General features: G+C 41.7%; 7 protein-coding genes and 4 pseudogenes across 14 annotated transcripts in view; 7 read left to right on the top strand and 4 right to left on the bottom strand.

The window, feature by feature from the left end:
• Positions 1 to 20,404, bottom strand: part of LOC112574055 — a 51,685-nt gene extending 31,281 nt beyond the window's left edge. Inside the window, exon 1 of the mRNA XM_025254867.1 lies at positions 18,678 to 20,404. Coding sequence (XP_025110652.1) covers positions 18,678 to 19,217 — 540 coding nt within the window. The 5' untranslated portion in view covers positions 19,218 to 20,404. The remainder of the gene's footprint in view (positions 1 to 18,677) is intronic.
• A 20,442-nt stretch (positions 20,405 to 40,846) lies between these two features.
• LOC112573557 (tubulin alpha chain, testis-specific-like) lies at positions 40,847 to 43,331 on the bottom strand. Its single transcript, XM_025254038.1, has 5 exons — positions 43,314 to 43,331; positions 42,731 to 42,953; positions 42,302 to 42,603; positions 41,331 to 41,858; positions 40,847 to 41,189 (listed from the first exon to the last, which is right to left on the bottom strand). Exons 1-5 carry the CDS (start codon positions 43,314 to 43,316, stop codon positions 40,884 to 40,886), a joined length of 1,362 nt encoding a protein of 453 aa, XP_025109823.1. The 5' UTR covers positions 43,317 to 43,331; the 3' UTR covers positions 40,847 to 40,883.
• A 5,551-nt stretch (positions 43,332 to 48,882) lies between these two features.
• On the top strand, positions 48,883 to 51,047 carry LOC112573554 (annotated as a pseudogene).
• Positions 51,048 to 52,917: 1,870 nt separating this feature from the next.
• On the top strand, positions 52,918 to 55,600 carry LOC112573555 (annotated as a pseudogene).
• A 746-nt stretch (positions 55,601 to 56,346) lies between these two features.
• LOC112573556 lies at positions 56,347 to 59,017 on the top strand (annotated as a pseudogene).
• Positions 59,018 to 60,935: 1,918 nt separating this feature from the next.
• LOC112573550 (tubulin alpha-2/alpha-4 chain) lies at positions 60,936 to 63,719 on the top strand. The gene is made up of 5 exons (XM_025254034.1): positions 60,936 to 61,047; positions 61,686 to 61,908; positions 62,065 to 62,366; positions 62,635 to 63,162; positions 63,307 to 63,719. Exons 1-5 carry the CDS (start codon positions 61,045 to 61,047, stop codon positions 63,610 to 63,612), a joined length of 1,362 nt encoding a protein of 453 aa, XP_025109819.1. The 5' UTR covers positions 60,936 to 61,044; the 3' UTR covers positions 63,613 to 63,719.
• Positions 63,720 to 65,056: 1,337 nt separating this feature from the next.
• LOC112573552 lies at positions 65,057 to 68,125 on the top strand (annotated as a pseudogene).
• Positions 68,126 to 70,993: 2,868 nt separating this feature from the next.
• Positions 70,994 to 74,452, top strand: LOC112573551 (tubulin alpha-1A chain-like). Its single transcript, XM_025254035.1, has 5 exons — positions 70,994 to 71,150; positions 72,427 to 72,649; positions 72,763 to 73,064; positions 73,181 to 73,708; positions 73,834 to 74,452. The coding sequence occupies exons 1-5, from the start codon at positions 71,148 to 71,150 to the stop codon at positions 74,131 to 74,133; spliced, it is 1,356 nt and encodes a 451-aa protein (XP_025109820.1). The 5' UTR covers positions 70,994 to 71,147; the 3' UTR covers positions 74,134 to 74,452.
• A 9,154-nt stretch (positions 74,453 to 83,606) lies between these two features.
• On the bottom strand, positions 83,607 to 86,854 carry LOC112573553 (tubulin alpha-1A chain-like). The gene is made up of 5 exons (XM_025254036.1): positions 86,703 to 86,854; positions 85,516 to 85,738; positions 85,031 to 85,332; positions 84,360 to 84,887; positions 83,607 to 84,234 (listed from the first exon to the last, which is right to left on the bottom strand). The coding sequence occupies exons 1-5, from the start codon at positions 86,703 to 86,705 to the stop codon at positions 83,935 to 83,937; spliced, it is 1,356 nt and encodes a 451-aa protein (XP_025109821.1). The 5' UTR covers positions 86,706 to 86,854; the 3' UTR covers positions 83,607 to 83,934.
• Positions 86,855 to 90,550: 3,696 nt separating this feature from the next.
• On the bottom strand, positions 90,551 to 102,506 carry LOC112573941 (stathmin-like). 8 transcript variants are annotated; one of them, XM_025254651.1, is made up of 8 exons: positions 102,401 to 102,506; positions 99,203 to 99,268; positions 98,308 to 98,418; positions 96,630 to 96,796; positions 95,116 to 95,310; positions 93,883 to 94,035; positions 92,646 to 92,786; positions 90,551 to 92,235 (listed from the first exon to the last, which is right to left on the bottom strand). In XM_025254651.1, the coding sequence occupies exons 2-8, from the start codon at positions 99,210 to 99,212 to the stop codon at positions 92,164 to 92,166; spliced, it is 849 nt and encodes a 282-aa protein (XP_025110436.1). In that variant the 5' UTR covers positions 99,213 to 99,268; positions 102,401 to 102,506; the 3' UTR covers positions 90,551 to 92,163. The 8 variants fall into 8 exon arrangements, with proteins under 8 accessions (XP_025110436.1, XP_025110435.1, XP_025110438.1 ...); XM_025254650.1 differs by lacking the exon at positions 102,401 to 102,506 and adding an exon at positions 99,494 to 99,647; XM_025254653.1 differs by lacking the exon at positions 102,401 to 102,506 and adding an exon at positions 99,494 to 99,645 and having other exon boundaries at positions 95,116 to 95,307.
• A 164-nt stretch (positions 102,507 to 102,670) lies between these two features.
• On the top strand, positions 102,671 to 123,648 carry LOC112573800 (regulator of telomere elongation helicase 1-like). The gene is given in 36 exon segments (XM_025254404.1): positions 102,671 to 102,963; positions 103,692 to 103,807; positions 106,447 to 106,681; positions 106,941 to 107,025; positions 107,417 to 107,498; positions 108,111 to 108,171; positions 108,373 to 108,457; positions 108,658 to 108,742; positions 108,933 to 108,998; positions 110,121 to 110,268; positions 110,530 to 110,568; positions 110,799 to 110,871; positions 111,047 to 111,142; positions 111,144 to 111,148; positions 111,749 to 111,810; positions 112,298 to 112,372; positions 112,945 to 113,032; positions 113,989 to 114,121; positions 114,562 to 114,675; positions 114,898 to 114,938; positions 115,427 to 115,512; positions 115,812 to 115,889; positions 116,323 to 116,400; positions 116,927 to 117,067; positions 117,357 to 117,472; positions 117,835 to 117,958; positions 118,211 to 118,379; positions 118,549 to 118,658; positions 118,977 to 119,015; positions 119,386 to 119,445; positions 119,868 to 119,963; positions 120,260 to 120,404; positions 121,266 to 121,400; positions 121,673 to 122,050; positions 122,427 to 122,524; positions 122,872 to 123,648. Coding segments are annotated over 35 exon segments (3,699 nt in total). The 5' UTR covers positions 102,671 to 102,963; positions 103,692 to 103,705; the 3' UTR covers positions 123,043 to 123,648.
• The last annotated feature ends 20,531 nt before the right edge of the window (positions 123,649 to 144,179 follow it).

The following is a 144,179-nucleotide window of genomic DNA, read 5'->3' as shown; positions in this document are numbered from 1 at the left end:
GCTCAAAGTTACAGCTTTTAAAGACTCTTCAACCTCTGGAAAAGTACCAACCTGACTCGGAATAAAGCAGGTTCAGGTTAAAAAATATCTTTAATACACGAATTTCTATTTACAGTGTTTATGGAAGCTCATGCTTAAGAAAAAAATACATCCTTTAAGTACATCATTAAATTAATCCTTTTTTCTTCACTCATCCCTGTTAATTACCTTAAGCCGACACAAAACAAAGTCCGATCAAAACTTTTAAACTAAAAAAATTCTACTCACGCGAGAATCTACGAGTATTGACCTCGCCAGTGTGATAAAGGGAGATAAGTAACAGATCAGACAGAAGTAAATCAACGTAAGGAAAGAAAAAAAGGAAAAATGACAAAAGTGTTGATTGGAAAAGCAAGCGAGACAGACAGTCTGACCAGAGAATTATTTGGCTTTCATTTTTTCACTAATGAGAAGGGTGTATGGAATATCAACTCAGTCTCAGCCCTGACATTACAATATTTCAGCTCGACCACAGATAGACAGATAGCCAAAGGTCTTCCAACGGCTGCATGGACACAAAACTTAGTGATCAATATAAAAAAGAGCTAATCAGAGTTAAGAAAGATATAGACAGAAGATAATATGTAAGATAAACAACATCAACGAGATTCTATTGGAAAACAAATAGTTAATTCCACTTGATTGAAAACCAAATAAACTTAACTGTTCTAAGATAAATTTTATCCTCTACTCTCGGACGTTCTTTTTTAAAAAAAAAAGTATACTTTGTAAGTTGTTGGCAAGTTAATCAAGAGATGCAATGCAGGTGATAAACAAAATTTTCGCCGGAGCCTGAAAATATTGAGAAATCGATGGTCATGCGCTTGAATTTAAAATGTTTACAGCTGATCGGCCTGAAGCTGATTTTGTTGATGGTCTCGCTAGGTGCTCAAATTTCACAAAATTTATTAGAAATTTTGTTTACTGTTTGTTTTAAACCGAGCGTTTAGTTGCCTAATGTAAAGTTCATGTCTGGGAGAATAAAGCAGTTAGCTGGTGTTTGTCTTGTTACTCCTTTCTTTTCGAAATGGATGGCGTATGTGAACAATATATATATATATATGTGTGTGTGTGTGTGTTCCGTGGTGCGTAGTTTCTATCTAGAATCTGGTGCAATATAAAATTATTGTTATTATTATAATCACGCTCATTATCGTCCTTTTATTGTGATCATTATTCCAATATTTGTGGTCGGGTTTTTTTTTTTTTTTGCTTTTGTTTTTGTTTGTTGTTGTTTTTATGGGGCTCTTTTCGTGAAGAGGAGAGCAACGGATGAGCGCTGGAATCTTCATGTGATCATTATTACAATCATTCTGGCGGTTTTTGTTTTCATTGGGCTCTTTATGGAGAACAATAGATGAGAGCTGGATACTGACAACTTTAACTTCTCCCTGTACCTTTACAATTTACCTGTCACTTAGCTCTGTCATGGTATGTCTGTCAAATGGAATCATATTTATTGCCTTCTTGGATCAGTCTCGAGACCGCTAAAGAGTTTCTCAAATAATCACTTTTACTCTTGCGTCAAGTGGAAATTGGAGGAAAGGGGGATAATGCTTTCCTTTTCTCAGCAGTCAGACAACTCCACCATGCGTGAGGGTTGGGATGGGTACGAGAGGTGAAAAAAATGTCGTCGTTACATTTTTCAACAGATTTGTATCACATTTTGCACACAAACAAAAACCAAGTTTTATGTAGTAATCTTAGTGGGTCTGTATTTGGGTGCGTATGAGAGAGAGAAAAAGTGAAAAAAAAATTGAAGCGCTAGCTAGATACATAAAGAAAAAAGAAGCTGAAAAATTTAACGTCTGAAGGGATCATAAAACAGAATTATAGAAAAATTATAATTAAAACTTTCAAAGAAATAATATTTCAAGCAAAAGAAAAGAAAGACATTTAAAGAAGATAAACCAAAAACAAGCTGCTGAGCAAGACAGAAGGAAAACAAAAAAATTTACATATGCCAGACAAGAAAAGTAGAATCAATCCCTAAACACGAAAGGGAAAAGAAAACATGGGTGGGATCGGATACAGGGGGATCAAGCGTTTACTAAATCCAATTTATGAACATCTCATCCCCTGATAATGACCGACATCGGGGTCAAGAGTTCTATTCCTGTGCAAGACGTCTAGCCGCCAGCAAACATGGGAGGTGGGTCTGTCACTGACCACATTTCAACTATTTTAATGGAAAGAAATAGGTTCAGACAGCTGAAGCACCACCAGATGTCTCATGGGCACTGTTATAGTCAGAGTATTTAGAATATTCTGTGTTAAACTAGCGGGATGTCTTTTCAACCCTGTGTGAATATTTGGTTCTGGATTTTTTTCTTGCGCATGTCAAGATCAGAAATAGTTGAACGTGTTTATAAAACTTAAATGATTCTAAAGAAGCGACTATAGGAGCTTTCTTAGAAAAATCTCTCCAAACACATACGAAAAATTGAACTGACGGGAACGAAAATGGGATTTAAACAGTTTCAACTCACTGAAACTGCTTTGAAAGTTATGACCATGAGTATCAGAATCAGACAACTCGTGGTGATGACAAGCAAACAAGAGACTTCTTTTGAAATACATCGACGACGAATCTTTTCAATGGTTTGGATTTAAACAAACAGATATCTCCAAAATTATCTCAAGTGCCACTGATAAAACCGATGTTCCAGTCCAATTTAATGATGATACATTGTAGTTCGAACGCTTTGAATATTCACTCTGTTTTAACATATATGTACTTATGTAGATTACTATGGTAAATAAAGTCTCGGCAGTGATTTGTTTACATTGAGGCATTTATATCCCACCCTGCTTAATGTGCTTCTCAAATCGGCTGTACATGTGTTATGTTCTTGTTGAATTAGACGAGTAAACAATCCATTCACGAGGCAGAAGTGAGACATAAACAGTTTTTTATTTAAAATTATCTTAATTTTTTTTAAATCAACAATTGTGTTCTGCACCGTGTTAAAGGCATTATATAAAACTGTTTAAATTTAATGTGCGCTGTTTCTTTAAAGAGTTTTGTGCACGTGACGCAAGGGTATTACATCCTTTTAACCTTTGACACCACCACCAAAAAAGAAATGAACGAAAAAAAATAGTTAACAATAGAATGATAAGAAGTACGGACTATCAGAATGTTAGAAAACAGTTTGTTTCATTGAACACATAACAGTACCCATCGGACTAGCACTCTGTGACATTTTCCAACAGAGAGCAACTCTTGTTCTTTGGGGAACAAGTCGGGCTCGGGGTTTGTTTGCGATTAACGCGGAAGACGGCGTCTGGGCCATTTGTGCGTCTCGGCCAATTTGCAGATAGGAAATTAAATGTAAACGGACATGGAGGGCAAAAAATAAGACGTAGATAGGGGGAGAGAACCACCCGCCACAAAGTGCTGTCACGAGGCGAAGTCCTGTGAAAGCTAGCATCAGCTTCGAGACAGGGGAGAGAATCTCATCTACCACGTGATCGCGGGGAAGAGCCTATCAGCTTGATCTATCTATCTATCGATCGATGTGCTTTTATTCTCTCTTTTTTTTTCTCAATCTATTAAGGACCTGTGTGTGTGAAATGCAGGAGGACTATGTGGGAGAGGATGGGATGTGTTCTCTTTCTTCGTCTTCTCTCTGAAACAAAACAAAAAAAAATACCACCAGCGCCACCAACCGTCAAAAGGCTAACGTCACATACTTCACTGCCCGTGATGCGCATGCGTGATGTGGTGCGTGCGCACATGCTACATTTCTGACGCACAGCGACAGTCGTAACTTTCTTCTCCGAGTCGTTGCCATTCTTCCTCCAAGAGAACAACAGAAAAATGTTTCCCGCGGCTGCCATCTTGTGCAACTAATACGTGTTTTCCTATTAACCAGAGGTGTGCGCGGCCACAAACTGCCACCAAGACAAATGACATCGAGCTCCAGACCACAAAAAGTCAACTGTGTCTCTCCAACACCCTCCCCACCCCACACTCCCACCCCTATAGTGCTGTTACAAGCCAAAAACACATCGCAAACCAAATTACTCTGGTAATGGCCAGGGCCTTTGTGCCCCATCGTATCAACTGTTTGGTTGCTGTAGACCTGAACAGCTTGCTTTTGAGCAGAGAATACATCCACAATAACCCAATCGTCTGGCTGTTCTCGAGGTCTGAGATGCCATTCCATTCATTGCCCTCTTGTAACATTAAACTAATCTTTCAGGAGATTTAGCAGCTCGTGGTAAAATGTATTTGTGGAGAGGTGAATTTTAAAGAGGATGTCAGGCAAAGCTATCCTGCCTTACTTATTTTTTTGCTGTCCTTTATCTCTTTTTTCTTTCTTTCTCTCTTTCTTTCCTCTCCCGCTGTCACATGTGTGAGTCTGTGTGTGTGCGTGCGCGCGAGTCAGAATAAGAGATACAAAACGCATAAACTATCGCAACAAGAAGTTTCTTTCTTCTCTGAAGCAAAGCCTCCATTCCTAATGGAATGCCCTCATTCTTCTCGGAAATAGATCAACCGAGCGCATGGCAGAGGTGTAAACTTTCCAGCAAGAAACAATTATCGGTGAAAACTAAAGACACATCAATCGCACCAACGCTTTGACGTTTTCAAGATGGCCCCTTGAACAAGGTGTAGATGCTCCAGCATCCTGCCTTATCTCCCCTGGCCCTTGTATCTGTACTTTCTCTTTGGTCCTTATCACCTGGCTGTGCCCTCGCTGCACACCACTACAGTAGCACTCAGCATCACAAGAGCTGCATGCATTGTCTGCCCTGCTTCCTCTTTACAGAACAAGTCTAATTTGTAGCCAGAAAAATTACTTAGTAAAGAGCTAAGGAACATTGTTGGAGATACTTTTACAAATTTTCCAAGCTATGATAAAGTTGATAAGTGCAATAAGAATTAAAATATTCTAAAATTTACAACTGGTTGAAGATGGCCATCATGTCGTGATGTTCAGGCGTATGGGCGGTGTCCTTTAATGTATGTGGGTCTTCCATAATAATCTTGCCGTAGAATAATAATAATTTTAATACTTTAAAGCATTTGTTCACATTTCTTCAATACCTAACATCCTAATTAGTACAGTTAGTGCTTACAATGTCTTGTTTGATAAGGCAAGCACACTTACAGGGAATAAGTGTCCTGTTGTTGGAAACACTATGAAAATAAATAAATGAAAAAGTAATAACAGGGTAAAAAGGGTGAAAGAAGGAAGGAAAAAAGGAAAGACTTAAAATTATCGAGACAAAAACAAACAAAAAGTCGCACTGACATTTTTTGTCTTCTATACACACTCTTTAAACATATCAAAAACTTTCTTCCAGATGTTGTAATGTTCTTAAGATGTGTCTTCTTGTGTGAATTTTACCCTTCAACCATGATTTTTATGTCATTTTAACCTGTTCGTGAAAATGATGTGAAGTGCATTGTTCTCAAGTGTAAACTGCCTACATATGTATGCATAACCCAATCCAAACCAAAGTTTCTGTTTGAGTGTATTGACATCATGCTACCGTCCTTGAGTGAAGACATCAATTGAAGTTGGACATCTGGCGAGCTTCCTGCCTCCTTCAAAACTGTAATCGTTAAACTGCTTCTGAAGAACACTTTCCTTGACGCCAACAATCTGAATAGTTCCCATCCAGTTTCCAGTTGCCATTCTGCTCCAGAGGACTAGAAACAAATTGTGAAACATCTTACCTCATTCTAGCAATTTATTTGTCATTATCAGTTTGCCTACTTCCCATCCACAACTCAGAATAAAATCTTTCATAATGTTTTGAGTTCACTGAATGAAAAAGAATTGTCGATATTTAACTTACTTTATCAGTCTACAGTTTCGACACGAGGTCATTTAACCGGACTCCGTCGCCATGGTAGCCTTACCTTTATCTCTTGAGGTCAGACACAAGCTACTTCCAGTCTTTTCGACGCCCACCTGACATTTTTATCTCACCTATAAACTGCACACACACCCTTCACACTTTAAAAATATCTTACAGGCCAAGTAATGGATGGCTAAAAATAAACTTAAATTATACGATGACAAGGCAGAAGCTCTACTGATTTAGATAAGTGTCAATCAAGTTACCCGATTTCACGCCCAGATCCATCGGAGCTCGACGACAAATTTCCGTTTGCTTCTCTAAGCTGGAAACTGTAGAAATGTTCTACAAGTTTGTTTCCAACATATTTTGAGTAATATCAGCCCTAACCTCAGCATCTTTCCACTCAAATTGTCTGTCCTCTGTACCTCATCAACAAACTTGAATAGTTCTAGGCCTCTAGAGCACTTACTACATCCTCATCTTCATCATCACCATCATCATCTTCATCAGAAGTTGTAGTGATTCCTTTTAAACCTCTCACTACAGAACTGTTTCACGCAGGCATCCTTGCTTTTGGGCGTTCGCCGCCTTTTTCGACTATTCGAATACCAGGTCTTTAATGCCAGCTTTTTGTTTTCCTATTATATTTCGCAGGCCTGGAATACCTCGAGCGCAGTTGTAGTTCTTTGATTGGCTTCTGGGTGTAACGGGAGGTCGGGTCTGTGACCTCCATGTCGTAAAGAAATGGACTTCCTGCTTTATGGCAGCACTCTGCTTTTACATTTCGTGTTACATGCGTAATGAAGACACCGAGGTGTGGAAAAAAAACCATGGCAACTACAGACAGCAATCTCTGCGCCATTTTTCTCTCTTGCTAGTCTTCAATGCTGTTACAAAGTCCTGCTGTGAAACGGCTTCTGACACCGCAATTAGTCCTGGTGCTGTTGCTAACTCGACTTTGTGGTCTCCTTTGTGGAGAACATTTTTCTCGACTTTGTCTTGTTCCAGGTTTTAATCGCCTGTCAGTTCCTTGCGAGCAGGCGAGCCTGTCCTTCCGTTGCACTTAGTGGCCGGCATCTTCCATGCCAGCTCACGCATGCGCACTTAGACAAGCTATCGGTGTCCGTGATGAGAGGGACAAAAATTTTTTAATAAACTCTTATCGCCGGTGAAAGAAGGATTTTAAAAAATAGCCAGAATATTGTTGTTGGTTGCTGAGCCAGCATCTGAGGCTATATCAAGGGAAATCAGCCGGACATGTAAACAAATGTCACATGCAGAGACATTTCTTTGAACATCTATCACTGATACATATGCAGATACATTTAGTTATCAGTAGGTGTAGTCATGACATGAAGGACCTTCTCTTGCGAGACACTTTGTGGAATATCGGGCTCTGTTTGTTTTTCTGTTCTCTTGTAAACTTTCCCCTTGGTTGAAGATGTTTGGTAAGAAAGTCCTTGCTGTTAGGGATGTCTAGCAGTCTGCAAAAAGCTTTGTCTTGAAAATTCTAGAAAATTCTGCTTGCTTTTACAAAAGAATTATATTAAAAAACAAAGCTGCTTCTACTTATGATCAAGCATTAAAATGTAGATGTTTCATTCAGGTAACAACTTAAATAAGATTTTTGAGTAGTATTCACAAACAACAATAAAGTTTAAGGCTTCATTTTCTATCTTTTACATGGAAGCCTATTGCGGGTTTGTGAAAACATTTCTTTGAAGATGCAATCAAGAGTGAACCAAGTGATATAAAAGAAATGGCGATGTCATGTAAATCTTAGATTTTAAGTTTCAAACCATGTCTGCCTGAAGACACATGTGGGAATGTGACAGCTTCAAGATGCGACAATATCTGGACGGTGGGAAGGACCATTAAGGTGACAGTCCAGACTAGAAAAAAGTTTTTGATGACCTTTTGTGATAGAATAATTAAATAAAAAACTATCTAAAAATTTTTTAATTGGTTATTTTTGTAACTGAACACACTTTCCAAGTTAAAATTCCCTACTGGGATTAATAAAGTGTGTCATTTGCCATTTGTAAATAATTTCTCATATTTCACTTAATAATTTCCCTATAGGGTTGGATTAAGAGGACCCTTGCAGTTAGGGAATGCACAATACACAACAGCTTTGCTTTGCAAATTCTATTCCATTCAGTTTGTTATGGAACCGGAGATTGTTTTATCAAAAAACAGAGCTCCAAGGCATGGCAGTGTTTGTTTGCTGCATGATGAATGATTAGTTGTGTTTTCTTGCTGTTGATGATGATTAATGAATAATCCAAATGATCGCATGCTCTACAATCATAACACACAGCACATCAATCACATATATGTATATATGAGTGGTCTATAATAAGATTTCCAGGAACAATAACTCCCGATCAAACATGAGTTTTTAGGGCGAACAAAAGAGCTTGCTGGTCGGAATATTCCTAAGACTTGCTGAGTAGTGCATTTGTGGGGGATGCAGAGGATAAAAACTGGTGTAACAGACCTCAGAATACATGTGTTCACATTCAAACTATTCTGTTTTAATTAATATTTATTCTTTCCTCATCTTAGTCGAAATAAAGGTGACCATTGTCAATATTCATTCTAGCAACTCAATGTTCTTCTACAAAATTTGCGCTTCCATTTTATAATTGTTGTTCCTGATGTTCCCTGAAAATGCATTCAGAAAGGAAGTCTTCTGGTTCCCAAAATGCTCCACCCAAACCTTACTTTACTCGAAAACCTTAATTTCATCACCGCCCTCCTCAATCGACTGAATCCTCAGCATCTTTTCCTCCTACCCCTCCCACTCCCCTCCCTGGCTATTGCCGCAATGAACCCACGAGGACCAGCGGTTTCTGCTCCGAAGCCTGTGTGTACGATTGGCAGGACTGAGCCGGTGGGGATCTTGTCGAATCGTCTTTCCTGCATCACCAGAGCATGCTGGCGACTGGGACTGTAGTCCGGTGTTGTCATGGTTTCCAGATAGGCAGCATCTAATATCGTGTCCTTGTCCCGCCAATGTGCATTAGGCGTGGCGCTCGATAGAAGTCTCTACAGCTGAGATTGGTTCTCGATGCTCTGGTAGATGACAAGCTTGAGCCCACCAGAGTTTTCTAGTCCTAAATGTTGTCGGATGCTTATATGACACAAAAAGAAACCTGATGAATAACTCAGCTGAAAAAGAAAATTTTTTGTGTGGTTAGTTTTGCCCAGATGATGACAAATATGTCAAAGATTTTCTTAGAGGAATTTTGCCAAACCGTATTTGATGAGCAGTATTCACATCCACAGCTTGTAAGTGAGCTTTTGAGGACAGAATAGCTATTAATAGTAACTCCTGCTTTTAGAGGAATTCATTACATGAGCCTAAAATGTTTTGGTGTAGGACTGTTAGTACTGACCACTGGTGAGTGGAGTATGTAGCTGATTGATGTTTGATAAGTGTCTCTCTCATTCTCTAAGTGATGATGATTGGTAAGTAAAACAAAAGTCGGAACAAAGGTACACCACTAACTGTAATGTGGAGATTGCGTGCTGTCATGGCTACAATGACAGACAGGAGCAATTTTCACAGAATACCGAGACGCACATCGAACCTCCTTTCACCTCGTCCCGGCAGACTTCCAAACCCAGCTTTTTTTTCCCCCTACTCTTCCTTCTCCTCTTCCTTCTCCTCTTCCATCCCTGCTTTCTGCCGCCGACTTGCTCGTAAAATGAGAACCACTGCGCACTTCCTGTCACATGTGATACAGGGGCTAGCTTTAGCCGCATTGCTCGCATTTCCTGTCACGTGCGGTCGAGAAGCTAACTTAAGCCGCATTTCTCACGCCGTCGTTTAGCGTTCCTGCTGAAGCCTGCCGCTAGGTGGCGTGTCGTCCTTGTCTTGCTGGCCAATGAAACTAGGGCAGGCGGACTGCTAACCGGTTGTCGTTTTATGACTGCTCTTCCCTTTTTGTGGCGTCCCATCTACTCCTCCATTGGCGTGTCTGGCTCCTCCGAGTTTTATGAACCGGTCGGCATGGTTCCTGCTTTAAGGGAATCGACACTGGATGTTGTAACGAGACATAAGCCCTCCCGGCGATCCTTTGCAAAGAGGACTCCGAAGTGAATGGACAAGATTTTTTCTGCCTTTCGGCGTGCATTTTTCTGAGTAGCGTGATGCTGGCACCCTGTTTGCACAAAGCTGCAGGTCCTCGGTTCCTTTTTGTACCCTGTTGACTGTGGTATTTGGGATGCTTGCTTCCTTTTTGATTGTAAAATGAACAAATATTTCAAATACAACCACAACGTAGAAGAATTATTTCTCAGCGTTCATATAATGTTATCGGGTCATTGAATGGATGATATTCACTGTCCTAAGTCTTCCATTTTGTTCCTGGCATTAACCTTTAAGTACCAGCATGTCAACACATCATGACTATATCATTGACCCTTTACATCTTCATCACTGCTTTTGGTTCTACATTTTTTTCTTTGATATATTTTTTTCTTCTTTTGTTACCAGCAACGATGGCCAAAACAAGAAACAAACATTCAAAAAAAAATATTCCTTTCAGAGATCGACATTCTCATGTGCGTGCATCTCTCGACTTCGAATCCTCCCCCAACCTACATCGCCAGCAATGTTACAGATAATTTCCTATGGATTCTTTCTAAAAGAGATCGAACCCGAGACCCTCATTTTCGTGGCCTCTGCTGACGCCGTGGAATCTTCAGAAGACACCATTTTTAGAACTCCAGCTTTTTGTTCTTTTTTTTTTTTCTACTTTTCGTCGGTCTAACCGTCATGCTTGCGAAGGGAGATTAGCGGTGATGAGTACACAGTCCGCGAAGGGCATTTTGTACGAGTAATGCGATTTCTGTAAAAATCGAAAATTGTATTGAATAAGCAAGTGCTGGGAAGGGGGAAAAAAGAGAAAAAAATCGTCTGAGATAGAGATTTCTAAAGGCAACCATACAGACACAAAACATCTGACAGGGTCTGAGAGCAGTAAGGGGAGGGGAGAGGGCAAGGCAAGAAGCAGCGGGGCAGTGAGGATAGTGGGTTTGTGAGGATAGTGGGTGAGTGAGTAATAAGTGGGGTTGGATAACCTGGAGCAGAAAGTAGCCTTCAAAAACGACAACCAAGCTCAGGCACCATGAAGGAGTTCTCTTTCCTTTCCAAGGCTGACTTACTGAAATGGCCGACTGAAGTCCAAGAGAGTTTTTGTGCCCAAAACATCGCATTAGTCCCTCGGACCCATGCCAAAGATGAGAATTCGATGCTAGACTAGTCTCAGTTTAAAATTAAAACTTTGCTAGCAAATATTTTTTGGTTTTGTTTTGTTTTGTTTTGCTGTAGCTAATTCATGCATCATCGTCATCTTATTTTTAATAGCATCAGTAGTGGTTCAATGTTTTCTGATCTTGAAAACGCATTCTTAATCACAGAAAACGGAGTAGTTCTGGCAACGTGTGTGCAAATGTGTTTGAACCAGTTCGAGACCAACTCACTACTCGAACATTTTTTCCGACTGACCGACCCAAAAGTTTACAAATTGAAACTGATAAGGCCAAGTCCAGGCTGCGTGCTTATCTGTAAAGGTGACATTAAATTATAGTGACAGACTACATTTTAAGTATCCACTTTGGCATGAGTACAATCCAGGCTTTGAATATTTAAGACGATTGTGGTGGATAAGTGCATTTTGTGGAATTTGATCATTGTGAAATGTATGGCTATTGCAGTCGGGGACAAAAGCCAAAATGGCAGATAGGATAAACTCTCGAATGGAAGAAAATTAAAACAAAGTTTTTTTGAAAAATGAAGGAGATGCTAAAAACATCAAAACAAAGCAGGCCAAAGAGACTGCTGTCTGTCTACCAAGAACAACTCGTAGCCTCTTGCGAAGTTCTCCGTTGTTAGTCTCGGCGATCCTAAACAAAGAATTTGACTAAACCGGAAGCTTTATACACTCCTGCCTCGTTTTAGCAGTTCAATCTGAAATGTGAATAAACTGAAAGCTTTGTAGTCTCATGCCTCGTTTAAGAAGTTAACTGGAAAAATTCGTCTGCCAGCAGTCCAGTAATACAAGTTCGTGGTGGAATTAAGAATTATTATGCCTGCAAGAACTCGCCGTCAGCATCAGCTCCACCTTACGTGGCGGTTGGTGCGATCCCAGCAGCCACAGCGTCAGACAATTCGTTTGGGAAAGCCACTCACGTCCGCCATTTTCTCCTCAGACAGGACGTAGATTGCGTCCATGAGGACAGGACGTAGCGTCCGTCCGTTCAGCTTTAATTATCGGATGACCACTTGCAGGACTGGCGGCCAAAGCCAGTCTTTACTGGAGACTTTGAGTGGCACTTCCTTGCGATTTCAATCTTAACTGCTTCTAGAAGATAAAGATACTCGCTGGTCCTTTTCTTGCTGCTATTTCTTTCTTGCTGCTATTTCTTTCTTGCTGCTTCCTTTGCTTTCGCTCGTTCTTGTATTATTCCTTTCCTGTAACTAGTTCAGCTACAATGTAATTAAAGTTTGATGAGCAAATATTGGCGTGCAACTCTGAAACTTAACAATAATAATAAATATTATATGATATACGTTACTCCCTAGTTTTCAATAATCAACTAAATATGAATGATTTGAATCACCAATGAGGGTGCAAGGATGTGAACCAGCATGGAGTTTGGGAATTACAGTTTGTAGTTCACACCTACAAAGACAATTATCATTCTGTGATTAAAGCAGATCAGGTGATACTCGGAAAATCTTGGCTTAGGGAAAAAAATCCCAGAAAAAATGCAACACAAACAGAAATTATGACCTTTCGTTAATAACACTCGGGATTTTTTCTATCGATTACATCCCAATGATGGACCAGAATAGAATCCATCTTGGTGTTATTCTAAATACAGACACTAGCTCCAAGAAAACTACCATCATTATGTTACAGTCTTTTCACAGAGAGAGACAGAACACCAAGCAGTGGGAGTATCGATGATTATTGAGACGAAACTAGTTAGCTTGTTAGTTGTTATTCCTTTTTTTTTAAAAAAGAGAAAAAAAATATGTCATGTGTTGAATTTTACATTGACTTCTTATCAAAATACAAAGTTTTAAGTGCTGGTCGTCAATTAATTTATAAAACAGTGTTGTTTACAAAATATGTTTGTGTTCAAGCAAAGACGCATTGCATGAGAAGCATTAAAAAACACAGACATGGGCAGATAACTCAGAGATAAGCAGGTACAGCTGAGTGTCTAGAGGTGATGGAGGCCAGACACAAGCATGCCGGGTCGATACCCGTATGACGGGGTCAGGAAAATAAGCTTAAATAGCTTGTCTTTGGAGCAAGTTAACTTTGCTAAGTTCAGTTCTACCTTGACTTGCCACGTAAGCCGATGACCTAAGACTCGTTTGTAAAACTTCCCATGAGCACTAGCAAACTGGGATGTTTTGACAACTTGAGCTTATTGTCAAGTCCGACTTAAGATTTCACATGCAACGAATCCCAGATGGCCCTAGCGGACTGGACAACATGGAAACTCCTACCATCGCATGCGGCTATGTGGTGGACAAGACTATGAGTTTCTCGTGTGCTTTCATCCTTCTGTTTATTGGATAAAACCTTAGACTTTATCAGTATCCTGCTAGACAAAACAAAAGTCGGCATCATAGTCAACCTTGCACTAACACTGCGCCTTAAAATTATAATTTTATGCCTGGTCTGGTATATGATGTTGTTATTAATACTATTATTACGACCGCGGCTGGACTTAATAAAAAAGAATCACTCCATCATGACGATGACGAGGAGAAGGAGGAGGAAGACAAAGGGGAGGAGGACGAGGACGACCAGGACGACTACGATGGGCTTTTTTTTCCATCGCAGCAATCCATCAGCGTGTTTTTAAAAAATTACAAGGCAACAATAGTTCAGCCGGACACAAGGCCGTGGCGCAGGAAAGAAAAACAAATAATACAAAATATTGTTAGCCAAACAACAAAGCGATCAAACACGTTGGTTAAGGCCGTGAAAGAGCCTGGCGAAACAGTCGCTTCAGCAGGCCACTTGAGACCCACCATAATGCCAGTATAATCTGCACTTTGCATCTCCCTGAGAAGATGAAATGATACTCAGTTTATTGTTGTTAGATGGGCGTGCTCATCGTAGCGCGTGTTGCCGGCTGTATCTACACAGAAAACTACTCCTGTGAATCGGGCACCAGACCCTCCACTTTCAGCAGTTTGTGGTAACCGGAGGAGCGAAATCAGCAAGACAAAGGACAATCACAAAGGCACTAAAAGCATCAAAGAAAAGTAAAAGTTCAAGCCCCAAACTGAGAGAACCTTCTCCTAGTACATGGCAGTTAACACCTGTGAGCGGTGGCCGCGACAAGATGAGCCTCTGCTCCTCTGTTTTCTTTGACTTCGTCCAGGAGCCTGCGGCCCCGGTGTTTACATTATCAGTCCAAGATGCTACATGGGGGCCTATCTTCTGTTTATGTTCACCAAGTCTGTTTAAGATTGATCGTTTCTTTCAACAGGCCACGCAGAAATAACGTTTGTCTCCCTTCAGGAATGTATGTAATTTCTGGAGGGAAGAGATATGTGGGAGGAGCCTGACGATTGGAACAAACATGCAATAATTATGTTTTTCGTTGTCCAGATGAAATAATAGAATACTTCTCGAGAAAGGTTAGCTAAAATAGACGTTTTTCTTGGTGTTACAAGGTTAAAAAAAACTCTAAATGTTTCTTTAAGCGACACAAATTCTGAAAGAAAAAATAAAACATCACCCAAAATGAACCGCGGTTAAGGGTGTTGTCTGGGCTGTAAGCGACTTAACTCATCATTAGTTTTATGCTCTAATTTACAAAATATATATTGATATAGATAGATAAAGGGAAACACAATTGGTTTAAATGTTCTGTATAAAAAGAGTAATGATTCCGAGGAGAAAAAGGTTGGTGAAAAGAGTGCATGCATGGCCAAGCAAACTCTCGAGTGGTCTTTCGTTGGCGTTCAGTTCCATTATCTTCCCATTCCAGGGCAAGATTTATTCTCGTAACAAACTGTTTTTACCCTGCAACAGCAGCACCTAAGCAACCACTATTTTTAACACATCAAAGAAAAGTCGTGTGTAAAGCACATGTTCTTTAATTAATCGTGAAATAATTGTATTTGAACATTTAAACAATTTAAAAATCCTTTGTTTGCATGGATAGACCATACATATCACAGGGGGAGAGAACTGTACCTATGAGTTTGTTTTAGAAAGAAAACCACATTGGAGGTAAGGGGAATCAGCTACAACTCTGAAGTTCTCTCCCCTGTTGCTTAACCGAATCATTTAGCGAATGGGAAAGATTTTTTTTAACTTTAAGAACTACGCAAAGATGTTCGCTCTTGGAGAGATCTTACCGGAAGTTGCTGGCCTGCTATCTCTGACATTCTGGATAGGAACTGATTGCTTGGACTGAAACTGGAACAACAAGGACGAAACTTTCTCCTCCCCCTCCGCCCCAAAAAAACTTTTAAGTAAACAGATAGTCCATGGTTTGAAAAATAATCGTCTTTTTTACACGTTACAAGCTAACTAACAGTGAATAGCGATCTGCATTCAACAGATATTGCGATGAAGAGACCAAAGCTTTAAGTTTGTATTTGTTTGTTAAATAACATATCAGGTCTTCACGCCTTCTCTCTCTCTCTCACACACACAAGAGACAGAGAACGTTACAAAGTCAGTCAACCAGCTGGTGACATATTGATGATATATTATCCCTCAGACATGTTATTTATAGAGAGATCTTTATCCTCCATGGTTCACCATCACCACCACCAAACCACCACACTTGTACCCTGCTGTCACCCCATCAACAGCCACCATAAGCCCAGGACTACAGGGAGCAACATGTGCTGGGCAGTGGGGAGGGAGGATGGTGTTTATCCCGACAGGATAAAAGCACAAAAAAAAAACCGCGAACTAAGTACATGTACAATGGCCTCTCCGATTACCTTGTCTCCCCGCACGTGCACAGGCCATGTGCTCACGCACCGTGAGTCTGTCTCTCTCCCCCGCACGCAAACACACATACATACATCCAGACATATATTCCATAATACCCTTTTTCTTTCTTTCTCTCTCTCTCTCATAAGAGAGAATGAGAGACAGTTCTTTAGCAAGACGATCATGGTGCCAGAAAATCGCACGTCGCTTCCGGCTGAATACATTTTTTTTTCTATCCTTAGCATTCAGCAGGAATCGAAAATTGCGCTTCTGCTTTGCAATCAAGATGAAGAATACCATCTGCCAGGTCCTGTCGCAAAGCCTCGGCAAGAACTATAACTCTGACAGCGTCATGTGAACCAGACAACTCTTCTGCCGGCTGTAGTCTTTGAAGGTCTCAACATCTAGTGAACATCGATTTGGTTTTTTATTTATATTTTTTTAAGGTTTTGTGGGGATTGCACTGCAGTCTCAGTCTTTCACGCTGAAAACCTACTTGATTTACATAAGATTTTATTTGTTTTGACTAGTTTGCAAACAAGTTATCTTTCCTTCGAACTTCCTTGTTTAAGGCTGTTTATATAAAGGTGTCCAGAATCATTCATTTTGGAAAGGAGATAACAGTGATAAAAAAGTAAAACTGGCTTTAAATATATATGTCCTGGTTGTTTTCGAAACATTGAGAATAACTATTGGTGGACTGGCAATGTCCACATGTAACCCTGTTTTCACGATTTCTGGAGGATGTGGGGAGAGGTGTCCTGGTGTTGTTTATAATCCACATAAAAGAAGCAATATATCAGCTATGTAAAAGAGAATATTATTGCAGAGAGAGAGAGAGTGGAAGAGTGAAATAAGGAAACATGTAAGTGTATCCCCTCCCACTCCTACCAGCTACAAAAAGAGAAAATTCAGGATTTTGCGATCCTCCTCTACCCGAATAATCGACCCGTCAGTGGCTTGGGAGTACTTGTGGGGTCAGAGCATTGGCCGGCAGAAGGCTTTTTATCTCGGGATAATCTAAATGTGTTCTGATATTAAGCAGCTCTGGGTCCCTGACCGCTGCATGCCTGCTCGGTAATTCCCACTCCAACAATTCCATTCTCAACAAAAATAAGCTAACGGGCGCCTTGAGGAGCAAGGTCAGAGGGCAACAAACCAAGATGAGGGGAAGAAGAGGGTAGACTGTGGGGCACCCAGGCACGCACCGTGCAAAATAGCTTTCGAAGCTGTACTTGATTATGTAAACATGCTGCTGAGACCCCATTGACCTCTTTTCACGAGCAAAACAACTGTTTACGGTGAAATACAATGGCAATTGATGCTACCTCCGCATGCAATGACATGTATACACCGTGTTCACAACGCACCTCTTCTATCTCTTGTGATTGATAAGACCAACTCAGTGATGGAATTAAAGGTAAACATAATATAAAAGTGCATTTAAATAATAAATATGGTATCAACAACTACATGGAAGTCAAGAATAAAGGAAGAGGGCAACACAGGGATCCCTAAGCCAGCCAAGTGCGCCACCAATGCGGACCCCACCTGGCGGGATTCCTGAATCCAAGGGCAACAAATAACAACTGGAAGATGGCATCAACAACAGAAACCAACACCTGCGTCATCACGGAACAAAATCACTCCAGCACACCTTTCGTTTTGTTTTCATCACTTTTTCTTTGCATACCTTAGGTCACCATATCACCCACCCCCGCCATCACAAAGCTACATTGCTTTTAGTAAAATAACACATTATTATCAACAACAACAAATACTCTATTGCCCTTTAGTGTTTCTGCAGCACTGGACAATAATATGTTGCTCAATATCAACATTTCGTCACTACCTGACATCTAGTATGGCTGTTATTCGCTACATTTCACTTTAGAAACGTTTTCTTGACAACTGACATCGATCAAGGCTTGAAAAAAAATATTTTTGTGATTTTACTTTTCTTGGATCTTTTGATGGGAAAATCATCTTTCGTGTTTGTTTGCAAAACGAATAAACATATAGACTTAAAATCACATCGAATTATACATGGAATACACACTGTGGCTATATTATAGTCGGGTACCTTGACATTGCACTGCAGGCTGGGTAACATTTCCAGAGAGCAATGAAGAGAGAACATAATAGTCAATCTCAATAAAAAAAAATGTTTAACGGACAATTAATCTGAAAATCTGACAAGCGCTACATGTAACGGGAGGCTACTCACTTCACAAGATGTAAATTTTAATAAATCGGGGTCTGGCATGCGCTGTCTGGCTGAGGGAGATCACTCATACTGAAAGTTTTTTGAAATGTTAATTTTCAGGGGCCATCAATTGTGAACTTGTGTCAGTAGTGAGCGCGAGCAGACAATGGCATATGCTATAGGGGGCGCTGGAGTGATAAAACACAACATTAACGAGACATCTGTGTCAGGCCTGATTCAATTTTGAGGACAGAATTGGAAAAATCCGCTCCAAAATTTACATTTTTTTCAACAGACGGTAATCGCAGGATTTCACCAACGAAATATTGTAAGAAAATTGTGTTGACACTTTGTTCATTTCTCTCTCACCCAACCTCTCGCTCTTTCTTTCACTCCTACCTCTTCCTTTCTTACTCCCCCTCTCTCTATTTTTGTCTCTTGATCAGGTCAAGGGTTAGATTATTACAGCACTCAACTAAGTTTATCTCTTTTTTGCCTTGTCCTTCTGTTTATGCGGGATCAAGCTCGTGCATTAATGTGCACCTATGGCATTGTTTGTAAACATAAGTTTCCAAAAATCACAAAAACAAGAAATAGGAAAAAGAAAAAAATCTCACCTTGTTGAAAGCAGCTTGCCCGTCGCTGACATAGCCAATCAAGGGACGGCCCAAGGCCTGGCTCACAATGGTGGCCAGCTGGACCACCCTGTAGCTTCCAACGGCCACCAGAACGTCTGGGATGACGTCAGCCGCTCCCGACCCATTGAACTGCAGCACGTGCATCACATTCCTCAAGGCCGCGGGGCTTTTCCCTTCCACGGGGACCACAGACACGTTGAGGGCTAACCTCCAGGGCAGAACCTCCTGTTGGCGCCCCAACTCCACTGTTTCCGCCATGGCGTCCACGCTGCTGCCGCACTCCTGCACGGAAAGGTCGTCGCATAGAAGCGCCACCTTCACGACCTGCAGGTCCGTGGGGACCTCGGCAGAACCCACCCCGTGAGTTTTCAAGCTCATGGACACCACGAGGAGGACGATGGGCAGGGTGTTCCAAACGAGGGGGAGAAGATGGTGGTAGGGAAAGTGGTAGCGGAAGTGACGATTGTTGTGGGGCAGAGCTGGCCCCATGCCCTTCCTGAAAGCCGGCGAACGCCGCATCGACTAAAGGTCCAGGACTGCAGGCGGGGCCATCTTGCGCGGAACATGAGGCAGTTTTCAGGGCGACGCAGACGGTGAAGTGAAAAATTAACGTCCAGAGGATGGCTTCTCTTTGGACAACATCGGACCACCGACCGTTACTGTCTCCTCTACACTCCGCTCCACTGGGGGCTTTCTTCCGTCGCCTTCATCAACGACTCAGACATTGATCTCCACTTTCAATGTCTTAGGAGGTAGTAAAATCTCGGATAGTTAACCGACACTGCACCTCAAATCCCTGAATTATTATCGACCAGACTTAAAAAAATCATCGCAGAATCAATCGGCAAGAAAACCGTCTTCGCAGCTGCACTGCCATGAATACTTGAATAGCAAAACTAGTTTTTAGAAAATAGTTTTTTTAATGACCAACATAATCAACTAAAATTTAAGACAGTAAATATTCTATTTTTATCTCTGCCGTAAACCGTCTCCATTTCCGGGGAAAATGTTCTTCCTGGACGAAGAAGTCTGGATAGTTTGATGATTTACAAAAATAATCACAATCACTCCGTTATTTCCGAATGATGACATAATGGCTTTTCCATTTTTTTATTCTTTCATTCCACCTGCCGTGAACACTAAATTTCAGCTTGATCGACTTCTCTGGAGTTGTGAAAACAATACTCTCCACGTTTCAAACTTTTGAAAGGATTTTTCCCGACCTTTGAACGAAGAAAAAATCAGTGGAAAGGCGCTAAACGACGGCGACGACTGCTCCGTGGACTGTAATCCTGTCCTGAAAGCACACAGTGTGATGGCGAGCATCTTCAGGCCACATGATGGACACACGCGGTGTCAGCCCGATCTCATCCTCCCCAAAAAAGGAATCAACAGCTGGTGTTTACAGCGACGACCACCACAGCAAGGTGAGGGCACGTGCACGTGACGTGGGTCGGGGTCGGGAGTGGCAGCACGTGCAGTGCATGTAGACAGACGGTAGTCTCAGGAAATGCGCGGAGGCTTGGCGGCTACCTCTCCACCACGTTCACTGATCCATTCTGCGAGCCCCCCGCGCGTCAAACTTCACTTTATCTCAATCGCCGACCTCCGCCGGCAAGGAAACCATCAGCAGCCACCACCACCACCACCAGCGCCACGCGGCTGCTGCGCGGACGATCGAGAGGCGTGCGTCAAATTGCTGCAAGGGGCTGGCCGGACCGGCATGCTCTCTGTTCTCTCTCTTAATCTCTCTTTAACCGCTTTGTTCTCTCTCTCTCTACGTATGTGTGTGTGTGGGTGCATGGGTGTCATTAATTAGAAATTGAACAAATCTTTCTTTTTGATTTCATTATTTTCTCTTCATTCCTTCGCCATTCAAAGGACTTCTTTTTTCCCCTTCTTTGTTGTTCTCTTCTCCATTTAATTTCTTCATATTTTCATGTGATTTTAAAGATATTTAGGACAAATATTTTCTTCTTTCTTTCATTTTCAATTTCTTCTTTACGTATATATATGGGAGAGAGAGGACAGAAAACAGTAATTTGTCTTGTTTTCTCTTTTATTTTATTTTCCTTCCAGATCCATTTCTTTGGTCTTTTTTCTCACATTCTTCTTGTCTGTGTGTGCAATACGCTATTTTATCGCGTGCTTTATTTGAAGTGTTTTATCTTATAATCGTTATTAACCGAGGGTCAGATGAGCGTGTGCACGGCTTCTCCTTCATGTGTGTGAGTCATCTCTCTTTTTTGTAATTGATGACCTAATGAGCAGGTGGTTTTTTGTTTTTTTTTTTTTTTGTTTTTTTGAGTGTGTCATGCTGTTATGACGAGGGCTATTGGCTTACTCATACTCATCCTTTTCTCTATGACGTGGGTCGTAGGCTTACTCATACTCATCCCTCTCTCTCTCTCTATCACGAAACTTCTTATAGATTGTAAACAGATTTGTCACAGTACTGCTTTTATACTCATAAATTATTCAATAGTATAATTACTATGTTGTACAGTACTCTCTTGTTAGTGTTACATGCACGCTTAGTGTTATCGTTGTATTATTTTCTCCTATAAGAAATACACATTTATCAGTTTTGCTATTACATGATGATTGGTTGTTATTACCAGTACCATTTCGCATCAGGCAACTTCCGGTTTAGTTGTTCTCAAAACCTACAACACAGTATGGTTTAGTGATAGGATTATTTTTCTCAGCTAGTCACTCTCGAAAAGAAAAAAAATATTTTCTTTACAAAAGATATATTTTTAATGTATTCTTCAGTTGTTCTCTCGCTTCCTAAATTATTTCTAAGGTCGATCGACATGCGCAATGCGACCATTAGAAGTGCATGCAAACTGACACTGACTCAGTATTCATGAGAATGATGGCGCCTACAAACTGGGGAAGTCTATTATTTTACCCTCTTAACAACAGGAGCTTGGCTATAAAAAGCACACTGTATGCTTATGTTATTTTCTCGTTTATCTCTCATTTTTTTACCCACCCATCCTCCATATATGATCGTGCGCACACACACACATACATACATGTACAAGTGCAGGCCTCGGCGAGTCAGCGCCATGTGGACAGTGTTCTCAGCTCCATGCCAAGAGGGAGGCTTGAATCACTTTCTCGATAGTCTTCCTTTAAAAAATAGAGTCGGAGGGGTGGTGCTGGGGTGGGGATGACATCTCACTCAGTGGTTGATGGCGGTAGCGGAGAAATTCCGAGGGCTGGAGGGCCTGAATCAGCTGGGTTTGCATTAAGTGCGGTCCACTTGTCCCGAGAAACCTTCTGGCCCTCGCTGGCTGGATGGGGGACCTGCAAGGGTTGGGGAAACCTGTTCATGGCGTTTGTCGAGCTCCAGCGAGGGATGACTAGTTGGCATAAAGATTCTATTAGGCTTCAGTGAGGGTTCACCACTTGCTGTAGAGAGTCCAAGCATTTATGAAGTTGTATCGATGGATCACTACTTGATGTAACGTTCTAACAGAAAATAATAATGATCCAGGCTCTGCTTGATATTATACCTCCACATTTGAAGCATTTGTAAGAACATTACCGTCAGAAGTCATTAAGCATGCTCACATTTAGGTGCAACAAAACCATGAAACTCCTTAGAAATTGTATCCTGTATCAGGCAGCAGAACATTAAGCACTTGACATAAAGATTTATTAAACTCTTAACATCAGCCTTCGTGGTTTCTATAGAAACCCGTTTTCATAATCTGTACACGCACCGGGAATAAAACTGTCGCCACTGTGTCCCCGGGGTTGTTACTGAAGAGATATGAGGATGAGGTACACAATTCCTTGGGGTGGATTATTTCTGCTGTGTGGGTTCTGGGTGCATTTATTGAGCTGTATGGGTTTATTTTAAAACACAAGAGAACATGTTACAAAGGAAAAATATGAAACAAATAAAACTTGAAATCGCTCAAAAGGGAGAGAAGCTGGTTGTAAACTGGCCGACTAACAGCCAACCTTCCACTGGTCTGTAATTTAATTATTCTGTGTTCGTGTACAAAGATTCATAGTTCTAAGTACATTATGTGAACATTTGTCCAAGAATTGGTAGTTTAGATGAAATATTTTATTATTGTCTAGTGCATAAAAAACTTAGTTTTGAGTACATTACAAATGTGTTTAGTACAAAGGTGACTGTATATTTAATAAGAATATCCATATAACCACACACACACACACAAATGCATCATGTGAGACTAATATGAATATATATTTTAACAGATTTCGTCTCACATCTGAGTGCTTTTTACGAACTCCTGGCATGGAAGTATTCTGACATTTTTTTCCGGAGTGCTCCCACACATGGCACCTCAAATGGACCTGATGGTATGGATAAGAAATTTATCAATATCTCTTACAGGACGGTGAGTGCAAATAAATGAATGGCATGAACAGAGGTAACTATAAATGACAAGCAATTTTTATTATTTCACGATGGACAGAGCCCAGATGCAGGGTGGGTTCCTGTGTCACTATATGGTATAGTACTATATGGTATCGTTTTCATGCCAAGATAAATGTCTTACAGTTTATGACCAGTTTAGCCGACTGTCCGTGTTTACTGCCAACCTCATGCAGCTGGCCCCAGGATGTCTGTGCTGTCTGTCATACATACGAGAGTGGAATTACATTCTGTTGTCACCTGGCTTTGTCTGCTTGCAGGAAGATGGAGTTCCCAGGATATGACCTTTCTGGGAGCTCTTTGGTTGCATAAAAACCGGTTTTGTGTCCAGAAGTAATAAATGTCCCAACACGATAATCTTCCCATGTTATTTTCACAAACATGATCTTTTCCCACAGCGTCCATGTTACCGAGGATCCCATCAATCTGATGACTACTGATACTCTTCTGGAAGGGTTAGTGCTGAGCAGTGTTCATTACTACAGTACAATATTTTGCAGTAAAGCGATGAACTCTAACAGTGACAATGAGGAAGATGGAAGTTTAAAAAGCAAAATCTTCCCCTCCTCCCTCTTAGTGGTCATTTTCAAAGGTCGCTAACAAAAATTTTCTCGGTCCGCCAAAGTGAACGAAGATCGGAGTTAAGCGGAGGAAAGTACGAGGACTAATTGCAAGGTCCACTGCGCATGTCCATTACCGGAAGTGACTGGGGATGAATACAGGAATAGATACTCCAGTTGTGGTATTAGCCCGCTTTGCTACTAGCTGGGTGGATGGGAGTGGGGTGGGTTGGGGTAGGGTGGGGTAGGGGTCGTTTCTGAGTGCGCGGTGCTGATTACATTCCGGGGTCGAAGAACTGACGCTGACCTTTCGTCGCCTGCTTCAAAGCACATTCATCATCCTCATCGCCATCGTGGTCATCGACAGCTCCATTGACAGACCCGGGCCGTGAGTTCGTCCTCATGATGGACGGATGGTGTAAGATGGTTGTTGCACCTCTGTGTCTGACACCCTGCAAGCGATTTTCTCGCATGTTCTCGCCGCTCTCATGTGCTGCTAGGAGTCCTTTATTGAGCATCTTCTCCCTTTTTCTTCTTTACTTCTACAAAACTTCTATTTACAAAACAGAAACATGTTTACTCTCCCTTGGTATCTGTTCCAAGATTATCAGAGTGATTTGGTTGCCCTTTATCAGGGGTGGGCGCGAGAAATAATTGAATCCGCCCCACGAAGGTAATCTCAGATTTCAGTAACATCTCTAAGCTTTTTTCATATCATAAATGTATATTACGTGAATAATAATAACATAACTTTGAGATACAAGCAAGGAACATCCATTACAGGACAGATAGAACACATACAAACACAATACTGGACAGACCCTTATGTTTCTCATCCACTGTCCCGTGACCTATATGAAACATTTTGGAGAATTATGCATGTATCTGACCTTCACCCCAAGTCTAGCGTAGACCACTTCCTGTTTGATGTCGGCTGTTGATAACCGAGGCGTTCTTCGACCATATTGGTGTCTACAATAAAAACATGATCGTTCGACATTAAATAAATACTGTTATATCGTCTAGTAACCATGAACCACATTAACTTTCCGTCTGCTAAAACAGACATTGTAATCGTGACAGCAACAGCAGCAATGTCTGGTTGGACTGGGTCCGGCGCCGCCATAACATCAGGCTTTGCTGCAAAGTAAATGTTTACAAGTCTCTCGAAGTACTGGTCCTTCTCAACACATCTGAAACCTTAGACTCTACTTGTCGATACGAGAGAAGAATGCGAGCATTGTAGAACAAGTACCTGGGGAGGCTGCTCCGGATCTCGTACAGAGAACATAAAACCAGTTCTGACGAAGTATGGTCACCACAGTCAAAGGACAAGGATTCACTACTTGCAACAGTCAAGCTGGCTTTGGTTTGGTCACGTGACCCGGACAACCTTCTGGCCAAGATTGTCTTTCAAGTACCTTGAGGATGGTGGACGCCCCAGTGGCCAGAGGAAGAACTGGAGTACGAACATCAAGGACTGGACTGATCGTCACGCACAGGAACTGCTCACCATCGCCCACGACAGGCCTGAGTGATGGCCCTTGTCAGCTGCCGCCTTTATCTATGTGTTTCTCTCTCCAACGACCGCCACTAGCCAAGGAGAGAATAAATGAATGAATAAACTAAATGCACTCTTGGAAACTCTGAGGTCATGAATGTGGAAATCATGCCATACTACTTGAAACTTCAGTGCAACGAGGAGAGGATGAGCAAAAAGTGGACAGGATTGGTATGTTAGAAAATGCTAATGTTAAAAACTGTAAAGTTGATAAATCAGAGAGTGCCGCTGTTGCTTTTTGTTTGGTTATTCTGTTTCCTTCTGTCAGCTACTTGATGTCCTCTTATTCGTTCCTTCCCGCAGCTTTGTCAACTATGCGAGCAGATTTAACTTCCTTCTTTCTCTCAATTGTGTGTTCTGGTTCCTCATCGTATCTTTGTGAGACCTATACACCAAATTAAATATCATTAACTTGCATACCATTGTCTAACCATAAGGACCAAACTAAGTCTCATTGCCTTGCGTCCCATTGGCTGACCTACAGACCAAATTTTGTGTCAGTACCTTGTGTCCCACTGGCTGACCTATAGATCAACCTACGTCTAATTATCGTGCGTCCCTACGGCGTTGACTACTTTGCGAGAAAAACAACAACTGGGTCTCAGGGGGCCATTATTGGTTATAGTCCTCCTGACGTTGATGGACATGCACGAGCGGCACACACGTGGCACCGCTGCCACCATGGACCAATCCAATAACGTTCGAGTCTGGCCACGACACAGGAAGACGTTTGACATATCTGTGACAGCCACGGGAATCGATCTTGGTTTGAACTAACACTTCCCCCCACGTCCACCTCTCGTCCATCCAGGAACCACCAACCTCCCGTTGTTTTCTACTTCTCTTTAATGTTTATATTTGGTAGAATACTGTGATATATACTTTCTTTGACGAGGACCTGACGACATGCTGAGGTCACTGGTATTGCTTGCTGTCCCAACTACCACCAAATATTGTCAATGATCGTGACAGATGACTTGGCAGTATACTATGCTAAATGTATTCAAAGTTCTGACAATTTTTTGAGATATGGTCGACTGTCATGTGAGACAGGTTCTGTAACGGTGATTACAGTGTCTGTTGGTGTTTCTCAGTCCGACCTGGAATCGTCTGGAGTAATAAAAGCTGAGCAGCGAGTCAATATTATCTGCGTGGAAAGCTTCGACTGTCTGCCAGGGACTTTCAGTTTCATTTCTTTTTAATCCATCATGTAAATGTCATGTGATCTGTTTCGCGAGCTGAGACTAATTTCGTCCTTATTTGTCCATACAACTGTTAAATCCTATATGCGAACATACAGACAGACAAATGGACAATTAAAAATAGTATTGGATAGATAGAGAGAGATAGTCATCCAGCAATCTCAGATGGTATAGTATAAATACAGCATCTCTTCGTGGGGTGAACACCCACAAATACAGCATCTCCCTAAGTAGGTGAAGTCGGTAATGCGGTGAGCAAACAACCCGCATCCTCACTTGGCGCAGTTCTCTTTAATCATGTGTTTGTCGAGATCAGCTTTAGCCACTTTTTATGATTTTATCAGCTTGAGACGTCAGGCACAACACTTCATTGTCCACCATTATTGCATTTTCACCCAAACCCTCCCGTCCTCCCACAATCTCTCTCTCTCTGTCTCTGCGGGGCAGCAGCCGTGTCATGCCCACCCATTCCGCAAATCTTGTCGAGGCAAATAAAATTTGAGCCGCTTTTCAACTCACGCCACTTGAGTATTAATGGAATCTTACCCGAACCCAAAGGGTGCGTCGAATAGCTTCTCCCTGGACTGCATGGATACCCCTGTGGGACCGCAGGAGGACTTTAGCGAGTCTTGCCTCACGCCTGGGGCCTGGCTGTGTAACGGCAAAAAGCGATGGGTGGAGGGGTGGGGAGGTCAGATGTGATGGACGGGGGAGTATAGATACGGGTGGGGGGGAGAGTCAGTAATGAAGGTGGCAGAAGAGGTGAGGGAGTGTTGGCAGCCAGCGATGACGTGGACGCCACGCGCACTCCATCACGTGGCCAGATCGATCTCCAGTCCCTCGCGCTCTGGCACGCGAACACAGCCCCCTCTCTCCCTACCCTCCACCTGCCCCCTCTCCCGTCCCTCATTCCTCCTCATCCCTCCCTCTCTCCCCCACTCCTTCTCTCCTCCTCCTCACAAGTGGCGGTGTCGTGATTGCGGTTTCACGTGCACAGAGGTCAGTGAGCCGACCAATCGCGTGTCGTGTAACAAATGCCCTGCGACTGTCCGAGCAGCATGGTGAGCATGTCAGACGAGTTTTCTGTGTAGACAGCAACGAGTCTTCCATTTCATTTTATTCATGTTGCCACCTTTCATAGGAGATGTAAATTAGTCTTGTGGTTATTCTACCGCCCTTGTAAATAAAAATAAATCATTTGTTTTTTGTTTTTTCTCTCTCTTCCTCCTACCTCCTTCCCACTTCCTTTCTCGACTTTATTTCTTTCCTCTCTTCATCAAACCTGCTTTATCGATTCTTTTAACCCTACGGACTTTCTTAGAACTTCATTTCAAACCTGGGTAGCGGGGTTTAGCGAGGTTTTGTGTTTCCCACAGAACCAGCGTTCGCTCACTACAGCGGTCGTCTTGCCCAGGTTAGTCTCGGCTCTCCGGACGTTTGTCATCGAGACGATAGCGGAGTATATTAGATTTTCTCGCCAGGCTGCGCTCGGAATGTGAAATGGGTGGCCACCCTGCGATGGAGACCTCGGGGGAACAAAAACACGACAACAATGCGGAAATCGAAACTGAGCCGCGATTCCAAGACGGAGCTGCCGTGCAATATCCTTGGGCGCGCGTGCTGCTGACGTCACAAGTGTCTCAAGAATGCTCGTGCAGTTGAGCTACCTGGCCACCTCACAATACCTGGCCGCTGATTTCTCTGTACGAAGGTCTTCATCATCTGACCGTTTAAGGGGAGACCAGAAACACGTCGGTTGTCTGCCACAAAACGTTCGCTAGGCTTTGGTTGAAATCGTGTCGGATTACGATTGTTTCCGCAAAACTCACTCACCCGGGAAGCAAAGCTGTTTAAAGTCCTTTGAACGAAAATAAATAAATTATAAAGTATAATTAGCAAACCTTCAGACTTTCAATTTATTTACCTTAGCCAGTCATCCATCCAATACACACTATCTACCTTACTTATCTTCTACTTCTCACGTCGTGTGCGTCTGTGCGCGTGCACACCCACCAAGCGCGTGTTTTATTCCTGTACCTGATTTTGCTCTGTGACAACTGTGAGTGCCTGAGTGTGCTTTCATCAAATATCCTGCATGAATGCTGATAAAATAGAAATTAAATGGGTTTCCCCCTCCTCCAACATGACGCCTTCGGAAAATTCTACCTAGAAATCACTATCACCATAACCCAAGCAATTTTTTTTTTAAATTTAGAGCTTATTTTTTTCACTTGAATGATTGATGGCAGATTATTTCCTGTTCTGCAATATCTCAATATTTTTATGATGGATGCATTTTGAGTGCGGTTTACAGGAATTGCTTTTTATTCGTTTTCTCTACCAGTGTGAGGCCGGATGTCGGATGTGATCGCATGTCCTCCTGCTGTCGGCAAATAAAGAAGTCCAGGTGATCCGTAAACTGGAAAAACCGTAAACAGCAAGATCCGTAAACATGAGATGTTTGAAAAGAGCGAGTATTTCAGGATGAAGCAGTTTTCGCATGAAGGCATTCCGAGTATTTCTTGGCTTTGAGCCAACGCTGCCATTCTCTGTGAAAGACATACACGGATATCCGTGTCCGTGTGTATGTGTGTGTGTGTGTGTTTGTTTGTTTGTTTGTTTGTTTGTTTGTTCATATCCGTGTGTTTCTGTCAAGTGCCAAAGGACTTCTAAAATATCACTTCAAACATCCTATTTCTGATTACAATTTAGAAAAAAGTCAAGCAGCAATCACTTTTATACTATTAACCTAAACTTTTGATATTTTATTGCTAGCGTAGCTTTGTAAGAGTAGAAGTTAACAGTTTGTGGATGCAGACCTCAATCCAGAGCTTCTGTCTCCACTGAGTTACAAACATGTTGTTGTACATCTGTAGAGCACTCAGCACAGCTTAACTATTTCAGTGAAAGAAATTCAACATTTTGTAAACATCTTGCAGCAGATATTACACACTGCTGCTATATAAATAACATGGAGTAATTTTGGACGATATGAGAAGAATATTATCCACGTGCCACATCCTTTATTAATGACCTTTGTGCACTGACTGACAAAGTCTGTCACTGTCAGAGCTTGTATCTCGCCTGACTGCATCCGTCACAAAGAATGTTTATTAATCTGATAAATAGGAACTATCTGGGTCGTTTCTCCTCTACCTCCTTAGTCTTCAGGAGCACACACACACATGTATATAAAATCTCTTTGAGCATGCACAAACAGAAAAAAAGCAGCTCTCTAATTCAAGGCACATTGTAAGGCTGAATAATAATAATGGTGATGATGATGAGGTGGATTTCTATAGCTGTTCCCCACCTCCCAGTCCAGGAGAGCTCAAAGCGCTGTACAATAAGATCCAATAATAACTTCTGTAGCAATATACACAGCAAATGAAGGAAGTCATTTCGAACAAACCTAACATCCGTTCTTTCCCGGAGTGTGTGATAATAGGACTACTTATCGGATCCTACAGAACTTCCATAATGCTTGTTCTTTCCCTCACAACATACACATTGTTATTTTCAACATGCTTTTATTCTGTATGCCCACCGCCTACTTTGACCTCTGCCCTCCACTTTTCTATATATCCTATATATACCCCAGAGTTCTCACACCGACAAAAAGAAGTCCCACACCGTCAAGACGATCTATACTTAGGGGGAAAGTTGGCTGAGACGATTGCTTCAGGCAGACCTGTCAGAAGTCAAGCAAAACCCTTGCTTCCTGTTACACCAGCTTGCAATATAGGGGGCGCTACGCCAGCAGGACGTCGATCACGTGCAGGCGGCCAGCGCCATCTGGAAGCGGGTTCACCGGGTGTCATCAAGTGTTAAGGACCGCTCGGGGTGCAACAAGAGAGACTGGCTGGTACTGAGATGTCAACTGGCTACCAAGGGACATGGGAGGATAACTTGTTGACAAACGTCTTGAACGAAGGTGAAATTGGAACAGAACCACGATAGCAGTAGTCATGGCGGCTTGTAGTCATGACAACGGTCAATAAGCGGGTGGGGAATTTGCTCGAACTTCATTTCTCGACAGAACTTTTTGTATTTTAGAGGAACTGCCAACTAGTAGCTTAGTGTCTTCGGAGTACCTTCTCTCACTCTCTTCTTCTTGTTCGTTTGTTTATTATTGTTGTTGTTTTCTGTTTGGGGAGAGATTAAGTTTCTTATCTCCCTTTGTAGCTGACCCTTCTTAAACGCTGTCTTCCCACCCCACCCTACCCCCCCTGCCTCTTACCTATTTCCAGAGTCGGTCTACCAAGCGGTTTTCACACGATCTTCGCCTGCAGCAAAGAAATGTAGGCCGGTGTTAATGCCGCCTGCCGTCTGGTGTCGCGGTGCCTGGTGTTCAAGTGCGCACAGGGCACCGCGCACCGTGGTGTGGCCTCTGACGTCAGTTGGCTGTTGGGAGGAAGTGCTGTAGTCCGGCAGTGGTGGGGGTCTGGCCACCGACTACCTCCCGCAGTCGCAGTGCGCACGCGATGTTCTTGCACAACATCCGTCATGCTGCTGCTGCTGCTGTGTGGTCACATGACCTGCTCGCGCTCTGGTGACTTGTCTCCCCCTACCCCTAGATACAGGAGCGGGGGGGGGGAGGAGAGGAGGGCCGCTCGGAGTGATCGTGGCGACCAACACGTGGACAAACGTAGCGGTTGACACGACTAACCACTTCAGCCTGTTACAAACAGTTACAGGCAGGTAATGTGTACAATCCCCAGTCTATACCGCGAACCAGTTCTTCCTCTGTCCACCCCACATGGAATCCTGACAGACGGTGCCGGGTGATGCCCTGCCCCACACGTGCGATCAGTTGGTTGGTAAGGTCCTGCAGGTCACATCTGGTTCCCGCCATCACATCCAGATCGTCTGTAAGGCTTACATTGCAGGCTTCCAACTGATGGACATGGAGGTGTGATGGCCGTGAAGGGTTTCTCGCATGATGTTGTCCAAACAAAATTGTGAAACAATGCAGCATGACGAGGGTACCCTTCATGGACACCCACAGTTGTGAGTATGGTCCACTTCGATTCTCCATCAGCACTGAGCTCTCGCTACAGAGCTTTGAAGTGTTCATGGTTAATGAAGTGTTCTCTAATTCCTACTGTCGTGTTGTGATGAAGCTTGGTGCTATTTGTTGTCATATAATAGCAAAGCCGTTATTGTCCAGGTTGGTGCCATTGATTCTACAAACCCTGATTCTGGTGAGAGAGTGTTTGCCATCCCCCATGTTTAGGCAAACCCAATGTAAAGGAAAATAAATAGATTGTGTCTTTGCTTGCCTAGATGATTCGAAAATAAGTGAAATCGTAATGAACTGATTTCCTTTGGGACATAGAGTTAATGGAATTATTAAATATTAATCAAAGAACAAAACTGAAGAGGTTGTTCACTAGTAGCTACGATTGTAAAAAGCAGAAAAAGCAGTGTTCATGAGCTAATTCCTAATTACGAATGTTAAAGAAAAGGTAAATATTTCTTCAGAACATGGAATCATGTCTCAGAACGACTCAGTCGACTGTTGACCTCGCTTTCACTCTTTGTTATGGAATTAATTGTTTTGCATATTTGTCGATCATAAAAAGGCATTTGATCACATTAACAGTTGTGTACCCATGTATGCGTGCATGCGTGTGTTTAGGTGTTTGTGGGGATTGTGTGTCCGTGTGTGTTTGAACAGTCACAAAATGCATTTATTTATGTAAAAGTACCAACAACTGTTATTGTTTATAAACATGAAGCATTCTCCAGCCTGTCTGCGCTATTTTGTGTACTGACGTAGAGCTACGAATGCACTTGTCTGTAAAAAGCAAATGGACGGTTCGGGGTTAATGCTGTGGTGAGACCACAGGACTGCGGAACAAAACACAGAACAACAAAAGTATCAAGTGTCCCTGTACACGTCTAGACCGTCGCCACAAATAAACTCCTGTTTCTGGCATTTCCCAGAATGCCCAATCACCATGGTTACAGCCTCATGCAGCGGGCCATCAAAGTGCCAAAACCTTGTATTCCACTCGTTCTGTGCGTGCTTCTCGTGCCTGGGACGACCACCGTGCAGGGGGAGCCACTGACACACCGACGCAAACAGCGATGTTGTTCCGATGTTGCTGCTGTGGGAACGAGGACAGGTTCCGGGGATGCAAATGACGATGGCGATGAAAATGGAGCCGTTAAACGGCATTAAAGCCAAGCGCTGTAGCCAGCTTCATGGGAAGAATGCAGATGGCGGGTGGAATCTCTCGCTGAGTAAATCTTCATGGCTGTGATGATCTCTTCCGCTTGAGTGCGCATGCGTGAGTTTACTGTAGTTGATCGCCGCGTTGTGTGAAGGCGTGTAGAACTGTGTATGTGTGTGAGAGAGAGAGAGAGTGAGGGAATCCGACTGTGTGCAGTCCTAACTTCATAAAATTGTTGTTGTTGTGTTGTTGTACTTCTTTTTGGCAAACAAAATTTAAACGTTTTAGTACAATACAACGCTTTCCAGACCCTATCTCAAATTAAATCAAACTTTATTGACGATCCGAGGAAGTCCAAGACAGAATTTTTTTCTTTAGACGACAAGCCCAACCAGATATACAAACATATATATGTATATATCTTGGTGTGTTCAAGTTTTACAAGCAGATAACTTCACAAATACGGGTAAAACAAAATAATTAACAAACAAGCAAACCAAAAAAGAGCAAAATTTAAAATAATTAAAGATAACAAAAACGACCACATAGCTATATTGCCAGCTGTGACACTAAGCTTTAGCTATCACAGATGTACATCACCAATTTCTTCGTGTTCTCACCTAAACTTTTTCTTTTCGTACATTTCCCAGATTTCGACAAAGATAACAATAAAAGTAAAAATACATTGAGATTTTAGGACTAATCACCGATTGAAGACACTTCATGTGTCCCCATCCTGTGTTATTACAAGGTTTTGTCTGGAAGAAGGTTCTCTTACTGCAAGTCTCTGAAGAACTGTTGGGTGAGCTCAAGTGCACCTGTCTGCACGTCCCGCTGTTGGAACAGCCAATCACACGTCTGTCCTGGTCGCAATCTTTTCATACTTAGTTTCATATTTCCGACGAAAGATGTAAAGGGCGGTGGGTGTGGAGGGTGAACATGCAAGGAAGAGTTTGTCTCGGTCTGCCTTTCTCCGTTTGTGTTTACACTGGCTTCCAGACATCCCATCGAGTTCCAGAGCTAGTCGCCAAACCACTTTTTTCCGCCGCCACATCCTTCCACACAGCATTCAGCTAAGGGTCACTATGATTCAAATGAATGCTTGATTTACTGTGAGAACTCCAGAAATTAACCAAAATTATAGTCTTCCACATGACCTCAAAACGGATAGTGGGGTCCTTCCTTTCCAGTGAGTAGAACTTCAACAAAGACCAGCACAAAAAATAACCAATTACCAATAAGTAATATCAAATATGAAAACTGCAAACAGTACCCTAGTGGTATTTATGTCTTGACAGGAAGCCATAAGCTCTTTCTAGCTGTGGTTAGCACTTTTTTCGTGTTCCAGCAAAAACATCTTAACAGAACAAAGTCTTGGGGTGGGGAAAAGTGTTTAACCTTACGGGTGTGTGTGTGTTTTTCTCATTCCAGCTTTGGGCACCTAACCTGTGCTTCATTCCAGCAGGCCTCGCGCAGACCTTTATCCTGGGATGAGACGAGACGCAGGCTGACAGGAATCGAGGTGAGATAAAATATATTTTACCAGGTGCGACTACAAAGCTAAATCCTTTCCCGCTTCTTCGTCTTTGAGCAGAATGAGAACTCTTTTTTTCTGAGTTTCATTAATCCTCATCAGTTTCCCTCTATCAAAAATTACACAAATTAAAAAAAATTATTTTTTCTTAGCTCGAGACGTCACGTGCCATTACTCGTCTCTCATGCCCCGCACCACGTTCTCTCCCCCTCCTCCCTCTCGCTCCCTCCCTCTTTCTCATAACTGAACCGTTACTCACGATGAGCATTTTCTAGTGAGCACGCCACCAGGATGTGACGTCAGTGGGAGGGCAGCTCTGTCTGGTTTATGCCTTGTTGTTTGTAAAGCTCCAGGACTGGAACAGGTGGATGAGTGCTCGCAGGTCAGACAGTCTGGGGAAGGCCACGGTCTTTAGGTGAAACCTGTCGGCACCCTGCAAGAAGGGGGTGTGGGGTGGAGGCACGTGCATCAAACTGTTTTACGAGCAGTTAGCGCCTAATGGACACGTCACACGCCGAGCCCCGAGTTCTTTCTGACCGGAAGTACCTCAGCAAAACACATATCTGTAATGTACCGTGTACTTTGACCCATATTGTCTGACCTAATTACAATGCAACCGAGTTTTCATTAAGTCAAAACGTAAAGGTTCCCCTTGATGACTTTTTGGTCCTAAATCACTTGATATTCCGATAATAACAACAACAACAACTTCGTTAGCACATGCCTCGGTGACTTCATTTACCAATGTTCTCTAAAATCCAATTACTTCTGATTTTTTTTTTTTTTTTTTTTTTTTTTTGCCGCTCTTCCTCTGGCGTAGTCAACATCATGACCCTCATCCTCTCCGACATCTCATCTCTTGGCTCGAGCAGGTGCGAGAACACCTGAGCGACAACGCTCTAAATTATTTAGCGAAGATATGTAATCTCGCCCATCCTACATCGGCGATCTTTCATCGCGTGATTCCTTCCCAGCATTCTTCGCCGTCGTGACGCAGTCTTCTACGTCAGAGCCTGACACACAACGTGAGTGGTTCGCCGGGCATAAAGGGGGGATAAACAAGATGAGCTGGGGATGGAGGGGGGTGCAGAAACTCGATGTACCAAGATTATAAACCTGCGTCAGCACGGCGCATGCCTCTGTGAGGAGCGAGAACTCTTGCAGTTGTGTCATTCAAGAGCCGCCATACTGAGGGAGAAATTAGTTTTCAGGCAATCGCGATCTGAAATTCCTCTAACACATTCACTCTCACTTCTTACTCACACACACATGCACGAGCACAAATGCGCGCTCATTAAATAAAGCAGTTAATGCTCTGATGTTACTTCACCAATGTCAACTACAGACAAACATCCCATTACTCCCTGTCAAACAACAACACAATTAAAACTCGTTAATACTTCGGTGTTTATTTAACCCCTCGGGTAAGGCCCAACAAAGGACACCTGGCTAACGGGATGTTACAGCGTTTGTTGGTGAATGCCACACCTGTAAATGTTGGATCTTATCGGCTGATCAGAGGGAGGGGTAGGTGATGGCTGCTTTGCGGAGGCAACAAAGTTACATCTGCACGTGCACGAACACACACACACATGTGAGAGTTCCTCCGCACTCAAGTTTCTAAGACAAAAGAAAGAAATTAAGAAAGAAAGAAAGAAAGAAAGAAAGAAAGAAAGAAAGAAAGAAAGAAAGAAAGAAAGAAATTTTGCCTGAAAGAAAGAAAGACAGACAGACAGACTGAGAAATATTCTATTTCGGACTCAGAAGTACAGGCAATCGCGAAGCATCAGGACAAGATGTTCGTGTTATGTTTTATTTTGTTCTCTCACTGACGCTGTGGTAGCGACTCCAGTTGACCAGTTATCACCCTCGTGGTTCAATTTTACAGACGACAGGATCTCTTATCTCCCTTAACATCTGCGTTATACAAACCAAGTGAAGCGAAGTAATCGATGATGAACAGATTCTTGGGTAACAGAGTGAGTTTATGTCGAACGCAGACCATCAAGTCCTTTTATGGTATTATCACTTAGGGTTCGATCTACCTCATCTCAAAGAGTGCTTGTGGTGCTGCCTTTCTGAATTATGTCCGATCAAATTTCAGGTTGCAAAACAATCGTTCACTTTAATCGCATTGGACATCATGTTTGCGAATTTTTTCTCGGAAAAAAATACTTTAATCAGTGAAGTAAACAAACTGTAGAAAACTTTTTTTTATATAAAACACTCGGGTGGGAAGGGAACGGAAAAGAGGAAAGGGTGGGTAGATGGCGAGTGATTTGAGTAGGTGAGCGTGGATACGAGTTTCTCGTGTCGGCTTTTATTTCTTTGAAGTAAAGGCGTCATGAAGATGCTCCACGGGTATCTGTGAAGATCAGGGTGAGGCCAGTCATGAATTAATTCAACCATTTTTGCCATTGTTATTTATTTTAGAGAACTCCAACCTGTGACAGTCTTCTTTGAGGATGTCTAAAGTCCTGACCAGACGTTCTAATTTTCTATTCACTTAAAAATCTTTTGAGTCCGTGATTCTTTGAGATTTTGAGTATTTCAATCTGTTTTGTTTGGGATTTTTTTAGGGAGAACTTTTATGAGTTTACCTCTATGAATTATTGTTTCGTGTGATATGTATTAGTAAATGTATGCGATTATAAGCTTGTTTGGGTCCACATGGCAATGGCGAGTACTTGGTCCAGTCATTGTTCGCTTGGAAGCTCCATCACAAATCATTATTGTATTTTGACTGGGTACAGTAACAGGACCTGAATTAAACGTGTTTAACGGTTTGCTGCAAGCCTTGCGTGGGAGACGAATCCTCCACTAGACCTTTAATCGCCAGTCCTTCAAAACCGCTTGAGGGCAGAAAAATTGCATTGATGCGCTACAAATTCCTGATGATGTGCGAAAAGATTTTTTTAAAAAAAACAAGAAGAGTTTTACAGCTTCATTCTGTTTAAGCTGACGGCTTTGATCTTTATGATGCCGTTAATAAAAGCCGCTGAGCATTCGTTTCCGGGAAAAGATCAGACTTGTGAATCGGCTTACGAGAGTTATTTGCCCTTGGTGCTAACCTGTCGTGTGAGACAACAGACACGGATCTCGATAGTGAACTACAAAGGTTCCAGTCCTCCATTGAGTCCTTATCCTAACTACTAGGGCAAACTCCATTTTTAGGGATCGCCTGGATTTTCTGTAAGACTTTTTTATTAATTTTTTTCCTTCTTTCCATTTTAGTGGTTACTTGCCATCTTTCCTTTCAAACAAGCCTCTATACACAGCGTCCCAGTTACCCAGGGTGATAGCAGAAAAGGAAACTTAGAGGGACGAAATGTTAAAAAAAGGAAAGCTACATATTAAATGAAATATGTCAAATGCATTTAGCTTACAAATAAAACATATTTAAGAAAAATTTGGTCACTGCTAGCTTGTCTGAATGGAAAGAAATGTAGATATTTTTAGACACTAATTTTTAATGAAGATTTTATTTCAATCGCTTCTACAGGTTTTGTAATGGTTTTCATAATTAATAATTAATGTTTCAAGGGTCCAGAAACTCCAAGCTTGCAGTCCTCGGTGATTTTGTAACAGTATATTATTCTAGACAAGAACAAAGATTTCAACCTGAGAAAGTTAGAAGGGTTCTCCTGTGTTGAATGCAGTTCACAAACAGCTTCCGACAATCAAAAGAGAATCAAGTCAACTCAAACTCACCACACATCCGATGAATTCTTAGAAACGGAAGAAAATGAAGGAAAACAAAAACAAACATTACAAACTACAAAAACAAATAATGAGAAGAGCATGGTTTTACAGACTGAGCAGGATTTGTCGTCTCAAGAAAACGGGAAAAAATATTAAATTAAACGTCGAGAATAAACTCTTTCATTCTGCTGGAACAGAATCAACTCTTGCTGGAGGCGAGGGCTTGCAGAGCTTAACAAATTCCTGCTGTCACTCTGCCACTCGGCACATTTTGTCTTTGATGTAAACAGATGTGTTGTTGTGTTGTTATAGCACTGCTACACCCCAGCGTGCTTACAGAAGGCGATCAAGAAAGATGGACAAAGGTCGGGGAGAAGAAAGAAAGACGTTCGGCACTTAGCTTGAAAGATTGTAAGATTGTAAGATTGTACTCCTTTGTAACTATTACCCAGAGATTCCAAGACAAATGTCCCTAAAACACGGAGAAAGAGAAAGTTAAAAGCAAGAACTGTACAAGTAACATGTCACGAAAAGTCACAACAATCAGTAAAGGATAGAAAAGCTATGCACCAACCTTTTCTCAAATATTTAAACATTGAATGTTCATTGTAAGGCAGAAGTAATAATTATTTCTTATGGTACTATATTTGTCAGCGCTACTTTAAGAATAAAGGAAATTTCTTCAGAGTTGAAGAACAGGAGCGAAATTCAAGTCTGTATTTACGTGCTTGTAATATTTTTAATGTTCTGTTTCCTTCCAGGTGTGTAGTCAACCATAAAAACCATCGAGAACAGGCAGAAGGGGTTAATATGCAATGCCGCGGATAGCAAGCTTCGATCCTGGTGGTGATCAAGAAAAGTTTCAAGAGATGCAGCAAGAACGTCCCAGAAACCTGCGTGGGGATGAAGCAAAGGATTCTATTTCGTGGTTTTATTTTGAGGCAACTTTACAGATCTTCGAGTAACTAAAATCGAAGCTCTTCCGAGTTTTTAACTGCTAGTGCTGAACCAATCTCAACTAGTTTTTCTTTCATTAATTTTAAACTCACGACTACAGTCGGTTAGGTGAGCTCGCTAGGAGCCAGATCATGGACCACCAGTGTCAAATACCTAGTGATGCTGACTAATATGAGAAAGTTTTTACATCCTGCAGCTTGCCCCAGGCGTCGTGCTGCTCAGTGCGAAAGACAGCAGGTCCCTAAGGGGCCAACCGTTAAGATGCTAAAACAGAGCAATCAACCAAACTGATCCTAAAACATTAGTTGCTTAGCTGAGAGTGTTTGTGTCTGTCTTTCTTTCTTATGATATGACACCAGTAAGGCAAGGTTCTGTGAACTTCTTCCACATTCGGAGAAAGACCAGAGCTGACTGTTAGCGATCCTGCCAAGTCCACAGTCCTGTGTCATGTATGCCACGACAGTACTGTGGGGTGTATGCGGCAGCTTGCAGCAGACGTTAAGGCCCCAGGCCACACGTGCGGACACACCGACAGAACGCACTTTCACTCTGCATGCAGTGTGAATATTTGCAAGGTCTCTCTGGAGTCGGGGTCTGAAGTCTCTGCACACTGTATACGGGGATCATTACAGACTAATGAGGGTGTTAAACATCATCCACCCAAATAAGCTGGAGGCGAGAACAGGTCCTGATTGGGTTAGGTTTTTAAACTTCTAAGTGGAACTTGAGGTGGGTACAGGGTGAGGGTGGAGGAATATGCAAGGATCTGGGCTAAAATAGCCCGATGTTCCTGCAGTAATTATTTTTATGCGTCCATTAAATCAAATTTTTTCACTAGTAAAACTAATAAGGTTTGCAGTATTTTGGCATCCTTTTAATGCATCTTTTTGCGGTTTTGTTACCTTTCTTTTTTTTTCTTTTTCTTTTTTTTTAGTAATTAGGTGGTTTGTCTTCATATGTCATTTTGAGGGCAGCACCTGAACAGTACATTGCTATCTGTGCTTGTGTGTGCGCGTGTGCTTGTGTGCATGCATGCAAAAGAGTGAAAATCGATCAAAAAGCTTTAATCGAACACCGAAACACATAGCATTTGTTTATAGAGACAACAGGTAGCCACAAAACACGTGTGTACTGTAGGCCCTTTAAGGCGACCGTGTATACATACAAAGTATGAGAAACCCACAAATTAGTTCTCTTAGTCTATGAGAAGTCCACAAAGTTGGTATTCTCAGTCTGACCCGTCTTAATGGACACTTGACTAGGATCAATGAAATCACTGATGCCGCATTGGTGTACAAAGGGAAGCAACTCCTCTTTCTCTTTGCTCTCAATACAAGCTCAGAGTTGTCTCCCGTTCTTTGTACAAGTCAAACGCCGTAGTAGAGCTATACCACTCTGTCCCAGTCACACACACATACCGCTTATTTAAATAAAGTAAATGAATATGCAAACATTGTTCTTCACATAATTGCTTACTTTTAATATATTTGGCATAGTTTTAAGCGATTATGCACGTCACAAGAAAATATGCAAGAAAAAAAGCATGACGAGATACTTCTATATATTTATCTATTTTTATTTTAAAGTACTTATGGTGCCAAATACAAAAAATAAAGTCAATGAAACAGTTTATTAAAAATAAATAAACATTCTAAGAGGTATGCTCTGATATTCCTTTTTTGAGTTTTTCACCAGCCTACACAACGCAAACTAACAGACACAAATCCATGCAACTAACGGAAACGCATTTGACGCCGAAAAGAATATAAAAAGCATAATGGATGTATAAGTGGTGCACATAAATTTCAGTCTTAAAGAGTAGTCTGCTCTTTAGTTTGTCAGTCAATATTTAGTGCTCTCATTCGCCTAGAATATAACTTTCTCTAAATTGACAACAAAGTCAGGACAGAGAAAAAGCAAACACCGATATACTGAAAACCACTAAAGTAAACGAAGTGGTTGAAACCTAGATGTAGATTAATTTACTTTCTTGCTTTTCAACACAGGAACAATTAATGCTAAGAAAAGTCGCTATTTTCTAGAAAATAAAGTGATATACCTATAAAGTTAATATTCTTCTCCCTCTCCTTCTCCTTCACCCTCGCCCTCTACGGAGTCGACGCCGACCTCCTCGTAGTCCTTCTCCAGGGCTGCCAGATCCTCACGGGCCTCGGAGAACTCGCCCTCCTCCATGCCCTCACCCACGTACCAGTGCACGAAGGCGCGCTTGGCGTACATGAGGTCGAACTTGTGGTCGAGACGGGCCCAGGCCTCGGCGATGGCCGTGGTGTTGCTCAACATGCACACGGCACGCTGCACCTTGGCCAGGTCACCACCAGGTACCACTGTAGGAGGCTGGTAGTTGATGCCCACCTGTCAAAAGAAGATATTCTATGAAAGGAACCAGTGGTCAGCTATACCAATGCCAGAATGTAAAGTTAGTTTCTTTCCAGTCTCATATAAAATTTACTTTCAAAAACAAAGTGTTTATTTTAATTTTTTAACCATAAGTACCTTAAATCCAGTGGGACACCAGTCGACGAACTGGATGGTGCGCTTGGTCTTGATGGTGGCGATGGCGGCGTTGACATCCTTGGGCACGACATCACCGCGGTACAGCATGCAGCAGGCCATGTACTTGCCGTGGCGAGGGTCGCACTTGACCATCTGGTTGGCCGGCTCGAAGCAGGCGTTGGTGATCTCGGCCACCGTCAGCTGCTCGTGGTAGGCCTTCTCCGCAGAGATGACGGGGGCATAGGTGACCAGAGGGAAGTGGATGCGGGGGTAGGGCACGAGGTTAGTCTGGAACTCCGTCAGGTCGACGTTGAGGGCGCCATCGAAGCGCAGTGAAGCGGTGATGGAGGACACGATCTGACCGATAAGACGGTTGAGGTTGGTGTACGTCGGTCGGTCGATGTCGAGGTTTCGTCTGCAGATGTCGTAGATAGCCTCGTTGTCTACCATGAAGGCGCAATCGGAGTGCTCGAGGGTGGTGTGTGTGGTGAGAATGGAGTTGTAGGGCTCAACCACGGCAGTAGAAACCTTTCACGTAGACAATGAAAATTTCTGTTCATTTTGAATTCATTTCATAAATATAAAGACGACAACGCAGTTCTTACAAGTAGTAACCATGAACATATAGGTGCTAAAAAACGTGTACAGTATTTGTGTAGCCGTGTAAAATGATCACGCAAAGCAAAGTCAAGAGTGAGTCTTCTGTTTTATAGCTACATAGAGTGTTCAAATACAATGTTTCTGAGAACGCGAGGGCCTTTAGATGGGAAAAGATGATCTTATTTGCTGTGTGGGCGTTGTTATCTTTATGAGGATGCATCTTGTCTTCGATCAGCTGTTTGAACAGTTACTGCCTACAGTGACCTTTGACAGACGCGTCGACGTAATCGCTCAAAAATCTCAGGCGAAAAATATACGAAAGACATGATAAAGAAAGGAACAAAGAAAAAGGAAGGAAAACTTTTGGGGACCTGAGGAGCAGGGTACACAGCAAACTCTAGCTTGCACTTTTTTCCATAATCCACAGACAGACGTTCCATCAGGAGAGAGGTGAAGCCAGAGCCGGTGCCGCCACCGAAGGAATGGAAGATGAGGAAACCCTGCAGCCCCGAGCACTGGTCAGACAGCTTGCGGATGCGATCGAGGACGAGGTCGATGATCTCCTTGCCGATGGTGTAGTGACCGCGAGCGTAGTTGTTGGCAGCGTCTTCCTTACCGGTGATGAGTTGTTCGGGGTGAAAAAGCTGGCGGTAGGTTCCGGTGCGAACCTCATCTAAAATGGAGAAAAGTATGTTAGTGAATGGTAGAGATACTTATGAGTAAGAAACTGTTTCTGAAATATTTGTTACATTGTTCACAATTATATTTTCTCTATTTGACATGTTGTCATATTTTCTCACCGACGACGGTGGGCTCGAGGTCGACGAAGACTGCACGTGGCACGTGCTTCCCGGCGCCCGTCTCGCTGAAGAAGGTGTTGAAGGAGTCGTCGCCTCCTCCGATGGTCTTGTCGGACGGCATCTGACCATCAGGCTGGATGCCGTGCTCCAGACAGTACAGTTCCCAGCAGGCATTGCCGATCTGGATACCGGCCTGACCAACGTGGACGGAGATGCACTCACGCTGTGAACAACATAAATCATCACACTGTAAAAGTTCTTCTGCTTTTTATCCTTCCTGAACCAATTGCGAAACTGATTTATTAGGATATAAATGTTAACCAACGAGATGGTTAAGCTCCTCCTCTAGGCTAGACAGAAATTTCATATCTTGAACAATGATTTGTTGATCTCAATTTATCGACAAATTGATGGGAGTCGATGATTTATGAAATCGTTTACTGTTTATTCTAGTTGTAGTTAGTAGGTAGCAAAATATGAAAGTCATGTTAGAAACCTTTAAAAAATACTTTGTGATTAGATTTAGCAGCCTAATTTTTTACTCAAAATAAAATGCGTTTTCGGCATCATGTGCATTACTCACCATGTTGCAGCAATGAATTGCTTTCTACTCAATGAGAAAAAAAAACAGAATGTAGCTGTAGATCAGCAGAATTTAGAAGTGTGCTGTAGTTTGGTCCAAACACTACCTCTGCTGATTTATTTCTCCGGGTATCCCTTCTTTATACCAGACACGAGGTTGCCAAGGGTTGCAAAAAGGAAGAAAACAGTTTGGATTCAGAAGACCCACCTTCTCCACCCTGCCAAGCGCGATGTTCAGATCGACGTGTCGATCAAGACTAGTTTGTCGCCACCAATGCCAGTACGAGTTCGCCCATTGTCAGGCACTCGCTGTACAAACACAAGCCTTAGTGATGACATCGGTTTGCTTGTTGTTTGTCAGCAACAGCGACGTCAGCACATCATTTGTCGTTGATGCGGTCCGCGACGAAGGTCAGCCGTTGAGGTTCCTGGGAGCTTGCGCAACTATGTGATATTCGTTTTGAGATGTCCAAACAAGCAGATCGTCTGTTACACTGTTACGCTAATAAACATTAATTCATGAAGTTAATAACAGGGCTATTGTGATCATAACTGAAAGATCACGATGGTGGTGATAATAGTTTGTATGGACTTTTTTAGGCAAAACATCTAAACATTATCTTTATGGTGATTCGCCTTACAGAACCTACCCGTCTTGTGTAATCCTATCCACTGACTTGTTATTATTTCCATTATAATCCCAGTTAAATTTCTCAATTAAAATAATTAACGTTTCCATTAACATCTCCCACGTCTGTTTAACCGTCACGACAAATATGTGGTTCAAGGATTAAACAAATGTCAGGGAATTACATGAAGACAGGAAAGACATACGGAAATGCAAGACAGATAAATTGATAGATATAGATACCATATTAATTTTTAATTTTAATGCAAAACATACGGCTAAGAGCTTCGAGTGGTCGACTGAGCGAAGCCATGTAAAGGGACGCTACCAATAACTTTTTCTCTGCGTGTAGAAAATCGATAGCCTCCCTTTGTCCATTACGGCGTCTTGCGCTGTAGTAGAAGGCAAACAAAACCTTTACATTCCAGGAGAAAAAAAGCAGTACTCAAATGTAACTTTCGACGTGTATACACACGCCTTCTTCAGCAACCCAAAGCTTGCAACATCTTGGTTTGTAACAGAGTGGGGCTCTCTCTGCTTAATCTCCTTTTCTTTGAGCCAAAGGCGCTGAAAAAACTTGTTTTGATGCGCTAAAAAAATGCGATTTTTTTTTTTTCCTGAAAGCAAGTTTTCGTGCAGACGTCTTATTTTACTCTTTCAGGACCTTTGAAAATGTACGGGTATGTAAGAGGTCAGGTCATGTAGGAGGTCAGTTCATACAGGCAGTCACCCCGAGGAAACTTGTTATTTTTGGATTCTCTCTACCACAACCTCCACTCCCCACCCCCCTGATCGTCACTCATATTCTCTGTCCAGGTAGGTCTGTGGCAGTCTCGTGCCACTCCACGTACGTCTGTCAGTCATGTTTACTTGTGTCATATATCGAGCCCTGAGTCACACGCGAGACTCACATAGTCATGGTGGTACGCGAGCTTGTATCATAAAAATCATAACAATCGTGTGATTTATAAAGCACGTGATCACGCTCATGAAGGAGCATGCTCTCAGAGCTTGAGGAAAAAAAAGACATAAACAGCACACGATGAACGGAAGGGTCAACAACAGTAGTGACAAGTAATAACAGATACTAGTTGTAATCCTCGTGTAACATGCGTGTGTGTGAGAGCAAGTGTGCGTCCGTGGAAGCGAGAGAGAGAATTAAAGAGAGACAGATCTTCTCTTCTATCATTACTTCCCCAAACCTAACTTTCCTCAATTTCCTTCTCTTCTTGTTAAAATTTGTGTCAGCATGCACTCCTCTTTATCCTGGGTGGTTCGGTGGTGCAACAGTTAGCCCTGGCACCAATATAGTGATGATCAGCTGTCCGAGGTTCAAATCTCGTCTCAGGCACGCTGTTCATTTTCTGCATGTGGCATCTGTTTACAGGGCTGGCTGCTAAGCTGTGATATACCCTTAGATGCTGGGTTGGCGTAAAACACCAGTAGCTCCTCCTCCTCCTTTTTGTCCCAGAAAGTTTAACTTCTTTCTGATTTATTTGATAGTATTATTCTTCGTATCCTGACACCTGCTGTTTACAGTTTAAAGGGGCGCAGATGAAGTCGTTCCGCGGACACTATTCACAAATTATTATCTTACTCGCCTATTATCAGAGCTGCATCTGTCGACACTTGTCTGTTAAAAAGGGCTTAGAAGTGAGGGAATTTGGAAAGCCTGATTCCTACACAATGTAACCATCATTGCTTGTTACTCCTCGAGGAGCATATAGCTGCAATGGGCTAAAAATATTATCAGTAATATGTGCACCAATATAAGCTACTCTCCCAACCCCTGACCCGAGATTCTAACAGTCGAGAAGGAAAAATAGCCAAGAGAAGTTAAGGGGTGGATGAAGGACCGTCTATCGGACACAACACAACATGTTGTGGGGACGTTGCTAAGGAAGGGTGGGTGGTAGTTGTTGACTCAAGCTCACGAGCTTGTGATACACCACTACACCCCAGGCACTCACGTCGCAGTGTTTGTGTTCAGCGGACTAGACAGATGTGGGGGTAGTACGGGTGGCAGGTGTTCTCCGCCACCCCGCCAAGCAAGAGACAACATGTCGCAAGACAGAGCGGGTACGAATCCCCTCCAACTGGTATTCCACCCTACAGGTCTTGATATGGTGAGCACCGAGTTATAGGCACTTGATTGCACTCCCTCCCCACTCCACACCCTCCCTCAAAGGTGTGTGACTAGAACAATGAGTGTAACCAGTCTCTCTGCAAGAACGAATATAACAAACTACCTTGATTGGTCTTTGACCTGGAAAAATAATTAAGTAAAATTGATCGGCAAAGTTTGAAGGAAGATTTATAACACTGGTCGGTTGTGTTAGCCACACATCACAAGCATGAACATTAATCACTGGTCTCACAAATGATTCGTGTAAAAACTCCTCCTGATGATTCTAGATACACACAAAAAATTTCCTTAGCGATCCTAATGAACCTCTAAGATTCGAACGGCAAAATCGAATCGACAAACACACCTAGCCTTTTTACCTGTGTCCGGGGACAGCCTATCAATAATCAATATTCACTTCTTCAAAGTCTGATGACACCGCGTGTAAATAACGGGATATTTACCAGCCTTGCAACTGTCAAAACAACAGCAAAAACAACACAAAAAAACCTAGAGACACACACTCACAAATACCAGACACTGTAGCAACGTTTGTGCTTCCAGAAAGAAGACGACAAGGGGGTTAGGGGGGGTGATCATATCCTACAATTCCCTTTTTGAAAAGCTGGACACCTACAGGCTGGGGTTGGAGCGATACACGTCACGCCAGTAGCTGAAGTTACACTTGAACCACACGGGGGGGTCATCAACGGTCCCACCATGGACGTGTATATAATACAAGTTCGTGGTCCCACCAGTTCCGCAGGCGCGCCGACCGTTCAACGCGTGATTGATTTGCCTTCGCGACCACGGTTTGTTTGGCTTGTGTTTACCTACCGTAACTACGCACACCTGGAGTGCTTCATACCTGAGCTTTATTTAGCTACACGCACTTTGACAAGTGAGCGGCGAGCTCTCGATAAATGCTGTAGTTAGCTGGCCTGGACCAACTTCTACAAAATAATTAGTTTTATTTTGCTCGAATGATCACTGAAACACACTGAAACAGATGCCTAGATAGTTGTGTTATTTTGTGCAAGATTCCTGTCTTCACAGTCAACCATGTTTGAGGGCAGGAAAAAATATTTAAGAAGCAAAAAGTATGTCTGAATAAATAAATAAATACATAAATAAATAACATCGAAAATCAAGTTCAAATTCCAAAATATTCCTTTCTACGGCCGGACTGGTTATGTATGGGGATTTTACATGAACTTCTCTGACAACTTTTTTAAAATGAAAACTTGATTACTACTCATGATCACAGAGAGAGGGGGGGGGGGTACATTGATTTCTCGAAGTATCCACTTGCGGCTATGAACTGAGACAGGGTCAGCAAGCCGTCACGCCTCAATGATTCAGTAGGTCATGGCACGCGACACGGCTCCAGGTTCGCTACCACTAGGTTCAGGTAGCGATCGAGACAGTCACGAAAAACTTTAATCTGACCATCATGTTGGTCATGTTCAATCTTGTAAGGTGTGTTACCTCCGGTTCACACCTTCTGTTACTTAGCAGCGAGTGCGCATGTGGGAGAAAAATGGAGGAAAAAACTATGTGTGCGTGTGTGTTAGAGAGAGAACAAGAGTGAAAAGGAGACAGAATAAGAAACTGTGTGTGTATGTGTCGAAGAGAGAGAGAATGAGAAGGTATGCGTGATTGAGAGAGAGAAAGAAATGACAAATCTTAATTTACGAGGGTAATAGAATAAGCAAAGGTTGTGCTATTTTTACATGTTGCCCTCGATCTAAGTTAAACAATTGAAATACTGCACCATCACAAAACAAAGGCATTAAAATCACGTAAGAAAAATTAGGGTAAGCACAAAGATGGTGTTCGAAGTCTAAACTGACAGGGATTGAATTTCTGTACTAATGGATAAGTAATATGTAATACAAGTTCATATTGTTAGGAGTAAGTGTTTACTTTGGGTGGGAAGCCTCGGTAAGCGATCAAAGATTTTGATATAGATGTTGTAGGAGTACTGTGTGCGTGTGTGAGAGTGCACACATGTTTTTGTTATGTAGTCTATTGAACAAAAACTGACAGCAAGCCTAATACATCATTAGACATACTCATGTATCATTCTGGCCATTGATGGCGGCCGTCAACTCCCTTCGTGTTCTGCAACAGATTCAGGGGTCTGCCAAGTTCGACAATCAAGCCTATTAATCTCTTTCGTTATTGAACGATTTTGTAAAGAGTTATGAGTGGGAGGATTTGTTTTCTTATTCTATCTGCCAGAGAATTGGAATTCTCTGCTTTTATTACTTGTGCTCAAACAGTCATGCAAACACTTTTTTTTCCGTCACGTGAAAACCGTAAATTTTTGTCAGAGAAATCGACTTTGTGATAAACAGTGGAGGAGAGTAGATGAAGAAAGAGAGAAGGAAAGTATCCGTGTAACTGTATCTTACTTCCTGTAAGAGAAGTGCTGGAGTGCGTTACCTAAAGCGTTCGAATGCGTTTCGCACATTTGCTGTCGGCACGGCGTTCAATGAACGGCAAAATGGCGCCTAAACCATCAGCCATGTTTGTATACACATCCTGCCATGGTTTGTTTGTAACTCACAGAGTAGTTGCAGCTTTAGGCCACTCGCCTCATGTGCCAGTGACCTCTGACCTTTGTGCCGTGACTGTGAACTACAGCTCACTCGCACGCTTTTCCCAGTCATGCAGCTGTTCGCCAGGGGATGAGGTCCGTGACCGTGCTCACTGTAGCTTACAGTCGACGACATTATATAAAGTTTAAACTGCCACAGAAGAGAGGAGTGCGAGAGGCAGCGAGGACTTTTAAGATCGTTCTAGTCGGTGAGGCCATCTTGTCTCAATATGGTGAGTATCGCTTTGTGGCCTAAGACCCTTTCCTTATTTTTTCTCTCTTTTAACATTCAAATGCAGTTCATCTTAATAGACGCTGACTGTAGTACATCGGGTTTTAAAGTTCGCTAGTTGTTTTCATATCTACTTCTGAGTTAAAGAGGTTCGTGATGTTTATAAATGATCTTAAATGGATTCGCGAACTTTATCAAATCTTCAACATGTTAAAGTCAAATTTTTTCCAGTCTAATTAAAATTTTCTTGCAGCGTGAGTGCATCTCCATCCACGTTGGTCAGGCCGGTGTTCAGATCGGCAATGCCTGCTGGGAACTGTACTGTCTGGAGCACGGCATCCAGCCTGATGGTCAGATGCCGTCAGGTAAAGTTACGGGAGGAGGCGACGACTCCTTCAACACCTTCTTCAGCGAGACTGGCGCCGGCAAACACGTGCCACGTGCAGTCTTTGTCGACCTCGAACCCACAGTCGTCGGTGAGCATAAGAGTGCAATTTCAATTTGCCTTCTATCGAAAAATATGAAGTGAAAACCATTACGAACACTAAGCTAATTTTTTTGGTGAATTTCGCAAATTTGCAATGTTCCTCTTATGCTCGCTTGACTTGGTCTGTATCACGTGTTTTGTCTGGTATGTAAATGTATAACTGAATGGGCAATCTTAAATGATTTTAAAAACTAATAATATAGTCGTATTTTGATTTGAAAATATTTCTTAATCCTCGTTTCTTACTAACTCTTCTACAACTTATATTTGTCGCTTGTCTTGCACGTGCGCAGACGAAGTTCGTACAGGCACCTATCGCCAACTCTTCCACCCAGAACAACTGGTCACTGGCAAGGAGGACGCCGCCAACAACTACGCCCGCGGCCACTACACCATCGGCAAGGAGATCGTCGACCTGGTCCTCGACCGCATCCGCAAGCTGGCTGACCAGTGCACGGGGCTGCAGGGTTTCCTCATCTTCCATTCTTTCGGTGGCGGCACCGGCTCTGGCTTCACCTCTCTCCTGATGGAGCGTCTGTCTGTCGACTACGGCAAGAAGTCCAAGCTGGAGTTTTCCGTCTATCCAGCTCCGCAGGTATGTTCACCCATTTTTATCATAATCGAACATTATCTACTATATCTTTCGTTTTCTTTACCCATAGCATCTTCTCGTAATAACCTGAAAATGTGTTTTTAAGGTATCGACGGCCGTGGTTGAGCCCTACAACTCCATTTTAACTCACCACACACCACCCTCGAGCACTCCGACTGCGCCTTTATGGTTGACAACGAGGCTATCTACGACATCTGCAGACGAAACCTCGACATCGAGCGACCTTCATACACAAATCTCAATCGTTTGATGGGTCAGATCGTGTCCTCCATCACTGCTTCTCTGCGCTTCGACGGCGCCCTCAACGTCGATCTGACGGAGTTCCAGACCAACCTCGTGCCCTACCCCCGCATCCACTTCCCTCTGGCTACCTACGCCCCCGTCATCTCCGCCGAGAAGGCCTACCACGAGCAGCTGACGGTGGCCGAGATCACCAACGCCTGCTTTCGAGCCGGCCAACCAGATGGTCAAGTGCGACCCCCGCCACGGCAAGTACATGGCCTGCTGCATGCTGTACCGCGGTGATGTCGTGCCTAAGGATGTCAACGCCGCCATCGCCACCATCAAGACCAAGCGCTCCATCCAGTTCGTCGACTGGTGTCCCACTGGCTTTAAGGTAACCAGCTATATTAAAGAATCTGCTTTTTCTTTACTTCAAGAAACATTACTAGAAATGGGAAATTTTTTTTTTTTACTTTTCTTTCTCATGGTCTTCTATTGTTTTGTTTAACAGGTGGGCATCAACTACCAGCCTCCTACAGTAGTACCTGGTGGTGACCTGGCCAAGGTGCAGCGTGCCGTGTGCATGTTGAGCAACACCACGGCCATCGCCGAGGCCTGGGCCCGTCTCGACCACAAGTTCGACCTCATGTACGCCAAGCGCGCCTTCGTGCACTGGTACGTGGGTGAGGGCATGGAGGAGGGCGAGTTCTCCGAGGCCCGTGAGGATCTGGCGGCCCTGGAGAAGGACTACGAGGAGGTCGGTGTTGACTCGGCTGAGTCGCATGCTGAAGAGGACGGAGAGGAATATTAACAGTTTATAGAACACTAAACAAATCTCTTTTTGTGTAATCGTTTGTCGCTAGTGACTTTTCTGTTAGCATCTTTTCTTTTTGCAGCTTGAGTGCATTTCCATCTACATTGGTCTTAAAGATGCTATTATTCATCTTTTTTTCCTTCAATAAATTATTTAAAATCCTGAAATGCTTATTTTATTGAGCACGAGGTTCGACGTACTGATCATTAATGTTATCATCTTAAAACTGCTTCAATCTGCCGGATATGATTAAAATCTTGCTTTGAAGTTTTTTTGAAACAATTGTGACGGACTTAAAAATTTTGTGACAGTTAAGAAGGGAATATGGTACGTGTAGAGAGCCCCCTGGAGCTATGCTGATCCAATTTTATGGAGAAATACACCACTAATGCCTCTTATCTCGGGCGGTAGGAGATCACATGTAGTCTGGCTTCAGCTCAAATCTCCTGATGGGTAACAACGAAGATGAGCATATAGAATAGACACGGCACTCATAACAGCATCATCGACACAAACGGTAAAAAGTAGGGATCTGTACGTGGAACAGATGAACAACTAGTTTTAAAAAACAGTTTGCATCATTGCAGTAGTGTCGCAACGCCCATAAGATTACGATATTTTAACCAGTCCCGTCTGTACAAGTCCTCGCAGTTTTTTGATATCCTGTTTTACGACTGCTACATAGAAGTGGGGTTCACTTGCCGACACTGAATTATGTAGACGTTGGCTACCAAGTGCTTTAAAGGAAACTGCACAGCATTTCCTCTGGTTTGGTCACGTGACCCGGCACGACACTCGAGCATATCCTAGAAGACACACTAAGAATCGGAGAAAGACGAACTGTCTGGAGAACATGAGTTTCTATATTCACCTGGCCGTACCTGCACACCGCCAGTCGTCAAAGACTATCTTAGCCACCGCCGACTTCATCCTCCGATGACTAGAATAGAATATGGTAGGTCAGCCTGCACAGGTCAAGGAAATCAAGGACTATTGCAGTTTGTAGCTTGTTGGATTGTTTTTTATGCAAAGTATTTTGGAAGTCAGGTTTACTGAAAACATTAATTTTATAAATCATGAACGCCTATTCTCTGCAACGGTTGTCAAGAGATGGGTTTGATAGCTGGCATCCTTCAACCCCCAAGGCTACGATATGCAGCGAAATTCTGGAGGAGCTACAGTCATCCTTCTCACTAGTTCCTTCAGTCTCGCTCTCGAGCACGCGCATGCTCGTCACACATTCAAGGAATAGCATATGTTAGTGATTGACGATATTGAGAATGGCCCAGGCATAGAGTTAACTCTGACTTAAAACGGCAGGTAAAAAACAAAACTGATCACCAGTAACAGATATTCGAACTTTGTCTACTAAACTGTGGGGGTAAAAAAGACTGAAACTAAAATGAAATCTGTTTCCGTTCTCAACGTCCGTAAGACTTGTCTGAACGCCTTTCGTTATTTATATAGCAGATAACGATTTTGTTTTGTTCTTTAAAACATTTCTCGGTTACAAATGGTTTTCAAAAAGCTCTCTAGTTCTCCGGCTTATTGTCGTCAACACGTATGTTGCTACACAACAGCCAAGACCAAGGGCCCTTGCCGTGGGAAAAGAGGGATTATAAATCGTTTGGTGACAAGATGGTGGATTCTGTAAACTGTACTGAACGAAACTATGCCCGCCCATGTGCTGAGAGCTGCCATCTTCAGACCAGAGTAGACCTCTCGACCCATCCCTAGGGCTACCCCGCGCACTTACTCTCCTCCGCGCAACAGGAAGTGGCCTGAGCCCATGCGCCGATTGTGTTACCACGCAGCAAGGACGCAGATTGTGGTGTTCCTCCGTATAAAAAGAAGGAAAAAAACTCCGAGGTTTTAGGCGGTGGTTGATACTCGTGCCCGACACATTGCTGTCAGCGTGAGGCAGATTATCTTTGGCTAAAGGACTTCTCTGTTGGAGGCTAAGCCGATATTTCCAATCATGGTAAGTCATCATTTTAATTAAGCGGTCCTCAAATGCGCTTAGTTAGCAAAGGGAAAAAAATGTCTTCATTCAGATGAAGCAGGCTACAGCAAGGATTAAACTTTAAAAAACAGCCACGTGCTGGACTTTGGATGTTCAGCTCCTCAATTTATTTCTTTAACCCGATAAAGACCTGTCAAGGAATTTTTATCTCCTGTACCCCTAGAACCGAGTAGGTCAAGAAACAAAATTTAACTTCTTTTGAAGATTTTTTGTTGCATAGTAACTATCAATAAAAAAGAAATTTTACAGTCAAAATTTTTTTTATAAAAAATAATCAAACAGTATTCAGGTATGAACCGACTACAACTTTTGACATTCAGAAGTAATGTTATATCCCCTTTCTTAACAAAGAGCTTTCAAATACTTTTTTATTATCCTAATTTTAACGTGAAGTCATTAAGCCAATTATTCCATAATCAACATTGACAGTAAAGTCGTATACATACAAAACGAGCCCTTACGTCTACTATAACATGACAGCACATGGTTCAACAGACATTATTCAAAGCTTTTTTTTAAGCTTGTTTGTGTTTTATTTTGTTTTGTACTCTTATGGCTGTCTAATCGTCCTATTTAATGACAATGGTCAATATTTGCAGACCTTAAAGAAGCACAAGCATGCACAATCAATTTTATCTTTTTCTGTCCAGCGTGAGTGCATCTCCATCCACGTTGGTCAGGCCGGTGTTCAGATCGGCAATGCCTGCTGGGAACTGTACTGTCTGGAGCACGGCATCCAGCCTGATGGTCAGATGCCGTCCGACAAGACCATCGGAGGAGGCGACGACTCCTTCAACACCTTCTTCAGCGAGACGGGCGCCGGCAAACACGTGCCACGTGCAGTCTTCGTCGACCTCGAGCCCACCGTCATCGGTCAGTTAGAGATGTAATGATTTCCCTGTTTATTTTTTTCAGTTTGCAGATCTGTCTCTCAACAACCGTAGATGTGATGATGATTATGTGTTCCTCATTGATGACTGTCGGATCTCAGCTGTTGATAATAAATTTTGCTAGCGCGATATAGTGTAGCTAACAATCAAACAAGAAGTAATCATAAACAATTTAGTGTGAAACTGCTGTTTTCTTCAGACGAGGTTCGCACAGGCACCTACCGCCAGCTTTTCCATCCGGAGCAACTGGTGACCGGTAAAGAGGACGCCGCCAACAACTACGCTCGCGGTCACTACACCATCGGAAAGGAGATCATCGACCTCGTCCTCGACCGCATCCGCAAGCTGGCTGATTTATGCACGGGGCTGCAGGGTTTCCTCATCTTCCATTCCTTCGGTGGCGGCACCGGCTCTGGCTTCACCTCTCTCCTGATGGAGCGTCTGTCTGTCGACTACGGCAAGAAGTCCAAACTGGAGTTTTCCGTTTATCCAGCTCCACAGGCATGAAGATTTAAACCATCAATGGAGCTTAAAATTAGTTTTAAAATGTTTTTTGCTTTAATTAATCGCTTACGGTTCTTTAACTTAAAAATCAGTCTTCACTTTTTGTTACGCCATTGTCGACTTAAGTGTTTCTAAAGATTTGCAATGTTTATTGAATATACAGGAAAAGGTGTCATTTTTTTAACAGATATCTACCGCTGTAGTTGAGCCATACAACTCCATTCTCACTACACACACCACACTCGAGCACTCCGACTGCGCCTTCATGGTTGACAACGAGGCTATCTACGACATCTGCCGACGAAACCTCGATATCGAGCGACCTTCGTATACCAACCTCAACCGTCTATTGGGTCAGATCGTGTCCTCCATCACCGCTTCTTTGCGCTTTGACGGTGCCCTCAACGTCGATCTGACGGAGTTCCAGACCAACTTGTGCCCTACCCCCGCATCCACTTCCCTCTGGCTACCTACGCCCCAGTCATCTCCGCCGAGAAGGCCTACCACGAGCAGCTGACGGTGGCCGAGATCACCAACGCCTGCTTCGAGCCGGCCAACCAGATGGTCAAGTGCGACCCCCGCCACGGCAAGTACATGGCCTGCTGCATGCTGTACCGCGGTGATGTCGTGCCTAAGGATGTCAACGCCGCCATCGCCACCATCAAGACCAAGCGCACCATCCAGTTCGTCGACTGGTGTCCCACTGGCTTCAAGGTAACTCAGCTATGGACAAAAATCTGCTTTTTCTTTACTTCAAGAAACATAACTAGAAATGGGAAATTTTCATTTCTTATTGACCTTTTCTTTCTCACCGTCTGTTTTTCTTTTGTTTAACAGGTGGGCATCAACTACCAGCCTCCTACAGTAGTACCTGGCGGTGACCTGGCCAAGGTGCAGCGTGCCGTGTGCATGTTGAGCAACACCACGGCCATCGCCGAGGCTTGGGCCCGTCTCGACCACAAGTTCGACCTCATGTACGCCAAGCGCGCCTTCGTGCACTGGTACGTGGGTGAGGGCATGGAGGAGGGCGAGTTCTCCGAGGCCCGTGAGGATCTGGCAGCCCTGGAGAAGGACTACGAGGAGGTCGGCGTCGACTCTGTGAAGGCGAAGAGGGTGAAGGCGAGGAATTTTGAATTCGAAGAAGAGTTCAGCCTGCACAGAACACGTTAAAGAAAGTAGTTTAAACATTGAGCACGTATCCACAGCAACGCATAGCGTCAATAGTTCAAGTGACTATTAGTGTAATTTGTTACTCGTGTAAATCAAATGCTGAAATTTTAGAGAACATAGTGTTTTGAAAACGTATTGACTGATATTTTTGCTGTTTAATAAAACAGTCTCTAATTTAACTGTTTGGCTTATTCTGATGGTGATTAACTTCATGAATGTTGTGCTTCGCGTTTGTCGGAGAGCATTAAAACAACCGTGTGTTTGTGTGTCTGTGTAAAGATATACTAATGTAATAGTGAAAACTGTCTTCTCTCAAACCAAATAATCCGCTGAAAAGTAATCGTTCCTTCTGCTGTAAGCCAAATCCCCTCTAAACGTTGGTTTAAATCGTAGTTGTTAACAACAGACCCTACATACAGTTTGTTATGACTTCGATACACTCTATTCTTGATCCTAGTTATTAAACTTGCGCCCTTTTCTTCACAAGACTCTTTTTACATGTTAAGCACTGATTCTTTAGTCGCAGCTCTCCGTCAATCGCTCATTCAATGCATGCACGTTTCACGCAAATGAAAAGACTTTTTAATGCCCTCCACAGCCTCAACAAAAAAAAATAATCTTTCACGTGCTTTGTGTAAGTCTGCCAACATGTTCGTTATGCGGGACTATTTTGCATGTACCCGGCATGCATCATGGTTGCTGTGCAGCCATGGAAACCAGCCTTTTCCCTATAAAAGACAGGCACACGTAACTGACCCACGCAACCATTTCTCGCGACGGACACTTCGGGTCTGCTTGAGATCGTCTCACCTGTTTCTTTCTAACCACACCTTAACCGCTAAACTTCAACATGGTACGTAGACAATACCAGCATGTTAGTTTGTATCATCATCGACAGTTACACCATTACCAAACGACCTATTTGCCAGTTATTCAAAAATTAAAATAAACAGTGAAGTGGCATTCATACAAAACTAATACTTCCGTTTATTATAGCAGGACAACACATTTCTTTAACAACAAGAAAACCATTCCAAGTTTGTCAAGGTTTTAGTTTTATTCTTCAATTAATATTCTTATTGATGTTGAATCGTTATATCTGATAATAATAAAGTTTATGTTTGCATACCTAAAAGGCTTGCAAGTATGAAAATCCTTCTTATCTGTTTCTGCATACCTAGCGCGAGGTAATCTCCGTCCACGTTGGTCAGGCCGGTGTCCAGATGGGCAATGCCTGCTGGGAACTGTACTGTCTGGAGCACGGCATCCAGCCTGATGGTCAGATGCCATCCGACAAGACCATCGGAGGAGGTGACGACTCCTTCAACACCTTCTTCAGCGAGACGGGCGCAGGCAAACACGTACCACGTGCAGTCTTCGTCGACCTCGAGCCAACCGTTGTTGGTAAGTATAGCGGGACATACTAATTAAACCCATTTTAAGAGTTAAAAAATATTTATGAAATATTCTTCAGATGTAAATAGTTCATTAAGTGATGTGTGGGTTTTTTTTTTTACTTTTATCTTTATTTTTTAAAAAACTTACACCTTACAGATGAAGTTCGAACCGGTACCTATCGCCAGCTCTTCCATCCCCGAACAGCTCATCACCGGTAAGGAAGACGCCGCCAACAACTATGCTCGCGGCCACTACACCATCGGCAAGGAGATCATCGACCTCGTCCTCGACCGCATCCGCAAGCTGGCTGACCAGTGCACGGGGCTGCAGGGTTTCCTCGTCTTCCATTCCTTCGGTGGCGGCACCGGCTCTGGCTTCACCTCTCTCCTGCTGGAGCGTCTGTCTGTCGACTACGGCAAGAAGTCCAAGCTAGAGTTTGCTGTCTACCCAGCTCCTCAGGTCAGAATAATCTTCAAAGACAATTGTTGATCGTTGACTTAAGATCTGTTACAATTGACAAATGTAAACCGATTACATGTTCATTTTAAACACTCTAAACCAGGGGTCTCAAACTCATATTAGCATGTGGGCCGCAGTGGAAAGTAACAGCCAGTCAGCGGGCCGCCACGAAAAGAAAATGGATATAGCGTTAACGTTGTTGAAATGATTTTGGTCTCTTTCCAGCACCTCATTACACCGTAACAAAAATGTTTCGCGGGCCGCATTCGGCCCGCGGTGTTTGAGACCCCGCTCTAAACCTATTTAAACGATAAGTAGCTTCTTTGTTGAAATGATGTGGTCTCTTTCCAACACCTCATTGCAACATTTCATTTGTAGACAAACCTCATTCTTCTTTTTGAACACAAGATTCTTTCTATATCACACCATCTGTGTCTTTGTTTGTAGATTCAACCGCAGTAGTTGAGCCCTACAACTCCATCCTCACCACTCACACCACCCTCGAGCACTCCGATTGTGCCTTCATGGTTGATAACGAGGCTATCTACGACATCTGCCGACGAAACCTCGACATCGAGAGACCAACCTACACCAACCTCAACCGTCTTATCGGCCAGATCGTGTCCTCCATCACCGCTTCCCTGCGCTTCGATGGCGCCCTCAACGTCGACCTAACGGAGTTCCAGACCAACCTCGTGCCCTACCCCCGCATCCACTTCCCTCTGGCTACCTACGCCCCCGTCATCTCCGCCGAGAAGGCCTACCACGAGCAGCTGACGGTGGCCGAGATCACCAACGCATGCTTCGAGCCGGCCAATCAGATGGTCAAGTGCGACCCTCGCCACGGCAAGTACATGGCCTGCTGCATGCTGTACCGCGGTGATGTCGTGCCTAAGGATGTCAACGCCGCCATCGCCACCATCAAGACCAAGCGCACCATCCAGTTCGTCGACTGGTGTCCCACTGGCTTCAAGGTAACTCAGCTATGGACAAAAAATCTGCTTTTTCTTTACTTCAAGAAACATAACTTGTAAAAGGCAATTTAAATTCTTTTTACGTCTCTTTCTCATGGTCTTCTATTGTTTTGTTTAACAGGTTGGCATCAACTACCAGCCTCCTACAGTAGTACCTGGTGGTGACCTGGCCAAGGTGCAGCGTGCCGTGTGCATGTTGAGCAACACCACGGCCATCGCCGAGGCCTGGGCCCGTCTCGACCACAAGTTCGACCTCATGTACGCCAAGCGCGCCTTCGTGCACTGGTACGTGGGTGAGGGCATGGAGGAGGGCGAGTTCTCCGAGGCCCGTGAGGATCTGGCTGCCCTGGAGAAGGACTACGAGGAGGTCGGCGTAGACTCCGTAGAAGGCGAGGGTGAAGCAGAAGGAGAGGAATATTAAGAAAAGAATCTTCCATATCGAACTGTTTCGAAACCCCGTGTTTCCTGCATGAAGAAAGATCTCTTTCTTTCAGATAAATTTATTTGTCTGAATATTCATACGAGAATACCACACACAAAAAATAAATAAAGTTCCAGACCTACCACATTGGGTTTTGTTTCTTTCTGGGATATATCAGATAATGAATGCTCTCTCTTCGTCTTTTCTTCTGCAACTGTAGCTGAAAGAGAGAGTGATTATGATTGTGTGTGCGACTCCTGTTACCCTTATGTTTAATTGACAAATTATGACTACTTAGGGTGTTAATACTTTATAACTGCACTTGCTACTTTTTTGAAGGGAAGAAGACCAGAGGCTGGGTGTCGACTGTAGTCAACAGCTAGAGCCAGGGTGTCACATGTTACATTTCAACATTTCATATGCGCTTACAACAACTCTATTTCTTTACATTACATTATTTACTTTAAAAATATTTATCACAATACAATCATCGACACCTCCTCTATAACCTGACTTAATTTGTCAGCTGCAAAAGTTAGCGAAATCATTTTTTTTTATTCAGAGACAATGCTTTCTGTTGTTGTTGACGATGCTTGTTCATTATTGTAATCCTAGTATTTTATTATTTTCGTTATGTCTTTCCGTTTGTGCGGTCGAGGCTAACCGAGGACAAAAATCAAAAAGTTTTCTCATAACAGAAGTTATTCTTTTAGCGAAACGTCTGATAAGATGGCTTTCTCTCGTTCTGTCTCGCTCCCTACATCCGCTCGCGCGCGCGCACGTGTGTGTGTGTGTGTGTGAGAGAGAGAGAGATTAACAATTTCTAATATTTCCTTGCTATCAATAATGGAAAACTGTGAAGATCTCAAGCTGTAGTGTACTAGCAGAAATTACAGAAAGCAGGTAATAAAACATGTTTACGGGAAAACTGAGTAAATTTACACGAAAAACGCACAGATTACAAAGAGCTGCTCTCTACCCCAACTAGGCTGGCAATGAAATACTTCTTAGTCTCAAATATTTCAGTAAATGTTATATTAAAGTATCTTTAATACCTTTTGGAAAAAAGGAAAAAGGATAGGTGGATATTCGGCAGACAGACAAACGTAATGATTAAAACTTTGGAAGAATGCATAAGAGAGCTTTTGTTGTTTGTCCGTCTGTATGTCTTTATCAGTGTGTCTGCATATCTGTAACAATGTATATGTGTTAGAATTCAAAATATATTTGTGCATGCTGCTATGTTTAATGTGTGCTTGTGTTTCTGTTTATTTATGTGTGTGTGCGCATCTCTGTATTTATACAGGTAAATCTCCATCATGTCTGTATTTATATGTAGGTAGCTATGTATTGTCACTCTTGTTTGTTTGCATGTTTGTACATATTCATTTTGTGTGTGTGTGTGTGTGTGAGCGAGACTTGAGACTTCACGAGAGAAAGCCACATGATCAGACTTTCTGCTGAAAGAATAACTTTTGTTAGAACTTTCTGATTTTTGTCCTTGTTTGTCCTCTCTCTCTCTCTCGTTTGTGTGTGTGTGTGTGTGTTTGTGTGTTAGTGTGTGTGTGTAAATATATACAAATGTAAAAATGTAAACTGTCTTCTCTCAGCCCAAACAAGCCGCTGAAAAGTAGTCGTTCCTTCCTCTCTAAGCCAAATCTTCTAAATGTCAGTTTAACTCGTTGGTGTTAGCAACAGACCCTCCTCACAGTTTGTTATGACCTCGATGCATTCTGTTCTCGAACCTGGATGTTAAACATACGACATTTTTTTGACATGCCTGTTTGACATGCTAATTACGGATTCTTTAACCACAGATTCGCGGTCAATCGTCCGCTCAATGCATGCACGTTGCACACCAATGAAAAGGCTTTTCTGCACCCCAGCCTCGGAAAAAAATAAATCTTTCAAGTTCTTTGTGCAAGCCTGCTAACATGTTTGTGGATTTTTTTTTTTTTTTTTTTTTTTAGATTCGTTATGCGGGACTATTTTGCATGTATCCAGCATGCATCATGGTTGCTGTGCAGCCATGGAAATCAGCTTTGTCCCTATAAAAGACAGGCACACGTAACTGACCCACCCAACCATTTCTCGCGACGGACACTTCGGGTCTGCTTGAGATCGTCTCCCCCGTTTCTTTCTCTCCACACCTTATCCGCCAAACTTCAACATGGTACGTACGACGACACCCAATATTAGTTTGTATCATCGTCGACAGTTACACAATAACCCAACCACTCATTTCCAGCAACGTCTGTAAAAATTAAGATCCCGGGCCCTACTGTCGCCATTGAGTACGCAGTAAACTTTCACGATGAATGGTTTTCTAAGATTGAATCTTGCTTTGTAAAAACAGTTGACTGAAAAATGAAGCAGTTTTCTTGATGCAGGGATTTGAACGCGTTTAAAACTCTTGTCAGAGCATGCTCGATTTATTACAACTGTGAAAACTGTTAAGCTAGGGCCAGGAAACTTTCACTTAATTGTTTATCAGTCAAAACGACTTTACCAAAATAAATTATTATTTACTTATTAAATATCAGAAAATAGACTTCTAAATATCTTGTGTTCTATTAAAAGAAAGTATCAGGGATTTGCTTTACTTCTTGGGAATAGATCACATAAATTAATCACATAATGCTGCTAAAATAAGAATCTTAGTGCTATAAAGGAAACTAGAAAAAATATACTTTATCCATCAATCACAAATTTAGCAGAACATTTTTAGACTTGAAAAATTCAGTAACAGCAAATCGCAAATCCAAAATGCCCTTAACAGAGTAGCAAACGATTTTCTCTTCTCATCCACAGCGCGAGTGCATCTCCATCCACGTTGGTCAGGCCGGTGTCCAGATCGGCAATGCCTGCTGGGAACTGTACTGTCTGGAGCATGGCATCCAGCCTGATGGTCAGATGCCGTCCGACAAGACCATCGGAGGAGGCGACGACTCCTTCAACACCTTCTTCAGCGAGACGGGCGCCGGCAAGCACGTGCCACGTGCAGTCTTTGTAGACCTCGAGCCCACCGTCGTCGGTGAGTATAGGGCGACATTCTAATTAAAGGTGCTTTCAAAATTAAATAAAAATATTTGTGATAGATTCGATAGCTTTTAGTATCAGATATAAATGATGCAAAAAGTTATTTTAGTTTATTTCCTTATTGCTTACATAAAGATCTTACACCTTACAGATGAAGTTCGAACCGGTACCTACCGACAGCTATTCCACCCCGAACAGCTCATCACGGGTAAGGAAGACGCCGCCAACAACTACGCTCGCGGCCACTACACCATCGGAAAGGAGATCATCGACCTCGTCCTCGATCGCGTCCGCAAGCTGGCTGACCAGTGCACGGGGCTGCAGGGTTTCCTCATCTTCCATTCCTTCGGTGGCGGCACCGGCTCTGGCTTCGCCTCTCTTCTGATGGAGCGTCTGTCTGTCGACTACGGCAAGAAGTCCAAGCTGGAGTTTGCTGTCTACCCTGCTCCTCAGGTAAGAATAATATTGACGGACAAATGTTGATCATTAAGATCTGCTATGATAAATAGATGTAAACTGATTACAATAGTTTGGTTAGAGTTTACTACCACCAATAGTAGACTTTTCTGTTTAAAGTGAGTTAGTTACGAAAATCGCTGAAAAAACTTGTTTAAAAATATTTTAACACCACATTGCAACATTGCATTTGTAGACAAACCTCATTCTTTACTTTGTCCACAGGAATCTTTCTATATCACACCATCTGTTTCATTCTTTCTAGATCTCCACCGCCGTGGTTGAGCCCTACAACTCCATCCTCACTACACACACCACCCTCGAGCACTCCGACTGCGCTTTCATGGTTGACAACGAGGCTATCTACGACATCTGCCGACGAAACCTCGACATCGAGAGACCCACCTACACCAACCTCAACCGTCTTATCGGTCAGATCGTGTCCTCCATCACCGCTTCTCTGCGCTTCGACGGTGCCCTCAACGTCGACCTAACGGAGTTCCAGACTAACCTCGTGCCCTACCCTCGCATCCACTTCCCTCTGGCTACCTACGCCCCCGTCATCTCCGCCGAGAAGGCCTACCACGAGCAGCTGACGGTGGCCGAGATCACCAACGCCTGCTTCGAGCCGGCCAACCAGATGGTCAAGTGCGACCCTCGCCATGGCAAGTACATGGCCTGCTGCATGCTGTACCGCGGTGATGTCGTGCCTAAGGATGTCAACGCCGCCATCGCCACCATCAAGACCAAGCGCACCATCCAGTTCGTCGACTGGTGCCCCACTGGTTTTAAGGTACCTACTGTTAAAAAAATTAAAATAAACACTTTGGTTTTGACATGTATTTTATAACTGGTGATAAACTGACTTTACATTCTGGCATTGGTATAATTGACTATTAATTACCTTCATAGAATATCACTTTTGTTTTTTTGACAGGTTGGCATCAACTACCAGCCTCCTACAGTGGTACCTGGTGGTGACCTGGCCAAGGTGCAGCGTGCCGTGTGCATGTTGAGCAACACCACGGCCATCGCCGAGGCCTGGGCCCGTCTCGACCACAAGTTCGACCTCATGTACGCCAAGCGCGCCTTCGTGCACTGGTACGTGGGTGAGGGCATGGAGGAGGGCGAGTTCTCCGAGGCCCGTGAGGATCTGGCGGCCCTGGAGAAGGACTACGAGGAAGTCGGCGTCGACTCCGTGGAAGGCGAGGGTGAAGGAGAAGGAGAGGGAGAGGAGTACTAAAAAACGTTTTCTCAGTGATTCAATGCTTTCTGGATCGAGGAATATTTTTTTAAAAAAAACTTTTTTTTTTAACATTTTTTTTTTCTCGAGAATACTACACACAAAAATAAACTATCTTTCATACCCACCATGTTGTTTAGCCTCTTTGCGTGATGTATGATGTACTTTTTCAGTTTCTTTTTGTCGTCTGTACCTGCACTGGTTATTGTCTATATGTGAGTGATTAAGCGTGCGTTTGTGTGTTTATGTATGTATACTTCTATGTCTGTTTTTACTTTCGCGTGCATATATATATATGTGAGCCTCCACGAGGAAATGAGTCTTAAGTCGGGAATTTGAGACTTGCCAAATTGCATATTTATACAAAATAAAGATTCTGTGCTTTCTTTTGGTACAAAAGTTGTTCTTCTAGTCCTAATATTGAGTGAATTTTAAACGTTTGAAGTGTGAAAGTAAGGAGGCGGCCATATTGAGAAAAGCGGGTTCAAAGATTAGCCGACCAGATTTGTTTACTCCTAAACTTTTGCAGGCAAATCTTTTAACCGGTTATTATTTGAATCGTTTAAAGAAGTTGAACATACAGACTCCGGGCTTTCTGGCAAGGTATAACACGATGGGTTATGACAAGGAAACAGTATCGAAACAGCGTTTGAATTTCGTCTAAAATCGGTATGGATCTCAGTAGGGTACCTCGATTAAAACGTATTTAAAGTCGATTTCTAACTTTTATTTTAACATACCAGTGTATTTTCCTGATAGTTTAATAACCAAGAAATCCATTTTTAAAGAAAAGTCAAACTGCACAACATTGACCCCTATCACCTTTCGGGGCCTCTAGCACAAAACTGTTCCGCGCGACTTAAGACTCATTTCGTCGTGGAGGGTCATATATATATATGCTCATGTGGGTGTACATGTAAATTTTGAGGCATAGGCAAAAGTATTTATGTGCATACGTGTCTGTGTACTTGTATGTGTCACGGTATATGCTTTCTTCTCTGAAGCAATGCAAGCTGCTAAGCAAGTGTTGTTCTTACTGTGGCTAAGCCGACCAAATCCCCACCAAATATAGGTTTCGCTCGTTCATGTTGGCAACAGCCCTTGCATACAACTTGATAAGACTTCGATACATTCTAGTCTTGAACCTCAAACTTGAACACTTGCCCTGTTCATGGCTCGTATTCTTTACTTTCTAAGCACCGGCTTTATAGTCAAAGCCTCGCTATCAATCACAGATTAATGTGTACAAGTTGCACATAAATGAAAGACCCTTCCACCCTACCTTCCCCAGCTCTAAAAGAAATAAATCTTTTCAAAGCTTTGTTAACCTCCGTCAACACATTTGCCAATTTTTTTTTAAGTATGTCGTGCAGGACTATTCTGCACGTACCCGTAACCATGTACAGGGTAGGAGCCATGGTTGCTTTGTAGCCATGGGCAACGGCCTTTGGCGTATAAAAGTCAGTCAGCCCGCACCTGCCGCACAGCACTTCTTCTCGCGACGGACACTTCGGGTCTGCTTGAGAGATCGTCTTCCTCAGTTTCTTTCTCGACCACAAGTTAACCTCCAAACTTCAACATGGTACGTAGCACGATACCCAGCATGTTTATATATATATCTTTAGTCTCCTACCCAACATGTCAGTCTGTATCACCATTGACAGTCACGCCACGACCGAACAATGTGTTCGGGTTCATATTACGACTCAGCGCCCTACTTACACCATTCACAACACGCAACTACGTTTAACCTCGAGTGGTTTTCTAAGACTGCTTCAAACTAAACCTCGTTTGTGTAAAGACAGATGACTGAAGAATGGAACAGTTTTGTTGATACGTGGTTTTAACTCGCTTGAAATTCTTCTTACAGTTTGTTGGACTGATTATATTTATTATAAGGGATCTATAAACTAAGGTCAGGAGACAATGGCTGTAAATGTTTACAAATTAAATTTTTTACAAAAATAAAAAGGTATGAAGATAATGTAAATATATTACATAATAATACAAGTATAAAAATATGAAATGTATTTTCGTATATTGTCTAAGTAGGTAATGTTATTGGTATGTTTCGTTTCTTAAAAATGGAGGGAAAAAAAGAAATAATTTTGCTGAAGTAAAAAAATTCAGCACGTGATGGTCATCAGAAATGCATGTGCAATTTTTTCAAGACATGTAATAATTATCAGTAGACTTTCAGTCAAGTTTCAACTTGATCTTACATAGTAATACTACCGTCATATGTTATGAATTGATACACACAAAACTGTTCTGCTCTTCACAATGTGTGATAAGTAATGAAATATTGGAAAGAATATGCTTAATCCATGCAGTATGATTTCAGCAAAACCTCTTTAGACTTTTGAAAAAATTATGTATATCACTTCACACTAACAGCTTGCAGCTAGTAACGAACCATCTTTTTGTTTCCTCATCCACAGCGTGAGTGCATCTCCATCCACGTTGGTCAGGCTGGTGTCCAGATCGGCAATGCCTGCTGGGAACTCTACTGCCTGGAGCACGGCATCCAGCCTGATGGTCAGATGCCGTCCGACAAGACCATCGGAGGAGGCGACGACTCCTTCAACACCTTCTTCAGCGAGACGGGCGCCGGCAAACACGTGCCACGTGCAGTCTTCGTCGACCTCGAGCCCACCGTCGTCGGTGAGAAAATAAAAATAAAATCCAATAATTATACATATTTCACAATCAGTACTTATTTTTAAGGCCCTTTACAATACATACGTTTATTGCATCAGTAAAAAAGTAATTGTACTCTGTCAAAAGAAACCGTAAATACTTTAATTTTAATGTTGACTTTTTATTACTTGAAATTCAGATGAAGTTCGAACTGGTACCTACCGACAGCTCTTCCACCCCGAACAGCTCATCACGGGTAAGGAAGACGCCGCCAACAACTACGCCCGCGGTCCACTACACCATCGGCAAAGGAGATCATCGACCTCGTCCTCGATCGCATCCGCAAGCTGGCTGACCAGTGCACTGGGCTGCAGGGTTTCCTCATCTTCCATTCCTTCGGTGGTGGCACCGGCTCTGGCTTCACCTCTCTCCTGATGGAGCGTCTGTCTGTCGACTACGGCAAGAAGTCCAAACTGGAGTTTGCTGTCTACCCTGCTCCTCAGGTAAGAACTTTTTTTTAAGAAACATAAATGACGGTCTGAGATCTATAATAATTAATGAATATAAACTGATTACTAGATTTTGGGTTCATTTGAAACACCCTACAAAAATTATAAAATAATTATAGCCTAGCTGCATTTTTGCTGAAATGTTACTTTGACTGTTAAAATAATTTTCATTGTTTAAAAATACTTTTTTGTGACATCGCGTTTGAACTGCCTCACTTATGTGAACGTATAACTTGATATATCTTAAAAGTCTTTTTTTATTTTTTGTAGATCTCCACCGCCGTGGTTGAGCCCTACAACTCCATCCTCACCACACACACCACACTTGAGCACTCCGATTGTGCCTTCATGGTTGACAACGAGGCTATCTACGACATCTGCCGACGAAACCTCGACATCGAGAGACCCACCTACACCAACCTCAACCGTCTTATCGGTCAGATCGTGTCCTCCATCACCGCTTCCTTGCGCTTCGATGGCGCCCTTAACGTCGACCTGACGGAGTTCCAGACTAACCTCGTGCCCTACCCCCGCATCCACTTCCCTCTGGCCACCTACGCCCCCGTCATCTCCGCTGAGAAGGCCTACCACGAGCAGCTGACGGTGGCCGAGATCACCAACGCCTGCTTCGAGCCGGCCAACCAGATGGTCAAGTGCGACCCCCGCCACGGCAAGTACATGGCCTGCTGCATGCTGTACCGCGGTGATGTCGTGCCTAAGGATGTCAACGCCGCCATCGCCACCATCAAGACCAAGCGCACTATCCAGTTCGTCGACTGGTGTCCCACTGGCTTCAAGGTAACCCATCTATAGATCAAGAATCTGCTTTTTCTTTACTTCAAGAAACATCAACTAGTAATAGGCAATTTAAATTCTTTTCGACTTCTCTTTCTCATTGTCTTCTCTTGTTTTGTTTAACAGGTGGGCATCAACTACCAGCCTCCTACAGTAGTACCTGGCGGTGACCTGGCCAAGGTGCAGCGTGCCGTGTGCATGTTGAGCAACACCACGGCCATCGCCGAGGCCTGGGCCCGTCTCGACCACAAGTTCGACCTCATGTACGCCAAGCGCGCCTTCGTGCACTGGTACGTGGGTGAGGGCATGGAGGAGGGCGAGTTCTCCGAGGCCCGTGAGGATCTGGCTGCCCTGGAGAAGGACTACGAGGAGGTCGGCGTCGACTCCGTAGAGGGCGAGGGTGAAGGAGAAGGAGAGGAATATTAATTTTAAACAAAACCTCCGATACTGAACTGTTTTGAAACTACGTACTGCAAGCTCACAGGAAGATTTGCCCATAGACAAATTTATTTGTCTGAACATTTCTTTCTAGAATACCAAACGTGAAATTAAAGTGAGTTTCAAGCCTACCAGCATGTTTTTATTTTCTTGGCACGAAGAAGCGATGTTTGAATGAGTTGTGTTTTTATTCTTGTGTATTGTATGTGTTTGAGAGACTGACCTGTTATTCCCTGTAACGCCTACGTTTTAGTAGAGAGGCTCAAGACTACACCCTGTATAATTCTTTCCGCTACTACCTCAAGGGACCGTGATCAAAGGCCGCCTATCGACTATTGTCAGCTAGAGCTATCGTGTGAAATTACGGTTTCACAGCTAGAAAGCTTCGTCTCATTACTCCTTTCTAAAGAATATTTATTAATTTATTTCCTTTCAGAAGTTTATACCCGTTCAGTCATCGACTTTTCCTACCCTGTAACCATTCTTATAATGGTTTCATTCATTTGTCCTTTGTTGCTAAATTTACGAAAAAATTTATAAATCCAGAGATTACTGTACTGTTGCCGCTGTTGTTTAACATAATCTTGTTCACTAATTACTTTCAATTTTGCAAAAGCTTATTATTACATCATTGATTCAGCGGACAAAAACACAAAGTACTCACAAAACATATTTTTACATGACTATTTTAGCGAAAAGTCTGACAAAATGGCGCCCTCGTCGCTAATTAGTGTGTGTGTGTGTGCTCGCTCGCATCGTGCATAGATATTTCATGTCTATCCCAAGCGCCACACTCTTTGATTAGGCGCGATCGAAGAAACAAGTTGTCACCTGTTCACAGGTGGCTGTGTTACCGTGGATCATCGACCGTTGAAGCATAGGTGGGGTGAACGCAAAAGGTTATGTACTCCACGTCGTCTCGCCCTTTGCTCTCTCTCTCTATGTTGTGTGCTGCTGACGTGCCTAGATTATATGTGGAGTAGTACGTAAAGGACATAACTGAAAGCCGTTGAAAGATAATTGGAGAGTGAAAGGGAGGAATGTGCTATTACCTTCAATGTGTCAGCGTACGTGCTACGTGGCATGTGTGTGTGTGTCAGAGAGAGATAATGACAATATCCCTATTATTCATAACGATGAAATTTATAAAGGTGACTGGATGTTCAAATCAGCGTACCCTTTTAATTATGCCGCATTCACTATAAAGAGGGACGAGAATACTAAGATACACAAGAGAGACAGCCTGTGAATAAATATACCTGAGAGCTGAATATCACAGGCCTGTCGGCATGTATGCGAGTGGCTTTATAATAAACACTACAGCAATCATGGACTTTTATTAATTTCAACACATGTAAATAGTTCCAACCTTCCTTGACACTTTAATTTCCACCACCAATTAAAAAATGAGAGAGCGTGACTCAGCCACAATCTTGACGTCGGCGAATAATCTGTAAGCCCTATGCTAATACACCATGTCACCTCGCCTTTTATCTCCACCTCCAGGTACCTGTCTCGTCTCCCTCTCGCCTACACACACACACACACACGTGCCGGAGGCTTCACCTTTGTGCTGACCTGGTTTCGAGCGCCAGTCCAGGTAAGCGCGCCTCTCGTCAGTCCTCTATTGTCAAGTCCTCGTTACTCGCTACTCGGCAGGTGACAAGTCTCTGCAGGTACACGATCCACACCGGCATGTGTGACAAGGCTCGGCAGCCGGTACACGAACTCCTGGCAAATGGCGGCCAACAGGGTGACAGGGAGGATGATGTGTACACAAGGTGTTGCTTACTCTACAAACAATCAACAAGTAAATCAATAAACACCAGGGAGGCAAACGGTAAATATCGAGTGAGCGGGGGAAAAAAACAAGAAGTTCGCAAAAAGGAAGCGTTCCAATGACAAATGAAGAAGACAGCTTAAAAAACACACACACACAGTTCAAGGGTAGGGAAAGTAAGGGAGACGAACGAAATGGAATAAGTGTTGGAGGGAACTGAGCTGAAAAGGAAAGACGAGGTCAGAAAAGTCAACCACACCACAGTAGTAGACTCTAAAGACAGCGCAAAGAAAGTGAAAGATGTTAGATCGAGCAGTTAGTTGTTTATCAAGGTCTGTGTGTGAATCTTGCCCACAGGTACAGGTGAAATCAGACTAATGAAAGCGGGAAAATAACAGACTAATGAAAGTTGTTCTTGTCTTGTAATTAGAATGTGTTCCTTCTCCACCATTTACTAAAATACCAAATGGAACAAATTACGGTTTAAAAGCAAATTAATAATAAATCTGAGAAACAAATTATTGCAAATCGGGATACAAGTGACAGGAAGCACTCTGTATCAATGGAAGTAGAGACTGGTTTCCTGCTATCTATATATAGTATCTGAGATGTTTGACCGTTCCTAGGACACCAGTACTCGGTAACCTTTTCACAGCTACTCTTCTAAGTTAGTGTATAATGTTGGAGCTAAACCTAAACCTAAAATGTCTTTTATTTGCTACAGATACTTGTGTTTGCATGGTTACACACTTGTGGTTACAAACACTTTTGGCGTCCTCCAACATACAATCAAGAAATATATTACTGTAACCGTCACAGCTCACGCTGATTAATAACGCACAAGCAAAAACCACTTATATTTAATTAATTCTCATTTTTTTTAAAAAAAAAACTTCCCCTATTCAAATCTCATTTGGACTACATTATGTGCATGGCATATAAAAAAAAAGTCACATTTAACATTTACTTAATCAGAAAATGTTTAAGATTTTCTTTTTCTCTTCTTGTTTTGACCTGTTTAAAAATGGCGCGACTGACTATAGGTCCCCTACACAAAGCGGCCGCCATGAGGAGAACGCCACATCAGCACAGCTTCAAACTACAAGCCGGTCTCATCCTGACCCCAATTGTGTACCTCATACATAGCAACTGTCGTCTGGTTGGCGCCGTGGTTGGGATCACCATGCTCGGCCTCAAGTCCCGTTGACGCGACGTCACTGCCGCTGCTAAGGACGACGGGCTCGAGGCTATATAAAGCCACGCTAGGTGCGGAGCGGCCACAGGTTCACTTCTCGTGTCAGACTCTTCGCGTCTGTTTGAGAAATATACCCTCTCTTCAGCTTAATCTCTTTCTCCAACCTTACATCGTAATCATGGTAAGTTTGTTTTGTACAAGTTTTACCTTGTTTGATGTAGGTGATAAGTTTGTACAAGTCGGGATTTTCGAAACTTCGCAGTTTTCTCCCTGTCGTGGAAATGTTACACGCAGCAGAAGTGACCTTGACACGATCCCCCGCCATGGGTGGCGCGCGGCATTGCGACAGGCGCGTAGTTCAACACGGCGCTGTGTGCATGTGCCGGCGTGACATTTAGCTCTGTTGTCTGCCACGATTGTCGACGCGGCAATCCCACGTGCGTTACTGCAAAGCTGTTGCAGATGACTGTGGTTAGATAAGGTATTAGAGCTAGCAAGTGGGCGAACTATTTTTTGTTAACGGAGCAGGAGCACTATTAGCTCAGTGCGTAGGCTTGTGTAGGGTCATCGACCAGTGTGATGAGCAGGGCGGGTACTTGTTTTTCTTACCGGCAGCAAGTGTTTCTTATCACGTTAAAATGACAGTGCAATTCTTTTAAAGCTTTTGAGTTAACAGTTTTTTTTATATTATTGTTGTTTTTTAAAGTGGTGTTATAAACAAGCCGATATAAGCATTTTTGTAAAGAAAAGCTTTATCTAAAATACATTTAGTATGCTTAAAAAAACAACTTTATTTTACTGTAATGCATGTACGACAAGATGGCATGCATTTTGTTTCAAGAAATCTTGTAACTTGATCGCCGCAACTCCGATAGCTGAGGTTAAGGAATGATCAAGCGAAGATTAAACTTATTTAAAACAGAAAAGCTGAGTTGTTAAAACGACGTTATCCAAACTGATAGGCGTACCGGTTCAATACCCATGTTTCCTTAGTCGACCAAGCTAGCGGGAATGTCTACGGGTTGGGTGGGAAATGTAAGTTAGTGACAGAGAGAGTAGAATGGCACCGCCCTTACATAAAGCTGACCGGAAGAAAATTAAAGTCCTTAACACCTTACACCACAACGGTTTTAGCATCACAATATATAGACAACTGCTTTTACATTAACTTGTCTTAAGTATACAGACGAAGGACAACGGCAGTAAAGTATACAAGAGGAGAAGGTTGTTTGATTTTTGTGAGAAAAGAGGTGTCTGTTACGAAATGCTTTTCGTGCGACTCCTGTCATAGTCTAAGCTGCAACTAAAGAAAAAAAGCCACACAAAGACCAGTCACATGGGGTTCGACGAAAGAAATATTTGCTGTATTTTTTCTGGCAAGTGGGTAATTCACACAGCTATTTTTTGTGCTAAGTAGTCACCAGTGCATCTAAAGATAATTTATTTTCTGTCCACAGCGTGAGTGCATCTCCGTCCACGTTGGTCAGGCTGGTGTCCAGATCGGCAATGCCTGCTGGGAACTGTACTGTCTGGAGCACGGCATCCAGCCTGATGGTCAGATGCCATCCGACAAGACCATCGGAGGAGGCGACGACTCCTTCAACACCTTCTTCAGCGAGACGGGAGCTGGCAAACACGTACCCCGTGCAGTCTTCGTCGACCTCGAGCCCACTGTTGTCGGTAAGTACTGGGCGACATTCTAATTCAAAGTACATTCACATTTTCAACAAACTTTGTTTAAGTTGGGTTTGGGTTTATTTTTGTTGCTTATGTGAAAAACTTGCTCACTGCAGATGAGGTTCGCACTGGTACCTATCGCCAGCTCTTCCACCCAGAGCAACTCATCACCGGTAAGGAGGACGCCGCCAACAACTACGCTCGCGGCCACTACACCATCGGCAAAGAGATCATCGACCTTGTCCTCGACCGCATCCGCAAGCTGGCTGACCAGTGCACTGGGCTGCAGGGTTTCCTCATCTTCCATTCCTTCGGTGGTGGCACCGGCTCTGGCTTCACCTCTCTCCTGATGGAGCGTCTGTCTGTCGACTACGGCAAGAAGTCCAAGCTGGAGTTTGCTGTCTACCCTGCTCCTCAGGTACTAAACATGACGATCTTTTTATCAAGAGATTCAGATTTGTAGTAACATAAGTTTGCTACTTCTCGCTTTGTAATGAAAGACCCATTTAAAGTGCTTGTTATGGAATGCTACAGGTATCCACCGCAGTAGTTGAACCCTACAACTCCATCCTCACCACTCACACCACCCTCGAGCACTCCGATTGCGCCTTCATGGTCGACAACGAGGCGATCTACGACATCTGCCGACGAAACCTCGACATCGAGAGACCCACCTACACAAACCTCAACCGTCTTATCGGTCAGATCGTATCCTCCATCACCGCTTCTCTGCGCTTCGACGGTGCCCTCAACGTCGACCTGACGGAGTTCCAGACTAACCTCGTGCCCTACCCCCGCATCCACTTCCCACTGGCTACCTACGCCCCCGTCATCTCCGCCGAGAAGGCCTACCACGAGCAGCTGACGGTGGCCGAGATCACCAACGCCTGCTTCGAGCCGGCCAATCAGATGGTCAAGTGCGACCCTCGCCACGGCAAGTACATGGCCTGTTGCATGCTGTACCGCGGTGATGTCGTGCCTAAGGATGTTAACGCCGCCATCGCCACCATCAAGACCAAGCGCACCATCCAGTTCGTCGACTGGTGTCCCACTGGCTTCAAGGTAACTCAACTATAGATCAAGAATCTACTTTTTTTCTTTACTACAAGAAACATAACTAGAAAGGGGAAATGTTCATTTCTTATTGGCCTTTGTTTCTCACCTTCCGATGTTGTTTTGTTTAACAGGTGGGCATCAACTACCAGCCTCCTACAGTGGTACCTGGTGGTGACCTGGCCAAGGTGCAGCGTGCCGTGTGCATGTTGAGCAACACCACGGCCATCGCCGAGGCCTGGGCCCGTCTCGACCACAAGTTCGACCTCATGTACGCCAAGCGCGCCTTCGTGCACTGGTACGTGGGTGAGGGCATGGAGGAGGGCGAGTTCTCCGAGGCCCGTGAGGATCTGGCTGCCCTGGAGAAGGACTACGAGGAAGTCGGCGTCGACTCCGTGGAAGGCGAGGGTGAAGGAGAAGGCGAGGAATATTAAGAATATTTCAAATAAATTCCTGCAATAAACGACCGAACAAAGAGGAATTTGTCCCGGAAATCTATAATTGACATTTCGGCAAAAAGGACTTCGTACATTCCATGTATCATCCATAGAATCTAAAACTCAAATTCGTTCCAGGACAAATTACAAAACTATCACAGTTCTTATATTTTCGTCTGAAATGACAAATGAAATTTGCAAACATTCTTTACAATGCGAGCAAATAACATAATCCAAACAGCTTTCTTTCCGGTTGTTTTTATAAAGAAGAGAGATTTAAGCCTGTTATTAAAGTTTCGGTCATCTTGTTGAGAAACTGCTTTCTCAATCTTTTGTTGAGAGAGAGAGAGAGGTTTGTTTTTTTTTAAACTAGGCAAACGTCTGCACGAAGACTATGCTGAGTAAGAAAGATTTTTTGAAAGTTAAAAATAATTATCAATTCAAAAAACATTTGAGGTCCTGACAAATTTCTTCGGCTTAACAATAAATGTAATGTGAATAATTCTGATTTGATGAGAAACCGAACATTTAAGGAAAATTCTGCATGATTCCGCCTGGTTGTGCCAACTTAAACTATGGAATAAAATCACTATTACGGATGATTCATAATTTAACAGTTAGGGACGATAAAGGGAACTTTTGTGACGAATTGCTAATGTATTTGTAACTCGTATGTCATTAAAAATTCCGGACGCACATAACTTTCCTCAGAACTAGGGGTGAACCGGATCTAGTGCTATTCTTCAAAAACCGTGACTATTCATATCTTTCTCCCCCTTTCCACTGCTCCACCAGCGTCTTTCCCTAGTGGACCCGATACGGCTCTGCGTGCCGCGGACGGAGGTAACATGTTTGTGTTAAAATCGTGTAGGAAGGCAGAAACTCTAGCGTTGACCAGACTGACGTACGACCTCTGTGACCTTTGCTACAGAAGAAGCCGTGAAGGAAAAGCTGACTGCATCATGCATGTTGTTGTTGATAAGTCGCTAACAGAAAGTGCACACGGCTATAATTCTTCCCCAGAATGCCCACATGGTTTACCCATGAGGTGAATAATATATTTTTTTTTTTTTATTAAAAAATGCAAACTCCTGTTACACTAATTGAGGCTAGTCGTAGAAATAAAATACTTCTCGTCAGTTGATAATTATTACCAAGTATCTTACGCGATGATTTCTAACCTTAACTTAAACTTTCATACTCTGAACGCTAGTTTCCACTTTCAACCCTAACCTTGGTGTACGTGAAGAATTCTGTTATTGGTTACTCATGTTAGTGAAAATCTGTCACTCTACGATTAGAAACAGCTGGGAATCGGGTGAAAGGGTCACCACGGTGGTTTCGCGCCGTCACTTTAACGAGGTGAGGCTTGCGGGACAATGGCAAGGAACACTCCCTGCGCCCGCGCGCGCTGTAGTTTTCTTAGCTTTGATTGGCTGTCTCCGTCTCGCTACGCGTCACACAGATCGCATTGTTCCAGTTCCATTATCGCCATCCCCTACTTGAACGTGACCTCCAAGTTTCGCGCCCAACTCATGGAAAGCTACAAAGTAACATTACAGTCACTAAATATGCATAGCTCGTCTGCAACACACATACTTCTCTGCTGGCTGGAGAAGGAAGCACATATGATCTCATTTACCTCCTCGTCGTGACTGAATACACCAATCACAGAGTCTCTTACAAGTGGTCCTAGTGCAGTGACTGTTGACCTTTGCCCAGGTTATGACTGGCGCGGTTTGGGTTTGTTTTGGTTCTCTCTCTTTTTTTTTATCGAGAGTGTGAGTCAGTAACACTTGTCACAGGACTGTGTTAACTCATTCTAGTCACAAGCTGTCGGCCTACTGACAGACAGGGCAGAGAAGCGAGAAGACTTTACAAAATAATCTTGCTTTTCCATAATAAATTTGATGTTATTTGATTCTTCTTTATCTGTGTACTGTTAGATAAGCAGAAAGAATAAAAAGTAGTTTTAGATCGGTTTAAGAACAATGATATTCCCTTAAGCAGAGTAGCTCAAAAGAACAGTAATTAAAGAAGTGGGAAAGATAATCATGTAGCAGAGGAACACTTGTCCGCGCCTGTGAGTGTGTAAAGATACTTCATTCCGACAGCTCCACTCAACCTTTTAGTCGTTATTAAGTGTTTTCGATGAGTTTTTCTGGAGCCATCTTTTTTTAAAAAGAAACCATAATATTTCTGCAATCAATGCCATCTTTGTATAAAACAGGATTCTCCCTACAGATCTGTAGGGAGAAAGGCATCAAAAATATTCCGTATGTTCAAAAACACTTCATTGGAACAATCACTGCTATAGCCATTGGTCTACTTATTTATCACACTTTTAAAAGCAAAGTGTTGATTTAGTAGCTTTAACACTTTGTTACTAAGCACTTGTTTTTTCACTTTAAAAAAAAAAAATCTTAAAATGTACTCAATACTTAAGGGAAAAAACTCTGTTTTATCACGACAGAAGCATCTAGAAGCTATGCCCCTTTAAAGAAACGTAAGACTGCATTATATATCTGTGTTCTGTGTTTTATGATCTGGTCGTATTTTCACGGCCTTGTCTAGCATACCTGTCTGAGGTACTGACGCTTTACCAGTTACCACCCAAGTCGGTCTCTTTGGTCTCTTGTGTTGCCCTCCTGTCCCTGCCAAGTACGAGAAGTTCCCGCTATTGGAATTCTCTTTAAAAAGTAATAGGCTAAAAGGATGCATACTGTTTGTGTTTGGGAAGGATATCATAAATAAGGATCTTCCAGAGTATGGCTGTTTTGGGGTTTTTTTTTTTGGTTTGGTTTTTTTGTTGTTTTTTTTAAAGGGGAAGGGGCAAATAATTTGTGTTTTATCGTTTATGCAAAAGGTTGATTACCTCCCTTCTATGGCAAATGACTATCATTGTCTTCATGATTTTTTTTTTTTTAAAGTATGCATTTCATTAATCTGAATTAACAGTTTTAAAGATGAATCCTTTCTTTGGATGCTTCCAGTTTATGCATATAATTTATAAATACTATTTTTTGTTTCTAAAACTTTGTATCTTTATTTTCAATTTGTTAAAATTATTTAATTATGTATGTGTGTATATTTAGCCTTTTAGTACTATGAAGGAAATTGCGTAAGCATGAACTGTAAATAATGTTATCCATAATTTGTTTTCCTTTTTTCAAATCCACACCTAGTCAGGCTACCAAACTAGCATTAAGCTAGTCAATATTTCTTCATCATCATTATCGTTGTAATAAGATCAACGTACACTTACCTTACATACGCACGACGTATTACACACACACACATACACAACGCTCGACGATCTCTCGCAGATGACAATGAGGATGAAGAAATTTGTAGGTGTATCGAGTAGAAGAGGCATAAATTCAGAGGAATGTCCCTGAGAGAGTCATAAAGAAGATGGCTGACAAAGACCGTTATTTTCCCGCTCACTAGGACATTAGAGAGCAACTCCTTTTTTTTTTTCATATATGACGTCTTTTTCTGCTTCAAGTGACGTAGAACAAATGACGCACACAAGACGTCAGACACAAAACACCATTCGTACACGAAACAATACGAGACCTGCCAATAATAATAATAATAATAATAATAATAATAATAATAATGATGATGATGATGATGATAATAGGATGAGCAGCTTGCATCGCTGTCAAAACAATTATCTTAATTGCTGTTGCAGTTTGGGGTAAGCGAACTTAGAGGTCATCACACCTTCCCATGAGGCTAGCGCGGGACTGACCAGTTAAAGAGCAAAGCAAGTCTAATAACAAAGTAGGCTTCCTGGTGGAAACTTTCCTGATTTGTTCTGCTTAAAATTGCATGTTACAAAGAAATCATTTACAATCATGTATCTAAAACAAAGTTTCAGGCTGGTTCATGGAGGCTACCATGTTTCCATATGCCATTTCGCAATGGAAAACAAGCTGACCTAACTCGCGACCTTATATACATATATAGAAAGAGAGAGAGAGTTTGACAAGAAGTGTAAATGACTGCTATAGAGACTACTGTAGCTCAGCAGCCCAGGAATATAACATCAAGTCGAAAAATCAACAAAATCAAATGTCAGCTAGTTCTACCTTTCAGAAAGCAATATAGTGGATGCCAGACAATTTTTTTTATACAAGACTGTGCACACGCTACCTTCACGGGTGCCAGGTACTGGCTTCATTTGAATACGAAAATTTGTAAAAAAAAAAAAATTATTTTACAAATTTTTAGCTGAAACTTTACGCCGTCAAATTCCACCGTTCAAACTCAACTGTTATTTCACTTGCCTTGCCCTTTAAGCCTGCTTGTGGCGTGTCTAGGATCGGTGCGAGGCTAAAATATTATTCAAACGTTTTCCTAGACCCCTCCACTTCTCACACCCCTCCCCCCATATACTGAATCGTTCATGGAAATAAATCCACGGGGAACAAAATACAGAACATTAGCAATAGAGTAGCACGAGCGGAGGCTTTAGCCGGTTCAAAAAGCTTTGACACCTTTCCTGCCAACCGACTGGTGGTGACAGAGATAGGATGTGGGCTAAACACCAATCAATACCGGAGAAACAATTATTTTCACTGGAAATAATTGCTATGATGTTATACTTATTAGATTTGCTTATAAAAGAAAAATGTTGTATTTATTATATCTGATTATGAACTTTTAACTATCCTTCCCTATGCAAAATGTGTAATAGAGACTTGTGGAAACATTCATCCGACTCGTCTACCCCATCGGCTGCACTCATTTCCTTCTTGGTTCACTTTGTTGATGTTTAGTTCTATTTTTTAAAAAAAAACTTTAGTTGTACCGACACGTGCTTTAAACATTGCTATGTAAAATTTAAAAAAGCACATGTTAAACTATTCGGCTTTTATAATACTGCATACATTATCAAATGTTATCAATAAAAACTCAATCTAAATGGAGATTTAACAAACTCAATTTAAAATGTTGGCATTTTTCATCTCTTAGTTCTATAGCCTCTCCCTAGGGAACAGGAGCAGTCTTGTCTCCCTTTTTAATATATGTTCCAAGATCACGGGAACAAGGCAGAGGGATATTTCAGCCTTATGTCATCAACAAATCCTCAGGAAGGCATCATGCATCCTCTCTATTTCTGACCATGTGTTGGCATGTGAGTTTCATTCTTGTAGTCTGGCTGTAGTACGCGATGTCTGTATACAGGAACCAATCGTCACCGCAACTCATTCATTCCACGTGTCATTCACTTGATAAACTCTACTGACCCCGATCTTGCTGGGGTGACCTGGGGTCACCCACTGTATCTGCTGTTGTTAGGAATGTGAGAGAGAGAGACTATTTCAACATGTATGTTTATAAAATCTCTTTTATATCATTACATGAATATATTATTGCTAGTATGAGCACTATCTGAATTGCCCCTGGGGATCATTAAGATTATATTGTATTGTACCATTTTGCTGCATGGAGTTTTTCTTTGGTTAAAACGCCCCTAACTGCAACCACAAACCAATGTAAGGAACAATGAGAAACCATGGTGTTGAGGGGTATTTTTTTATTTATTTATTTTGTCATTAGTTCCTGCAAGATGGCTGCGTCCCTATCAACGTCCAACCTACTAAATTGTTCAGGTCGTGCTAGGGTCAGCAAGTAATAAAACTGTCGCTTCAGTCAGTTTTAAAGTCGGTGTGGATGGAGAGATTCTGCAGGAGCTGCACTTGTTTGCACACAGCACACGAAGCCTAGTCGATAACGCGATGCTGGGAACAGAAGTCGCCATGCCAGCTAGAGGTGCGCGCATACGCTACAAGCAATCGATACACATCGTTAGCATGCGCGGCCGCTGTGGACCGTCGCCGGGCGACCGGCGCTGCATGGCCTTGTGTCGTCCCAGCAGGACCATGCAGCGACACCACACTATCACCACGTTACAGCGCCGCAACGCTGTGCTGCACCTAATTGTTGTTAATGAAAACAGTATGCTGCCCGGTTTTCTCCGCAGTGTTCACGTTTGAACAGTTCGATGATTCCTGAGAATGGGACGTGACCGTAGCTTTCTTTTTCTTCTCTTTATCTCTATGAGGGGAAGGAAGGGTAGTGCGTGTGTTAGAAAGTATACTGAAAGTGACAGCCCAAGAATGGGAAAGAAAATATGTAAGAGGAGAAAACATCTTGTTATTATTTTACTAAACACAATAATCCCCTGTGGGACCCCGGGGTATGCTTGCCTAGCAAGCATTGTAAGAATAGGTCCCTGCCATCCAGCCAGGCATGTCGTAAGAGGGACTAGTGGACACCTCACTAGAGGTAAAATAGGTTGTGGTAGGTAACAACCCCACCATGTAAAAAAAAATCATGTTACAGAAACTAAAACCAGAGAACTCGTCACAGATGGCGAAGGTAATGAAGCACACCAGGAGACTGGACTAATGACGGACGACAGCCAAACCCGAAAGGGAGCTGGCGCCCGACAGCGGATTTACTGAAGCCGAGGCAAAAGTTGAGGGTGGGTGCTGGAACGTCCAGACCTTGTACCAGACTGGCAGGATGCTCCAATTAGTCAAGGAGTTTGACAACTACAACTTGGACATCCTGGGAGTCAGTGAGGTCAGATGGACCGGCACGGAAAGAGGAGACTAGCGTCAGGACATACCATCTTTTCTCAGGAAGATCAGACGCTCAGCACTCTGAAGGAGTAGCTCTACTCCTCAACAAGAAAACGGAAAAGGCACTGCTGGAATGGAAGCCTTATGGACCCAGGCTTTTGAGAGCAAGTTTCCATTCCAAGTACACCAAGCTGACAGTGCTAGCCTGCTATCACCAACAAATGACTCTGAGCAGAAGACAAGGATGCTTTTTACAATCAGCTCCAAGCAGCCTCAGAGAGCGTTCCAGCCCATGACATGTTGCTCATCATCGGCGACCTCAATGCCAAGGGGGAAGTGACAACACCTGCAGGAGCATTCATGGGCAAACATGGAATCGGAACCATCAATGACAACGGAGAGAGACTGGCAGACTTTTGTGAAGAAAACAACCTACTGATTGGAGGCACACTCTTCCACACAAAGACATCCACAAGGCAACATGGACATCACCAGATGGGACCACAAAGAACCAGATAGACATGTCATCATCAACCGAAAATGGAGGAGCTCACTTCAAATGTTAGAGCCTACAGAGGAGCAGACATTGCCAGTGACCACACTCTTGTGATAGCCACAGTTTCTCTGAAGCTGCGTCGATCACGAGGAAACAGCACGTCAGCAGAGAGTGGACTCCGGCAAACTAAAAAATCCAGCCACCGAAAGGGCCTTTGCTATGGAAGTAAAGAACAGGTTCCAGGCACTAGGAGACCAACAAGAGATGACCTTAGACGACTTCAATCGAGTCTTACAGGAATCAGGAGAGAAAATACTGGGCTTCCAACGGAAAAAGAAAGAACAGTGGATCAGAGAAGAGACATGGAAGAAGATAGAAGAGAGAAAGTCAGCCAAACAAAGAATCAACAGCACCAGATCTGAACGCCTGAAGGAACAACTCAGACAAAGGTATACAAAACTAAACAAAGAGGTAAAGAGGATGCAAGAACAGACAAAAGACCATATAGAGAAACTGGCAGATGAAGCAGAAAATGCAGCAAGTAAAAATGACCTGAAGACACTGTACAAGATAAACAAACAGCTAAAAACGGGTTTAAGAACAGTGATGTTCCAGTGAAAGACATGAGCGTAATGTTATAGAGGAGAGGCAGGAAAACTACAGCGCTGGAGGGAACATTTTGAGTCGGTTCTGAACAGACCAGATCCCTCAGCTTGCAGACATCCAGCCAGCAGCTATAGACCTTGACATCTGCACAGACCCACCAAGCCTGGAAGAAGTGACAGCAGCAGTCAAGACAATGAAGAGCGGCAAAGCACCAGGGGCAGATGGAATAACAGCAGAGATGTTGAAAGCAGATATAAATGTGACAGCTCCCAAGCTGACTGAAATCTTCAGGCAAATTTGGAATCAGGGCAGGTCCCTGTTGCGTGGAAGACAGGGCTCATCTTCAAGTTACCAAGAAAGGAGATCTTGGAGACTGCAATAATTGGAGGGCATAACACTTCTTTCCCTCACCAGCAAGGTCTTCAGCAAGATTGTTTTGTCAAGACTGACGGCAACTCTTGAGAAGACCTCCGACCACAGCAAGCAGGATTTCGCCCTGGCGATCCTGCTCTGAACACATCTTCATTCTGCGACAGATTCTGGAGCAGAGCAACGAATGGAACACACCGCTGTACATCAATTTCATCGACCTGGAGAAGGCTTTGACAGCATCCACCGCGAGTCCTTATGGAAGATCCTGAGACATTACGGAGTCCCTGCAAAACTTGTTCAGGTCATTGCAATGCTGTACAGCGATTTTAAATCCCAGGTTGTCTGTGACACGGAGCTCACAGACCCCTTCAACGTCAGTACCGGGTGAAGCAGGCTGCATTCTGTCGCCGTTCCTCTTCATCCTGGCCATGGACTGGATCATGAAGACTTCCACCAACAGTGAGAGGAGAGGGATCAGATGGACCATGACTATGACAGCAACAACAGCGCTAGAAGACTTAGACTTTGCTGATGACATTGCCCTGCTGTCACACCGCCACCAAGACATGCAGAAAAAACAAAGGCCTTCTCAGAAACAGCTGGAAACCTTGGCTTGAAGGTCAGCACAAAGAAAACGAAAAGTATGAGAGTGAACGCCAGAGTCCAAGACAGCATCAAACTAAATGGAGAAGAGATTGAGGAAGTTGACAGTTTCACCTATCTTGGGTCCAAAATGTCAAACACCGGGGATGTGGAGGTGGAGATTCGAGCCCGACTGGCGAAAGCCAGCCAGGCCTCGCCTCACTCAGGAGCACATGGAAGGCAAAAAACATCAGCCAGAAGATCAAGCTGAGAATCTTCAAGTCAAATGTGATCAGCACCCTCCTTATGGATCAGAATCTTGGAAGATGACCAAAACCATCAGTAACAAGCTTGACGTCTTCCAAAACAGATGCCTCAGGCATACTTAACATCTTTTGGCCAACACTATCACCAACGAAGAACTCCACCGAAGAACTGAAACCGAGTCCATCACCACGCAGGTTCAACGAAGGCGTTGGCGATGGATTGGACATGTGCTCCGCCAGCAGACAGCAGACCTTTCCACAGTCGCCTACGATGGACTCCAGACGGCCGAAGAAAACGAGGCCGCCCAAAGGAAACTTGGAGAAGAACAGTGGAAAGGGAGATGAAGGGAAAGGGCTGGACATGGGTCACTAGAGCGGGTTTCAGCCGATCGACATCGGTGGCGGACTCTGGTTGAGCCTTATGTGCAACCTGATGCACGAAGAGGAATAGATAGATAGAAACACAATAATGTGAAATGCAAAAAAAAAAAAAAAAAAAAAAAAGAAGAAGAAATAAGCTTAATGATTGAAAAACAATGTAAACGCCAATTTTTCCAAGAGCTGGGGATAGAAACGGATTTTTTTATTTCACTAAAAAGATGAGCTAAAAACATAAGAACTGTTTTAATTTGCATTACTTAAGCACGAACTTACGTACAAAATTAACTTTAAAGTCACATATTTTCGTATCCAAAAACATGAAACATTGCCGAGTTCGAGATTTTCATCGTCGTAACAAAGATATTTCTTTTAGAATGATTGTTTTAACAGCTGAAGTACTAGAACCAAATATGGTCATAGTTCTGTCTCATAACGCAACAACTTTGTGACCGGTATTGATTATTCGGAGAGAAGTCTGGCGATGAGGTAGAGTTGTTTAATATTCCTCTCCTTCTCCTTCACCCTCGCCTTCTACGGAGTCGACGCCGACCTCCTCGTAGTCCTTCTCCAGGGCCGCCAGATCCTCACGGGCCTCGGAGAACTCGCCCTCCTCCATGCCCTCACCCACGTACCAGTGCACGAAGGCGCGCTTGGCGTACATGAGGTCAAACTTGTGGTCGAGACGGGCCCAGGCCTCGGCGATGGCCGTGGTGTTGCTCAACATGCACACGGCACGCTGCACCTTGGCCAGGTCACCACCAGGCACCACTGTAGGAGGCTGGTAGTTGATGCCCACCTATAAGACAAAACAACATCGGAAGGTGAGAAACAAAGGTTAATAAGAAATGAACATTTCCCATTTCTAGTTATGTTTCTTGTAGTAAAGAAAAAAAGCAGATTCTTGATCTATAGTTGGGTTACCTTGAAGCCAGTGGGACACCAGTCGACGAACTGGATGGTGCGCTTGGTCTTGATGGTGGCGATGGCGGCGTTGACATCCTTAGGCACGACATCACCGCGGTACAGCATGCAGCAGGCCATGTACTTGCCGTGGCGAGGGTCGCACTTGACCATCTGGTTGGCCGGCTCGAAGCAGGCGTTGGTGATCTCGGCCACCGTCAGCTGCTCGTGGTAGGCTTTCTCGGCGGAGATGACGGGGGCGTAGGTAGCCAGAGGGAAGTGGATGCGGGGGTAGGGCACCAGGTTGGTCTGGAACTCCGTCAGGTCGACGTTGAGGGCGCCATCGAAGCGTAGAGAAGCGGTGATAGAGGACACGATCTGACCGATAAGACGGTTGAGGTTGGTGTAGGTGGGTCTCTCGATGTCGAGGTTTCGTCGGCAGATGTCGTAGATAGCCTCGTTGTCAACCATGAAGGCACAGTCGGAGTGCTCGAGGGTGGTGTGGGTGGTGAGGATAGAGTTGTAGGGCTCAACCACTGCGGTGGATACCTGAAAAGCGACAAACCCAAGACAGTGATTAGAATATCAGCTTTATTCCATCATTTAAATGTAGTGATTAACCCTTAACCCTAAATAATTTTTATCTCTGCAATTTTCTTATCACATCAAATCTGTAAAGAAATTCTAGTCACCTGGGGAGCTGGGTAAATGGCAAATTCCAGCTTAGATTTCTTGCCGTAGTCGACAGACAGACGCTCCATCAGGAGAGAGGTGAAGCCAGAGCCGGTGCCGCCACCGAAGGAATGGAAGATGAGGAAACCTTGCAGCCCAGTGCACTGGTCAGCCAGCTTGCGGATGCGGTCGAGCACCAGGTCGACGATTTCCTTGCCGATGGTGTAGTGGCCGCGGGCGTAGTTGTTGGCGGCGTCCTCCTTGCCGGTCACCAGTTGCTCCGGGTGGAAAAGCTGGCGGTAGGTGCCTGTACGAACCTCGTCTGCGCAAGCGCAAATGTGCATGAGAATAGCCGCGCAAGTGCGTCATCCGATATTTAGTAATAATCTCTTCACATTTGAAATTAGACCAAAGAGAATACGAAGCCAAAGTCAAGACACATTATAGGCTTCATTAATGTTTAACACCAGTTGACCAGATATTTTAATATTATCTAACAACGTACCAACGACAGTAGGTTCGAGGTCGACGAAGACTGCACGTGGCACGTGCTTGCCGGCGCCCGTCTCGCTGAAGAAGGTGTTGAAGGAGTCGTCGCCTCCTCCGATGGTCTTGTCGGATGGCATCTGACCATCAGGCTGGATGCCATGCTCCAGACAGTACAGTTCCCAGCAGGCATTGCCGATCTGGACACCAGCCTGACCAACGTGGATGGAGATGCACTCACGCTGTGGAGAAGTAAAAAAAGAAAATACACGAATGCTCTTACTTTGTCAGATTTGACTTTTTTTCTGTGCACTGCGATGTCTGCATGCTTTTATCTCGAGAACAGAATGCGATGTGAAAAGCTGTTTGCATTCTGATACACTTTTAATCAGACAGGTCACATTTCTAAAAGAATGCCCGCCCCTTAAACAACAACAATAATTAAGGTAGGTGAAGTCACAATTAACCCTCCTGCGCTCTCACTCTCTCTCAACCCTACCCTCTCCCCTCCAATTAATCCACAATTTATTTCTCAGTTGCCTCCCTGAACTAAGCCATGCGTGTGTTGTTTACCATCATGCAAAGATTATACTCAGACTCCGAACGTGATCAGCGTCACGCACAGAAGTCATGATATAAACAAAAGAAAAAGAACACGCGCGGAGAAATTTCAGCTTTCTGTAACTTGCTATTGAATAGCAGGTTTTTCGTATTCAAGCCAGGAAAACGTCGGTGGGTCTGTAACTTGCGAATGCAAGCTTCCTGGATGAATGGCACGTTTTTCGTCTTCAAGATAGGGCAATCGAAATTGAACTACAAAGTGTGTGTGTACCTCAGTGCCGGTTTTTTATGCTTTAATGTTTATGTTTTATTCGAGCCTTTCAGCGCAAAACTACACCGAAAAACATCCTGAAATTTTCGAAAACAGTAAAGCATAACAACAAGGCAAACATTCAAAAACATGTATGTCCTGTTAGATGTTTAATGAGGTCTAGTGAATAGTGATGTGAAGTAAAGGCTAATTTTTACATAAAAGGATTGTAGGATCTGAAGCCAGCCAGCCGTCAGAACCAACCGATCCCCCGGCTCTCCGAGCTGGAAGCCAGGCCTTCCTCCCCCAAATCGATACACGCAGCACAGAATCTTAATTAAACAACTTTCAATGTTGCTTCCTGTGGATTTTTTAATAGGTTACAAGACACTCACCATGATGCTGTAGTTTATGAGCTGTTTTGCAGAATAAGCAAGAAAAGATTTATGGCCGCACCCTCACCAAGACCTGATGCGTCTCTCGTGAGAAACAACGAGCAGTGGAACCCGTTGCTGGGAGCCTTCCATCTTTATAGGCAGGGCTGGTTGTCATTGGTTGCGAGCCAAACAGCAGCTCATTGACACATCCGCTGGCAGACTGCAGTCCGCGAGTTGCGTCTCCACGTCGGCGCTGCTCTGTATAGTGTGGGTCTGGAACCGGCATACTTCCCGGTCTGGCCTCTGTCAAGTCATGGGAGTCAAACGATCATTCAAATGACTGGAAATGTTGGGAAAATAGTCCCAACGGTGTGCCAACGTCACCAACGTATCGAGTTGTCGATAGCGTTACGTCGTGCAGTCACCAGTAAAAGATATTTTATTGTCTTATCTGACTTCCCAAAAGGTTCTTAGTTGAATTGCAACAAAATTAATACAGAGTTTGATTGTTCTACGACGAATACAAAATGCAGAATAAGCGATGAAAATAAAACTAGGAACAACAAAACAGCTAGATCATACGATTTCATGATAGGTACTTTCTTTTAGACTTTACTGTTGCACGACAAAGGAACCCGACAAATAAAAGGCATTTAAGAAAAATGTAAAGTCGTTCGTATAACACTCATCAGCGTGAGAGGTCTCCCTTTACTGATACCCTAGATACCCAATGATGCAAAAATTCTTTTTTCTAGTGAATTGTGAGTCGTTTGTAAGAAGTTTGGCTCGATCCACAACCTCGTATTTGGTGTCTGTGCCTTGAGAGCAGAAAGTCCACATTCGAGACTTGTTTAGGCAAAGTGATGGGTATTTACCCGGAAAAGTAAAAGATAACGAAAAGGGAAATTTTACAAGCTATTTCCTAAACACGGTGAGCCACTCACAGTTCAGAGTTACTTGCCTACAGAACATTACCTTCACCTGAACACAATTAAATGCGAAAATGTGGCAAACATTATGAGGACAAGAAGGACAAAGACTGAACAGACAGATCGATTGAAAGAAAGAAAGAGCCTGCAAACATTCCAGTGATGTAAATAATATATGAAACTCGTCGTAATATGGTTATCTGATTTTTCTTTCTTTCAAAACAAGGCAAACTCTAGAAGAAGCGTTTCTTACTGAAGCGCGCGCGCACACACACACACACACACAGTAAAATCTAATGCGCTTAAACAAAATTCATTACCATGACAACAATAGCTGGCTACTAATTCTAAGAACTTTTTTTCCTTTTAGCATTAAACTCGACTGACATATCAAAGACTATACTAGCGTCCACAGAATAACCAGATAAAAAACATCAATAAAAGACAATTAACGTAAATATTTAACGCAGAGCGCGGAAACCGTTGCACGCCGTATCTTTCATTGAGTCAGTGTCTTTAATTAACTTGTTAATAAATAATTAAAAACTAAATCACCTACACAGTTGAATTTTCGGATGCGTAAATTTGTGCTGGCAGCTGGTGTCTGGATTGATATTATACATTTTACTTACTCGTATATTTTTATTTCAAAATATTAAAACCTGCTTTACTAACAAAATTGAATAATATATTAGAGCTAGCGAATATTTTTAATGTACTTTCACTGTTTCAGGGCTAAAAACAGATGTCTGGTCTTTATTATTTATACTGGGTATAGTAAGTAGTGGCGAAATGGAATCAATGTAATACTGATTTCCGAGTACACTGAACTGTCTAAATACGGGTCACGCTTCTATGATCTTCAGTTGATTACTCTGAGTGTTAGAAAATGATTCTCTCCTTCCTTGATGAGGTTGGTTTTTCCCTGCGTACTCATCCACCCACCTAGCCAGAAGTAAAAGCAATCTGCAAAATCGCCTGATCAATACAGCTGCCGGGTTCACTGCGCAGTTGGAAGCAGTCTGATGGAATGTAGAACGGCCACGCAATCGAAGAATGATCGAAGATAAATCGTCTAGCGTTAGCGAGTGCTGCGCACTCTTGCCATCTTGTCGTTGGCGTGGAGGCTACACGCGTGCCGAGCGTGGGGTGTGTGAACGGTGGGCGTAATAGCTGCTGGAGAGGTCACGCGCATGCGTGCGGGGAGGGGAGGTCTTAGTCACTGATCCCACAAGAACATGGCAACAATCCCACCACCAGCGGTATTCAGTCTCCTCTAAGCTTTAGCGAGTGGCCAGCCGAGTGTCATGGAAGCTGGTTGCAAAGTTGTTGCTTTTATCGATTGGAAACGAGCGAGCAGAGAAACAGATGTATAGGTAGCGATAGTAACAATGCAAGGGAGAAAAAAATCGTTTTTATTCTTCCACAAACTGTTCTCAACATGCAGCTAATTACTGCCATTCGCGCGCGTGCACGTTCATGTTTGCGCTTGTTTTTTTAGCGTCCTTCTTCGCCTGGCTCTTCTTAAAAAACAAACAACAAAAACACGCAGCCATGCTTTGATAAAGAGACAGATCGATTGGAGAACATCTCCTTGTCATTCTAGACAAAATGTCTTGAAGTTCTTGATTGTGAATTTTGAAGTTTCTCAGCATGTAACATATCTGTTTACAGGACTGGCTGCTTTGCCGTGATATAGCCTGATAGCTCCCAAACCCCTCCCCTAGCTCTGCAATATTTATTATGCAAGGACAAAGCCTGTATTTTCATTAGAGAAGTATGTCTTTCTTTCCTCTCGTCTCGTTTCACAATTGTCCTCACTTAATGTTGGAACATAATCTGTGCTGTTATAGCTAGTTGGATTCTTCTTTTCGTTTCAGAAAACAGAAATCCCCGTGTCTCATTCTCAGAGCAGGATCGGCACTACCAGGGATTTGTATAGTTTGTACTTTGTAGTAAACCTGGTGTTATGGCTATTCCAGATCCTATCCAGTCTAGCCATCACTGCTGTTGCTGTTGCGATCCTGATACGGATGTTTGACGTGGAACTGTGTCCTTAGAGAGGGTGGCTCCCAAGTACTTGAAACTGCTTACCTCTTCGAGCTACAGCCTGTTCACATATATCTCTGCTTTGCCGCTGCCATTGATTTTAGTTTTGCTCTTTTCAATGCTGGTCTCCGTTCCATGTACATTTAAACTGTCAGTCGGTCTGCGAGGTCTTGCAGTTCTTTGTTAGCTCCCGCTAACAGACCTATGTCGTCTGCAAAGCGTAGATTGCAGATCGGTCTTCCACCAACTGAAATTGAAGTATGATGGTCGTGGATGGTTTCGATCATGATGTTCTCCAAGATATTGAACAGCACCGGTGATAGGTTACATCGTTGACGTATGCCTATACGAAAGTAAGTTCCTATTTGGTTATCCAGCAAAACTGTACTCGCTGAGCTATTCTATAGCGCTTCGATGTCTTGAACAAGGCCTTCGATGTTGAATTTTCATATGCCATAACCCCTCGTTCCTGACTTAAATGACATCTTAAAGCCTACGAAGCTGTCACAGAGGTCCCACTGATTCTGAAGATTCTTCGCTATGAGAATGCGACAGTTGAAGATCTGCTCAACTGTGCTTCTACCTGGTGATCCATGGCTGTTTCTTACCGGCAGCGGTTCACTATGGCATTCTTGGTAAAACCTGTTTTTTTTTCCAACATGATGCAGTTATTTTGACCTAGCTGTGGAAAATCCGAAACTAAACTAAATTTCTCACCAAAAATTAGGCTTAAATGAGTTGATATTTGCCTTTTTCTACCAAGTTTTGTTCATACTCACAGGCAAACAAAAGTAAAATCCCTCTCTCCATCTGCTTTCTTGTTCTCGCTTGCCAGAAAATGGCAATTATACTGCTAAACACACGGGGGAAAAAAAAAACATGACATTGTTTTTCAGCATACGTACTCAAACTTTATTGAAGCATTGTCTACAGCTCAAACTGAAAGTAAACCTGAAATTCCACATGCTAAATTTTAGCTCGAACAAGAATCCAAACGGAATTGAATCTACTAAAATTGCTTAGTACAAAAAGCTACGGTGACATGAAGAACAACTGTTGGGGAATGAGGGGAACAATGTCATTTCTGGACGATACACAGTACGAGTACTTCTTACATGGTTAGAAAACAGAATGCATGCACCATCTGAAGTTGGTTGAAAAGTGAACTTCAAACACGCCATCTATGACAATGATGAAGAAACAACAAGCTCACATCATACTGTAAGGCAACACATCTTTATCTTTGCACAAATGCATCCAATGCTTTCAAAGGTGTGAAACATTTTCCAAATGCAGTAGCAGCCCATCAAAGCCTGCCTTTCTCTGGATGGTTTGATCTTATGTGTAAACAAATAAACAACAATAATAATAATAAATTCAAAAGATTAAGTACATCAACTCCAACATATCAACATTTTTAAGCTTATTAGGCAGGGGAAACTGTTTTTGTCTTTCCCTCGAAAAGCTCTCAAAAACTGTCTCTCACAAGAAAAACTCAACACCAAACACAGCAATTCCCCTCCGTTAAAAAAACAACACTGCATTCAATTTCACAGGCAGTTTGAGTCTGAAGCAGCAGCAGTAACAGCAGAAGCTAGGGTTTAGCTGATTATGCCACGACAATGAGACTGATGGAACCAAATAAATTAGATGATACACACACCATGAAATAATGAAACACCAGAAGCTAAAACCCAAGCAAATGTTCAAAACAGAAAAAGTGCACTAGGCAATCTGTTAATTACGCTATCCAACATAAGAATGAAGACAAGGGATGAAAAGTCGTCTCAGGAAAGGTAATGTATAAAGATACATCTTACATGCGTTAATGTATTGAGCTCGCAAGCTGGTACGAATTAAACATTTGTGATACTGGAAGGATTACTGCGAAGAGAGAAAAAATTGTAAGATAGCAAACATTTAAGCAACAATTTCATCCCAGAAGATCATGCATAAAATGAACACAATTATGAGGCAAGTTCTGGTTTTTTCCTTGAGCACTCAGCTCATCGAGAAAAGCACCACCATAAGAGTTGAGAAAAAACATGTTTAACTAACCCATTTAGTCAAAAGAATGAAACATAAACAGTTGCATATCAATTAATATTTGGGACTGAAAGCAGATGTGGGTATACCGTCAAAAATTCAAATGTCCTGAAATACAAAGCACAACTGTCAAGGGCAGACCAACTCTTGATGAGTGCAACACAAAATTTCATTCTGCAAAAGCCTAGCAGGATATTCTGGTGCAGTAGGGAAAAAAAATTGTGGACAACTGACTGGCGTTATCTGAAAACAAGGCGTCAGAAGAATTCCCAATCTGATTTCAGAGCAAGTGGCGGTGTTGGGCACATATCTCTGCGTTTTCAGTCAAGTGGCTAGCTGACCTTGGACTGCCAACAAAGGTCTGTTCATGAGATGGATGGTGGGAAGGACTAGGACAGAACAGGAACAGGGTGGAGGGAGGGGAGGGGGAGTTTCATGTATCCCTCTCTACTTCTTCAGGCATCCACCTCAATTTTTGTTTCCTGACGATTTACCTTCTTCTTCTGTACTTCCTCAATACGACGCTCCTGAAAAATATATTGATATATATATGTGTGTGTGTTGCTATGCACAGACATGTTCATCATGCAGTTTATCTTTGCTAACGTTTTCTATAATAAAGATTTTATTAAAGATAAAGAGGTTTAATGAAATCTTAACCATGTTGTAAGGATTCCTAGGTCAGATGATGTTATCAAGCCAATGCTACCTCACTCTGACAAAAAACACTTTTTAAAAATGTAAAAAAATTAGAGACCAAACCTTTCCATAGAATTTTTATGAAATAGTAAGTGGTAATACATTAAATGCCAAAATAATTAAAGAGCTGATGTTCATGCTAACATCCTGTAATGCTGTAGAGTTATAATGCAAGAAACAAAGAGGTAATCTATCTCTTCCTTTTAATATTAAAAAGAAACAGTGTTCCAGTACTAACATGTTCAAGAAGACGTTCCTGCAAAGCACGCAGCTGTTCCTCCCGATTGCGGAGGGCATTCTCCATCTTGCTCACCAGTTTCTCTTCACAGGCTTTGCCCATGTTCTCACTGGCCTGGCACACTTCCTGGATGTGGTTAGCCTGCAAGAGCAGAGAAAGCGCCCTCCTTGACATTGACAAACCCACATTATTACACATAAACCCAATACTCTGTCCTTCCAACTGGCTTTAATCTAGCTCTACAACAAAAACAAAGGGAAATTTTCTTCAAGATGCAAGACAAAAGCATTTTCCATCACCTTCCTTTGACAGTACCACTGCAAATGGCTTGTGTCAAATAAAAGCATCACATGGAATAGGTCCCACTTCCAAGGAAGCCTTTTACCAATTAAAGAGTTTTTCTAGCAAATATCCCCAAAGAAGCATTAGAACAGCATCTGATTTCTTGCAGCATAAGAAAGAATGAAAAGGTGTCACTTTAGGATAAGAAAAGTGCCTTAATGTAAGACATTAATTCTAAGTGGACAAAAGGGAAAAACATACAACTTAAAACATGTCCAGCTAAATTAGAGTTTAAGACAAAGAACTTGCTAAAATAAACAATGGAAAAAAAACTATTAAATTTGTAGATACTTATTTTAAAAACCCACATGACAAATATTCTACTGAAATATGGTGCAAGACATTTGTTATTCTGAAGAGGTACCTGTGTGTAACAAATAAAAGAAAACATTTTAAAAAGAACTAAAAAGCACAAGAAACCCCACAAAACTTTGGGTATATAAATTAGCATTTACATGCATATAAATTTATAAATATGTTGTAGATGGAAAAGTTTTCCACAAGGTTGTCTGACAAATTAAAAGACACCAAAAAACCTTTTAATATTAATATTACGACAACCTTCAGCTGAAAGAATTGTTGGCATTAACACCAACAACTGTAAAAATAAGTTTTGAAACTTTTAACTCTCAAACTGTCAGAAAGGTGCCCAAATATAATAATAAACATATATAGTAAATAATGATGGAAAGGATAAAATGAAAGGAGGAAAAATGCAAAATGCAAAAACACCTCCAAAGCCAAAGAGTCAGCATGACCAGTTGTTACTTTAACACTAATACTTGCACATACACACAAAAGCATAAGGAAACACAGCCCTCTGTATGAACTAAGGGAAGCATGATGGCAAAGCCCCAAATAATCAAGCATGCTCATGCGAATCTAACCAACTCACATGCTCTCTCAGCCGCTTCAGCATGGTCTGTAACTGATTGTGCTTGTTCTCTTCATACACTTCAAACTTCTGGGAAAGTTTGTTGTTGATTTTCTCCTGAAACTCTTCTGCCATCTTGTCGCTTTGCCTACAGGTCTCTGTAACTCTGATGGACTGGAGCGCAGGCAAAGAAGACAGAGAGAGAGAGAAGGAACCAAAACCAAAGAATGAACAAAAAGTGAACCAAAACATTTCACTGTCCCTTCCCCCTACCAGAGAATGACAGTACAAGAAGAAATGAATTACAGAGGGCCAACAAAATCATACAATTACAAATGGTTTTCTAATAATCAGATGCGGCCCTATGCTCCTTGAGGAGTAACAAGGAATAAACTAAACTTCTAATAAACAGCATAGGACAGTTTGCACTGAATATCTAACCTGTTTATTTGAGAACAATTTTATATGAATTTTTATCTAAAACCTAACAAATATTAGTGTTTATTATTGGAAGCATCTTTACCAGAATGGCAAAACTTCTTGAATGGACCCAACAATTATTTCACAAGGCATATGTCTCTCTATATAATATACATGTTATTGAATTAGACATTTTCATCGAATCAAGAGTTTAGAAAAATAACGTTTTTAATAAATGTTTATGCCTTGCATAAATGTTTCATTATCATTTTTTACTAACAAAAATAGGGGTGTGAAAACAAGTTTGTAAAAGGCCTAGATTTTGGCAGTGTAAAGGAAACAGTATTAAGGCACTTTTTTTAAAAAGGGCACATTCTCATCTTTATACTTTACCAATGGATTTAATTTGATACATCAGAAGAAAAACTTAAACATGGGTTTTGCAATACAGAGGTTTTGTGAGTAATAACACTTAGATAAAATAACTTTCTAGTTGTCACACCAACTGATGCTGACATGACACAAAACAAGACACAAAACAGGGTTCCACCTCATTTCAAGTGAATTTCATCAAATATGACATGACAAACAGGCCAAAAATAAAATGACAGATATCCAGCAGTCTAGCAGGATGGTATATGGGGAAGGTAGGGAAAGGTAGGAAAAGGAAGAAAATGGCCTTGTCAATTTTTGCCATCAATTTGATGAAAAGTTACACTGCATGAATGGAACACAGCCCAAGTGTCCTTTAACACACTCCACACACTGGGTGAAGAACAACATAACAGGATCTGACACAGCAAAACAAAGAAATAGAAAATTTCAGCCCCATACATGTTCACGCAAGCGTTCTTGTAAAGCCTTGATCTGTGCCTCGCGGTTCTCCTTGTTGGCTTCCATAGACCGGCGCAGCTTTTCTTTGGTGGCATCCGAGAACTCTTTGCTCTCTTGCTGGGCTTTGGCCATCACTTCTTGTGCTCGCTCTCTTTCTTTTGCCAGTTGCTCAAGACGCTGCGCTTCCAGCGACTGCTTACAGAAACAAGAGAGGATGACTATGTAAAACAAAAGAATTCTTAACTCATTAAAACATTTGTAATCACTCAGAATCACTCCAAAATTATTGGAGTAAAGTCTTAATCAAAGTGGTATTACCTGAAAAATGCATGTTTTATATTATCTTTAATCACTCTTCTGAATACGTCAATTGATATATTTGTTCCATTTTTTTGCAATGTTACTGATTTTATAAAATGCTTCAGTTGTACATACGTATAAATATACATTTTTTGAAACAATAAAAAATAAAAATAAACAGTACATAAATATAAAACTTGCTAATAAAACAGTTCAATAAGTCATGAAATTGATTCAGTTAGACATCTGCTTACATACCTTCTAGCGATTCAGCATACACAAACACAATTAATTAAAGCATTGTAAGTCTAACAACATACTTTGCATAAATCTGGCTAGAGAGAATTTTTTGTTTGATTTTAACTGTGAGTAGCTATTTTAATGTATCAGACTACTTTCAAGCATTGTTTTCAACTGTTAGTGAAATTCAAGATCACTGGAGGTATGCTTCTCATAAAATTTTGCTTCTTTCAACCCTATAAAACCTTCCATTATAAATAAGCAGTTTCTGAGTTTTCTAACCTGGGTTTGTAGGCAAGGTGGTTTTCAACTCTCCACCCCCTTCCCTAAACTTGCTATTAAACATAATGTAATTGTAAAATAACTCATTTCATTAAAATCAAATGCTAAATTTGCACATGGTAATCTTTTAACTCACTTGACACACTGTTCCACAAGTCTCGTGGAGTCTGGCTACCTATATGCACACTGTGCCACATGTGTCATGAAAACTAAAATTCTTCATGCTAATCTAATGGTAAATGGGGAGCAGCCACTTCTCCAACATCTTTGTTTAGAATCTCAAGATCATTTGGTTTTTATCACTATTAAATGTCAATAGCTCACTAATATGAGTAGGCCCCAATACAGCTGCTTTGTTCAGTCTCAAGATCATTTTTTCTTAATCATTCTTAAAATGTCAAGAGCTCATTAAAATATATATAGCAACCAACTGCCTGAGTTGATCACCATAAATGGCAGGAACCAGGACATTTTTTTTTTAATTTTATATTCAACACAAATTTATTGTGTCCATTGTGTCTAAGGCACAGCATGCTGAGAGTGAAACCCAACACCCTTCTTATTTTCTTTTGAAAAAATGCTGGGCAGGCAATAATAATGTTCCAATCACAGGTTCATAAAAGCCTCAAAAGGGAAGAATGATGTCTGCTCCAAAGTATCATTTAAAAAAAAAAAAAAGACAAAGCCCTCACCTGCCGCCTCTCTTCTGCCTTCTTCAGCTTGAGTTTTATGTCATCTTCTGACAAGACCACACGATTTATCTTTGGAGGGGAAACTGGGCGGAGAGGATTATCATTAGAAGCTGGCTTCAGGATCACCTCAAAGGCCAGACTGCCAGACTTTGGTACTGGTTTATCAGCTGTCAAGCATAACACAAAATTAGTACATGTAATACATCACTACTCTTGCTCAAATTATCCTTTGTTTAGCTCAAGTTTCTACAGCATGTTTAATAATTACAATGTTACAATGTCTTGGGAAAGGTGGGCACACACTCATAATATCTGAGATGCATTTAGCAGTTTTGGCTTTGTGGTGCAATTAAATACAAGTTCAACTGTTGACTGCTACTGGAATTTCAAGTTGTCCAGACTGTGCTGAACTACAATGGGATAAATTCAATAAATATTCAGCCACCTCAAACCACACTCAGTAAAACTTGGGATCATAAGCAACATTTCCCCAAAATTTTCTTCCACGTCTTTTTTTCTATTGTTGTTTCAAGGGTTTTAAGATTGCAAAATAATAAACATGACCAAATGCAAAAAATGTGAGTACTTCCCTCTGCTTCTATTCATAAATGCCTGCATGTATGCATGTGCTCTCTCTCACACACATATATAAAATTATATACATACACATGTTCAAACATATATTTGGATTTTTTTAGATATCTAACTAGTTTAATATCAACATTTACTGTTTGGAAGATGAATAAAATGCATTGGACATTGCATCTAGCAGGTACTTTAATAAATGTAGTGATGGCGGTTGGGGAAGGGGGTAGAGAAAGAGAAGGTGACTGTGTACAGGCACACCTCTATGGGTGACTACTCACAAAAATCACTACACTGGATGGGAACTCCCCATCACTTTCCCCACTTCCTACCCTACCTCTCTCTGACAAGTTTGATTTGTGATGCCTGAGCGCATGAAACTTGAATAACACCAGTAAAGTTGGCTTTATTACCCTGTTTACATACACTGTGATTTTTTAAGGAAACACTGAAAGATTTTGTGATAGAAAAATATAGTAAGGATTTAATGCTAGAAAATAAACTCACAAAATATGAAGCAAAGAATGATAGAATTTAGCCTAAATCATAGTCCTCCACACAGCTACACTTTTACAAATAATTTTATCTCATTCAATTTTATGGCTGACCCTTTTAACAGACTTTCACAAAACTGGAAATCACTGAGAAAAAAAAAAAGAGAAGGCCTATCTAGTATGTTTCATGCAATGTGCACCACTTTTACACCACATTTAATAAAAAAAAAAAAAAAAAAAAAGAATGGAGAACATCAAGATTGGCATGTTCACTTGCCATGAGCAAACATGCAAGTTGTTTTCCAGATTCAGAAAAAGGATAGAAAACTGATAGGAATATCAAAACTACATTCAGCCTGATTAATTACAAAAAAAATTAGGTGAAGATGTGTAAAATACCAAAAAAAATATCAGTCTTGATTCTTGCAATAAAGTTGTGAAATGCAATGGTTTAAAGGTGTGAATCCTTGAAACCATAGCTGAACATCAAAATAGCCACAAATCAGCACAGCTAAACACAAGAAAAAAAATATCAGGTGCACAAAAATGACACATCGATACTTTGAAGCTGCCATTCAGTTCACAACAGCAAACATTACCTTTGCCTTTCCAAACCACCATAGCATCGTATCTGCTGGAATTGGGGTGTACTTTACGAGGTTTCTGTGACTTATTGTCACGCATACACAAAAAGGTGAACCAACTGCACACTGCCGCAGCATTGAGGGAGAAAAACAAGACAAATGCATTGTATCTGGATTGTCTGAAATATGCCCTAACAGGTAAACAATTGTTACTGGGTTATGAAGACAGGGCTTATATTAAAGCTGACTGCCCACAACTATCCTCAAAATGTTCAGATATTTGTCTGCATAAAATTAACATCCACTCACTGTTTAAATGCCACTCTTTAAACTGCAATTTTTTTCACCAAAAGTTTTGATTTTTTTTCTTTGATGCATACAGGAGAAATTCTTTTAGAAAAAAAGGATAAAATTTTGTAACAATAGAATCATGATCAATAGCCCCAATAACCACCATCCCTGATGATGTCATCAGAGCCATTTTCCGGCAATACAGCCTCCATTTGGATTTTCACATTATTCAGTTCCAAGCAACCCACTTAAGACATAGAGAATGCACTAGATTATAGAAAAATAAAATGTATTACACATGTAAAAAAACTACCATGACACACTGGCTTCCAAAGTTTACCATAATACCTGCCAATAAGGTAAAGAACATGCCAAATTGCAAACTGACAGTTGGAGGGGGGGAACCCTATGGACCTATTATTTTAATTTTTCTGAATGTTCTAATTCTAAACAATATATTGAAAGTGGCCCTCTCAAATTAATGAATAATCTTTCTGAGAACAAGTTCACAGAAAAATGTGTCCAGATCTTTATTGCCTGCGTAAGATATGTTCTTATTCATTACAATCTCTGTAACCGACACATCACGTGATCAATGTTCTACGTTCCATGTCCTTACCTGTCGACATCTTCACTCCTGGTTGTAGACAATTCTAACAGCTAGGGAAATATCTCACAAGTTTTTCTGAAAAAGAGAAGAAAATACACAATTTCTGTGACTCCCAGCTGTAGATTGTTTTCTACATGGTTTCTAGATGAGCATACACCAAGCAGTCAGACATTCACCTACTAAATTATGAAGAACAAGACCAAGAATGCTTCCAAATGTTAAATGTGGTTAAGATGGGTGGAAACGGAGAAAATCGTCCCTGCTGGACTTGTCTTCAACATCCAGAGTCCACTCCCTCACCTTTTCATTTATGCTTGCTGTAACATCAGTGTGGCAAAGAGGAGGTATGCGACTGGTGTGAGCAGCCAACACCTCAAATGCAGCTACTGATGTGGGCTGACTCAGACAGCCTCAGACCACATTATAATAATTCATTTGGTTGGGTGCGTCATCACAGACTAACCAACGATCTTTTCAGGGCTTTCCGCACCAAAAGAGCCAAAACAGTATTGTCCCTCCTTCTAAATAATACAAGACAAGATCACAGGTGGACAAAAATATTTTGTTAGCATTTTCTGGGTACCTTACATCGAAAATTTTGTTGTAAAGAATGCATTATGGTAGGCTCAAGGGTTCAATGTTAATGTGGCTGGTGGAGGTCTAGATCAATAGTCTGGTGCTGCAAGCAACCCTGTCTTGTGAGTTGATGCCAGCTCAGCTCTGGCTTCCAGCACAGATAAAAATTATTGATTCTAAGCTACTGGACCAGTTCTCTTTATGGCTGCTACATCTGACAATGCCATCTCTGAGTATTCATCAGAGAAGACTACCTTCTCTTCTCATTTCTTTAAGATGATTTATTTATTTAACTAAACTGGACATTAATCTTTTAACCTCTATAGTTTTACCATTACAGACTTTCTTCAAGAGTAGTAAAATATAGAAATGGATTCCTTTTCTTTGTCAAAACACAACATATGTCTCTGAGGTATGGAGCTGACGATCAACTAGATCGTCCATGTCCAGACTTCTCCTTTTCAAAAACTCCCCCGACGTCAGTAAGTTCGATTACCAAAAGAAATCTTCATCATAGAAAAGTTGTGCTCAACAGTGAAGGGAAACTGAAATAAAAATAGTGTTGGGAGAACAAGATGCTGTAAGCTTTGTAAGGTGTGATTTGTGTAAAGGGGAATTCTGAATTCTGCTGTTGACCTACCACTTCCTACTTTGCCACTGGAAATGCTGTTTACTTCTGGTTAACATCTGATGGGTATAGAGGTTTAAGCGACCTATGAACCCGAGCTTTTTGACTTATTACAGAGAGGCTTGATCATTTTTTTTTTAGGACTGTGTCGCATTGGTGAAGTCCAAGCTGGCACCCCCGAGGTGATTCTATGTCTACGCAGAGGCACGGTGTCCAGCTACACTGAAATGCTTGCCGCAGTTCCTGAAAATCAATAGCACAAGACACACTGGCGCCTGCCCAGCCTATTCTTTGCCAAGGTTTTTCTGCCCACTAACACCGGCTTCCGAAGCATCGTGATCGATTTGTTTTCTTCCTCTATTTCTACGTTTCATCCCCCTACTTTTGTAAAAACAAAATCAATAATTTGTTTGAACGTCCATACACCAGCAGGCTGTCTATTGCTGCTGTCTTTTGCTTAGGAATTTTATGTCTACCGTCAACATCAATAAAGGTTCATTAAATGGTGGGAGTTGTCGTGAGGCGGTAGGCAAGAGAACCCCTCTCGAACAATGGAGCAATTTTTCGCAGCGGTGGGAGTATGGTGAGAACATGTACTTGTCATTACATCTTTCACGCGCTCCGCAGCGGTCACATTTTGTCCGTACACATTTCGCAGGGCTTTTAAACAAAAGAAACGATGCTTGTCATTGTTCGATCGTTTCTATTGCGATTTGAGTAACTGATTCTACGTAGCAAGCGCTGTGTTCCGAAACTTAACGTTTCGACGTAGCACGGACGTGTATAGGCAAAGCCACAGTATATACGTACATGCCCTATCGACATGCATTAAACTGAGTACATGTGTTTAAAAAATAAATTTAAAGGAACATTCAAACTATCTTCTTGTCTACTTGATCGGGTGGTGGTTGGGGGGTGGGTGGTGGGCGAAGTGAGTGTGGAGGCAATACGTAAATACGTTGAGTTGAAAGATGTGTTGTGGTGACCTCTGGGATAGATCAGCTGCGCTCCCCTTCCGGAAGCGGTACACGTGCAGTTTACGCCGCAGAATTGCCAAAGAACAGAAAATCCGGTGAAATATTTTCACTTTCCTGGCTTAAATTTCTGAACAAAAGTAAGAACCCTCGCTGGAATGGCCAACGATCGAGAGTAGCATAATTTCATTTTATATACACCAAGCTTCACCCAACGCCAACAAACGATCAACTAAGCTGTGAACATTACAACAGTCCGGGGATATTATCCAAAACGCTGGAAGGCAGTTAGATCAGAATCATGTCAAAACCACGATTTTGGCACAGATGACAGTATGCAGATGCTAAATGGGCGAGTTTACATCATATAGGCTACTCCCATCGACTCGCTCACAATTCACTGTCAGAAAATACTGGCGCTGTGGGTATTAGGTTCGAATCTGAGAGCTGCAGAATGACACGACAGTCATTTGTACTTCGTGCGAACACTATCGAACACAGCCTCGATTTGACGCAAAGTAAATAACTTGTTTTAAATCAGGCCTGGGTCAAATTCAAGTTACGGTACAGAATGATCAGGCACTGCCATCAGTTTGAACAATTATCAACAAATAAGTGATTAAAAAGGCCAACAAACAGAACATCTAAACACATTTTTTCGTGTGGAGAGAATGCATGAATGCCATATTAGCGTATTCTTTATCTGAAACTTTTCACGATTATTAACCATTGCGAGAAAATCATTTATGAATCGCCTATTATTGAATGAGTTGTCACAATTAACGTGCAAAACTATCAAAAAAATCTTTAAAAGTGTTGAACTTCGGTGACCAACTGTTGATTCTAAATTCAAATGTTGCGAAAAAGTCCTTAATTCTTTCGATCAGTCCTAAAGGCGATTTCTTGGTTCTTATATAGATTGCAAACCAAAAAATATCAATTGTATTATAGCCCGTAGTTTTTATCAGAACTTGGGGAAATCGAACATATTTTTCGGGTTTTATGAAGCCTGCATTTGGTGCATCTTACCTCTCGAGGAGAAAGCTTGCAAACAACGGGATGCAATCTTCGTTATTATGTTTGGACTAAAAACGCGCGCGCTAAAAACAGACGTTGAAAGTTCATTGCTTTATTTACTCACTGGCGTCAGTAATGCTAATACGACTAGTTTTTTGTTAATTTCAGTATGGATAATAATAATAATAGTTATAATATATTCTAGTGCGTTTATTATTCTGTCAAACAACAAAGTTTTGTGTATATCTTCGAAACTCACGCCGGAAGTTTATGTTGTGCAACACAAGCATGGCGGGAATTCCAATAAACAATTTAGAAAGAATTAAGAAATACCAGAAGTGATGTATTTCATATCGCACTCGCTGTGCTGTATGTGTGAATTATATCAAGAGATGAAATTAGAAAATAACTGTTTAACTTTAAAACCATAGGCGCCTATTAGTGCGTTTTCCATATGAGAGGACTACGCCTCGCTTCGAAGATTTTAAGTGACTGTCAAGTTCTATATTTTCCAGTGCCACGACCTACGTCCTGCATGGCTATATCTCCATTGTGACAGCTCAGAGATCGTGCAAGTGAGAAGTGTTGTATCTTTACTCAGAAACATGTAGATCTCTATAATTCCCACTCCAGCTGCTAACATCTGTCCCTCTGCCGCTATGCAGTGAAACTCTTCCACATCACATTCGCCACTCGGACTCCATGGCTACATTCAGACTCTCCAAAAAAAATTATCTGTTCACTAAGTACTATCCTTGAATTACTACTCCATCTTACACTTTTGTAGTATGTACATTTCTTGGTACCTTCATGCATTGCTTTACATTCTACTTGTACCTCATCTTTATGTTGTTCAGTATGCTATACTACCTCACTGTCCACTGGCTGTAATCTTTCATTTATCATTATTGGTCTGCACAGGGAGTGCGATGTATCTTGGTCGTGATGCTGAGCGTTTTAAGTTCCCATTATTATTATTATTATGAATGTACTAGTTGTAATAGTACACGAATAACATAAGTTTTTTTTTCAAGCCCAAGTTATCCTGTACAATTCTTGTAGATATTTTATGGACACATACTTTTTACAACAGCATTATTTTATTTTATATCAATCAATGAAATCAGAAGAAATTGTAGAGTTTTTTTAACTTCATAATATCCAATTCAAACTATACATACCTGTTGCACTTATAGATCTCAGTATTTATTACACACCTTGCAAAAACATATCCACTTCCTATACTCCTATTTATGACTGGTTGACACTTGATTGTTCAAAGCTTTTCTGTGTGGTATTTCAGAAAAAAACTGAAAAATGGCCTTGATAGATGTGAGGGGTGTGAAAGTCAGTTTTCCATACACACCTTATCCTTGTCAAGTCACCTATATGGAAAAAGTTGTGGAGACTTTACAGAAGGTATCTTTTTGCTTCAAATTTTAAAAAAATTCCTAGGCTTACATTAGGGTTTCAATTGGCTTATTGTGGCTTTGCCTCAGTAGTCTCAGCTATTTTTATACTATAAATACAAGTGCAATGTTTTTATGTTCTTGACTTGTCTTATTGTCCAAATGTTTAGCTGTTATACTTTCTTCTAGGAAAATAACCTTGTTGATGCTGGATCAACATCATTATCAAGAAGTCCAAAATGAGCATATAGCCAGACACTGATATAGGCAGGGACCATGACCTTGTTTTAGTGAGCGTGAAGTTTAAGCTGTGGATGAGGTGCAGCTCATTTATCCCCCAATTTCGCTTTTATTTGGAGAAGCTGCATGACAAATACAAAACATCTTTATCAATCCTGTTCAGGAAATTGTTTGTCTGCCGATGCTACTATTACATAAGACATCAGACAATAGATGATACCTTAAGTATGACATTGAATATAAGCATACATAAAAACAAAAAAGAAGACTGGGCCCTCCAGGAACAGGAGACAGCAGAATGAGATCCAAACATTGTGAAAATCGTCAAGATCAAAGTTAGAGGTAAATTCCTGGCACTGAACTTGGTGGACTTTGATGTAGACACCCTGGCTGGAAACATCAAAGAAATGCTACTGTCAGGAAGTGCTAGGGCATCAAAGGAAGAACAAAGAACCATGAATGATGAATTATGACAAAAGGAGGGGGCCTAAAGAGAAAGGAAAAGCAAACCCAAAAGCAGCTTCCAAATACAAAGAAGTGAATTGTGCCACCAGGAAAAGGATGAAGGCAGGTAGATTAAGGGCCAATGTTGGACCATAGTAGAGGCATTGGCATGGGGTGATAGTAAAAAGGCCTATGAACTTTTTAAGACCCTCACCAAGACAAGTGAGAACAAGACCTCAGTAACCAAAGACAGCAACGACTGCCTTCTCTCAGAAAGCACTTCTGTACTCAACCATTGGACCAAATACTGCAAAGACATATACAACTTCCAGGTTAAGGCAGATGATAAACATTCTTTAAAATGATCAGACTAGATCCAGTGAACCTGAAGACTTTCGAGGAAAGAAACCACAAACAGTTCCAGAATGACAAAAAAATAGGACTAGCATAGATGAGTCATGGTCATTGGTGACAACAAGGCAGAGATCTACATGAAGGGAGTAGGGTTCAAAGAGGTAAGCAGTTTTAAGTACTTGAGAACCACCTTCTTCAGAGACAGCAGATATGTACATCAGGATCACACCTGCAATGGTGGCAGTGACTAGGCTGGACAGGGTCTGGTGCAGCCATAACATCACATAGTTTTACTATAAAGTACAATCTGTGCAAGCCCTTGGTAGTATTGATCCTGCTTTACAGATGTGAAGCATAGACTGCTTGCCAACACAGACAAGAATTTAGGCATTTGAGAATATATCCCTGAGGAGGCTGGTTCAGATCTCCTACAGGGAACATAAAAATCAATGACTTTGTATGAAGCATGGTTGCCTCACTCGGAAAACACCATAAACCCCTACTCACAACAGTCAAGCGGCATAAGCCGGTTTGGTTTGGCCATGTGACTCGGCACAACACTTTGTCAAAGATGATCGATCCTTCATGGTACTTTGGAGAAATGGTTCTCAAAGTGTGGTTCATGAACAACTTATGGGCCGCACGCATGCCAGGTGGTCCACAGCTGACAGTCATCATATGTCAGCAAAGTGATGTTTAAATCGTCCGATGCACTAATTAGTCCAGCATTGATTTCACACAAGCTTTAATTTTATCAATGCCCAACTGTTCATACACATAAAACACTCACTTACCAACTGTCTATGTCAGAGTGGGAGCATTGTGTCATTTAATCACATCTGTTACTCCTTAGTAACGCAGTGCACTGTTTATGTGTACTTTGAGAAGTATGTAATTTTATGTAAACTTATTACTATACTACTGTCACAAAAGTATATTTATTTTTGGATTGTAATGAAACAAATGTGGCTATTTAAATTTGAAATTCAGGGTACAGAGTGATTTTAGGCCATAGTGGTCTGCTGCTCTTTATACTTTAGTAAAATGGTCCACGGTCCGAAATACTTTGAGAACCACTGCTTTGGAGGATAGTTGATGCTGCGGTGACCAGAGAAAGAACTGGTTTATGAATGTGAAGGAGTGGACTGATCCTCCTGTGGAGAACCTGCTCACCATCACCCATGACAGGCGTGACAGCTTCCCTAAATGACTGCTACCAGTCTAGGATGAATGACTGAGAAAAATAGCACAACTAAATTTTATGGAATTTGTATAGTACTTAGATCAGTTGGATCAGACCTTACCAGCATTTATGAGACTAGATCTGCCAAAAGAATAAACAAACATAGGGACATATCTCTAGCATGTCAGATATGTTCAAGCAGTGAGTACATAATAAAGAGCCCTGTAATTTTATTTTTGGCACTTAGAATTTATTTAATTTATTTTATTTATGTATGTGTTTTATACATGTATGCCTTTTTCCATAAAAATTGTACCGTTGATATTGATCAGTAAAACCAAAAAGATAACTGTATGCTAAATTTAGCATACTTTTGTGTTGTTTTGTGTACATTGTCTTCATATGATAATGAGATGCATTTTTTTCAGCATGAAAATGCTGTCTTGGAAAGTCCCACTGGTACTGGTAAGACACTCTGTTTGCTATGCTCATCGCTGGCATGGCTTGAAGGCCGCAAGGCACAGGTGGAACTTAACAGACAAACTGGGGCAGCAGCCTTGCTGGGAGAGGCTGGAAAAGAGAATATCAGTGACCAAACTCTTTCAGCCATGGCAGCTAGCTTGCAAAGAGCTTCTGGTTCTTCCTGGGGTTCGAGCGATTTTTGTAAGTACTGGGAGTAATATTGGGAAAATTATTTACTTACCATATTTCAACTTATGGAGGTGACATTGTTGCATGAAGGCAGGGCTTTGTGTTGTAGAGTTTACATTTACTACACTGTTTATCCTATTTCTTTTCATCTTTTCTGTCTGTTTTCTTTTTTTTACAATCTAAAACTTATTTAGTGCCATTCTTTAAAAGTTAGAAGAAGTCAAACAGATGAAGGAGGATCTATAAACTATTTCTTTTTAATTCATTCCAGTGGTGCCAAAGATCATCTATGCCTCTAGAACTCACTCCCAGCTTTCACAGGCTGTCCAAGAACTGAAGAAGACAGCATACAGCAGGTTTGGTGTGATTATATAGACTAATTTTTCAAGTAGGCTGTATTTTCTACAGCAGATTAATGCTTTGAGTAGGTTTCCATACTTCTTTACTTGTATCCAATTTATTGAATTTTCTCACTTGTAAATATACTATACTTCTTTTGGAAGCAAATGAGTTTTAGAATTTTAGAACATTCCCTGTCAAAGTTTTTTTTTCTAAAGCTGCACTAATAATGATGTCGGAAATTTCAACAAAGTGCATTAACATTTGTAATTATTAATATGACACTTTTATTTAATAATGGAAGGTAGATATGAGATAGGAGATAAGTGTTGAAAAAGAATATATGAATGATTAGGTGGGTAAAATATTGGTTGTATCTTGAAAGAATATTTTGTGATTTTTCTGTAGTGTGAAAACAGCAGTGATAGGGTCACGAGAACAGTTGTGTGTCAACGAGCAAGTGAAGAAAGAAGTTAGCAACACTGCAAAGGTAAATTCTGAAGATTTTTATTTGTATATATTCTGTAATTTTATGAAAGTACAGGCATCATCATATATCATTTCTGGGTGCAAATAGAGTCAAAATTTGCTGACAGAGGTAGTCTTTATGGTAAAGGTTGTTCCCCTAAACCTTTTCTGATGTCTTTGGGGGAGTGAGGTGTTAAAGACCTCACTTTTCTTGGGCAGAGCTTTGTGTGAGGCAGTGCCCATCTCATCTCCCTGCTTTACCTTCCCTAACCTTGTATGGAGTCAGATACCCAATTAGCAATAGTTTCGTCAACTGGGGGAAGTTCACTGCACCACACAGGTATTGAACTGACCTGCCTCTCAGAACTCCAGTGTTCTGTCCACTTGGCTATCTGCTTCTCCACCATGTGCCATAGGTCCCTGGAAAACATGGGTGTTAATAATCAACCTCAGTATAAATTATAGTTTATCTCCATCTCTCTTGATTTTATTTATGAGATATCATCAGTTTGTTGTCTTTTGAAGTAGTACATTGAAGACTATGAACTAGTTCTGTACATCAAATTTTGGGCATCTTTTCAAGAGACTGCACATTATCCTGTGCATATCATGGTGTCTTGTTTTACGCTTGCAGGTCCATCTTTGCAGAGCCAAGGTTTCAGCACACCGCTGCCACCATTACAATGTTTTAGAAGGTCAGTTAAATATTATATACCACAAAGTCAAGAATTTTTGTTTGTTCAGTAATACTCATTTTAAAATCGAGTCCAGTTCTTTCAGATGAATTAGATAATGAGTATGCCTTGTAAAGGCATTCATGCACAACATTTTGATCTGTCTCACAAAACACACTTGGTGTGTAAATGGGTGTTCTAAATTTTGTTTGTGTTTTCCAGACCTGAAACGCAATGCAGAGGTTAGGCACATTGTTGGCAATGTGGTTGATATTGAAGACCTTGTCTCTCACGGTTCCAAGAGCAAGTGAGAAGCTTTGTTTTTGCAGCTTCCTGTTCTTTAATTTACGTAATGAATTCATGCATAATGCACATGAGTGCATGTCTTAGAAGACAAATTTAAAAATGGTTTCATAATAAAAAATTAGAAACCTAGTATTATTATATCAGAATTGTAGGACCTCAGGTTCAGTATGCATTTTTTCAATTCTTTTTTATTTCCTACAGAGTGTGCCCATACTACCTGGCACGAGAGATCAAGTCTGATGCAGACATCATATTTATGCCATATAATTATCTTCTGGATCCAAAGGTCATTTTTCAAGACATTGATCTTATAATGCAAGGTTCAGACATATTCACATGAAAATGGTAGTGATATTTTTGGGGGAATCCAAAGACTTGTAATACTGCATGCTCAGAAATCTTTTATATCTCTCTCTGTTTTTGCGAACTCAGAGTCTGAGGCATGTTTGATAATGCCTATTCATTTATTCTTTCAGTCTAGGCGAACTCATGGTGTGGAGCTGCAAGGAAATATTGTTATATTTGATGAAGCACATAATCTGGTGAGCAATTTGATGCTAATACCCATATTTAGTCAGTCTTTTGATAAGTTTTTTTTGTATTTGTACATGCATGCGAAGTTCTTTTTCACTCCCTTCCTTTTGCAATATCATGCTTTCTGTATTTGTTTTTATTCTTCGTTTAGAACGGTTGTTTATTCTTTTATAGTTCATATGTTATTTGTTTGTTTTGCTGTCCATGTTTTGTTCTTGTTCTTAAGCTCAAAGAGCATACTCCTTAGAAGTGTGAGTATGTGCTTTACAAATTTTGCCTTTATTATTATTTAGTATTATTATTATTATGTGTGTAGGCAAGAGAGAGCACTCATTGCTTAGTGTTCAGTAAGATAAACCTTTGTGGAGGCAATTATAAGTTATGAAAATGTTTTTTCTCCCTGCTGAATTTTTTTTCTGCTGATGTGGTATCTGTACAAGGAGGCTAACCAGAATACTTAGAATTCTCTGGGTCATTTCTTAAGGTTGACATCACAACTTGAGTAAGGGGAGATAATGTTGAGGGGTGTAGGGTGAGCCTGGGGGGAAAAATGTGAGAAATCTATTGGTGGTAAAGGGGGAGTTTCTCCCAAGTCAATATTTCTTCCCCCCCCCTTTTTTTTTTCCTCCCCCACACTCTGCACCCCATTCCCATCATCAGGACTGAACACTTGTAGTGAGGAGGACGATAACTGTTGCCACTATGTGACTTCCTCCCTTTCTGTCTTTCTTTTTCTGTGTCACCAGTTCCATCTTAAATGACGACAGTCTGAATAGCTAGAGAAACCCTTCCCCATAGAATTTATAGCCACTGGCATTATCTTGCAACAAAGAAATTAAATATCAAAAATAAAAATGCTCAGACGCTACTTACACTAACTAAACATAGCTGGGAGACATCAGGAGTGTTTCTGCCGGATTAGACGAAAGATCCGACTAACAGTATAAATTTGCATGGAGGAACAACTGAAAACAACAAATAACCCTCACCAGCCCACCCACTCTATTTTGCCTTAAGATTATTAGGACCACTGTAGATGTCTTAAGTCAGGAAGAAAAGCCTAAAAGTTTGGAAGAGAATATTGGTTATTCTCATTTTGCATTGACTTGATATTTTTAAATTTTTCTCAGGAGCGAATTTGTGAAGAAAGTGCCTCTTTTGACCTTAGTTCTTTGGACCTAGCCACAGCTATAGAAGAAACTACACAGCTGGGAGTCAAAGTGACTGACTTACTAGAAGCAGAAGCAGGTAGTGCTGATACAGGAGATGCCACTACAAGTGAGTATCTTTTATGTAGTATCTTTTCTGACAAAGTTTTAATAAGCAAGTTTCATCATAACATCTGTTCTGATACAGATTATAAAACTACATTTATGTCCATTTAGTGCCATTGCTCATAAAAAGACATTTCAGCTATCTAGCATCAGTTACTTTAAAGAATCATTGAAGAGCAATCATAATGCCATAAATTATATAACATTTTTGGTATTTTTATTATCTTTTGATGAAAATTTGACAACCAAAAACATATTGCTCCAGTTCCTGAGTTCACGTTGGAGGATATTGTTGTACTGAAAAGTAAGTACATTTATAACTTTTTCATTTATTTCATTTGTGTATTGTTTTGATGAGGCAGATAAGTGGGTAGCTAATTGTTAATTAGAATCAGTATGTTAAACTATTTACTTCATTTAAATTAAATCATTTTTCAAGCTCAGTTTATCCATTGTGTTCATAACAATTTTTTTTTTGTATTTCAATGAAGGCACTTCTGTGTGGGTCATCACTTTGTATTCATAATATTGCAGAAACCCTCTTGGAACTCGAAGAGCTGATAGATGCTGAGCCTCTGACAGATAAAGGCTCTACACAACCTGGCATGTGAGTAGGTCACAGGTTATGATGTGCACTAAACGTAAAACATCGTCAGTTTTTTGTTTTTTTTTAAGCATAAATAATATTTTCATGGCAGATACATTTCTCTGTGTGTGTGCTTGTGTGTGTTTGCATGTATAGGTCTTCACCTTAGTAAACTGCAAATTGAATTGATGTGCAGGTACATATTTGATTTACTGGCCAAGGTCAACATATCCTACCAAACAAAAACTGAAGTCATTAATGTGCTGGACAAAATGGTAGGCATTTTTAAATAATGATGGTAAGGGTACATTTTTATCTTTTCAAAGACTTTGATGTCATTGGAATGAAAATCTGTATTCTTGGTGCATGCAGGATTGTAAATACAGAGGAACAAAGTGCTTTATGGTCTTCACACTGTGGTTATATATCACTCACTTGTTATACCTTACTGATAAATACTCAGATTAACAAATTATAGATGCGTACATTTGCAATGGTTATTTCAGATCATTACTTATTGATTTGAAATAGGTGTTCTGAAATAGTGGACATTGTGTGTGTGATGTGTATTATATATATTGTGTGTGAGTGAGAGAGAGTGTGTGTGTGAGTTATAGTACATCTTTAAGGTACACGAGGTTTGTTTTACATAGAAGAAATAATCACATTTTGAATATCCTAAATTCTATTATGCAGGGAGAAATATAGCAGTTCCTAAATTACTTTCAAGACATTTGTGGTGTATTGAGAAAATAAAGCAAACATACAATTTATTTATCTCTTCCTTAAAGTGCTTGTGTTTTATGCTTAAAATGAATTTTTTTTCATTATCATCATTGTCGTCATCATTACCCATTAAAAGATCTTATAAATAGAGGAGCATCTTTATAATCATCAGGTACATCTTCACTTTTACATACCAAGGGTGTGGGACTGTCAAAAGTGGCTGATGCTTTGAAGGTACATTTCAAGCTTTGTTGAAACCATCTACATCATGAAGCACAAATTATATAATCAAGAGTTTCCGATCCATAAAATTGTAGGGGTTTTAGTCTCAGAGTTAAAAAATGGAGGTGGTGGGGGTTGGCAAACCACTCCCTCTTCTCTCCATCCCTAATACAAATATTGGAGGTCTTACCAAAGAAAACAAATCCACAAAGACATGCATTTGTCATTATTAGTATGACCTTTAACCTTGATGTCTAGTTTTATGCATATAAAAGTGTTACTGTTATTTCATGACAAGTACTAATGAAATGCCCTGTTTATTATAAAATTCTCAAAACTCTTATGTTTTCAAACACAAATTTTCTCTTACATAATTTACACATTTTCTATGCAGTAGATTTTCTCTTTCTGTTTCTCTCTCTTAGGTTTTACTCCCTTTTCTCTACATCTCTGTAAATAATAGGTGATTAGGTGGTTTGATTGCTGTTGTGTTTTGCAGATCGTGTTTAGCCAAGAGCCAGGAGATAATGTTTCTATCAGCCAACATAAGGCTGCTTTAGCACTGAATTACAAGGCAAGTTATAGATAGAACATATTTCTAAATTGTACGAGTAATGGTCGGAGAATGATCACACTCGCTGAGCATAAATTTATCCTTATTTTTGTCTGTACTGTTCTGCAAAATACTCTGTTTAAATACAGGAAAAACCTTATTCTTATTGATAATAGCATGACATCAGTAGAATGAAGAATGGGTGACAGAGGTTCATATATTGTCTCCTCTTTGGCTTGCTGCTCTTTCTGTTTGTGTGGCATTTGCTTCCAGAAAGGTGCTTGTTTGCTATTGTTGTTGGCTCAATGTTAATCACAAATTCCACCCTTCCTTTCCCTTGTACAAATGTGTGATGTTTGCATGTGTTCATTTGTGTGTGCTTGCATGTGAGGGAAAAAAAAATCTGTGAAGTTCTATTAACAAAAGAAAAGAGCAAAGAGTATGTCTCTGAATACATAGTCTAGGAGGTTTAGCTGTAAACTGTAATCAGTTCTAATCATTTTGGTGTATACATTATAGTATTTGTGAAGAAATCCTGGCTGCTACACAAAATAGATTTATTTTCATTGATAGAAGTATCATATGTCCTACAGGTTCACATACACCTGAAGGAGGGTAACACACAGAAGAGAAAAAAGAAGCTTGACTCATGGGCTTCAGCTGGGGGAAGTGAGAAATCAGGTATATCTGTATGTTCATCTGAAGAAGGTTATGTATTTGCAAAGGTTGTTGGTTAAACCACACAGGGTTATCAAGATTGCAGCATTCAACTTGTTTTTATGCAAAAACCAAAAGATTATGTCTATTTGCCACATCAGATCTAACACTTGTGGGGGCTCAAAATAGGTTGTGGTTAGGTTGGCTAGCACTTTAATTGCACAAAGTTGTTTAAGATCCAAGTCCCTGTGGGGCATAAGCATAGTATTACCAAAATAAATGACTGTTGGTGAGCTTTGCTGTCTAGAATCTATAGTTAGGATGATATGGATTTAGTTTCAAGGGCTGAAAGACCATATCCCATTCCACTCACTTTGACCTCTAGAATAGATGCGCAAATGGCAAAAACTCATTAAGGACTGATCATTCCTTTTGCCTAGACTTGCATTTCTGCCAGATACATGCTGTACCCTATGTACAGTAGTATTTGATTTCAAATTCACATTCTGAATAGCTCTTACCAGACAAACATTGTGAAGGAAGAGGTTAAGAAGTAGTTTTATAAAATAAAAAAGCATGTCAAGGGCTTTGTTTTTGTAAATTTATAAGAACGAGAACCTGTGAATACTTCCAGATAAAAGGCCATATTTGCACATAAGCTAGTATCAAGGCACACTTTTTTTATTCTCACCCTATTAACCTATACATGTATAAATATGAAATTAAAATTTAAAATATAAACTTTGCTTCCTTCAGTATTTTTCTTTGTTGTTTTATTGTGTAAATCCATAAAAGAAAAGCTTTATTAAATGTATGTAGTAGTGTCAACATGAGGGTTTAAACAGGCTTAACTGTGTTAAAAAAGAGTGAGTTGCTGAAATTTTTTGGTGACACCCCCCCCCCCTCCTGTTTCTCCCTTCCCCCAGTGTTCCTCATTTCTCAACATCTCTTGCTGTAAGATCTTGCTATGGTTGCTGCAGAGCGAGTCCTCAGCTATTGGTGCTTCAGCCCTGGACACAGTATGAAGGACCTTGTGAGTCAGGGGGTCACTTCCATCATTCTCACTAGTGGCACCCTTTCCCCCATCGAGTCCTTCACCATGGAGATGCAAGTGTATGTAGCTTGCTTATAGCTTTGATTATCTGTTTATGACATAAAAGTCAATTGTCCCCCCATGTGATTTAATCATACTGTGACTAGATCATATCTCATTGAGGTAGTGGTTGTATCGTATTACTCTCTCTGTAATCAGTTGTCAGTCACATAAAGGCTTTTTGTTGTGGGTTTTGTTTTGTTTTTTCTTCTTTAGCATATAGATATCTTTTAAAACAAGAGAATCATACATTTCAAACACAATTTTTGTTTTCCATTTGGTACTGCTTATCAAAGTTTTGCAGAAGCATTTGTTCATATATTAGCCTGTTCATGATTTTGTCTTTTTTATTATTATTATTAACGAAGAATCTGATTGTAAATATGGGGCTGACATTATTTGAGAGTTGCAGTTTATTATCTCTAATTTTAATATACTGACACTCTATTTCCCTGGTTAGGCCTTTTAATATACGCCTTGAGAACCCTCATGTCATTCAAAAGCACCAGGTGTGGATTGGAAGTCTAAGCTGTGGTCCTGATGGGACTGTGTTGAACTCCAGCTATCAAAACAGGTGAGATATAAAAAAAATTCGTAAAAGTATGCAATAACAGTGAAGTTTTAGAGTTTACAGAATATTCCTTTTGCTACAGTCTTGAATTATACCAGTCAGAGCTGTAGTTCTAGCTAGATACCTGAAAGTTTTTAAACTGGCAATGGGTCTTTATATATATATCTGTTTAAAATTTAAAGTGTATTTGCTGACTGAATATAATTCAGTATTTTTATTTTACAGATTCAGTGAGTCTTACCAGTCATCACTTGGTAATTCTATAGGTAATAAATATACCTCCATGAATGCTTGCATTATGTACATCCATTCACCGCTTTTTTCCCCATTCATTAGACTTCTACTTGTTCTGATAGCATTAGATCATTGTCTTCGAAATAGTTGACTTAGCTGACTTAAGTTGAACACATTAAGTATGTGCAGCCTTGTAAAATATTTTCATTGTTAAAATACCATCACGTCATTTACAGGACTTACCTTAACATTTTTAGTAAAAGGGACAAAGAGAAATATATAAGGGCTCAAAAACAATATCATTAGTTATTGTTGACAGTGTTTGGCAGGGATTTCAGTCAAACAGAGAATATATAAACATGTGTGACAGGAGAGAGTGTGCGCACACATACACCTGAGTTTGTGCCTTCATGTGAGTTATTGATGGGAGGCAGCTATGGCTTGAAATGTGCGATAACCTAATGACACTGGATGAGGGGTTGACAGATTTAAATTTCTCTTTCTCTTTTCATTTCTGCAGTAAACTTTGCTCGCGTGGTACCCAAAGGGCTTCTTGTGTTTTTCCCTTCCTATCCCCTGATGGAGATGTGTGTGGAGATGTGGCAGGTGGGTCTTGCTGCTGCCTAAAATTAGAAGAAACCATATTTTAAATCAATTATTTTACAAATGATGATTTGATTACTTTCATCTGTTTATAATGTATGGTACTGTTTAGACTGGAAAATTGCTTTTCTTGCTTTTAATTTTTTAGGTGTCTCCTTATGTCTTCCACCAAAGCTCTGTAGTTTACTTGAAAATGTGGAGCCTTTTCTTTTTCTTCATTTCTTTCCTTGTATTATTAATTTTGGGTTTTTTTTTTTTTTTTCCTTTTTTATGTTCATTTTTTTAAATTTATATTTTCACAGAAAAACAACATCTGGAATAGGATCTTGGCACATAAGGCTGTTGTTCTAGAGCCAAGGGGCAAAGATGCTTTTACAGAGGTGATTGTTTTGTAATGTTTTACAAGAAAAGGACATTCATTCGTCTTAAGGAACCTGTTGTCTCTGTCATCTAACAGGGGATGTGATCTACAATGTATCACATGTTAGGACAGATAGTATGCTAGCCCAGCATACAAGCGTGCACATAGCACATTTAAAGGTGACATCAGAGTTTGAGGTCTTTCAGAAGTCCCAGTTAAAGGACACATGTAGAGCTTTAAATGCTGCTCTGTTTTCTTGAAATTTGTCCTTTAGCAGTACATCCAAATCAAACTTCATAAACTGTAAAGACTAGACACTGAAACTGAGTTAAAAGGTTAAGGTCAGTAAATCTAGGTGATGCTTCCAAGTAGTCAAGATTTTTTTTTTGTGAGAGAGAGAGCAAGAGAAAGTTAAATCATTCACTCATTCTGTCATTGGCTAACACTCACAGGCAATGCAAGACTATTACAGCAAAATTAATGATGAGACATTGAATGGTGCTATCTTCATGGCAGTGTGCAGAGGCAAGGTAAAATTCAAACTACCTTGTATAATGCTAATTATAACAGTAGTGATGTTATGTACTAGAGTCTTTCACAGCAAATTGGAATTGAAATCTTTCTTTGACCTGTTAAAAATATGTAAGAAATATTTAACAACTAGCCTGAAGCAAAGCACAAACTACTGATGTATATGTGAACTGTTCTTAGTTCAGTTTTGCAGTAACACTTCTTGCACTTTATTATCAGTATAAACTATATAGTAGTGCTTTGGATAGTTGCACACAGATTAAAAAAATGCTTCTTGTATTTAACATGTAATTAATACCAGCAAAGAGCTGATCCATTTAAATAAATGCAAATGATCCAGAAAATTTTGCTAAAATAATTTTTTTTTTTTAAATCAATCATTTTACTGTAGCTAAAGGCTGCGTTACCAGACTGTGTCCTCTCTGGATATAAAACTGGCTTTCGTGATTCACAAAAATCATCTAGTTTTTAAAAAGATGATTTACTTAATGTGATCCACTCACATTGTGAGAATTCGATGACTAGGTGAGTGAAGGACTGGACTTTGCTGATACAAATGGTCGTGCTGTGGTCATCACTGGCTTGCCATTCCCTCCTATGATGGATCCACGTGTCATTCTTAAAATGCAGCACCTAGACAGCATGCGGGGAAAGATGGGATTTGAGGTGTGTCTGATTAGCTTAATAGTGCTTTTGCTATCCCTGCTCACTCTTATCAGCATAATGTTTATAAGAATAACATCAAACCAATGAGCTTTTCAGGAAATAACCTGGTGTGTCAGTTGTTGTCAGTGTTTATATAGAAGTATATTTAGTACCAGCATGTTAGGACTGATTCTAACCATATAACCAGTCTGATGAGTATCAATAAAAGGGAATTTAGTATTTTTCCAGATGTTGATTTTTCCATATTTCATTCAGAATTGCATTCTAATAAAATCATCTCTGCATACAGAGTCTTACGGGTCAGCAGTGGTACCAGCAGCAGGCAACACGAGCAGTGAATCAAGCCATAGGCCGTGTCATACGGCACAAGGATGACTTTGGTGCTATTCTGTTATGTGATACGAGGCAAGACATTGATTCTTTGGAGTCTAGCCTTTTGTTTTTTATTTGGTAGGCATAGGTTGGAAAGAGATAGGTAAATAATAATATCCGAATGTTAGCATGCATATGTTCTTTCTCAATAATCAAGATTACTAGAGACACATACAAAAGTCAGTTGCAGTCACTAGAATGCTGTGTTGCAGTGCTTTCAAATTCTGAATTTTTCTTTTTTTTTTTTTTCTTAAACTGTAAAAATTCTCTTTTCTTGTTTTATTCTGTGTTATTGTGATCTGTCTGTATATAATTGAAAACATCCATATTCTGACAGTTTAAATTTCATCAAAGCAACTATCCCTCCTGCTCATGCATTCACTATTTCTTTTCAGATTTTCTTCCCAGCATTCTATTAACCAGCTTCCAATGTGGATAAGGCCTTATGTCTCAAAGTACACCACTTTTGGCCAAGCTGTTAAAGACATGTTGTCGTTCTTCAAGATTGCAGAGAAAACAGTATGTGTAACATTTCTGTTTATTTGATACATAATACAGTAGATATAAGAGAAGAATTTTCTGCTAGGTTTGAAATTTTCATCATTTTCTTATCAATAACTGTTTTGGTATAAATCTTAATATTTTGCATGATATTTTTTCATAAATGTTAGATGGCTTCACTCAACAATGTAGTCACCATCAACCTCAAAAAGCTGTTCTCAGGGATTTGTTTTTTTATTTTTATATTTTTTTTTCACCCTCTATCAACAGTTGCCAGTTCCACAGGGAAGGCAGCACAAGTCAAAAACAACTGGGAATGGCTCTGGTTGTCAGGTGGCATTTTTTGAGCCAACACTTTCTCGCCGTGTGGGGCATATCGAGCAGGCATCTGGTGTTGCTTATCATGTGCCAAGCCTAAGCAAACAAAGAAATGAAGGCAGTAAGTGATGTGATTGCTTCCTTATCATCTTACTTCTTATCATCACTACAAAACAAGGAGTTGAGTGTGTAAGGCATCTAACCTGTTCCATCTCACCATTCCATTTCTTACTCACTAGATCGTTCAGCTCAATGCATGCAATGAAACACTTGCAGTGGGTTTCTTGCAGACAGCTCCACAATTTCTCCTTTGGAGCAGTACACCAGGTTAAGCATACCGAAAGTCAGTTCTGCAACTGGAAGTCGTCAAGGACTACTTGGTGCACTGGAGAGCAGTGATGTATATGTTTGTTTGGTTTCTTTAGGGAGGGGTGCTTTTTGTGTCCACCATTCCATTTTCTTTAATGCATATAGTTTTCATCCATCTTTTATGAAGCTTAATAGCCTTCTGCAGGATTTTTTATAAATTTTTATTGGTTATACTTGTCTTGTACAGATTATTCAGTATTTTTACCTTTGGGGATCTGTTAAAGAGGACAATCCATACTGTTAAGATACATTTAGAGTGCTGTAATTTTTAATTTGTTTGTGAAAAAAAATAATTGTGAATGTTGTTTAGTTCCTTGATTATTGCTTATGTTTTGATTTTCCTTGTCAGAAAATTGTGGAAAAGATTGAGAGACTTTCAGAATCACAGGTATGTATGCATGGTAGAGTAAGCATGTTTGTGTGTTGTACATGTATAGTCAGGTACTAGAAGAGGTGTATGGATTATTGTGACATAAGATGTAATTGTTTTATTTCCTTGTGATTGACTGCCATGATTTTTTTTTTTTTTTTTTTTTTTTTTTTTTTTTGTCCCTGTCGTTCTTTTTAGATTTTTATAATTTTTATTTACTGAGATGAAAGTGATGCATGTTTCTTGCCCAACATCTCTCTTGAATGCATAATCTATAGTCTATCACAAATGTGTCACATCTTTTCTTTAAAAGAAAAAGAACGATCTTTGTAGCGTGTTGATAGTTTCCTAAAGATGGTCATATGCACAAATTGAATGGATGTTACAGATTCCCTCTTACCAGCCCCTTGGAAAGAAAGTCTCAAGGAAAAGAAAAATCGTCATAAAGGTAAATGTTTAAAATTTTAGACACTTGAATTCCTTTTTTTTTCCTTTAATCAGATGATGTCTGTAAATTTTTTGGATCTGCTTTCATTCAAACATGTGATAAAGGTTAAATAAGCCCCTGTCTGAACATTAGACATCTTTGAGTAGAAGTTAGCAAATGCTTTTCTTGACCAGCATTCTGATGCTATTCTTTACAGATATCTGTTGCATGATTTATGTTTTGGCATGTTGTAGCAAATGGTGGTTGTCATTTTTTATCTGGTAACGATCTGAGAGTCTTATTATCATGGCTTACAGCAACACATGCATAAGAGGGGCTGCACTTTTGTCCTTGCACTCTGTTCTAAGATCTTTTCTGATTTCAAGTTTATGTGAAGCACTTGAAGTGATAAATTATTGTTGGTAAGATTGGTCTTCTCACAGTGGCCTGACTCCCACCCAGCAAAGCCACCTCCGTCTGTAACAGCACTAGACCCTAAGGACACCAGCAGCAGCAGCAGCAGCAGCAGCAGCAGCAAAGTGCTTCAAAACCTCATCTGAATTTGGCACAGAACTACATCGCAGATGTGAGTAGTTCTGTCCAGCAAACCACCATATAGTGTTCAAACTTTTTAAGGACAGTTGAAAGCAAAACACAATATCTTTTACCTTGATCAAGTTTTTAAAACCTCTGTTTCTTTACAGAAAAACAGCGTGAAACTTTTTTTTATTTGTGGGGGGTTTTGTGGAGGGAGAAAGTAGAGACGGAGAAATCATTATGCAAAGATGTGAAATATTAAAGATTGATGCGTGCTATTTGCGTGCACGTCTTGCAGGTGAAGTCTGTGCTGTCAGCGGCAGACTACCAGAGGTTTTCAAAAGCACTCACAGAATACAAGAATAAGGAGTCCTTGCCAGATGTAACTGCTGTTCTGGCCCACCTTTTCACGACTGAAAAAGAACGGTTTCACCTATTCAGAAGTAGAGCAATGTTTTTTATCATTTTAGAGTGAGACATTGAAAAAGAGATGTGTCGCTGTCCAAATGTTGCTTCCTATTTTTCCATTACACTCATGTCTGTGTGTAGACCTGCCTCCACAAACACACACACACTTTCTCTAATCCTAAGTCTACATCTGTGAATAAAAGAAAGCTTTTAATAATAACTCTTGTAAATTTTCCAGTGTTCTTCTGCATTCTTTAAGAAAGCTAAAGTATGGTTCTTGATAGCAGGAAATATTAACCTGTCTGTGCAGCAGTGAGACAGGACAGGCTCAAAGTGTTAGGTACCTTGGAACAGTGCTAGACAGCACATCACCAAATTAACATTGTGTCTAGGAAAGTTCATCAGTGCCATTTGTGCTGGAAAATGACCCTTAAGAGTTCATGGAGCAGACAGTACTAGTTGTAGCGGGTGTCCTGACAGAAGTCACAATCACCATCTTTGGGTGGTCAAGAGTAAATGTAACCGTTTGGGTGTTTGAGTGTTATAGAACTGTGCTGTAGCATTGCTATTGTATTACTATCAAAGGAAAATTTATGTCTGTTGTGAAGAGAAGTAGACAATAAAGATTTATTGTATTATCTACACAGTAGTCTTACTACCACAATAGTTAGAGATAACAGATCAAGCTCTGGAACTGGAGAGCCACATTTCTTTTAATGGATACATGGTGCACTCTGAATGGGCACAACAGAGTAAGGAAATGAGTTTGTTCAGAGACACTATTCATACACAGTTCTTGGAAACAAATATTATACTTCATTCTTAATGTTACTTCTACGTTTCCTGAGTTGAATTTGCTTCTTTCTGTATATGTTAAATGTTTGTTTCTTTGACAGTGTTCTACAAGTTTGTAAGACCTCATCATAAGAAAGAGTTTGACAGCATTTGCAGTGCACTGACAGGACAGTCATGTAACTACAGGTCAGAGCATGTGTTAACTTGGGAATCTGTCATGGGGCGCAGCGCTCAAGGTAAGTAACAAGCTTCCTTCAGGCGTTATATGTTCACTGCTTTAACAACGTCTTTCAGGTTTGTTAGACCATACGGTGTGGGTGTGTGAGGTGTGTCAGCTAGAAAGAATTTAAGAGTGTTTGCAACGCAGTTGTATAATTAAAAGTCAGAGCATTTGCTTATCTGTGTGAGTATTGTTTTGTGTTACACATTTATTTTAACAATACAATGTGGTAAACCATGTTATTTTTTTTTAGAAATTTCAGTAAGTAAATCTGAACTTTTCTATCAGAATCCCATGACAAACGAATGAAGCTAGACAGTGTGCAAAACAATGGCCCCTGCCAGGAGTTTAATTCGGATAAAAATCCTGGATCTTCTAAAACTTCAGAGACAGGACCTTCATCTTCAAGTAATAGCAGTGGAAACGTGGCACCTGGTTCGAGCATCTCAGGTTGTAAAGTGATGAACTCTACGGCCAGGGTCGCAGAGACGAGTTCTGCAAGTACAGCAGGACCTGATGGGACCAAAAGTAGCCATTTGAACACTGAGAGGCACTTACAGGAGGATACTGGGGAACCTCAAAGGACAACAGTTTCTTTGGGGCAGCTCGACGTTGAGAAGATAAGACTCATGGCCAGAGAATCCAACAAAGTTCATCCGAAATCAGGTTAGTAAGACGCTGCTATCGACTCTAAATAATTCTGGAAATGTGCATTGATTCATAGCACTAGAATTTTTTTCAGTCTTTTGTTTTACATGCATTTGTGTGTAGGAGAGAGCTTTGTGTGTGAGAAGATGTGCATGTGAGTGAATGAGTAAATTTTGTCCATGTGTGTATGATCGCATTAAAATATTTTCCTCTCTCTCTCCACCCGTCAGTTCTTCATCACTGTAGGCTTTTAATTCCCCTCATACTTTCTTCTTTCCGCCTTTTCTTTCTGTAATAACTTTTTTAAATTGTCTTGTTTGTACGTCCACACACACACACACATCCTGTATTTTATATATATAAAAAAAAACATTACTGATAACGTTGTGTGCAGGTTACACTTGCAGCAAGTGTAAGAATGATGCCCATGTACCATTTGAGAACACTTGTGGCCATGTCTGCTGTTTCATGTGCTGGCGGCAATCACTCCAGGTAAGTCTTCTAAATATTCCATTATGCTAGCACCATTGTAACTCTCAGCTTTATACCATCATGTTAGTACACGTACGTTCGCTAACTTGTCATTTTTGTTCAGTTGCGGTAACCCTTTCAGTAGAGATGGTGAAGCCCTGTTACAAAAGGAAATCGTTCTTTTAAAAAAAAAAACCAGCAAATGGCTGATTTATACGTTTAACGTCTTATTCGCTGTTGCTAGTTTTAGCACGGACAGATAACAGCTCACAGGTTTCTTCCTGCTCAAAGGCACGCGATGCGCAGTATCAGGTGGTATCAGCGGAACAAGCTGGCTTCTTAAAGAACATCTTCTGGCTTGTCCACAGGTGAGCAGGGTGTGCCCAGGCGGCTGTGGCCAGGAGGTCAGACGCCGACAGCTTCGCCAGCTCCTCTTCGCATCGGGTGACCAGAGCGTCTTCCACGACACCGAGATGGCAGCAGTGCCTCCACCCCCTGCGGATAGAGACTCTAATAAAGCCTCTCCATCGTACGTCTGAATGACGACCTGCTTCCCAGCTGGGTCAGACTTGAGAAGCCCCAGAGACAGTGCCGGTGTCTTAGTCTTAGCTCTCTGCTCTGGTAACCATTGCAAACACGCGCTGCGCTGGCGCGGGCCGGGAACAGGATATTTCCGCTATGTGCTGGGCTTAGAGGTTATATTTAAATTTCTGATAGTTATCAACAGGGCATCACACGGGTACATGTAGAAAAGGTCATCCTTGCCTTCCTTTCTAGAGGTTTAAAGAAAAAAAACCCTAAATTCCGCAAGTGCCGGAATTTAAAATAATTTGCACATGCGCAGCTTGGCTGGTCTGAGTAGTGTAAGTCTGGAATGGTTATCTGAATAGAAAGATGCGATTGTGAGACTGGCAGTAAGGGCCGTTTGATTGCGAATAATAAGACTGTAACTAACTTGTTGCTAAACAGTAATTAGACTGAGGATAGATTAATAACATGCAAACTCCTTAGCGGTAACTGGACTGTGAATATGGCAGCAAGATAATGTGTTGAGAGGTACACACTAATGTTGAACACTTGAATTTGTGTGTGTGAAGGCTGTGGCTGATGACTTGCCACTGGCAAGAAATATGTCTGAGAAGACATTTTACGTTTCCAGTTTTATTTTGGGCGATAGAGTGCGAGAACAAGAAAAAATAAAATAAAAATCTACACCACATAGTTTACAATACTGCATTTACCACTTATGCACGATATAATTAAGCATATGCACACACCCACGTGCAGACGAAAGTCATGGTGGTGACAAGTGTGAACTGCGATTGGTTGAAACAGAGACGTGAAAACCCGGTATAACGTCTCTGGTGGAAATTAAGGGCAAGTGACACGGGATGAAGAAGATTGGGTCTTGGCAAATCAAAAAGTAAGACTGGCGTAAGGAGTGTGATATTTTACTCGTGAAAGGACACATTGAGAATTCCGATGACAATGGAAAATGGATTAGATGTTGAGGACGGGCGATAAGGGTTTCCGTTTTTGTTTAAGTCGTCAGTCACATAGTGTCTCCAGGTAGAGCGGCTAGTTTATTATGCATCCGTGTATGCACTGATCAGGGGTTCCGGACAGCACTTCCCTTCTCCCCTCCCAACCCCCATCACGCATTTGTCGCGAGTAGCACGTGCGGGCTTATGAATAGTGGCGAGGAGAGCGGGGATAAGTGATCTAGCGCCATCTGTGTCCTGGTCTTTTTATCGTCTTATTCTTTTCTCCTCTTCCAACGCTTTTTTCCTCATCAGAAATGTTCATTCGCGCGCAAAATCTGGGCGTTTGTGGGGAATTGGACACACTTTCTTTTCGTCTTAGGCACACTCGTGTTTGTTTGTTTTTTTTTGTTTGGTTTTTTTTTCTGTCTCTCTCTTTCTTGGATGGGCTGGCAGCTGAGCCGTGGTAGCGCCTTAACTGCTGGCTCGGCGCAAAACATTGATCCTCGCCTTTCTCCTACTCCACCATAACTCATCTCTCATCCAAGTCAAATAACCAGATGTTCCCCCACCCGCTGCTGAACCAAATAGCCATGCACTTGACGTCCCAGATGAGATTAATTAATAGTTTAGAGGAAAAGAGCTGTAAACAGGACTTCATTTTGGGTGACGGATGCGTGTAAAAGTGTCCTTATGAGCCTTGCATCATCAAAAGTCTATCCCTTTTTCACTTCTATTTTTTCTTCTTCCTCCTCCTTTACATATTTTTTTCTTTCGACGCTGCTTTTTCTCTTAGTTTCCTTTCATCATTTTATTTCGTTCTTCCTTTGCCATCCTGGGTTTTTTTTCCTCTCTCTTTTCTTGCTGTGTATCTGAGTGCACTTTGCCCAGCTGCGTGGGTATCCAAGGAAAACCCAACAAAGTTGAGGCTAGCCTACACACGTCGCCTAGCCCTCGATATGATGTTTTTCCTGTTTCCTCCGAAGTAGTTAAGAAGTGCTTTACAGCTCAAGACTGTCCCAGATAGCACCGCGAGGGGAAAAACGCCTAAGAGTTGTAGGGTGACGAGGAACTATACTTCTACCCCTTATACCTCTACAGCGTTGCACAGTTGACAGTGGGATGAGGGATGGAGAGCAATGCGCACGTGGTCAAAGCCAAACGTCCGGTTTGATGCTCGTTAAGTTTAATTGGCTAATCAACGGTCTTCTGCAGGCAAGACTCGACCTTTCAGTTAACACGAGGAAGATAACACTCTGTGCATGACGCCATCTTGTCGCCAGACCCAGCAGCAAGGGCTCATAACTAATTAAAGGGACGGGAGGTCTGCACAGTTCGGAAGATAAACACCTCATCACAGCGGTGCGAGCAAAAAGAACCATGCATGGGCCCAGCATCCGAAGCTTGCAGGTGCCACGTAAAAGAACTGCAACGAGGTCGTAGCAAGAGAGATCGCATTTGCTTCGGCATGGTCAATACGATGAATGCAGCATCTCGGATAACGATGGTAATAATTCCGACACCTGTTAGGACAGTCATTGAGGTTTGTTAACACAAAACGAGAAAATAGTGACACAGTATGGTCATGATCTTGAGCGTCAATAAATTCGCCTCCACGTGAGTGCGGAAGACCGCTGATTATCACTATCAATGAGAGAGTGAAATAAACCTAATATGGGGATACACGATAATGTAGATACAAGAGCAAAAATGTAACATGCAAAGCAATTATTAGAAATGACTCACTTTTAAATGTTTTTAAGTACGCACTTTAAGAACCGAAGGAAAACCTTTAAGTCTGGTCCATAAATTTCTCTCTGTACTGGGTGTGTGCACCAGCTGCAGTATATGAAGGACTGATGTGAACTGCAATGATGTATGAATGCATTTGGCAATCTCTTACTGCAGAGTTCTGCTTTGTGTAGCATCCGGACAATGCAGTGCTATCTTGGTGCTGTGTTCTGCTGGTGTGTTTGCCTGAAACAGGTCACAGAACTCACTCACCTTTTTCATAGAAAGAAAAAAACCGTACGCCATTCCGCCTTACATATTGCTTTTAACACAAATCGTAAAGTTGTTTTCCATCCATTCTCCCTGACGGGGGCGCCAGTTCCCGAACGCTGTGCCTTTCAAAAAAGCGTCAAGCGCCGCAATCTAAACACGGACTGCGAGGCAAGATTGGTCTATTATCTCCCATTGATTTACTTCCCGCAGTGTCAGCACAAAAGCAGTTCGGACTAAAAAAAAAAATCGTAAATTGTGACTTCATGTTCAGAGAAGAGGGGAAAATGTTCTTTGTCTACTAAAAAATGCACGTAAAGTTGGATTTCTTCGTAGACTTCAAGCTTTAGCGAGGCCCAGGCCCTTCGGAAAAAAGATCCAAATGTTACCAACAGGAAGGCGTGTCTAGTTTACACTTATTGCTCCTCGAGGAACATAGGGTTGGGCCCATGTGGTTCCGACGTCATTTGCCTCTTTTCCAAAGGCGTGTCTAGAATCATCTGAAATTACAACTGAGTAGTGTCTACTGAAGAATAACATAACCCGATCCCCAGAGCTTTCTGGGGCAACACAACACGGCATAGATGTCTTCTTACGTTCACTCAATGCACTCTACCTATACATGGTGAAAAACATCGAGCAGCGGAACACAAACGAAAAAGCTCTTGAGAACATAATATTGTTGATTGAAATCTAGAAATTAGGGTTGGGTTGGTTTTTTTTTTTCCCCCACGTTAAACTAGAATTTGTACAAGAATTTTGAAAGTTTACGCATGGCTAGAATCTATCATGCTTCTGGATCTGTTTGCGAGCACTTGCTGGTGTGAACTACGTAGATCCTTCTTCTAAGCTACGTTCAGGAGATTCGGTGTCGATTGCTGCTTCATTCCCAACTTAGATGCAGGTGGTTTTTTTCGAACACAAGTCACTAAATGAGATTCAGGATGAAAAAAAGTTGCCACAAATGTGCTGTGGGAACCTATCGTCTGCTAATCGATCCTTGCAGGTGATTGGCTGCACTCTTCTGTCGAAAGAAAGGCGATAAAGTCTCGAGATGCATGGAAGGAAACGACGGACGTCTAAAATACACCAAACAAACACCAAAGATTTCATTAGGTCGTATCATTATGAAATAAAGCGTGGAGTACGTAGCAAGAGTGAAAGTAAAAGGTAAGAGCATGGCTGTTTAGGGTGCATATTCATAACCATGAATGTTAAGAATATCAATCTACTACGTAACCTATTACATAGGTAGTGACATATTTGTAGATAAGAACCTGAAATGTTTAAAATAATAGGGAAAAACCTTGGGCTCGTTTCTTTGGAGAACACACAGCAGTGATGTCTCTTTGTTACATTTTTATCTTTTCAGCACTTGAAGTAACGAAGTCGCCACTACATAGTCGTCTGCAACATCATTCACGCATGTGAGAGTAGCCTCCCTCTTCGAGACATAATCTTTACGGGCTTTGCCAAACGAATTATTTAGAAATAAAACCTAGATGACCGAAACCAGTTTATGTTTGATCAACTTTTAATTTTAAAAAAAAATTTTACTGGTATGGTTTTTTAAAATGTGATTTGAGTTCTTATGACACATACACATATATTTTGACTCCACGAACCAGGTTCTAACCGGGAGGGATTGTTTTGAAGACGCTACTTACACACCACAGGGTGAGTATTAGTTTTGAAAACGCCCAGGACGATATACTATACCAGTCAAATAGTGACATTCTTATCTCGAACTGACTCCTCGACGATGCAGCACCGCACGTGCAACGTAACGCCAGCCAGCAACAACTCTAGCGACCGCACGTGCAACATAATGCCAACTAGCAACAACTCCAGCGACCTACCCTGCCCGAGGCGATGTTTAGCTTGGCGTCCCGTTCGCTTTCAATGTTATTACATCTGATGAGGGAAGTGTTCCAACAAGATTTGCAAAAACTAATGCCGCAAATTACATGGGAGAAGTCGTTCAAGCATCTTTACTTTTCGTTGCACTCCCGGTTTTGACGCGACTTTACGAAACGGCACGATGTGACAAGTTATAGCGCGAATCCTCCAAATACAAGGGTTGCGGATGGCCATGGTCTCATCATACTTGACTGGGTACATACTAGCTGATCACCATCTCTGATGTGCCGTGCCCGATGGTATTTACCATGACCTTGCTCTTGTCCTTGCTGCCCTCCATCCTGTAGGCACTCGCGTTGTTCGCAAGTCTGTGAGATCTTCCATCAGATCAATGTCGTTGCATAGTTGCATTGCGGACTCTCACCAATGGGCAGGGATATTCTCTAGGAAGATGTTGAACAGCACAAGCGACAGAAGGCAGCTCTGGCCAAAGCCCACTGTTTGCTTAAAAGAGATCTTCCACCTGGTTGTTTATCAGGACTAAGCTCCGGAGTCTCTGTATAACGATCCAGTAGTTTGAACCCTCTTCGATGCTGAATTTCCGCATTACATGCCAAAACTCTTGCAGCCATAACCTTTGGAGGGATCTTTTTTAAGGCGATGAAGTTGTAGTAGAGCTCTCTGCCATATTTTTACGATCAGCATGTTAAGTTTGAAGGTCTGTTTAACTGTGGTCCTTCATGCTCTAAAGCCTTTCTCTTCCGCTAAACTCCATAGGTGTTTGTGAGTGGACAACCGTCCACGCCATGGATAGTCATAAATAGGCAGGTTTTACTTTCCAAAGAAATTTATAGAAAATATTAAACGAATGTGTTTGTTTTGGGAGGCTAGAATTCAATTAACGCTGAAAGGACACAGAGAGTAAGTGTGATAGATTTTTTTCTGCCAGAAGTGGCATCAAACACGATGGCAGATTAAGACTACAAAGACCGAAAGAAATTAAAGTGAGAAAAAGGCTGATGATGTCATAAACTGATAATGAAATCAAAACGAATTCCACCAATCGTAGTGTCAAACTAAGGATTACGATGAAGATCAAACAAACAAACCAGCAGATGGCGGAGGGATGGGAGCAAGGGTGAGATAAGCGAGGTGCGGAGGCACACGTGTGGATGCGTCACGCGAGATTTCACGAGATGTGATGCTGGGTTACAACTCGGCACGTCGGGACTTGTTTTCATACAGACTTCCTCCTGACCCACCTTTGGCAGGTCACAGACCCGTGCATCTCGGTGCAAGAGGATGTCAGGTCTGACTGTAGCGAGCACGATAAGACCGAACTGAGCTGTTAACTACAGAAAACTACTGCTGCGCAATTTGACACCTACGATCACTCACACCCCTCGACATTTTCAACCCAACTCGCGTGTCTTTCGCTGATGCCGAGAAATAACAACATAAGCTTATTCTGCCTCGTTCTTGCTTCCTTTAACTTCAGTAAAGTGTGATTTTTCTTGCAGGATGTTTCCTCGTCGATTCCCAGTTTCTGTACCTGTAGCGTACAGAAAGAAGAGCTTATTTCGACGGTTACTTAACATGCTTTCCGTTTCAAATCAGGTAAAAAATACTAAAACAAAACAACAATAACAAAACCCAGAATTGCGAAATATGTGTATCCAGAAAGATAACGTAACCAGACTGCTCCAGAACATAGCAGCTGGTTGCAGACGTCAATGGAAATAAACAAAGATGCTGTTAACGCGAGAGAAATAGCTGAGCCATTACATTGTGGTAGCGATGTAGACCTTTTGCACAATTTCTTGCCACATGTTTCAGGGGGTACCTTCCTCTCCCCCGTAGTACTGGCTACGACGCCTACAGCGCCTTTGTCACTGGGGTTCGTACATCTTTCCTTACCCTAACCCCCTACCCCTTCTCCCAACTGCCATTCACTTCGTTAGACACGATCTCCTTTTTTTTTTTTAAAACGCTTTCGAGTTTTCTTTCCTGTACTCTGACCTTTCCAAACGTGTTTTGCCGCCGGTAAGTGCTCAGTTGTAGTCAGACGGGCCCCAGTAGAGCTGGGACTAGTCCAGAAGTCTTTAGCTCACGCCTCCCTCTTACTCGCCCATCTCCTGGGATTTAGTCAGGTCAGACCGCTGCTTTCACCCTGTGGGCATAAAACATCGTTGATTAGTCTTGCTGCGTGTTTTTTTTTATTTTTTTTTTAAGTTTAGTTCCATGTTTTTGTTCGGGGTAGGCTGTGCTACTGAAGTAGCTTCTTTCTCTCCATTTCTCTCCCACCCTTCACATCCACTCCCTCTGCTCTCTGACGCCGGTCGCAAATCCGCCATAGGACGTAACCTTCTCAGGGGGCTGCGTTCGAGGTTCTCGTGAGTAATCGACTCCTTGACTAACAGCTGTGCGCTGCACGTGGAGCAGATCCGTGAGTAGGGTAAAGCTCACTTCGTCACATGCAAGGAACGTTCTTCAGCTGTTCTGAGGATACAAGACATCTGGATGCACGCGCATGGCGTGTATATTTTGGAATAAAGATTATTAATTTGCCCTCTAGCTTTCGAAAGGCAATGCCGTTAGTCCTCCTCAGGACGGTCTGGTTGTGTCTGAAAGGACTTTGTATTGTTACTGATAATGTTCTGTGTGTGTAAAAGAGAAAACCAGGAGCAGACACCTAAGAACCAGTTATTTTGGGGAATAGTTTACATAATGTTTGTGCTTTGCACTGTGGAAGACAAGGTCTTTTTGTTGCTCTGCCCGTTCTTCTCGCACACCACTTCATACAGCTTCTCACGAATTTGAGCAAGAAAAAACTGCAAACACAACTTGTTTCCCTTTCTTTCTTATAGCCTATGTACTCATGGACGCCTCGAGTCGCTCAGGTCAGCTTCACACGAAAAGGCCATGAACAGATACAGCAAATATATCTCATCTCAATTTAGTTGCCACTTTCTCGGATGATCGTCAAGAACGCGAGAATGACATCTATGTGTGGTAACGCAGGAGTGGATTATTTGGATGAAAGTCTCCGTGGCTCTCTTTAGAAGCGCATGAAATGGTTCGGTTCGTTAATGAAAACAGCCTTCTACCCGAAGATAAATTTCCAAGGCATGTTTTCTCATCTAGCCTATCATTGCTCTGTTCTGTTAGAACTTCTTAACACACATTTACTTGTGTAATTAAAAGCTGAAGTCAAAGTCACTGTGACAATCGTTCATCCGCCACACGTTCTTGTCGTTGCAGACTACGTTGGTGCTTAATGAATGAAAGCTTGGACTGCCGACATCAGCCTTGAGTAAACAGCTCTACTTAACCCTGAGACGAATGGTTGGGCACTAAGATGTCTAAGAGGTTCGTGCTTCTGCATATGTTTCTTAAATTTAAAGTGATCATTGGGACGACGGTTAAGCATCGGGACTTGGGGAAGGGTAGCTAATGTTCATCTGCCTTCACAGCAAAAGCACCTGGAGGAGACATAAAGCTCTACACATTGTTTGACCTTCGTATGCTAGTAAATGTAATTTGATCAGATATATCCCTTGTTGACCATTACAATCTTGTTTAATCTCTCTCTCTCACTACATCCTTCTCTGCTTTCCGAAAGATTTACTGCACGTATTTCCCCTCGTCTTAGATTGTTAAGCGGTTTTCTTATTTACATAAGGCTAAAGTTCACAAAAATACATTTTCTTTACACTTACCATGTTCTGTCGACTTTACCCACATGAATATAATTTTGAAAGGAAGGAAGAATATGCCTAAATATTCGGCAGGAACTCGAGTTCTTGACATCAAACCACTAAAGGTTCATAACTTTGGCCGAGGACACAGCAAAGCTGGACTAATGTAAACCCGACTTTCAAGCTCCATGCCTTCAAAAAAATGGTCTCACAAATCGATCGCACCCATCTTAGAACATGCATCCTGGAGTAGAATAACTTGTTACATCTATTAGTGCCAAAACTTGTAGAATTTATCAGGCACCCAGGGGATAAAACATTTTGGACCAGATTTTTATTATTCTCTGTTGCTCGTGTGGGCGTAAATTTTCCCTGAAATAATTTATAAACCTTTATGGGTCTTCTCAGTTCTCAAAACATTTAATGGCACCTTTTATAGCATACACAAATGAGGTCTCACAAGAGATGTGACTACACTATCTGCTGCGCTCAGGCAGAATTTACAATATGGCAGGAGGGAAAAAAGTTAGTACCTGCCTAACCGTGGGTCTGGAGGGGGAAAATGTTTTAAAGCTTTCTTGCAAGATGTGCCATTAAAGGGCTTTCCATCATGTTCACCCTCCACTTTTTAAGGCTGTACAAAAACCGTGTTATTTTCACTTGCGACTTTTCTCGTGCATTTTAGTTTTACAGAGTTTCATTGAATTTCCATTCTCTTTTCTTCGTCCCATATCTCTCTCTGTTTACTGTGCTGCTGGTATCAAACCATTTGTGCTTGGTAAACGGGGTGAACTGCATTTCTTGCTCAAAGCAGATCAGGTTTCACCGGTCGTAATTGCCTTGTCGAGGCATTTTGTTAGAGGATCCAAACTCCGTCTCCTATTAGGCTGATAAACCAGGCTTTGCCTTAAAAAGTCGGGTAATCGTCCCATTGTTGTAATCATCTATGTCCGCCTTTCCTCTTCACCCCATTTAGTTTCGGAGGACTAAGTGAGAAGTTCTGGAAAGAGAGCGCGCCCACGTGTTATATTGTGTGTGTGTGCGCGCGAGACCGAGAGTATCAATTATTTAGAAATCAATAGTTCCATGAGTCCAGTCACTTTAATTAGACTTTCAGATGACCCTCGTCTGTGGGAATATCTTCTCTGCTTTTCTCGTTATCCCTAGGAGAGTCAAGTTTTAAAGAAAAGAAAGCTAATTAAGTAGCAGCGGAGCAATCTTTACAGAGACATGGGTGTGACGGCTCACAGCCTGTTACCTCACAACATCCTGTGGGCCATGATGGGTGGGCTGGGGGGTTGGGAGGAAGGAGTAATCAGGCAGACGATGGTCTCGATGCTTTTTGTCTATCAGAGGTGCGCCCAGTCAGCTGGCTCAACTGGGATTACGTGTCAGAAGGAGAACCTCGTACCGAGTTTAAGAAGTCTCAGGACCACGTGACCTTTTTTGTAGTTCCAAGGTCATTACAAACATAAAAAAAGTTTTCTCCGGTCTTTGTCTGTTCACTCCCCACCCCTTCACCCAACAACCACTCCCTTACCTACCCCGCACCCATTCTGGCATCGAAAAGAGTTAGCAACAAGCGGAAGGTGTCCCAGATTGCAGACTGAGCTGCGGGCTCTTTGGCAGCGATCAGCGCCATGGGTTTGGTGGAGTTCCAAGCCCTTTTGGTTGGCGCGAACACTGAGCCGCTTTGTGGCTCCTATCACACTGCAAGATGGCGCAGGACAAGTTCTTAAAGGTGACCGACATTGTTAAGTCCAATACTGAGAAGATGTTGAACTTTAAGCGAATGTTGCTTATAGCAAAAACACTCTTTTCTTACCCAGCTGGGTTTTTTTTTTTTTTTTAAACCATTTAACAGTGGAAAAATCGGAGACAATAAGGAAAATAATTTCCTGTCTAGTTCAGCTTATCTTGGCTCAACAGCATGAAAAGCAGAGCCTAGTTCACTGTACGCCATCCTGATGGCTACCTGAGGCAGTTCTATAAAATATTGTTTACTTGTATTGCGCACCTGAACTTGGCATAACGAGAGACCAGTTAGATTGGTAAGTTTCTGAAAGCACTTCCCAACCCTTACAGCATATGGACAGCCGACTCCAAAGAAAAATGGAAACCCTGTACTCCACTTGTTTGTGACCAAAACGAAGAAGAAAAGGAGAAACTGTACGCGTACACTCTTGGGAAATCCTTCTGTGATTTTTCCAGACTGACGTTATACGAAAAATAAAATGCTTTTATTTGTTGAAGGGAATGCTGCCTTTAATTTCTTTTATCATAGTTTGCCTAACGATTGTGGATCGATCTGATTTGCTCGAAGCATATATTTCGATTTTTAAAAAAAAAAGTTTTACGATAATCTTGCAACTCCAATCTTTCATCGAAGGATCAGAGATGAGGTCACCTTTATTTTACTGCAAAGTTCAAGGTCAGCGGCTCTTCAAACCTGATGGCATTTTCCTGAGATCCTCCCATCCTTTCCTAAGTCCTACACATCCTTCCTTTTTTCGTGGCTTATAGCACTATAGCGGCTGCTCGCAAAGGCATCCTGAGACCTTTCTGTTGTACAGCAACAGAGGATGCAATACACAGTATGGTGAACAGTATGCTAGAAGATGGGTCTGAATCATCGCACCTTGAACAATACTGCAAAACCGTCCTGTGTCCTCGACTATAATTTTCCTCAAAACCACCGTCTACTCCATCCTCAAATCACATTTACATTTTTTGTTACACACCGTCTATATTTTTCTCTCGCATGTCTCCATTTTCTTGCACATGTCTACACCATCCTCATCCTGTAGACTATATAACAACACCCGTTCATACGATCCATCGTCTATCATGCGCAGTGGAGGGAAAATTAACGAGTCTCTGGAATGACGCCAGAGTGGCAGGTGACTGCTACGATCAGATTCGCTACCCCCTCTTTTTCCACCCCAACTCCACACACAAACACAGATGCCCATATCCCCTTGCGGCGCGAGAGATCGAGGGCGAACTGGTCATCTAGACGATAAAGCCAGTCCTAGATGACGGTGCACCGGAAGTGCGTTGCAGGCTGCTGAAGGCCGTGATTGTCGGCAAGACGAGGGTGATGAAAGAGGTCTCTGTTGGCTGCGCTGTTCTTCATGCCACGAACCAAATCGCTCAGTGCGATAAGGTCGTGTATCACTGCACATCGTATCCGTCTTTATAAACTGTTAACAACTGGAAGCCAGCAGCGCGTGGGGTGGTGATAAAATCGTCTTTTTCTCTCCTTTTTGTTTTCTTCTTCTTCTACTCGCTTTCTTTTTTTAAAAAAAAATTCGTCTTTTGATCGTAAAGCTTACACACAAAAAACCAACCCCACAGGGACTTTCGGTTGTGAATGAGTGATGCCCAGATGTCTGCTCTTGTCATGCGATGATCAACGTGTGTGTTTTGTTTTTCCTTCTTGGCGCAGGTTCGGTGTGGTTCTGCCCAATGATACATCAGTTCCAGGTAAAAATATTCTGCAGCTCACAGATCTTCTGCTCAGGATGTCAATCCTAATTAAGATTCGAGCCACACACGTTCTCTCTCTTTCTCACTGCTTTAACCATCAGCCTATTTTTATTACCTGGCTCTCAAAGGTGCGCGAAATCCATTAGAATATTTTCCGCAGTAGACCTACTCCCACGACTTTCTTCTTGGCATGACATTCCACTGTGTCAGCACTCTCGGTCCATGCTTGCTTCTGGCACAGCTAACCCAAGAGGCGTTTCATACAACTATAGGATGTCTTCTTGAGTGTGGGAACTAGCAGCAGCAGTTGCTCTCAGCCGGTGGGTTCGGAAATGGTTCAGACCTTTCTCGACAGCACCTAGTGGATCTTCAAGCCAGTGGCTTCTGTTAGTTTCTTTATTGTGACCGTGCAAGCGTTGAGAACCATTTAGATACTTAAAGAAACTCATTTTCCATCCAGGCTTACATTTGTTCTTTATTCGAACACCTGTGTTTTTTCCCTAAACCAGCCGATCGTGGGTGTCTCAGTGTTTATTAAGCCCAGGTGTGGCTCCGCAGACAGGCCCGCCATTCGCGGACGTCATGGCATGATGTTATCACTAGGTGTATATAGGATGCCGAAGTAGTGACAAATACCTCCACAGAAATTTTTAATTTCCTGTTGACTGCATCGTCTTCACAGGAGAAAACCGAGCATAGACATGCTTTTTAACTGATGGTTTTTATTGACTGGATTTATATATAAACTTCTTCAGCAGCGTAAACAGACTTCAGCGTTTTCAAACCAGAATTATCTCTGTGAAAACTGAATACAGATACAAGATAAAAAAAAGTAGTTTTGTGATCTAGAGGTCGTAGGGGAGTTTGTAAAGGCAGTGTCCAATCTTTCTGTCGAAAGTCAGGTATCCACTCCACAGCTGGGTCAACTAGGGGGAAACACGCTTTGTCAAGGGTATGAAAAACCTTTTACCCTTTTTTGTATGATCTCCGCTGCTACACTCCGAATTTCCAACTAAGCATCGGACATCCGGTGTAAAATGTTAAGATCCCATTAAAATAAAATAATATTCCCATGTTGCATTCTCCTTCTCAAGAGTGCCTTTGTTAAAGCAGATCCTTACGTTTTCATTTTCTAGGAAGGAGGACTAAAAGAATAAAGCAACACTAGAAGTTAGACTTTGGGTGATTTTTGTCCAAAAACTATTAAATTACAAATACACCTTTTTTTTCCACAGAATTTTGTTTCATCGTTTGCTTTCAAACAACAGGTTCGTTTTTACAATAACAGAATTCTACCAACATTGCACAAGTCGTCCACAAGGCATAAGCAAAGAATAGCCATGCTCGTTGCCCTCGGGGATCACGTGGTCTGAGTCAGCAGTCCAGTAGAAATTCGAGCTGAGTGGGTGTGTGTACTCTTCGTGTGGGAGGAGGGAATGTGCAATCAGCATTTCCAAACAATTGTGATTCTCTCTCCTTCACGCATTTTTTTCTGTGTTTTACCCTCCTCCACACCCCTGTTTGGCGTAGGGGGTGAAAGATGCCCATGTCGTGGTGTCAGGACAAACTTGCGCCCTCTGCTGCAAAGCTCAAGACACACAGTTCAAGTCGTCGACACATCATTGTTCTCTGCAGACATCATCTTGCTAAGCTACTGCACATGCTGGCGATCTCTCTGAGCTGCAATTCACGTTGGTCCTCTTGTGACCCACCTACAAGTCGACAACCTACCGCAACGAGCCTGCTTGGTATAAACTCATAACAACTGGGGCACCATGGTGAGGAGCTACGCCCCAGTCATGGCCCTAAACTTTTAACCCATCGGAGTTATTTACAACTGATGCAGGGTGTCCAAGCTGCCAGTCTCTAAGTATAACTGTGTGTGCAAATGGACGTATTGGCATGACACAACGGCTGGTATTCCAAGAATGTTCTAATTTCTGATACAACACCGAACCACCCTACCCCAGCAATATTCAGAATTTTATATATTAAGTTTATATTTACTACACCAGGGAACCTGGTCTCGTCCGACTCTATTTCTGCTGCAAATCTTCCAACTGTGATTTTATTGCCACTTTATTTGATTCAAGCTTATTCTATTATGAACATTCGTGTATCAAAAAAGTGAAACGTACTCCCGCACTTAATACTCTTGATGAGCTTTCAAAACCTTGATGATGTTACCAACTATTTTTCTTTTCACATTCTTTCTTTCTTTTCATCCGCACACACTGTGTTCATGGAACAATCTAGAAAAGAATAGAAAAATAAGCCAGTTTACCATTCAGACGTGCACATCATGCACCTTCACTTCCACACACACGCTCACATACTTATAATTTTGTAAATCTTCCTTTTCATTAAAGTTTTGCAGGGCCCTTTAGGGGCCTTGTCTGAGATGAAGGACCACGAACCTGTATTACTGGACAGCTGGCAGACGATATTTTTTTTCAGTTAACTACTAAAACGAGGCATGCTTGTACAAAGCTTCCGGTTTAGTCACATTCATTGTTTAGGCTCGCCGAGACTAACAGCGGAGAACTTCATAACATGCTAAGCGTTGGTTTTGGCAGACAGACAACAATCCACCTATACACATCCGTGGTCGGACTGACCTGCCTGTAAGTCTGTAACAGCCTCGATATGCACCAGCTGCTCGCACCATAACATGGCACGAAGAGGAAATGAGAATCGACTCTGCGAAAAGACGATCGCCTGGATGGAAAAGTCATCATCAAATGTGTTTTTATAGCCTTCATTTAAAATACTTGCCTTAAAAACTTGTTTATTTTAAACATGTTTTCCTGCATACCTAGATGGGAAAATATTCAAGGGAAGGAATGTGGTGTATTTGTTTAAATTGGCATGGCACTGCGCACCTATTAAAAGTTCATTGAGATTTTTTTCCCGCGTCTTCCTCCTCTCTTCTACAATTTTTTACTAGTGCGTTCTTCTGCCCGTAGAATGTAGCTGCAACCATAGGAAACGGCTGAACAGCGAGCATAAATACTTACATGTATTTTTCAGCAAGGAAAATCTTCCCGATGAATCACTACAGCTTTCTAGGTAACCAACAGATATCACAGAACATTATCTTTTCCCCACCCACTCATCCACCCACCTGTTTACATGGTCACCTTTCGAAACTGAATCCCAGTGATGTTTGTGGCAAGATACGTGGTTCGCACCGATTAACATCAGTCACAAGGGGAGAAGATTCGCTGTTCTTGGCGGTAAGGAGCCAGCCGAGCAGACAGAAGGAGTGATTGGACGACATTGCCACGAAGATTGAGTGATCGCGCGAGTAGTCAGCAAGGAGTGAGGCATGATTACAAGATACGTGCACCTGCACGGATCACAGCAGCAGGAATCCTATAACAGACTGGGCCTTTGGAATGAAGCCTTTACCTTCTCTTCTTCATCTCTTCTACGGCCTTATCCCATAATCTGCGGAGGTCAAGTATTTAAAGAACAAGTGGGGAGAAAACACACATCAGGATTGTACATGGACACGCTTCTGTTGTGGGAAAGCTGGGAACATATGTTAATGAGGCATATCGTGATGTGACGACTTTGCCTCTTCCTGTATTTGGTGATGTGATCTCGAGAAGGGAATTTGGGGAAATCTGACCTTGCACTTATTTTTACCCAACCATTAAAAGAAAAAAAAGAAAAACAAAACAAACAACAACTGCACTCTAGTAATTTTTTTAAGGACTTCAAGAGCGCAAAAATGATTTTTTCTGACAATTTATCATTGATTAGGTTGTATGTATATCTGTGGACATTTATGACTTAAGGAGCTCAATTTTTGTATGTGCTGGGTTAGGGTTTGCGGGTCTACATCTCGACAACAGTGAGGAATAATTAGTTCAGATTTTGGGGAAAACATTACAGTGTGCCCTATTTTGGACAACTTACCCTTGCTTCGTGAATGTGGCCTCGCACCAGACTCCATGACACTTGACAGTGAGATCTCGTTTATGCCTTGGCGCCTCGTGCCGAGCTGCGCGTGCCAACAAAAGCTATGGCGGCCTCTTTCTGTTGCTGGGGAGCGAGAACCGATATGCGAAGCTGGATTGTTTTGCGTGCATTGTGGTATCCTGTGTCTGATTTTGTGCATACATTGTTATAGCAAGTGGCTGGCTTTGTGCATGCCTCGCACTCTCAAGTGGCTGATTTTGGGGATGCCGTGGCAACCTGAAGGCAAGGCATCAGGTTTTGGGCCATGAAAGTCGCCAGCACTTTATACCACGTGATAAGAATGAACCAGCGCCGTTTTATGGTCGGGTTTGTACAGGACATAGCCATAATGCTAGAGCTTCCTCAGACACTTGCCTCCAGCCAATTTGGCCAATTTTGTTTTCAAGCTGAACTCTTGACGGGAGCTTCATGTAGTCGGTGCTTGCCACCAATAAATCAAACAATTTCTCTCATTCCTAATGTAGGAGAAGATGCTATATCTCGAAACAGCGACTCTGATGGTTGACAAAAGGTTAAAAGGGCGAGAAGAAATATCATACAAAGGCTCTCTCCCTCTTCTGTAACATAGGGTTAGCAACGGCAGCAAACGATTGCAGCTGTGGCTGTCCAGAGAGTGACCCTAAAAATATAAGGCCATCGTGGGAGACAGAGTCAGTAAGCGGCTCAATAGACACAGTTATGGGTAATGATTAATAAGTGATGGCTGTCGTTCATAACAAATCAGCCATGATAAAATTCTTTTTCTGTTACTTAATTTCTTCGGGATGATTATTCAGCGCCGCATCCTGGCAAAAGTCGGGTACACCATGCTTTATAGTGAAGTAAAGAAAATAACAATAAATGTACAATAAGCTTACAATTAACAAATTACATATAAATTATAGTGTACACTATAATAGTGTGTGTGGTGGAGCGAGAGAGTAACACCTAAAATCAGTCACCTCTCATGAACCATACAATTTCTCTTTCTCTCACTCTACAACCTATGTATCTACAAACACTATCAGCGAGAAAGGCAGGAAAGAACAAGACAAAAGTAGATGTCAATGTAGATAATTCTACAAAAAAGTAAATTTTGCGTTTTTTTTAAAGGTTTAGATAGAGCAAGATGTTAGACCGAAGAAGGAAGTCGGTTTCGTTGTTTCGAAGCAGCGCGGAGGGGAAGGAATGTTGGTAAATACAGTCTACAAGCGTTTCTAGTCAATGGAGACATTTCTCTTTTAATTGTTTGTTTAGGTGTGGTGTTTGTTTGTCTGCTAGCATATTGCTGTGCATCACCAAGCTACCTGGACATTTAGTTCCTGTCAAGCACAATTATCTTAAAACCCTTAAAGACCAACTCGAGTACAAAGTTTCTTTCATTTATAATGATACACTAATTCCTTAAATCGGAGTGAAAATATTTGCTTTTTTTCAAAAGATAGAAGCCTCTGAACATTGCAGTTCCTTCTCAAGTTCAAGTTCTTATTGCCAAAAGCAGTGACAGTTTAAATCTATCTATGAGTGCTTTTCTCAACAACAACAAAATTTCACAAAGTATATTTCTAATAAACTGGTGTTCTGTTAACTTGCCAGCAATTTCTGAGCTTTAACAAGTGATGTTAGCACAAGAATATCACTTTTCAGAAGACTGGAATACAAAGTTCTTGGCGTTAGCCTTACTCAGATTGGTGTTATCGAAAAATCAAGGCAGATGGCAATTTTCTTCTGTTTGAAACAATGAGCACTTGACCCCAGAGACATTTCTGCTCTCGAAATGTACCTCCATAAATTTTAAAACCGAGATGCTATTTCCCCTTTCTTTAGCGATAGCATCTGAGTGTCTGGGTAATATAATCAGGCAATTATACGTGGACCTTTTAAACTTCTTCAAAGTAATATGTTTTCCTTCAGATATGTTACAGGGCCCAGTTTACTTGAACTGTATTTCTTCTGCAATATCAGCTGTTTCTCTTGCAAGCTATGTTACGTTTATCTTACAAGGAAGAACAACCCCCAACAGTGCATTGGTTAATGGCCACTAAAAGAGAGATAGGTGTCTAGCCTTGTAATAAATGCCTGGGAGTTGTGTAAAACACCCGTAAACTCAAGTATTAAATGACTGGCTTCCAGTCACGGTTACAGACAGAAGTGTCTCACCGACCATAACATTGGCCATTACCAGTTAAGTTTTAGTGGTTGTACAAAATTGTGAGATCATGGTGACTGAAATATGGTCAAGATAATAAAAAGTTCGTGTTTTACGCCGAGACAGCAACTAAGTTTATATCATGGCAAGGAAGCCAGCACTGTAAACAGATACCACATGCAGAGAAAGAACAGCATGCCCGAGACGAGAGCTGAACCCAGGACTGCCAACCCTCACTCGGCTCACTGTATTGATGACAGACTCTAACCGTTGTGCCACCGGACCGCCCTTTGACCAAGCTGGATGTCGGTCACCTACCTCAGATGACCACACACACACTTGTTTTTGTTTACACCCTGACATAAGCTGGTGTTCAAAAGGCATTGGAGCATTCCTTCGTATGCCACGTGCTTCTGGAAAATTTTGCAATTTCTCCACTGCAGTCCTTTTGCCAGTCACTGAATTCCCTAGCAAGCTGGTAGTGTAAATCATCAACATCGGATATAAATGGTGATAAGAGAGACCGGTGCTGACATGAAAAGCGATATCAAGAGATATTTCTCGCCAGCCTTTCCCATGGTCGCCATTGCTGGAGGATGAAGTCACCAGAGGTGATCAGAATAAACATGCAGCTCTCCAGACGAAAGAGCCAAAAGGTCATCAGAAGATCTGTTTGATTCATCCCATGAAGACACAACCTCCCCATTCCCCTCGAGTAAGGAAACATACATCTGTCTGGCTGTAAGCGGAAAACAGTTTTTTTCAAAAAAGAGCAAAGCAAGGAACGAAAGACATCCATACATCCAGGCAGAAATAGCTTAAGACTGAATTGTTGCTTACTGCCAGTCGAGATAAATCGGAGGTTTTGACACTCTGCCCACGAAATAAATTAATGAATAATGATTAATAAACAAATTAATTTGTCACCACTTTGTATCTGGTTATGTCTAGACTCAGCATAGTCTACATTTCTTCCCGAAGCTCAGCCGAGTTTTCAAGTGTTTCCTCGTCTAAAAGTGCACGAAGAAAAACTAGGAAAAACTATTTTTAACATTTATTTCTGTCTTTCTAACCAAGCGAAGGTTTCAGGGAGAGGGGGAAGGCGCCACATAATTAACTAGCAAATGAGTCGTTTTCTTTATTGCAGAACTTGAAACCAGTAAAACTGTCGTCCAGGGGCTCTTTCTGTTCACTAGTAGTTTGTGTGATCGTCTCAAGCCGTCTGTTTCATCGCACTTAAGAGTCAGGGAAGGGATGGCGGTGTTAAAGTGTTAGTGGGAACAATGGTAGCTGCCAGCCTTCAGATCTCATCATCTTGTGTCCGACAATTTAAAATACAAAGATATTTCTTTTCCTTTTATTACAGTTTAGCCGACGGTTCGTTATTGCAGATGGTCGAAACAGCTATTTCAGCTTGCGATCTTGCTCATGAACCACAAAAAAAAAAAAAAAAAAACACAAAACAGCATCCACTCCGTAAGCTATCGCGAGCCCTCCCGGAAGACGTAATTAAAAGTTTGGGAATGCCACTTCCGGTCATACAGCACATCCGCTGCGCTCAGCGATGGAACTTGGGTTCGTGCCATTCGTGTGCATGAATTTCGCACTTTCATAAGAACTTTCTGCATAAAACTCTATCCATTTCTCTAATAGTAATTTTTTTAAAATATTGATGGCGTCGTGACTACTCGAGGCTAAACGTGACGTTACATTTGACCAGCTTATAGGGCCATGCGCGTGAAGGTCAGGCTGCCATGTTTACAGGTTGCACTTTCCAACATTTGTCTGTCTCCGCGTGAATGTTTCTCTCGGTTGTTCATATATCAAAGCGTTTGTAGAGCTTGTTCAGTCTGAAATGCAGCTGTCACATTCAAAGCCAAATATCTTGTCATAGGAGCCATATTTCTGGAATTTATTTATCAAATTTAATATAGTATTAAGTGAATTAATTACAAAAATGTATTTCCATTTTTAAATCACTCTTGTACCTATCTGTAATAATAGCCATAATGGCAATGCCAGGATAGGGCCGGTTGGTGTATTTAGTTCTACAAGCCCCGATACTGGTGCTTTCTCGATGTTTATGTACATAAACCTTAGCAACAGATCAATCTGCAAGTGATGACCGTCTCCCCACCGCCAGCTACGTGGAATTTTTTTTTTTTCTGAGCTAAATGAAACATTTACGAAAAATGAAGTGTTGTTTGTATTCCTGTCCCTCAAATGCTGTTTATGTTTCGTTCTTGTTTTTAGGCGCTAAGAGCATGCTCCGTAGAGTGTATGTGCTTTACAAATTGTGCATTTATTTTTTTTTATATATTATTATTACAAACGAAGTTTTGAAAGTCGTTAATAGTCTGATGTGTAAAATTGTTTATTAAATTATTCAACTGGATATTCCCATCTGAAAAAAATGCTGAAGGATTGGTTAACTAGTATAATTCAGATAATTTAAACTTGTAGTGATCAAGCTGGCTGATGGAATTACCATAGTATAGCCATCCTTAGCTGTTTTTAAAAATTCTTCCCCAATACTTGGACTACCTTAGATTGTGAACGGTTTTGATTAGGTACAGTTTTAGTGACTGGATGACCTTTGATCTCGTGCTGACCCCTCACGCGGCATGCCCGTTGTCAAATGACCTGTGCGCAGTTATTTGTGGGGGTCGCTGTAAGTACCATACTGGATGGTTTAATGAACACACTCAGCCTTCCATGATATTCCCTGCTCTAGGTGCCGTGTCAGCAGCTTTGGCAGAGAACTGCACTGACTAGTCTCCCTGAAGTTCTCGCCTCCTACCTGCCATAGAGTGGTGAGACCTGTAAGAGGTAATTAGCGGAAGGATGAAGCACTCGCAGGGCGTGACCTATTGACCCTTAACTTAGTCATAGAATTCCTAACAGGGGCATGGAGCTGTCGTTACTTAATGATCCTGTTACAAGTGTTTCCTCGACCTCGCCACCTTCGCTCGCCATACAAGGAGACCTGGTCAAGATGGCAGAAGCCATCAACATGATGGAGCGGCATGTAG

This window comes from Pomacea canaliculata, linkage group LG10, assembly GCF_003073045.1.
Source record: "Pomacea canaliculata isolate SZHN2017 linkage group LG10, ASM307304v1, whole genome shotgun sequence".
Lineage (NCBI taxonomy): Eukaryota > Metazoa > Mollusca > Gastropoda > Architaenioglossa > Ampullariidae > Pomacea > Pomacea canaliculata.
The sequence above is the reverse complement of the archived record's forward strand: the minus strand, read 5'-3'. Positions and strand labels throughout refer to the sequence as shown.

Coding starts and splice junctions, on each gene's coding strand:
- LOC112573557 (XM_025254038.1), bottom strand. Junction 42,604..42,730: donor CCTCGAGCCCACCGTCGTCG/GTGAGAAAATAT, acceptor TCTCCATTTTAG/ATGAGGTTCGCACCGGAACC. Junction 41,859..42,301: donor CTGTGTACCCTGCTCCTCAG/GTCCCCAAAAGT, acceptor TCTACGTGAAAG/GTTTCTACTGCCGTGGTTGA.
- LOC112573550 (XM_025254034.1), top strand. Junction 62,367..62,634: donor CTGTCTACCCTGCTCCTCAG/GTAAGAATAATA, acceptor CATTCTTTCTAG/ATCTCCACCGCCGTGGTTGA. Junction 63,163..63,306: donor GGTGCCCCACTGGTTTTAAG/GTACCTACTGTT, acceptor TTTTTTTGACAG/GTTGGCATCAACTACCAGCC.
- LOC112573551 (XM_025254035.1), top strand. Junction 72,650..72,762: donor CCTCGAGCCCACTGTTGTCG/GTAAGTACTGGG, acceptor TGCTCACTGCAG/ATGAGGTTCGCACTGGTACC. Junction 73,065..73,180: donor CTGTCTACCCTGCTCCTCAG/GTACTAAACATG, acceptor GGAATGCTACAG/GTATCCACCGCAGTAGTTGA.
- LOC112573553 (XM_025254036.1), bottom strand. Junction 85,333..85,515: donor CCTCGAACCTACTGTCGTTG/GTACGTTGTTAG, acceptor GCGCTTGCGCAG/ACGAGGTTCGTACAGGCACC. Junction 84,888..85,030: donor CCATTTACCCAGCTCCCCAG/GTGACTAGAATT, acceptor GTCGCTTTTCAG/GTATCCACCGCAGTGGTTGA.
- LOC112573941 (XM_025254651.1), bottom strand. Junction 95,311..96,629: donor AGGCAGAAGAGAGGCGGCAG/GTGAGGGCTTTG, acceptor TGTTTCTGTAAG/CAGTCGCTGGAAGCGCAGCG. Junction 92,787..93,882: donor TGAAGCGGCTGAGAGAGCAT/GTGAGTTGGTTA, acceptor CTGCTCTTGCAG/GCTAACCACATCCAGGAAGT.